We start from the raw sequence: 100,942 nt of genomic DNA, 5'->3' as shown, positions 1-100,942 counted from the left end.
TCCAAAGTGATGTTTCAAGCGGAAAGAACTGGCATGGCCATTTTCAAAGAGGTCCCTTGAGCTCTCACCTCAAGATATCTGAATGAAAATGGGCTCCATGGGTATGAGTCTCCCAGTAAATGTTTTCTTCCTTACAATAAATATACCCCTTCAAATTAAAACTGTATGTTTGCCTTTTTAAGGGAAAGGACAGCCAGCATATTTTAAAAACAATAATTCACCTAACACATGTACCTGTATATACACATAACACATTAAAACAGGATTTTTGAGGAACTCAAAATGTTAATTGTACTGGTAATCTATGCACATCATGGGTTGGATGTGGCTCAGAAGGTAGTCGTCCACTAACCAGAAGATCAGGGTATTGATCCCCTGCTCCTACAGTCACATGTTGAAGTATCTGCATGTTGAAGTATCCTTGGGGCAAAATACTGAACCCCAAATTGCTCTTGATGGCTTTTCCAACGGTGCGTGAGAGCATGTGGATGGTTACTGAGTAGCACGTGGCATCATGTATGGCAGCCTCAGCTACCAGTGGGTGAACGTGTATGTGTGAATGGGTGAATAGATTAAAAAGTGCTTTGAGTGGTCAGAACTAGAAACTAGAAAAGTGCTGTACAAGTGCAATTCCATTAACCATCAAAGAATTAGTCATATAAATGTAAAAAATAAAATAAAATAAAGTATATCAGTACCTCCATTTTGACACTGACGGTTTTATCTAACCTACTGCAATAGCATAATCAAATTCCTGAAGTTCAGCTTTTGATCCTGTTGCATCACCCCAAGATTTTCAGTGACCACATCTGACCACCCCTATACAAATGTCCGCTTCTGCTCAGTTGAAAATATCGATATTTATAGGAATACATAGGAATACATTTATTTTCATTTTACAAAGAGCATAGAGAGCCAGGATCTGCTCATTTAGCCTATAGTATAGTGCAGTGCAGCCAACATTTTTATTCTGTTTTATTTTATTGCATTTCATTTTATGTTACATTTGAGAAAAACTCAATATAATATATCCGTCTCAATATGAATATTATTTTAAAATGCAAGGTCCCACTCTACCATCTTTTATCTTCCATCTAACCGGAACTAAGAACAAAGCGGCGCCGGTGCGTCTGTTTCCACCGGAGCTAATATCCAGTTGGACCGTTGGAGGATCGTGACGTGGTGATTGGTCACTAACCTGCACATTGAAAACTACTTAGTTAGCGTTAACTACCTTGTAATTAGGTCGCCGGGCGGCTGCTGTATATTTTAACGAGTTTTATTTGATGTGGAATAAAAAGTTTGTTGGGTTGTTTTGACGGGAATCAAACTGTTTGTCTGGTAAGTTAGCCGAGGCCTCACGAACACCTGATAGCATCTGCAGCTAGCAGTATGCTTGACTTGATGTCAGAAATGTAGCTAACGTTATATAAGTTTTAAACCGCATATACACAACGACCAGCTTGTGGTAAACTTGTACCACTAACTGTCAGTTAACCGATTTGTCTTTGCCGGGAGGAAAGGAGCTACAGACGCCGAGCACGACTAACGACAGTTGGTTAGCATGGTGGCTAATAACAAGGCGGCTACTTTCACTTGTAAGCTAGCACTTGTCAGCTGTACTTCACTCAACTTTCTTTAGCCGTCTTATTGTTAGCATGGGGTGTTAGCCGGCTGAGCTGGATAAGGGATAATGCTCTCATGTGATTCTGCTTGTGTCATGTTTCAAAGTAGATCATCAGGACTGCGTGATCGTATCTGCTGTGACTGACTGACCAGAACTGATCCGGCGGCAGTATGAAGCTCTACAGCCTCAGTATCCACCACAAAGGAGCGACCAAAGCCAACCTCCTCAAATCAGCCTTTGACCTCTCCTCCTTCAGCTTCTTTCAGCGCTCCAGGTGAGTCTGACTGAATATAACCTGCATCTGACTGAGTAAATATTTTAGTGTGTGTTTGACCTTTTTGTCTTCACTCTCTGTATGTAGATTGTAGAGAGGTTGCAAAGTTTGCAGCAACTGGTTACTGATTACAAGCCATAATACAGTGTTTAATATAAATTATTCCTTCTCATACTGGGATACTTCCCCACTAGTGACATTATTACTTTGGTCTATTCAGTGTTCAGGAGTTCATGACCTTCACCAGTGCCTTGATTGTTGAGCGGACATCACAAGGAAGCCGTGCCTCTGTCAAAGAACAAGGTAAACATGAGCAGGTTCAGCCCAATATCAGAATATTTAAAAGTTAATTGTTATTTTTATTTATCATAACCCTTTCAATATCTCAGTAGATTGGTGCCACCCAGTCTACATAACAGTATCAGCAATGAGTTATGCACACAGCAGACACATGTAGTTAATATTTGCAATACAAGGGGCATCCTGGTGCCTGAGTGGTTAAGATGCACAACCAGGATACTTAACTTACTCTGTGTAGAGGCCATTTTTTGCAAATTGGCAGGAGGGCAGGGGCCAGTTGCAGCAGCTCCGTGCTGGTCAGTTGTAAGCAGGAGCGTTTCTCGGATTTAAGAACATTTGGGGCTTAAACTACATAAAAGTGGATGTGCAGTACTTATTGTAGCATAACAGCCTGTCACAGGTTACAGTGTGATGATTAGAGGAGAATTGGCAGAGCATAAAGGTCCAGGTGGAAAAAAAAACAACTCAATCATTTAGGATTTTACTAAAAGAAGGAAATCACCTGTTGATTTATATATAGATCCCAGAGTACTTTTTTTGTATTTGGGAGCTGTTTAAATCTGTATTTTGTGGTGGTTTTTCTTAGTTGAACTATTAATATTGTAACAGAATCTGACTCTCAGTCTGAGTTACTGTTGTTGTTCACAAACTAAAGAATGAACTAAAGAAATGAGAATCATTTTAATTTTTACTGAATATTTGAAGACAAACTGAAAAACTATATCACTTATTTTGTTGCAATTCTATTTTCTTTAATTAATAATATTTTTTTTTACTAGTTTGTCATATCAACAAGAATATCATTATTGCAAAAATACCCTGAAATATTGTGATATTATTTTAGGGTCATATCATCCACCCCTACTCTGAAAAGATTCTGTCCAGGGACCTTGGCTGCATGTTATACCTCTCTCCTTCCCCGTATTTCCTGTGTATTATAACTGTCAGCTGTTCAATAAAAAAACATACAACACCCCTTTTCACACAATCAGCATGAAACAAGTCGAATCATTAAAATTATAGAAATTTGTAACAGCATGTTTATGAAGCTTATGTAAAAAAAAAAAAAAAAAAAGACAAGCACAGCCACAATGCATGATGGTTGCATATCAGTCATTATAAGAAGAACATTATATTAACAAAGTTATCACTTCTACTCATGCTTTTCTTAGCATAGTACACCAACATGCTCGCAATACACCTGCACCATAATACCAGGAACTGCCCTCTTTTAAAATCACACTTCTGTTTTGCTCATATCATACATGGTTCCTCTTTCTTTCAGAGTACCTGTGCCATGTGTATGTAAGAAATGACAACCTGAGTGCTGTGGTCATCGCAGACACTGAATATCCACAGAGAGTCTGTTTCACATTGCTAGACAAGGTGTGTACCCAAACATGTAAATTAAGACACATCATTATTGCACTTTGCTGTCAGTATTGAGATCTCATTCTGTTTTTAGGTATTAGAAGAGTTCTCCAGACAAGTGGACAGTATAGACTGGCCCTCTGGTAATCCTGATACCATAAACTACAAAGCCCTGGATATTCATCTTGCTAAATACCAGGTCAGTGTGTAATCTGCTTATCAGAAAATATGTGAAAGGAAACCCCGATAGCCCATGAGTATGTTTGTCATATTCTCTATTTTCTTATGTTGTTTTACAGTGTTTACTAAACAATACTTAAATGTGTTTTTAAGTTAACGTATAGTTGGGAACATAAAGTTGAAATTCATGTTGTTTTTTCCCCAGAACCCCAGGGAAGCAGATGCAATGACCAAAGTGCAGGCAGAGCTGGATGAGACAAAGATCATTTTGGTAAGATTCTGATGTTTGTATTTCATTATGGCCAAACACACACATAGGATATAGAAAACACACACTACTAGAGAGCTAAACTGAGAGGGGCAACAGGTAGTTTCTTCTCAGCCTCAAGTTCTGGGCTCCACAGCTGCCACTGTGAACCATTTTGTGTGAAAATTTGATGTTCACACCAGAGTGCGATGGTCCAAACTGTAGCTCTGCATGCCTGAAACACAACTTAGCATTTCCAGAAGTCTTTACACTGCACAATACCTCATAAGCACATCTGTTGTTTCTGTAGCACAACACTATGGAAAGTTTGTTGGAGAGAGGAGAGAAACTGGATGATCTTGTAGCAAAGTCAGAGCACCTGGGAAACCAGTCCAAAGCCTTCTACAAGACTGTAAGTACCGACAACTCTGATTGTTATCGCTGAACTGGAAGTCTAATGGTCATTAACTGTTACGATGCCTGACTGCGTGCATGTGTGTTCATGTTAACTGCGCAGGCACGGAAACAGAACTCATGCTGTGAAATCATGTGATGCCGCTGCCTCGTCCTCGCGGACACGCCTCTCTCTGCCTTTCTGCTTTTCCTACAACTCCCATCACGCACCAGCCACCAGCTCTCAACGCATAGGACAGAAAGGAACGCTGTCTAATCCGGGATGGGGCGCCGGGATGAGAGCACGGAAGGGTGGAAGGTGGTGACCAGTCTTAAGTGAGACCTGTCCAGATTGCGACTGATGGGGGCTGAAGGAGTGATGGGGTTTGGTCGGGGGAAGAAGTAACATTCGAATTATTTTAACCTTTTCAAAGGGTAAAACATCTGTGTGGTGTTTCAATACCAGCTGCGGACATAATAGTGTGATGTCGTGTAATCGGTGATGTGTTGTTGAAACGTCTTCAAACCATTTAATGTTATTCTGATTGAATCAAATCGCGATAGTTTGATTTCAACACGTAAAAATTCTTCAAAGAGTATTAACCACGGTTGTGCTTCTGCTTCAGGGCAACTCTGACAATCTCTCAGTCTTATATAGTGATTTCATTAAATGCGTCACTGTTGCGGTTCAATTATTCAAAACCCAAGCTGTCTCTTTCCTGCAGGCATAACCTCTGCTGCCCACTAGGTGGCCCTGTTTCGTCACTTTTATTGTTCCAGTGAGCCTCAGTGTTGAGGTCAGGTTAAAATCTCTAATGTGAGTGTCTGCTTGGACGTGTGATATCAAAATCTGACCGAATTTTGCAATGACTTTAAAACATCTTTGCTAGACTGGATTAAGTTACGTGACGTCATTGATTTTTCTCTGTCTTATAGTGTTAAATGAAACCTTAAACATTCCCACTTTGGGTGAGTGTGTTATTGAGTGATGAAGCATCTTAAAGCTGATGAGAAGCGGGAGTGTAGATGTGAAATGTAGAGAGATATTTCTTTATAGATGCAGCCTTATTGCAGTGTGGCTAACATGTAACGCCCCCCGTCCTCTTTATAAACCATGTCATCTCGTGTGAAGGACAGGACCTGTACGCTCTTCTCTTTTACTTTAGGTATTGTAGCCATGCTTTTCACTCTGGTAGCCAACACACATGACACTTTAGCAACTTTTTTTCCCAGACCTATGCAGTCTCTCAAAGCTGGGATCACTAACATTTACCATCGTTTATTGTGACTGAGGTGACTCTGGGAGACCTGGCTTCTTATTGTGCGCTTGTAAAGAAGCTGATATAAAGTTTTAAAAGAGGACGGACATAAACCGACTGATTTCACATCTTATTTTTAAGACACTCCACAGCTGGCGTTTCTTTTCACTGTCAGTACTGTTTGCTTCGTGTTTAGGTCTGAAAGGTTAGAGGCGTCTGTCTTCAGGATCTGCTGAAGAGAATAAGATAAAGAGATGCCTTTGGTTGTGTGTTTTAGACGTTTCTCTGCTCGCTTTCTGCAGTGTGTGTGCATGTATGTGTGTATGATTTGCTGATATACATCTGCAGGCTACATTGCTGTTGAGTGCCTGTGTGTGAGGACTGTTGTGTTTGTGTGATCTGAGTCGCTCTTTCTGCTTTTACAGTGTAAACTTTTTGTGCAATATCTCTGCAGACTGTTGGTGTGTGTCTCTCCTTTTATAGCAGAGAGAATAAATGGACACATTTCTCATAAAGGACATTAAATTGACCTTTGTATATGCTATTCTTATAACTAATTCATGTGAAGCGTGCCCAGGGTTATTTCTGAGATTTGTTGAATTTCTTCTTTTCAAAATTAATGTGCTAAATTTGAAAATCTGTGTGCTCAACGGTCTGCATTAAACGTTTTGGTCTGCAAATATAAGACAAAGACTTCAGATAATAAACTGTTCTTTTCTGTCTGTATTAACATTTTGTTTTTGGAACACTGATTGTTTACAGAACATGTAATCTGGTATAGATAAACACAAACAATGGCTCCTGGTGTGCTGGTGTTATCTCTCCAAGGTGGCATTGAAGTGTCGCAGGAAATCCTGGTAAACAGCGTGAAGGTAAACTTGTCCTGTGCAGTGTCTGGAAGTTATCAGGCCTATCTTTGATATCCATATCTTAAATCAGCAAACAGGGAACTGTGCAGCCTTTCCTCCTCCTCTCAACAGGAAGGCCAGTGAAGAAGCTGATGCACCCTTCAGGTGTTGTAGGAAATTCTTGCCTTGGAATCCTTGAAAGCCTCAAGTGTATTTGGTGGATACAATTTTTATATTATTATAAATGAGGTGGTTAGCAGAGAGGTTTCTTCAACAAATGTTAGCCCACGTGTGAAAGCAAACCATTCATTGTCAAGAATCTGGTTGGGCTTTTTGTATATATAAATTACACTTAAGGAAGACTGATATCAAAAGTTACAACTAATTTATAATTTAGACAACTAAATAAACATTTTAATACTTTTCCTTTAATGAAAATATATAATACAACACAGCCCGAGGTTCTTGTCTTTGTTAAGTGTAACCCACATGGAAATATAATTCATCCCCTGAATAAAGATAAAGTTTATGACATAAATCAACTGATAGTAAAATTACATGTGCATATACTAAAATATCTAGACCTATATACTGATTTTTGTATGGTATTATATGTTGCTACCATATATGTTAATGATATATATGTAATTTATATATTATACGTATTTATAAAACAACATACAAAAGTTATGTATGCTTATATATGCCTTTCTCATTAATTTTTGACATACAAGTCGTTTTGAAATGGTTTTATTTATATATATATATATATATATATATACACACACACACACACACACACACACACATATACAGTACAGGCCAAAAGTTTGGACACACCTTCTCATTCAATGCGTTTTCTTTATTTTCATGACTATTTACATTGTAGATTCTCACTGAAGGCATCAAAACTATGAATGAACACGTGGAGTTATGTACTTAACAAAAAAAGGTGAAATAACTGAAAACATGTTTTATATTCTAGTTTCTTCAAAATAGCCACCCTTTGCTCTGATTACTGCTTTGCACACTCTTGGCATTCTCTCCATGAGCTTCAAGAGGTAGTCACCTGAAATGGTTTCCACTTCACAGGTGTGCCTTATCAGGGTTAATTAGTGGAATTTCTTGCTTTATCAATGGGGTTGGGACCATCAGTTGTGTTGTGCAGAAGTCAGGTTAATACACAGCCGACAGCCCTATTGGACAACTGTTAAAATTCATATTATGGCAAGAACCAATCAGCTAACTAAAGAAAAACGAGTGGCCATCATTACTTTAAGAAATGAAGGTCAGTCAGTCCGGAAAATTGCAAAAACTTTAAATGTGTCCCCAAGTGGAGTCGCAAAAACCATCAAGCGCTACAACGAAACTAGCACACATGAGGACCGACCCAGGAAAGGAAGACCAAGAGTCACCTCTGCTTCTGAGGATAAGTTCATCCGAGTCACCAGCCTCAGAAATCGCAAGTTAACAGCAGTTCAGATCAGAGACCAGATGAATGCCACACAGAGTTCTAGCAGCAGACCCATCTCTAGAACAACTGTTAAGAGGAGACTGCGCGAATCAGGCCTTCATGGTCAAATAGCTGCTAGGAAACCACTGCTAAGGAGAGGCAACAAGCAGAAGAGATTTGTTTGGGCCAAGAAACACAAGGAATGGACATTAGACCAGTGGAAATCTGTGCTTTGGTCTGATGAGTCCAAATTTGAGATCTTTGGTTCCAACCGCCGTGTCTTTGTGAGACGCAGAAAAGGTGAACGGATGGATTCCACATGCCTGGTTCCCACTGTGAAGCATGGAGGAGGAGGTGTGATGGTGTGGGGTGTTTTGCTGGTGACACTGTTGGGGATTTATTCAAAATTGAAGGCACACTGAACCAGCATGGCTACCACAGCATCCTGCAGCGACATGCCATCCCATCCGGTTTGCGTTTAGTTGGACGATCATTTATTTTTCAACAGGACAATGACCCCAAACACACCTCCAGGCTGTGTAAGGGCTATTTGACCAAGAAGGAGAGTGATGGAGTGCTGCGGCAGATGACCTGGCCTCCACAGTCACCGGACCTGAACCCAATCGAGATGGTTTGGGGTGAGCTGGACCGCAGAGTGAAGGCAAAGCGGCCAACAAGTGCTAAACACCTCTGGGAACTCCTTCAAGACTGTTGGAAAACCATTTCAGGTGACTACCTCTTGAAGCTCATGGAGAGAATGCCAAGAGTGTGCAAAGCAGTAATCAGAGCAAAGGGTGGCTATTTTGAAGAAACTAGAATATAAAACATGTTTTCAGTTATTTCACCTTTTGTGTTAAGTACATAACTCCACATGTGTTCATTCATAGTTTTGATGCCTTCAGTGAGAATCTACAATGTAAATAGTCATGAAAATAAAGAAAACGCATTGAATGAGAAGGTGTGTCCAAACTTTTGGCCTGTACTGTGTGTATATATATATATATATATATATATATATATATATTTATTTCACATCCTGTGTGCAAAACAATTTCAAATTCATACATGGGTGTATTTCCAGGTTGCAATTGAGCCACTCCACCCCGGGGGGCCCCAGTGCAACCACTGCCTGCACTGTCTATATTTATGCCCCTGACACCAGACATACATTATCAACATATAAAAATGTTTTGTTTTCTAATGTGTTTCATGTATAGTTTGTACATATATGTATTTACTTCATATGTAGGTAGTATGTATCTCATTTATTAAAATTCAATACATGTACATGTATCACATTATCGTCTGGGGAAGTACGAGTTTAAAAGAAGCCCTTGAACGCAGCACGAGAGGCGCGTCTGGGCGCACAGCTGAGGTGAGAGGAAGAAAACATGATGAACTGATGAAGTCTGACCGCACAGCCTCAAAAATGTGGACCGAGGTGAAAAACAAGAGCAAAACAATCATCAGCAGCGGAAACAGCTCAAAGGTAAGAAGCTAAAGAAGGAAACAAACGCTTTTTCTGCTCTGTCTGAAGAGCAGCCATGGAGCAAAACAAGTCTGTGTATCCAGGAGTGAGCCTCCCTCTCTCTCTCTCGGTGCTGCTGCACGACGGTTAAAACCTGACCCGTCACTGATTTACTTGTTTACAAGCCTCCTGTTACTCTTAAAAGTTTTTACCTCCACCGGAAGCTGCTTTGTAACTTTGCTGCAGGAGCAAATGTCTCGACGGAAATGTTTTGGAAATATATGGGCCACTTATATTTTCTTATCTTGCACGTTTTCTTATCTGTGCTGCCTGTCGTTGCCCGAAGCGCTCTGATTTTCCACATTATTTGACTTCCTGTAGCAAGTTTCCAACCCCTGCAGAAAGCAGCATGACTGCAAGCTGATCCAGCCTGCACTTAACTTCTCCATTTCTCTTTACTTCTCTCTGTGTCCCAAATATTTGTGTAAAGTGGCAGGTTTATCAAGTATCAAGTACCTGAATGTGTCCTGTGCTGTCCTGTCACTGCCCTCTGCTCCACATTTGTTGTGTTCAAATACATGTTTTGCTGCATTTTCAGATGGTTGACCCAGATCTCACCAGACAGCTTTTACACACCGTGCAGCACAGAAATGGTGAGTTTTGTCTTCTTGTATCTTTCCCTTTGACTCTTCTCTGAGTTTATAGTTACAAGCTGGTATCTTATGTCTTAGAAATTCTGGTAAAAAGCTGAACTACATGTTTGTCCACTTCTATGGTGCCTATGATCAGATAACAGTGCCAGATAAACAGGAAAACCACTTAAGGTAAATTCCAATCAGTGGTATGTCAGCTTCAGGTGACTGGTAATTAATTTAAGGTCAGAGTAACATCACAGGAATACCAAAGCTCCACTGAAACTGAGTCCCTGTTCAAAATGAAGTCACAATGGTGGTCACAAAAATGCAAATTATTCCATGTGACCAGGGGATATAATGGAAACATACTATGTGAAACACTGTAGCTGGTGTGCAGAGCTGAAAACCACTAACGTATCAGAGGAAATTAGTGTAAATACACAGACAATGGATATAATACAACTTAATAAATTAGTTTAACAGAGAATCAGAATCAGAGTAAGGTTTAGTAACATGTAGAGTTTCACTTACAAGGAATCTCCTTTGGTCTTTGCTGCATAGATCAAATATACAATAAAGTTTTATGGTAGCCCGGGCTATTATTTGCTTAAATCACTGAACTCAACAGGCCTGTATTTTTGGGACAGGCTTTTAACTCCTCTCACACAAAACTGTTTCTCAGCAAAGATGGGGCCTACTATCAGATCGTTCATTTAAACCAGTATGAATATTACTTGTATAAGAATTTGACTTTGAATAACTTGTAAATTATGAATCATTCGTTTGATCGAGCTCCGACAGACAGAGCTGGATCATCCGACAGAATTATGACACTTGTTTTACAGCACCTGATGATTACAGCACCTGGCATACCGACATGACACCTCTTTATCCTGTTGAAACAATATTTACAACTCAGATGAATTTTTATGAAAAACCCCTCTGATCCTTTTGATCTTAGGACCGTTACAGAGTAAAGAAATATGAATAATTCACCAGCTAATCGAGGAATAGACACATAATCTGACTTTACCACCGCTTTCATCTCTCTTGTTTACCAGGCTGGTAAATTTGAATGAATTACTGCATTCTGTGGCGTTCATGGTTTCAGTAACTTAATGATTGAATTGTGGAGACAGGTTTTTATTTGTCAAAATGTGTAGCCACACCGGGCTAGTAAAAGGGACTGGGCGTTTAATTGGGACAAAGCTTTTAATTGAAGTGTTATAGTATGTGCATTATACAGAGAAAATAGTCCCAAGATGTCCAAGAGGGGTTTGGATCAAAGAGGTTTTACATCCCATGTAGTCTCAATCATGAATCAGTCAGGCAAATGTATCACATACAAAATCTTACATTTTGGCACTGTTGTGCTTTGTGTATTTCTATTTTTTCCCATGAAGGTTCGACAGCAGCTGCCACCCATCCTGGCACAGAGGACTCTATAGCCAGCAGCAGTGGAATCATCCCTGGTGAGCTCCGCTTTGACACAAATCTGATGTGTTTACACCCTGTAGTTTGATTTGATTTCAACTGGATCACATAAATACACATGAAAACAACAATACAAAGCATGTAACCAAAAGAAAAATGGTTGCAAAGCAACAAATTGATTATTCCGATTACATTCTGTGTTCGACCCGGGTAAACTGAGCCCACTGTTGACAGCCTGAGAAACAAAAGGGTTCCTCAACCTGTTCAGTTGAGCCTGTGGGACTCTCAGTCGTCTGTGTGATGGCAAAAGCTGAGACTCTAGGATCTGTTTCGGAGAAAAACACCTGATTTCTGAGAACCTTAAGTCAACAGCTCACAAAGACTATTTTCACTCAGAGGGTCAAGACTCTCAAATAAAGGGGGATCAGGTTACTCCACCAACAGCCCCAGAAAGCTTTCAGATATTCAAAAACATTTTATTTGGCAGCTCTTGTCTGAGTATTATTGCAAAACAACGGACAGCTTGTCATTTCGGTCAAATTGCTGGGGGTTATTTTCACTGGCGGAGTCAGAAGCTGGGATTTTCCAAAAATACTCTGAGACGGGTGGTTTTTGTCATGCACATTCAAAAATATAACACTGCCAGAACAGTGTCAGCTCGCCAGAGTCTGACTAGAAATCTGGAAAGGGCAGTGAAATTCCTCAGGTCTCAGCAACAGGCAGGAATATTATGAATGCAGGATGATAGTCTGCAGAGCTCTGAGAGATGACATTTACAAGCCCCTAACAGGAAGGGAGAAGGCTCCAGAGCACTGAAAGGATTCTCTAGTTGTGTTTTCTTGCAGAGTGTGTTTGACATGTGATAGTGCAGTGATGATGGATAGGAAAATGAGGAGCATGAATATGAGCGTACACAGTCATGAACAGTTTTTGTTTATGTGGAGGAACTGGTTCATTCACTCAACTGGATAAACAAATTATTTCTGCAGATGATACAACGCACAGTGAATCCTGCTGCATGCACATGTCGTCATGTGCGTAGTTGTGTTCTAACATGTACATTTATGTGCTTTCAGGTGCAATTGCAGCCACAGTGTTCATTGTCTTCTTACTCGGTCTCTACGCCGTCCTCTGGAAGTGCATGGTGTCACCACCACAACGGTAAAGGACAGACACAAGCCCTGACTTGACTTTGGTGAAGCCTCAGTCTGATTTTGTTGACACAGCGATCTTGCAAAGTGCCTTTTAGCGTCACATGTCTGAACTTTGTATCCCAGCTCATCAAAGAAAGACAAATCACCTCACATGATCGGCACTTTTTCCACTTCGTGCTAAACAGTGTTATTGTTTTGTTGTCATGTGAACACTCATTTGTGTTTCCCCTTCCAGAAAGCACAACAAGGTGAGGGTGAGAGTACACCAGAGGACGTCTGTGTGAAGACCGGCTTCCAGGTGGGACATTTTGGATCTTAATGATGTTGACTAAAATCTGAGAGCGGACTTTGCTCCCGGTCAGAGAGAAGCACCAGAGGGACATAAAGCTGCCGAAGAAGATCCTCCTGATAGATCCAAAGATCAAACCACAATAATACTGACTCAGCTGAGTGGATGTCACTAATGTTTCCTTCGGCTTTACTGTCTGCTGGTGGCTCCTGTTGACCCAAAGCTCCATGTTGATGTGAAACACTTGTTTGGCGGGTCAGGTCATGCTGCTTGTTTTCTGTGAACTCTGCACTACTGAGGGTCGAGGCTGCTCCGGCCACAGCTCGCTTCAGCCACCGATAAGCTGCGTGTGTCTGAGAGAGAGACTGTGGTACTTTTTAGTATGTAGATTTTTTTATTTCCATGTTTTGTTTCTGCACCACATGGACAGTTGCATTTCAAACATGTCCTCTGTTGTGCCATAGTACTTCTTAGTAGTATTTTATAGCACATCATGGTATCATTAGGTCACACTGATGTCCATTTTAGTTTGTCCTTGTTTCCTAAGGATTTTTTGGGGGGAAACTCCTAAAGCTGCCCGGGTGTTCAGGACAATCGTCAAATCACCTCCGCTCGAGACTTTATGTAGAATATACTGTGGAAATCTAGAAATGGATTTTGATTTTGTCTTCTTTAAAATCCCCATGGTTTATTCACGTTACTCAGGATGTTGTCACTACTGTATGACTTTTGACTCTCTGTTATGAACTGTGACTTTTTTTTTTTTTTTTTTTTTAACATCTAGTAATATGTGAATATGAATAAATGATAAGATCTGTGACTGAGTCGCAGTTTGGTGAACTTCAAATGATTTGTTTTTGTTTCCTTGGGTGTTTGGGACTTACCAGAAGTTTGGAATGAGGAAAAAACACTGTGGGTGGATTTCCATAGAAACTTTAATAAGCAGCTCATAGTGTCAGTATGAGTGTAAAGGGAAACGAGTGTGTGATGGGCATCAGTCATAACAGGTTATGCAAGTTCATGTGCTGCTGAATCTTTATGGTCAACAAGAAGAAAAGGGCCGGATGGACACATCCTGCATTTATGGCTACAGTCCAACAGCCACAAAGCCACCCTATTTAATATGCAGTTAATTACATGCTACTCCAGTGGCTGACTTTGCTGCAGCCACATCACAGCAGCAGTCTGACACTGTGTCGTTTCCAGAACCGGTTCTGCAACTTTATAAGAACACAGAGCGGAGCTGACTGAACTACGTTATGAGTGGGGAATGTGATTCGGTGGAACTGGCAATTAATCAGCACGAAGATGATACTGTAACTGAGATACTAATCATTGATGTGCAATATAGTCATACCTTAGATGAAATGAAGTGCATCCACATTTTCGTTAAAACATCACAGCAGATGTTTGGACTGCACTGAAAAGGTGGATGGCAGCTGCATTGAGCCAAGGATTGTGGTGTGGAAATATTTGACACAACTCTGAAAATATCTTTAATTCTGGTGATTGTAGAGACACACCCATGGGCAGATTATGAAACAATGGGCCCCTGGCAAAGGGATCCATCATCTGTCCTACATAGAACCAGGTCACAGTCTGTTTGGTGGCTTGGAATCTGTTTGTCGTCCTTGTGGTCATTTTGTGCCTCCTTGTGGTTGTTTTGTGTCGTTGAGGTCATTTTGTGTACTTTTTTTTATAGTTTTGTGTCATTGTGATTGTTTTCCTGCTCCATATATGTTAATTTGACATTTGACATTTTCGCAAGTGAAGGCAAGCGGGGCCCCTCTGACACTTTGGGCACCTGGGCTTGTGCCTGGTAAGCCTGTTCAGTAATCCATCCATGGATATACCATATAAATAAATCACATGATGTTCTAAATCTGAAGTATTTAAAATGACAATTGGTGAGAAAAAACATGGGACATTCCTGCAGTTATATAAAATATATGTACTTGTAAATGTGTGTTAATCAGTAAATGAGAGAACGAAAAACCGGTACAAACAATTTTCAATACACCTGTTCATTGTAAGGTCACTTGTCAGACAGATGGAGGTAAAAACAGTGAAAATCTGCACAATCAGGGCACCCATTAGCTCACGTGGTAGAGCAGGTGCCCCACTGTACAAAGGCTTTGCCCTTGTTGCAGCAGCTGTGGGTTCAATTTCAACCTATGGCCCTTTGCAGCATGTCGTCGTCGTCGTCGTCGTCGCCCCCCCCATGCTAACAACCGTCCTGTTAAAGGCAAAAGCCCTAGAAATATCTTTAAAAGAAAACTGTAAGATCAGTGTGATTACTTCCTCTGACCTAGATTTCTACCTGTAGCGAAACTAAGATCATGCTCACACACAGCTGTGTTAATTTTCAAAAAAAATTCCAGTAACTGTTAGTCATTTACTGTAGGTAACAGATTTCCTGCTATGAACCGGTTCTGTGTGTTTCTCCATGTAGCAGCACACTTGTGAGAACAATTACACACCTCACTCGGTTCCTCAGATGCCTTTGAAGCGACTAAAACAATAATCTGTCTTCCAAAAACCTGGTTGTTTTTGGCACCTGGAAATGCACATGGCAACAGCACACTAGATAAACTGTGAAATCACGTTCTCGGTCAGAACACGTGTCTGTTTATTAACTGAGTACTTGCTAAAAACAAGAGTCATAACTGTGGAGCAAAATATCTGTAAGCTTGTAGGAGGTTTGACCTGTTTTAACAAGTAGAGAGTGTTCAGGTTTGAGATTCCTGACTGTTTTTCTGTATCTGAGTCAGATGCTTATTACAGTAAAAACACCTCTTACCCATTAGTCACTGATGAGGAGCTGCAGAGAAAAGAAATAGTGACAAGTAACCCTTTTAATCCTTGCATCAATATTTTATTACGCAACTTATACAAAGTACTTCCTTCACCCTGATATTCCAGTACAGTTTTTGATTATTTAAAAACACATTTCAATAGGACCATACAAGTAATATAAAATCAAAAGCTCAAAAAAGATGCATATGCTCAGATGCCTTATCAGTGCTACCAAATGCATCCTGCAGATAACATCTGTAGCTGCTTCACAGTTCACCAAAATCTTTACACTGAGTTCCTCTTGTGTCACTGTGGACACTTTTACTTTTGGACTGTATTGCTGCAGAAGCCATAAGCAGTTTAAAATACTGTCCAGATAACCTGCTGTGTGTTTTCTGTTCTACATACAATATGTTATAACATCTGCAAGCTATAGTTTCCCAATAAAATCACATATGTACAATGTATAGATGTACAGTATATAGTATGTGGAAACGTGACATTAATACAAAAGATTTACACCAGAAAGCTGCAGGTTCACATTCTGTCCAACAAACAAAGCACCTATCTTAAACTCCTAAAACCATATGACATCAAAGTTTTAGGTTTGTTCTTTAACTTTTCACTTATAGATTATCATTGGAGATATAACCGTAAATAACACTGCATGACTCCAGCAGACTCTCAGAGGTTTCACAACTTGATTTGATCTCAGTGACTCCTTCCGCCTCAGACAAATCCTCCACTGCGGTGGGCAAGTACGTCTTGTTTGTGATGCATGTTATTTGTTGAAGGTCAGGTGTGTCCCAGGACACTGTGACTGACTGCGGACAGTAGTCTACTTGGAGTGGCAACGTTGGAGAGAAGGACTTGGAACCAGGAGAGGGCAGTGTGTTCAGGGTTTCATCCAGAGGAGGTCTGCTATTCACGATCTCAATGTCACAGCAGCTGCACTCCTCCACCTTCTGAGACTGCAGCCTCTCACCAGTCTGCGCAAACACACAGAGCGGATTATAATAATGTGAGGCAAATAATTATGCATGAGTTTAGATAAGAGAAGCAGGTCTATATCACAAAATGGTGTGTGTGCATGATTACGGCAGGTAGACTGGCCGAAGTATGGATCTACTTTGCTATGCAGTTTACATTCATTCAGACTCAGTTTGACATTATTTCTGTTGTACTGGAAGTTTTTTTGGATATTTTTCTTGCCTTAGTCTGCATTACAAATCTCTACAATAAGGTGGTGAGTAAAATTTTATCATGACCTCATAATGGACCAAAAATATGAAAATAAGATCCAGCTTGACAAATACGGAATTTCCCTTAAATGCTCTTAAAGCCTCCTTTGTACCAACAATCATATAACCTCCTGAGATCTGAGCTTTTGTTTGGTTTGTATATTCTATTTCTTCTAGCTATTTGGGATTAGTAGCACCTGATAATTATAAAAAAAACAAGCTTGAAAAAAGATGTCCTCATATAAAGACGATGGGTTTATTTTTAATAGTCACAAATGTGCAATAAAGTATAAAATAGTTTATTTCAGGTGATGATTTCAGTAAATTAGTATATTTCAGTTCTGCCACACTTAACTGGCCTGTGCGAAATGTTACGGTAACACAAAAATAAAGTCCTAATGTCCTCAAATGAATACCTCCTAATTAACAGTGTCTCAGTGTTTTGTATTTGTATGCCATATCAAACTACAAATTTAATTTTACTGATTTATTTAAAGCTCATTTTCATCTGTTGTCCCTGGGTGTGAAATATACTGCACATATAACAATATAAAAAAGGTTATTTCATGTAGCACAACAATATGAATATGATAATTCCTCACAACATTAATAAATACATACACCTGTAGGACAAACAAGTGCATGAACGTTAAGAGAGGAATTACCAGACCTGTCTTTCTACCAGTCTGTCTTTCAAATCTTAGGTGCTATATCGTAGGCAACTGGACTTGCTCGAGTTTCTTGAGGACGTTTCCCTCTCATCCAAGAGGCTTCTTCAGTTCTAACGGTCCAGGTTCAGGTGTGAAAGGTGTGTTTCACACCTGGACCCATGTAACCTTAACGACACACATGATGGCCAGGTGGGTCAGCAACTCACATGTGGCCTTAATGACTCAGAAACTCAGCTCACATGTGACCTCAATGACTCTGTAAGTGTTTGCACAGTGTATAAAGCCTGTGACTCGGCACCAGTCAGGTAGAACTGAAGAAGTGTCTTGGATGAGAGGTGAAGCATCTTCAAGAAACTCAACCAAGTCCAGTTGCCTACGATACAGCACCTAAGATTACCATGACCTGGATGACTGAGAACCTTCACCAACGTCTGTCTTTCAACCATTTTTAACATTAGCTTTAAACAGAGTAAAACTCAAACAGTTTCTGACATTTGTAGGGAGGGCATTATTTTGTTGCTGATATTGAATGTTTGAGTCTCCCCTTGTTGATGATCTTGTTTGTCTAACTCCCCATGAACTGTTAAATAAACTGTTTTAGGGGTCAGGGAGCTAAACCATGCCGTATCCTGTTAAGTAAACAAACACTGGCCAATTGGAAGGGTTTGTACCTTATTCACTTTTGTATCTGGATCGGCTGCAGACTGATATGGCAGAGTTGGCCATCTTGATTTTACATGGTTTAGAGTTTTGTGCTTCTGTTACCACTAGGTGACACAAAAAAGTGTCTACGAACATGGACGACAGGTCCAATTTGAGAAGATAAAGGATAAGGATGAGGATGAAAATGCAGGGTCTCAAGGGTTTAGTTTGAGATGGTTTTTTGGAACTCATCTGCAATAACTAGCCAGGAAATTTAGTTCTTGTGTGTAATTTTCTTATATAGACATGAGTGAAATAAGCCAGTGATTGGAATAAACAAAAATGAATGAGCCACCTAAACAAGTGTTTAAAACATCTATAATAAACTGAAAACAATACTCCATGCTCTCCAAAAGAAAAGAGGGAAAATGTATGTATCGTGTACTAAAGGCAACTTTTGGTGAGTTTTTTGGTTTCCTCTTTATGAATGGTCTCACTGTTTCAACAGTTTCGCCTTACCTCATGCAGGAAGCTGTCTAACTCTGGAGTTTTGATGTTCATACCAGCAGGATAAGCAAATACCTCCTTGAGCCCGCTCTTCAGCCTGGAAGATGGAAGCAAGAGAAAGGCTTCAGGTCATCTTCTGCAGGAGTTAATGTTTAAGTGGAGATTTCGAGGTACAGTTACTCACATTTCTCTTCGAGGCCACAAGAGAATGATGCATCCCAGCAGTAACAAGATGGGAGTCAGTATCTTGACCAAGTGAGCAGAGTCTACCAGAGGAAACAGAAGATGAACTTGTAGTCAAAAGAGAAAAAAGTAAAATGATAAATACTGTTGAATTATTGAATCTCTATGATTGTACTGGATGTTAAGGAGCTCACAGTTGGTTCTGGTCCTGATAATGATACTGGTTGGTTGTCCAGGCCCCTCCTTAGTGAGAGCGCTCACAGAGAAAGCATACTCTTGGTTCTGCTGCAGACCCTCTATAGTCACAGACTTCTTATGAGGGTCTGCCACTGACACGTTGAACCGATCTAGATGCACACATACAGTCATATTTAGCATGTTTTTTTTTTTTTGAGCCCAAAAAGAGATCAAGGTCAAGAATTACCAGCACCGGAAGCTTCTTCTGAACCTACTTGCAGCATGACCTGGCAGCGTATCAGACTCCACTGTCACCAGGTAACCAGTGATGAACGCCGGATGAGCCGGATCGTCCTCATTGTAACGCCACTCCAGTGTCACAGAGAAGGAAGTTCTCTGAACAGGTTCAACCAGTTCTGGGGACCTGACAGATTCTGAGGAAAAGGTGGTTTTGAGGAAGGAAGACGGATAGCATCAGTAACAATTAAAGCAACAGAAGCAAGAACACAACTTCCCCAAATGATACGACCAGGGGACTGTTTACGTGACGCCTGCATTGTTGTGCTGTTGTCAGAATCTGCTGCAAGAGCTTCGATGTGATCACTTTGTGGTTATTTTGTCATCAAATGAAACCTGGTGTTGTGTTCACTGACGTCTGTCAAGAGGAATATAACTTGCATAATGATCTTGTCCCTGCTTCCTCCTCTCTGCACAACTGATAAACAGGAAAGATGGTGTTTTGTGTTTACATGACATCTAGAGGAAGTCCCCATTCGAATATCCGATAAAGACGTCCTGTGTCAAAACTTTAGCCGCCACACCTTGTTAAAAGGTTGACTTTTCATTTCATCCACCGCACAGACTTGACCCTGACTTTAGAACAGAGACGCACACAAACACACACAGCAGCATGACCTGGCAGCATACACTAACATTAAATCAACACAACTTACATAACCTTGCTCTCTTATCCCATTATCCCAATTTTGTTTACTGACCTGTATTCATAGTACTCGTCGTCTTTGTGTTGTTCTGTTAGTGTTTTGTCTTGTCATTTAAAAAAAAAAAAAATTAACCATGTGCATGAGATCTCATCTTTTAGTTTCTCACCGGTCCTGTCCATTGAGGCATCAGCTCTGAAACATACCATAAACCCCTCTAATAGACCAGCAAAACACTCAGGGAGAGCTACTGCTGTAGATACACATTAATACACAGACACACAATTCCAGTTTAACTCACTGATCAGTAATGACACTCACTCTGCTCTTGTGAGTATCCAGTCTGTACCTCCAGTAGCCTGTGTCCATTCTCTGTGCATCCGTAGATATTAAATGTATACCTATGACCTGCTTTAAAGTTTCCTGCAAAATAAAAGTGTATGACAATGAATGCTGAAGTAGGAAAAACTTAAATAGATGCATTAGCACTGACAACTAAAGGAAAACAGCTAAATAAAAGCTCACCAGCAGCTAGGGACAATGTGTTGTTTCCCTCAGGCACCTTCAGCCATCGCAGAACACAAGGCTCTGCGTTTCCCAGAATGCACCACTCCACGGTGTAGCCACAGGTGACAGTGTGCTGCTCGTCCCAGGACAGATTAAAACCAGCTGCTGCGCTGCTGCTCAACCGCTTCGTTACTGGGAGGATTTCTGACAGAGACATAAATTGCAGACTGTCAGGCAACCAAAAAAGTATCAGTGAGGGTAAATTTGAACAGTCATATGAACAAAAAATCAACGCTAGCAGAGTGAAAACTTCCACCAACACTGAACTGAGACAATCTCAGCTGAGGCGTTGCTCACCTCCGTTTTCCCTCTGTGATGGGATGGTGATGTGAGCAGGGACGCTGGAGTTGCTGAGAACAACAGCATGGACAGTGAACTCATACTGTCCCCCATTGATGAACACGTCTGCCTGGTTTTGCCCACTGTCCTTCCTATCGGTCCAGTTTTTGCCTTCCTGTGACCACTTAATGTCATAGCCTTTGATGATCTCTTTGACTGCTGAGCCAGGAGCATGCTGGGAACAAGTTGGGAAAAGTTTGGTGACTAGTTTAATCGAACAACGAGTTTGTGTACTATTACACCATTTGCACCAAAATAAAAAAGACGAGTTTGGAGTCTTACTGGAATCCATAATAGAGTAACTTGACGACTGTTCGGGTCGGGCAGCTGCTTTATTCTCCTCCATACGTCCAAGGTCACCAACGGATCTGAAGAGATCACATGATTATTTGTTTCAGGCAAAGTTGGAAATCATTCAACCATGATTTCCTGAGTTTATGAATGTTGAAGGGTAACTTATGGCCTGAAATATGACGACATTTTTGGTCCCAACTTGGGCAGAGCATGGTCTAATTGAACTTGGACCTGGAATAGACATGGCGACAACGTTTATACACCATAACATCCTGGTAATACATACTTTTTGTACTCACAAGTTGTGAAGGATATGGGCTGTGTCCATTTTCCCCAGAGCCTGCCATTGAGAGAGCAGCGTACCCTAGTGGAGTAGTGGGTGTTGGGAAGCAGATGTTCCAGTTTGACTTTGCAGTGACCGCTCACATTATTGCAACTCACCTGTTAAAAAAAAACAGACAGAAGATTAAAAATAAATGCACTAAAATATTCTGCTCTGCAGGATGTTTGTTTTAGTTCCATGGATTAAACTCACCTGTGTGGTGCGGTCTGGGTCTGCAGTGACCTGACAGAGGAGGTTCAGTCTGGTCAAGTTCCCATGTACGACCCAGGACACAGCAGTGTCTGTGGCCCCAGGGCTCACTGTTTTCACCTCCACAACAGGAAACACTAACAGCAACACACACATGCACAAATGTTTATCTTCAAGTATCTATGCAGTGAACACTGAAACAACACAATGACTGCCCTGATAATGCCATGTTTCTTGAGTATTTCAGCCGTCATAGCACATTTGAAAGTGTACAGCAACATCATACACTGTATATTCAATATTCTGATCAAATGTCTGCGTGAACTCTGACCTCTTTCAGACAGATTGAAGGTGTAGCTCTCCATCGCCTCTCCCAGCTTGTCCTTCACCACCACACTGATGTTGTATTCTTCCAACTGTGGGACAGCCGAGAAAGTACAAGGAAACTGCTGACATTTGATGGGAGCCTGGTCTGAGTTCCTGTGATTTCAGAGGAGGGAACGGGAAAAGACCTCTCAGACATCCAACAGAACTGTTGCTCTGGGATTTATTTAAGAACAAACAACCTTGTTGCCCCGTAATCCAGTTTAGTTACAGTGTGGTAAACATTTGTAGTCTAGTATGAAGAACTTGGAGGCAGCTCCAAATGAATGTAACATACATTTTGTATTTGAAACCTTGTTGTTTACCTTTATGAAAAATATCATTATTCTAGGCCTGAGACGCTCTGCCCTGTATACGTTTGTACATGAGAATTTTGGGTAATGTAAGCACTCACTCTATGTGGAGAGTGTGACTCTGCTTGTTGGGATCATATTGATCTCGTTTTCTGCCTGGATCCCAGGTGCAAATGACGGTTGTCATGTCTGAGGTCAAACAGCTGATGTTTCTGGGCTTAAGGGGAGGAACTACAATGCACACACGCACACGCACACGCACACGCACACGCACACGCACACGCGCGCGCACACACACACACACACACACACACACACACACACACACACACACACGTGTAAAAAATAATATTAAAAAAAATGAAGAATGTAAAAAGAAATAAAAAAGGCAAACTTACAACTGATGTAGTTCCAGGCATAACTTGGCTTTCCTGTTGTATCATGGCAGGTGAGCGTGAGACGTTTAATTCGTGTTGTTGGGATGGTCAGGTTATGTACAGTGATAGCCTTGACTCTGTCTCCGATGTTGAAAAGAGGGTATTTGCTGTTATTAAAGGTCATGCTGTTAATATTGACTCCTCTTGAGGGGACACAGCAGAATATGGCAGTGGCGTGCTCTCTCATCACCTGCTGGAGGGGGAAGATCTTGCTTCTATTCTCTGCCTGGAATCCTGCAGGTCACAGAGGAGAGTTTTCGCACGGTCTCATGAGAATCTGGGGGATTACATATTATCATCTGGCCTGGGAACACCTTGGGGACCCCCAGGAGGAGCTGGAAAGCGTTGCTGAGGAGAGGGACGTCTGGAATGCTTTGCTTGCCCTGCTGCCCCCACGACCCAGCTTTGGATAAGTAGTTGAAAATGGATGGATGGATAGATGGATGGATAGTTCTACTATTATTATAGACATATAATTCTTATTGTTACATACTATTATATATTAAAATATATATACAGTACAGGCCAAAAGTTTGGACACACCTTCTCATTCAATGCGTTTTCTTTATTTTCATGACTATTTACATTGTAGATTCTCACTGAAGGCATCAAAACTATGAATGAACACATGTGGAGTTATGTACTTAACAAAAAAAGGTGAAATAACTGAAAACATGTTTTATATTCTAGTTTCTTCAAAATAGCCACCCTTTGCTCTGATTACTGCTTCGCACACTCTTGGCATTCTCTCCATGAGCTTCAAGAGGTAGTCACCTGAAATGGTTTTCCAACAGTCTTGAAGGAGTTCCCAGAGGTGTTTAGCACTTGTTGGCTGCTTTGCCTTCACTCTGCGGTCCAGCTCACCCCAAACCATCTTGATTGGGTTCAGGTCCGGTGACTGTGGAGGCCAGGTCATCTGCCGCAGCACTCCATCACTCTCCTTCTTGGTCAAATAGCCCTTACACAGCCTGGAGGTGTGTTTGGGGTTGTTGCGGCTGACTGACGATCACTATAAAACCGACACGCCGCAGGAGGCTAAGCATGGGAGATAACTTTGACGCGCCCACAAACTGATTCACACTCTCTCCTTTACTCAGTTCATTTCTCTTTAATACCATATCCATATCACAAAGCCATGCATTTGACACATGCGCTAGTGCAAGGTTAAATAATGATACAAGTAACAGGACTCATAACGTGCTGATTTACGTGTTATTGTTAGCGTTAGCGGTCAACAGAGAGTTTCCCTCCCGACTCACCCTCCTTCGTGGACAAACACAGAACTGACAACAGGTGAGCATAATCATCTGCAATCACAGAGGGCACCACACAGTGACACGCCCACCACCCAAGCACCAATGGCGTGTACTCACCCACATCACATAGACATCCAGACTTACCAGCACACACACAGATATGGCTCCTACATTCCGGCCCCTAATTATGCTAAAGCATTAATTACATAATCACTCCTATGTAGGAGACAAAATTAAACAGTCAGAAAACAACATTATATACAAACATTCCACACCTGTGCCCATACCCCCCAAAGTCCGACACCAGATCTAAATGAGTTATTCTGGCTGGGAAATGTCAGCTCAAGCTCATCAGCATGTCCATTTACAACTGTCCAAGTCGATAAAGAGTCTATATCAGTAAAAAGTTCAAAAGTCAATTCAGATGTTCATGGCTCCTCTGCTTCTTGAAGAAGGCACACCTTAGTAATGGGTCTGTCCAGGCAGCTGGTCCTTGTCTTGATACGAACCTGACGTACGAGTCCTCTTTTATCAGGAACCGCTTGCACCACCCTTCCAGTGAGCCAGGAGTTACGAGGTGCAGATTCATCCACGACGATAACAAGATCCCCAGGAACAAAGTTCCGTCTAGTGCTCTGCCACTTCTGACGCTCCTGAAGCTGAGGCAAGTACTCCTTAACCCAGCGCTTCCAGAACAGGTCCGCCAAATACTGCACTTGTCTCCAACGTCGACGGGCATACATGTCCTCTCTTTGAAACACTCCTGGTGGCAATGATGGCTTGGACTTGAGAAGGAGAATATGGTTAGGGGTCAGTGCTTCTAAGTCATTTGGATCAGTGGAGGCCTTAGTTATGGGACAGCTGTTTATAATAGCCTTGGCTTCACAAAGGACTGTATGGAGACCTTCCTCATTAAGATTTTGTGTCCTCAAAGTGGAGTTCAACACTTTCCGTACAGACCTTATCAACCGCTCCCACACCCCACCATGATGTGACCCAAACGGAGGATTAAAAACCCACTGAATTCCCTTCTGAAGGAGTATGTCACTGATCTGGGCATGATTCCATTTTCCATTTTTATTGCCTCCCTCAACTCGCGTTCAGCTCCCACAAAGTTAGTGCCATTGTCGGAACGTAGCTCCAACACCTGACCACGCCTTGCCACGAAGCGTGTAAGGGCATTGACAAAGCAATCTGTGTCTAGCGATGACACTACCTCAAGGTGCACGGCTCTTACAGCTAGGCACGTAAAGATAACCCCATACCTCTTTACAGTGCACCTTCCTCTTTTGACCCAAAAGGGCCCAAAGCAATCTATTCCCACTCGGGTGAATGGAGGTTCGTCAGGAGAAACTCTGTCATGGGGAAGATCTGCCATCCGCTGCTGTCCCAGTGCAGCATGCAACCTACGACAAACAACACACCTTGAGCCTTCTTATAGCGATACTGGCACCTGGAATCCAGTATCTCTGCCGTAGCCTTGAAAGCATGTGATTACGTCCACCATGCCCTGTGGCTTGATGTATATGGTTGAGGACAAGGTCAGAAATGTGAAGATCTTTAGCCAATATAGCAGGATGTCTTGCCTCATCCGGCATAGCTGCTCTACCAAGCCTACCCCCCACTCTTAGAATGCCTCCTTCAAATACGGGATCAAGCTTGAGGAGATGACTAGTCCTTTTCACACTTTCCCCGTTCTGCAAGCTGGCTATCTCCTCTGAGAACCTCTTTCCTTGACAAAAGCAAACAATGGCCGTTTCTGCCTTGTCAAACTCTTCAACTGAAAGAGGACTACCTACAGCCTGAGCCTTGACTATCTGCATCTCCTTCTGTAGCCTTTCTTCAAGCCCCCTTTCATCCAGGCCTGACTCAGTGAAAGTTGCTCTCAACTGCTTCCTCCTCTGACTGAGATGCAATAACAAGGTCTTGAACCTAAGAAGCCAACCCACCATCCTCTTCAACTTAATCCAAGAGGAGAAGTGACAGATGAAGTGCATAACCAAGTCAGCCCGCTCCTCAGCTTGGATTGCATTCACTGTCTTGATCTCAGGATCTTCTGAAGAGACCTTTCCAGAGAGATCAGGGTTTGCCGGCCACTTAATTTCAGGCTCAACAAGAAACTTAGGTCCTGATACCCACTTGTCCGCACTCAAGAAGGATTCCATTTTAGCCCCTCTAGAAGCCAAGTCTGCAGGATTACTTGATGTACTCACATATCTCCACTGAGAAGAACTGGACAGTGTGAGTATCTCTGACACCCGATTTGCCACAAAAGTTTTGAACCTTGAAGTTTTGTTTTCGATGTACTTCAGTACAGATGTACTGTCGGTCCAAAAAACTGACTCCTGCAGAGGCAACTGTAACTCCTTCCTCCACAGCTTATCCATCCTGCTCGCAACCACTGCAGCTGTCAATTCCAGGCAAGGGATGGTGATGGATTTCAATGGAGCGACATGTGCCTTTCCCATCATAAATGCACTGTGGACCTGTCCATTTATGTCATGCTGCAACAGGTAAGTCACCGTTCCATACCCGTCCTCACTCGCATCCGCAAAGTGGTGCAGCTGGGCAGAAGAGACTTTCCCAAAGCTGAGAGGTTTCAAGCACCGGTCAACCTTGAAATTCTCAAGCTGATGGAGCTCCTCGAGCCAAACCATCCATTTTTGGGCAATCGTGACCGGCAAGGAATCGTCCCAACCCAGCTGGTTTCTGCACAAGTTCTGGAGGATTCTTTTGGCAGATAGTACGACAGGTGCCAAAAATCCCAAGGGATCATAAATAGAACTAACAATGGACAAGATCCCTCTCCTTGTCAGGGGTCTGTCCCTGAGAGTAATCTTAAACTTAAAGGCGTCAGCCTGGACACACCATTGCACACCCAAAGCTCTTTCTATGGGCAAAGAATCATTATCCAAATCCAGGTCCGTAACCTCCATAGACCTTTCCTCTCGAGGGATGGCAGCAAGCACATTGCGTCTATTGCTAATCCATTTGGTAAGATGAAAGCCTCCTCTAGCACAAACAGTGCTTAGTTCTTGATAAAGTGATACTGCCTCCTCTTTGGAATCAACTGATACAAGGCAATCATCCACATAGAAATTATGCAGAATGGTGTCAACCACCTTAGGGCTGAACTGCCAACGATTATCTTCTGCGCATTTTCTCATGGCAAAAATTGCACAACTTGGAGACGATGTGGCTCCAAACAGATGCGCAACCATTCGGTACTCTACCAGATCCTGACTGTGATCTCCATCTGGCCACCAAAGAAACCTTAACAGGTCGTAGTCTGACCTTGGCACCCTGACCTGATGGAACATAGCTGCAATGTCAGCCATAAGTACAATGGGCTCTTTTCGAAACCTGCATATGACACCAACCAGAGAGCTGGTAAGATCTGGGCCTTGAAGAAGCTGGGCATTTAAAGATGTTCCTTGGAATGTAGCAGCACAATCAAAAACAACTCTCATCTTTTTCTTCTGTGGGTGATACACCCCATGATGTGGTATGTACCATACCCTACCATCACAACGACCCAGATCCTCAGTTGGTACCCTCTCAGCGTAGCCCTTAGAGATGATGTCACCCATGAAGTTGGTATAATCAGCATGAAAAGTGCTGTCCTTATTGAATCTCCTTCTGAGACTCAGTGCTCGCTGTTCAGCGACCTTCTTGTTATTGGGCATTTTCACATCACACTGCCTCAAAGGTAAGCCAACGCTATAATGACCGTCAACCAGCTGAGCTGACTTGGTGACAGACTCCATGAAGAGCCAATCTTCTCTAGACAGACCCAGCTGCTCATCCTGAGCACATTCAGGGAAGTCTGCCTTTGTCTGCCGTTCCCACAGCTCGTCAAGCTTTGCAACGGAAATCCTATTGACGGTAACATCATGCTCTCCACAAGCAGCAGTGATGCAGTCTCCTCTAAGAGGCCCATTAACAGTCCATCCTAACATGGTCTTTACTGCATAAGGACCACCATCCACACTTTGAATAACTTCCCATGGCTCAAGGGCCCTGGGAACGTTGGTTCCAATAAGCAGGTCCACACCGGAGTTAATCTCGGTTATCTTCACATGCTCAAGATGTGGCCATCTTAGAAGATCTTCCTGTCTAGGAATATTACCCTGATGGACAGGCATACATCTCTGCATGAACAGATCAGGCAGCTCACAGAAACAGTCTGTGTCCAATCCAGCTACCTCCAGGTCCGTCACAATGTGACTGCCAACAACCTTCTCCTGACCCATTGTCCTTAGGAGAATGTCCATTTTCCTCCCTGTGAGATTCAGCCTGTTCATGAGCCTTTCAGTACAAAATGACGCAGAGCTCCCAGGATCCAGAAAGGCATAAGTAACAAGTGTTTCCTGCCCTCTCTTAGATTTTACTCGAACCGGCAGTATAGAAAATGTACAATCATGCTCCCCAGCCCCAGTAAGTCCACTGGATTGCACAGAGATCAAAGCACTTCCACCTGTAGCTTCTACTTCCCTCTTCACTTGTACTGAACCAGCCTCGCCTTCCTTACAGCGGACATGCAATATGGTGGGATGCTTCAGATCGCATACTTTACAAATAAGAGGTTTCTTACAATCTTTGCTTCTATGCCCAATGCACAGACAGCCGAAACATACCCCATGTTTTTTCAAGAAGGACATCTTCTCACTGTGAGTCTTCTTTTCCAATAGAAAGCACAGATCTAAAGTGTGTCCAGCTCCACAAAACAAACAAACCTTTCCCATAGGTGAGCCCTTTTTATTCTTTATTCCAGCTTCAACCTTCTCTTCCACTGCAGCGATGGTAGTGGCAAAGCTACTACCCTTAGCTTTAGAAAAAGGTTGAGATTTAACATGTTTCACATCCTTTCTTACTGCTGCTGGAGAATCATGAAGATCTCCAAACAGAGGGTCACTTGCTATTTTCACCTGCCTTTCAATGAACTCAACGATGTCACGAAAGTTAGCTCTACGATGGGACTTCTCCTGTAAATCACAGGCAACGTCTCGCCACCTATCCCTGAGCTTGTAAGGCAGCTTCTTCATTACTGTTTGCATATTAACAGGAGCATCCAATTCATATGCAGACTCTGCCCCTTCCAGAGCATTGCAGCATGCACGCAACAAGAAGCTATATGCCTGCAAGGCTTTCACATCCTCAGATCTTACCACCGGCCACGTGAAAACTTTCTCCATATAGGCAGAAGCGATTTTCAATGGATCACCAAAGTGATCTCGCAAAAAAGATTTGGCCTTGACATATCCACTTTCAGGAGGCATATGCTGACAGCTTCTAACCATCTCCCTGGGTTGCCCTCCGGTGTATTGCTCAAGGAAGTATAAGCAATCTCTAGCACTGCGAGTCTTTTGCTCAATGCTATATTCAAAGGCGCGAATGAAAGTTTGATATTGTAAAGGATCCCCATCAAAAATCTGAATGTCACGTCTTGGAAGAAAAGAGAGAGACTGCTGCTCTACCAGTAAGGATCTAATCTCATTTTGCCTCTCCAAGACTGTAATTAAGTGACCATGATCAGAGCCGTCTCGAAACATGGGTGCAGAGTGGTCTAGTTGTAACTGAGAACCAATATTAATACTCTGTGTACCACTTTGTTTCGTCTTTGACACCAGCTTCGGCAGCTGGTATGATGTCGTGGCTTGAGGCTGCAAATCCATATTTCTAGCTTTGGGTCTTTCATCCATCCGACATGGATCGAGCTGATCACCTCCAGAAATAGGCAGAGGTGGCTGATTTGCAGCCGCAGGCACAAATAATACAGCGTCAGCATTCAAGGTTTGAACTTGACCCCTTTCTCTCCCCAAGTATGAATTCATTCCATCTGATCTATGTACAGTACTAGGAACTTGTGAGGTCCCTGAGACTCTCAGCACATTTATTTTAGCTACTGATGCAGCTATTTCCATCTCCAAATCGAGCTGCTCCTTCCTTTTCCTGAGCTGCTCCTCTTGCTCTTCCAAAGCGTGCTTATCCTTTAACAACCTTTGGCGAGCAATAAGCGCGGCCACATCTGCCTCAGCTTTAATGCGTGCTGACAAAGTGGATGAAACCGTGGACTTATTTCCTGCTGAGCTTCTTTTATTTGATGCTTTACTTGCAACATTAGAGACACTGTCACTTGGTTTGACATAATCTAAAACAGCATTTCCCACACTATTCTCGGTATGGTCGAGAGCACAAAACTCGTCAATATTTTCATAAAGTTGTTCAACACCAGGTAGGAGTGTCTGAGGGACAACAGAAATACCATCTGTGCTTCCCTTGGCTATGCTTTGGGTATCCCTCCCCTTAGCATCAGAAAGCCATTTCTTCACCCCATCAACAAAATCAATATTGTGTTTGCGTACACTCGAAAACCACTCATTTTGTTTCCTCTGTTCTTCCCGAGGAAGCAATGTGATTCCAGAATCATGGAGCTTACCTGCATCATCAAACAGCACATGCAAATCTTCAAGCTGAGACTGGATACTTGGAGCATTATCTTTATTTTGCGTAAGTCCTTTGATTACCTTCACAGTACCTTTAATTTTGCTCACCTTTTACTTGTCGCTCTTTTTGAAGATTTTCAATTTTATTCACCAAAGCTTTGGCAGTGAGTTTTCTTTGTCTTTTGTCTTCACTTGTATCACATATATCAGAACAGGGATTTGACCTACTTGGCTCCATTTCCATTCATATGATCAACAATCATGCAAAGTCCATTCACACCTATAGTCAATTAACACAGCCATTAAAGTGACTGAAAGGAGATGACGACATCCACCACAACAGGCTTCATATTTAAATATTCCCCCTAAACTGCCTACAGAAAACTAAACTATCCAACTCACCCTAGTCTTCTGTGCATACTAGCGATCGGTATTTATGTACTTATATACCGATGGCCCCGAATCAGACAGACAATCTGTCTTAAAACGAGAACCACGGCGGTACTCCCGAGCCAAATGCTCCACTCGCTTGATGACACAAAAATAAAAAACGGCTGGAAAACAATAAAACAGTACAACCACCTAACGTGGATATACTGCTAATGCCTACCAGGGGAATAGTTTAAATAACGTTACAGCAAACCTGTTGTGTGTGTGTGAGTAGCAATACCTTAACTCCAGCGGCGGTGATGAATGAACGTAGTAGTAGCCTGGCCATGAATGAATCAAAGCAGGCCAGCGATGAATGAAATGCTGTTCACCCAGCGTGGCAGCAGGCGCTCCGGTTTCCGGTTTGAAGCGTTTCCAAAAGATCCTAGGACTCCAGCATCAACGAAACCCTCCGTGGATCAACGCTTCAGAAAGTTCTCTGTTGACTTATGTTGCGGCTGACTGACGATCACTATAAAACCGGCACGCCGCAGGAGGCTAAGCACGGGAGATAACTTTGACGCGCCCACAAACTGATTCACACTCTCTCCTTTACTCAGTTCATTTCTCTTTAATACCATATCCATATCACAAAGCCATGCATTTGACACATGCGCTAGTGCAAGGTTAAATAATGATACAAGTAACAGGACTCATAACGTGCTGATTTACGTGTTATTGTTAGCGTTAGCGGTCAACAGAGTTTCCCTCCCGACTCACCCTCCTTCGTGGACAAACACAGAACTGACAACAGGTGAGCATAATCATCTGCAATCACAGAGGGTACCACACAGTGACACGCCCACCACCCAAGCACCAATGGCGTGTACTCACCCACATCACATAGACATCCAGACTTACCGGCACACACACACATATGGCTCCTACAGGGGTCATTGTCCTGTTGAAAAATAAATGATCGTCCAACTAAACGCAAACCGGATGGGATGGCATGTCGCTGCAGGATGCTGTGGTAGCCATGCTGGTTCAGTGTGCCTTCAATTTTGAATAAATCCCCAACAGTGTCACCAGCAAAACACCCCCACACCATCACACCTCCTCCTCCATGCTTCACAGTGGGAACCAGGCATGTGGAATCCATCCGTTCACCTTTTCTGCGTCTCACAAAGACACGGTGGTTGGAACCAAAGATCTCAAATTTGGACTCATCAGACCAAAGCACAGATTTCCACTGGTCTAATGTCCATTGCTTGTGTTTCTTGGCCCAAACAAATCTCTTCTGCTTGTTGCCTCTCCTTAGCAGTGGTTTCCTAGCAGCTATTTGACCATGAAGGCCTGATTCGCGCAGTCTCCTCTTAACAGTTGTTCTAGAGATGGGTCTGCTGCTAGAACTCTGTGTGGCATTCATCTGCTCTCTGATCTGAGCTGCTGTTAACTTGCGATTTCTGAGGCTGGTGACTCGGATGAACTTATCCTCAGAAGCAGAGGTGACTCTTGGTCTTCCTTTCCTGGGTCGGTCCTCATGTGTGCTAGTTTCGTTGTAGCGCTTGATGGTTTTTGTGACTCCACTTGGGGACACATTTAAAGTTTTTGCAATTTTCCGGACTGACTGACCTTCATTTCTTAAAGTAATGATGGCCACTCGTTTTTCTTTAGTTAGCTGATTGGTTCTTGCCATAATATGAATTTTAACAGTTGTCCAATAGGGCTGTCGGCTGTGTATTAACCTGACTTCTGCACAACACAACTGATGGTCCCAACCCCATTGATAAAGCAAGAAATTCCACTAATTAACCCTGATAAGGCACACCTGTGAAGTGGAAACCATTTCAGGTGACTACCTCTTGAAGCTCATGGAGAGAATGCCAAGAGTGTGCAAAGCAGTAATCAGAGCAAAGGGTGGCTATTTTGAAGAAACTAGAATATAAAACATGTTTTCAGTTATTTCACCTTTTTTTGTTAAGTACATAACTCCACATGTGTTCATTCATAGTTTTGATGCCTTCAGTGAGAATCTACAATGTAAATAGTCATGAAAATAAAGGAAACGCATTGAATGAGAAGGTGTGTCCAAACTTTTGGCCTGTACTGTATAACACATTATCATATTCTACTATTATTATTAGTCATATTTCTGTTGTTTTTCTTGCTGTGCAGCTCTCTCCCTCTCTGTATAATTTAGTCATATGAATTGTCTTCACTGTAATTTTATAATGGTGATGGTACCAAGATGGCTGCTGAGGGCTGCTGTGGTTTGTTAGGTTCCACACCTTTCCTTATTTTTAAAATTTTTCTCCGTCTCCTGTCAGCTTCAGCCAATGTTTTTCAACAAAAATGCTCTAACCCAAAGAAATGCCTGAATCCAAGTCAAGGCTCAAACAAAAGGTACATGGAAAATGGATGTGTTTGGACACTGCTTCTTCTGCATGTGGCTTCTGATTGCTCCACCTGTTCAAGGCCTTTGTCTGGCAAGTAATCAATCATCTTCTTGTGAATTCTCTACTCCTCTAAATAACACACCAAGACTGACTTATTTTGGGCATGGATATTTAGTTGTTTATACCATCTTCTGGCAGAAAGAATATTATAATGGAAAAGACAGCAAACAAATCACCAAGAGAAGCAAATGGCGTGCTTACAACACCTGACTGTTTTTGCTGCTACTAAGTGGGGATATACAGTTGAACCTTGGTCCATTAAATTCAACCCCTAGTCAGATTGCACAACTGGACACAGCAGAAACAACACCGGCTTGGCATGATCACACCAGAGGGAGCGAACTAAAGTATATGCTCCAAATGGAATCACTGATTACTGAGCTTCAACAACCTATCAGTCATTCCACTTTTCACCCAGATGGGTGTGGTCTACAGGATCAAAGAGGTGAACTGTCCAAGGGCTGTCTCCACCAGAGTGCGCAGCTGGATCCAGCTGAAGCAGTGCTGGTGCAGCATGTTTCCACCTGTATGTGTCTGCAAAAACTCGGCAGACGGCAGCAGAATTACTGTCAAAAGAAATGTCTGGTGTGTCACAGTGGCTTCAAAATAATCATTTAACCTTGAATTATAAGAAAACAGTGTCAGTGTGCTTCTCAATTAAGAGGAAAGCCAATGAAAATTCTGGAATAAAGATTAATGAGATAGAGATAGATCAAGTAAATGAGTTTAAATTTTAGGTGTCATTTTAGATTCTCAATTGAAGTTTGATTGACATGTAAAGAGTCTGTGTAAAACTATCAAAACTAATTTAAACTGCTTTCGTCTGATTAGAAAACATATACCCCTTAAGGCAGCACAACAGTTCATGCATGCCATGATATTTTCCCATTTATCATATTGTACAACCGTTTGGGGACAAACAACAACAAGCAGTAATTGTAGAACAGCAAAACACAGGACAACATTCGGACAGTCATCCTTTTCAGTAATAGGTACCAAACTATGGAATACATTTCCATCTAAAATAAAAACATTGACGGAGCTCAAGGCTTTTAACACAAAAGTAAAACAATGACTGAAACTGAAACAAGCCTGTGCACATTGACATTTATATATTATTGTACTCATTTAGTGTACTGCCCTTTACTGTTTTGTGTTTTTGCTTATTGTTTATGTTCTGATTCTGTCTTTGTCTATATGTTTTGTACATTAATGTTTCTGTACTGTTTTTAACCTTTCACACAAACTCTGTTTTAATAGCCAAAGCCTAACCAGGGACAGGGGTTGCGAATTAGCTTCAGCTAGAAACTTGTATGCATGACATCTGTTTTGTATTTTATATGAAATAATGTTTAATGCATTTGTCCCTGATCAGTAAACGTCTAAATAAAAAAAATAAAATAATGTTGGTCTGTTCTGTACACACTATTTATTAATGATGGTTATTCAAAGTTTCATATCTATCTGGCTCTGCTTAACTCTCATCACCCTCCATGTCAAGATTCTAGACAATTCTAGACAAGTGAAAAACATCATGTATGAATCTATGATGACTGAAAAACAAAACAAAATGGATAATGGCATCATCCAAGTTTACACCCATCCAAGTTTATAATGGCCAGGCTCCGGGTAAGATGTGCATTGCAACAGACATTTGCAGTGTCTGCAGCAGTTGAGAAACACTGATAAAAAGATAGGTGGAAAGGAAGAGAAAAAGGATGGGGCCCACTCATACAGAGACAACAGAAACTATCACTTATTTGATGGCCTGGTCTTATCAGTGAAACCGAGAGCACACAAGTCACTGGCCTGTTTTCCATGTATTTGGTTTCATTTTATTTATGTGCACTGACAGGAAGAGAGTAGCATCATCTCACCATAGTGAGTTTTCCAGCTGCTCCAGGGACTTGAGACAGACTGATTATAGAAAAGTCGTATCCTGACTGAGTGATCGACACACTCCAGAGGCACATCAGAGGTCCATGTGAATGTGTGTTTATCTGAATCCACAGGAGACAAACTCAGATTTCTCTAGAATAACAAAAACAGGGAGCAAAATGTCACTCACAGTAGCATAATATCACCACAGTAAATGCTGTTAAAACCAGCATAATACCATAAAATTACTGGGATGCAACTACATGGAGCTTTTAATGAGTACGAAACCCAGACAAAAAATCCTCTGGTACTCACGTTGTAAATAACGGTGTGGTTTTCAGTGCGTCCGATCTGGATCTCATAAAAGTCGCCCACTAAGCTGCTGTGGTTTACCAGCCAGCTCACTACGAGGCTTTGCTTCTTACTGATATTCTGCAGATGAGTTATGCTCGGGCTTGGCAGCTGCCAAACTGACACACAATATATGCAGAGTTACAGGACATATTTTAAGAAGGGAGATGAGAGAATTTAAATAAAACAAACTCACCAGTTTCCAAGCAGCATCCAGTGTGATCCTCAGAAAATATTAGGTACAACCCAAGCAGGTTAACCATGGATAGTCTGAAAGTTATCATCCTCTTCATACAGAAATGAGCAAAGCAAAACTAGAGTGAAATGCTGACCAGTCACTGCACACCCTAACTGAAAGTCCCACGAGTCAATAGTTAAGATGGCCTGCCTACGATTACTGTAGTAGTATTGCGTAACGATGCCAGAACCAATGAGAAGTGTGAAAATGTCAAAGTGATGTTTCCATGTTTTGTTTAACGCGAGGCAAACACACACTTAAAGCACAGGTCTTTGCCACAACAGTTTTATAGGCAGCACAATATTAATATGGCACAACACAATTCTGATTACAGAGATTACAAGACATAAACAAAAAAAATATTATTAATGTTGACAGTGCATGAAGCAATTTACACACAATAAATTATCAGAAAAGGAGATGAACAGAAAACATACAGCCGTTCTTTACAGAAATCACTTACAGTATCAGATAGCAAGATTTTTGGCACTTAAGTGAGAAAAAATAATAACAGGAATACAAGTTCCTCTTCCAACACAGTGTGCATAGGTAGCCTTTCCATAAAACTATACATATATTTAATATTTATACAATTATGTCAGTATATTTTTACGTATTTTAGATGCTCACAATCCCTTATAAATACTATTAAAGATCACATGGAGAAATAAAAGCACTCTATATATAGATTGGGGGAGGGGCTCAATTGGCTTCTCATATATTTCCATTTTCTTTTAAGTGCTCATGGGAAAATAACATCAATACTTCTGTCCTGATATCCTGGTACTTTAGGTCCCAGTGTTTTGAGGTGCAAATGTACCTCTGCCATCAAACAAGTGCAACAGATACTAAAAAGAATCATAGTAGAAGTAAAAACACGGGGTACAAGTATCAAAGCTGATTTACAAAGAGCTTGTTCGCAAAAAGGCACAATGGTTTTACGACGCAGGAAGAGGATGATTAATGGCCGCCACATACACTGATGAAGGCACATATATCTGTGTATGCTTCCTCCCTGCAGCTGTTCCCTTACTGGATCATTCAGGTTGTTCAAAATGAAAACACACATATACACAAACACATATAAGCAACAGATATATTGTCAGTCCAGTTATGTGTCGGGCAGCTTGCATTGCTCGTTTCTCTCTAATGATTATCAGAGGTAAACAATGTTCTCCTCTCCTCCCTCCTCTCCATTCTGTCCTTCAAGAGAGAGGTAGGCCTGTGGGGGGAGGAGAGGGGTAAGAGAGGGAGAGGAGGAGTAGCTGTCCTCATAAAGTCCGTGACCTGTGGCCTCTGACTTCCAGGGACCCAGGGGTCGCCTGTCCAACTGCGGGCTGAAGTCTGCTGGAAAGAGAACAACAAAAACGCTTAAAACTACAGTCGGTTGCTTTTATAAAAATCACCTTTTGACATATGTGCACAATACAGGATAATGGTGGTGACATCGTTAGCGTTGTCGCCACGCAGCAAGACGGGTCCTGGTTCGAACTCCAGGGTGGGGGAGACCTTCTGTGTGGAGTTCTCCTTATGTTATCATGGATTTTCTGCGGGTACTACGGCTTCCTCCCACAGTCCAAAGACATGCAGGTTAATCGGTGACTTTAAATTGGCCGTAGGTGTGAATGTCTCTATGTGTCAGGCCTGTGACAGTCTGGTGACCTGTCCAGGGTGCACCCCACCTCTTGACTTGAATGTAAGCTGGAATAGGCTCAAGCCCCCCGCAACCCCTAACAGCTGTTACTGAAAATGAATGAATGAATGAATGAATGAATGAATGAATGAATGATGTTCTCCTAAAACCTTGTGCCCTATACTACTGATACATGTCCACTGACCATCCTATGCTAAAACATACACAGCCAATCATTAAACACTATGAGCAGACTTACTGTTGTTTGTTCTTTGTGACTGTGTAGCCACCCTGCTGCTGAAGGGGTGGATAGAGTCATTCAGAGGCCGGGGGCAGCTGTGGTTGTTGCTGAAATTTGGGTACGTCAGACCATCTGGAGGCTGTTTGCCGTGTGCCTGGCTCAGCAGGGTGTTGAGGCTGTTGTAGAGGCTGGCGCTGAGGCCGAGGTTAGCGGTGTAGCTGGAGCTGCTCAGGGGACCGTCGTGGTTCTTCCTCGGCGCAGAGAGCAGACGCTGGTGCTGGTTGTTGGTAGCGGACTGGTGGAGGTGGTTTTGTTGCAAGGAAGCAAGCAAAGCCGCCTCGTTCTCGTACACTGAGCAGTTACCATCCAGGCTGCCTGAGCGGCTGTGGCTGGACACCTGGGGCATTCAAACAACACCAGAAAGCAGAGGTTACAAGGTTTGTTTAGCAGTGTTTGTTTTCTATTTTTGATCCTGAGAAACACACCACTCATTCCTCCTCTCTCTCTTTACCTTCCTGTCTCTCCTTTAACCCCTCTTTCTTACCTTGTATCCATCCAGTGGTATCGTAACAGGCAGGCTGCTCTGGCGGTTGTGTCTCCAGCCCTGTAGTAGCCTCTGCTGGGCTTCGATCTTCTCCTTCTCCCTCTCCACACTCCTCTGGCCCTCCCTCAGTCTATCCAGATTTTGCTGATACTCCAGCAGCTGAGCCTCCAGCTCCTCCCGCTCACAGCGCAGACGCTCCGCCTCTAGGAGGCACTGCTGCTCTCGCTGCTCCAGCACGGTCTCCTGCTCACACTGGAAATACACGGGGGCACAGTCACATCAGAAAGTTCAGGCACAGGTTATCTTATTTCCTGTGGTTATAGTAGAGTTACAGTATCATCACTGCAACTTTACATGCAAACTGGGCATTAGATGTGCAGGGTTAAAGGGTAACCCAACCAAAATTATAACATCTTATAGCAGTTTGTTCCTTATTTCTGGGTCAATTTGCAGTTTGTTAGTGTATTTTTCTCATTCCTGCATTTAAGCACAAGGAAAAGCACTGACAGTAATGACATAAACTGAGCTTGATAGCAGAAAATGTTCTGGTAATCTAAAAAAAAAAAAAAAAAAAAAAAAATCATACCATTGGGTTGCCCACTCACAGTCAAAGAGCAAGTGCAAATCATAGACTATATAAAAATAATGGACGTGGTCACTGTGATTTCACCCACTGGTTTGTGGAATCCCACTTCGAAGACTTGAGTTTGGCATTTTGGTGGTTGCCATCTTGGATTTTTGGAGCCAGAAGTCACCCAAGGTAACCATATTTGGACAAGCGGGTAGAGCTTGGGTTATCTTTAATCCTTAATAAAACTTAAATGGGTGACATATACTTATTTGTACCAGTTTGTAATCATGTTTATTTCTCTGTTAAGTTGGGCATTTTAAGGAAATGGCCACTTTAGAATGAAAATACAGACAGTACTTACTGACGCTTATGCTGACAAGACGTCCAGTGTAGTTTTTTAATCCACAAAACTCGTTCGGGGTATCGGAGGATAACAGCTAATTTCTCACCGTGGTCAGTTAGCCTGCCCTGCAGGCTTGCTGTGTTTACATGGCAACTTGCACGAGATTCGAGAACTAGCACCAGGGCTGCAGGGGAGGCTAACTGACCACGGTGAGAAATTATGCTATAAAAGTGGAGTAAATTATGTCTTTTCAAGTCAATTTTGCATGCCGCTGCTTCAGGGCACTTGGATTATGACGGACGAGCTGTTCTGACGTTTTTGAAATGCATTAGCGGAGTTTTATTACATTTTCAAAATATGGGTTAAGGCAACAATAATCCTGACAGACAAGAATGCATTGCTGCCACATGCTGCACATTAAGTAAGAAATTCAATGTGCATTAATTGTATGTTGCAAATGTTTAGCAACCAGTTAGCCAGAAAGCCTTATGTACAGGCAGACACTCCCTGCTGCGTGTAAAGGAAAAAGGAAATTACAACATTTCACAACAAAACGGCATCTGAACAGCACAGCACATCATGTACTGATGAACTACTATCTAAAATTATCTGATCAGGCAGAGGTGAATTCATAGGTCACAGCAAGAAAAGAACAAGTAACTGTCATGTCCTGCATGTATTAGGCAATGTGGTTCACCCACACTGACAAAGGTCAAGCAGTATGAAGAAAGGTGACCAGGTTATTTGCTGCAGAAGATGCGAAACTCATGCTCTGCCTTCACTCATGATGTTGGTGAAATCTAATTAAAATCTGTCTGACTGTTTTATTAATTTCATTATATAGTCTAAGGTGCAGTCTATCAACTGGTGGTGTCTTTGATTGATTCAGAAACCGGAACAGATCAAAGACATGGGTAAGTCCTCAGTGTGCATAACCACATTTTTTTTGTTTAATGAACAACACAGACAGACAGAAAAACCAAATGAAGTGAGACAAATGAGTGTATATGCAACCCGTAACATCAGCATGAGGTGTACCTGATGTTTCTCTCTGGCCAGACACTCTTTGTCCCAGCGCTGCTGCTCCTGTTTCAGCCTCACATGGAGTTTCTGCACCTCATCCACCTCTTCTTTCTTCCTCTCTAAACCCTTCTTTTCTACTTCCTCTTTCTTCTTATCAGTACTCCTCTGCTTGTCCTGCTCCTGCATAACAACAGAAACAGGTTTAATGTTTTCTGTCATTATTTGAAAAAGAGGAAACTAAATTCAAGTCTAAGTTAGTAAAACACTGAGACTCTGGTGTGGGATAAATTATTTATTCAAACATGAATGTGGAAAAGGCCTAAATATATCTGCTGAGATTCGCACTCTGTGGCTTGTGTCAGACTAATAAGGGCCTATCAGTGACTACCAATCAGGTTGGAGCATTTCTGGGACTAAGGTTGGGAAGTTGATGAGCAGGGGAGGTTTATTATCTGTTTGGCTGCAATGTTAAGTATTTCATATTCCCCATGTTTTAGTCAAGTCATATATGTTAAAGTGAAAAAGTGAATATGCGTTATGGAGATTTGTTCATTATTAGGGTTTATGTACTTAAGGCTGATTATGTTTGGTTTTTAGTTTACTTATCTTTTCCTTTGTGCAGCAGAACCATACACAAAACAACAAGTGGAAAATTGGAGTGCAGTGACGATACATTGCCGAGAAACAACTTAATGCCTCATCCTTGACCGGATGTCTGTCATTCAATTTGGAGAACCAGAAAATGTTATGTCTATAGTGAGTCAGTTTCTGAGACTTTGCTTCAGTGAATATCATGTGACTCATACCAGACTGTTGGGGAGGGAAGTAAGAGGTCGGAGCTGAGGTCTTTCTCCTTCCTGCAGAAGGAGTTTCTGGACTTCATAGCAGCTGTCTTGGAGGGTCACCGCTGCCTGCCAACACAGGGTGGAGACACTTAATCACTCTACTGTTAGTAATCCTGCCCTCTCACAAAGCCAAATATTCACTCATGCAGATGCTGTGTCTTGTGTCTTTTCTCACCTGCAGACTGTAGAGAAGCTGAGTCAGGCTCTGAACGCTCTCCGCCACCTACAGAAAACTGTGTTAATACGTGTGAACAATTTATTTTAGTAACAAACTTTGCTTATGGGGAACTACAGTGCTTGAACCTTTAACAGTGTCCCTTTGGTGTCTCCTCTCCTGAGCTCAACAGCAGAGCTCCACAGCAGGCTGTCCATTCCCGTCAGTTCATTGTCTGACCCAAGAGAGGTGGAGCTCATACTGAGCGTGCTAAGATAATCCGCTGTAGCAAGAAAAGAAGAAGTAAATGTCTCTGCCTGCAAATATTAGGCAACATGGTTCACCCACGTTGGGAGAGGTCAAGTAGCATATGTTGGCAGCCATGTCAACTGAAGGCATTACAGTAAAAATCCATGACTCACGCTCAGAGGGAGACTCCTGAATGCTGCTGCCGTGGCTGTTGTAGCTGCAGCACTCTGGTCCTCGGACCGGAGAGCTCTGACTTTTTACAGTAGGACCATCACGAGCCTGCAGGATGGTGATCAGGTTCTCTGCTGCAGAAGACGCATAAACTCAGGATTAATACCCAGCCATCAAAGTGTCTCAAGATGTCTTAGTGACAGAAATCAAGACGTCTCAAGACATTTTTGTACATCAAGACGTCTTAAGACATCTTAAGACAAAAAATTGAAGACGCCACCCATGTCTCAAGACATGCCAGAGCAGCACATGGGATGCACCCAGACAGATTTTTGTGTCTTGAAGACACTGAGTGTCTTAAGACATCTTAAGACATCTCAAGACCCATGTCTATAGACACATCTTATAGACATGTCTTGACTTACCAAGACGTCTTAAGACATCTTAACAAATGTGTCTTAAGACACATCTTAAGACGTCTTGAGACACTTTGATGGCTGGGTATGTATTCTTTGAAGTCTGGTTTCAAAATGTCAATAATGACAACTAATAAACCTACAGCACACTGCATCACTTTTCTAAGTCATTCAGTTGTACTTTTATGTTCTTTCTTACGATCTTACATGTAGACTGTCTTCCAAATTAATATTTGCAAAGTAATTTTTTGAAGTTTGTAAGTCTAATACACAATCCTAAAAATAATCAAAAGTTCATTATCTGTTTATTGCAATGCTGTACTGATCTTGGTAGATAAGAAGCCCTGCACGCCCCAGCATGAGTTATCTCTTCTCACTGATTAGAGTTCAGGTTGGACTGAGATACAATAGGAATTATATGATATCAGCAAACTCAGTATACAGATAAAGATAACGGTGCAAGTTGACTTGCCTGATGAAATTAACCAATACTCATGACTGCAACATTTCATTGAAGTGTCTTGGGAAGCTACACACAATTAGTGTTCTTCACGTGAACATGGGCCTGTAAACTGCAAAACTAAATGAGATGTAGCCATTACTGATGTTTCTTATTATAGCCTTTTCTGCCATGACATGTCAACATCACGCTAAGATGGCTGACGTGCAGGTGCTGGCATTCGCTCGCTCGCTTGCCCTGACTTAATTCTCCTAAAATAAAAGTGATTTATGTGCCTGCCAGGCACTACAACAACGAGAGAGCTTACACACATTGTTAAAATGAAAGATATTTAAAAAACTCTGGCCACAATCCAACTAGAGGTCGGCAAAATCGCAACGCAACAAACGGAGATCCTGAAGCTCACGCAACAGGTGAATATGCTCCAAGCTCAGGTGAACGGCTATGAAGTTAAACTAAAGAAGAAAGATGAACAGATCAAAGAATTGGAAAAGAGACTGGATGACGTAGAGCAATACTCCCGCATCGATGATGTGATTATCTCTGGATTGAAAACACGCCACCATGCCTATTCTAAGGTCGCTGCTGGAAACAATGCTGATGACACATCACCTGCCGAGACGGAGACCTTGGAATCCCAGATTATCCAGTTCTTCGGTAGCATGGATATTCCCATTCACAGCAAACAGATCTCGGCCTGTCATACACTCCCCCGGAGCAACAAAAACACTCCACCAGCAATCATAGTCTGCTTTGTCAATAGAAAGGACAAGGCTGGCTTGCTGCAGCAGGGGTACAAGCTAAAGGGCACAGGCGTGTTTGTGAATGAGCATCTAACAAGGAAGAACGGGATCATTGCTTATGCAGCGCGGCAACTGAAAAAGGCTAAAAAGATCAAAGCGACCTGGACTCGGAACTGTAAAGTTTTTATCCGAACGAACAGAGCGACACCGGAGGAGGAAAGAGCAGTGATGGTGAAAGAAATTAATGAACTGGACTTGTACAAATGATGATCACAACAGAGCCACGATATGAGCTGCGGATATGTGGACCTATTACTTTCTTTTTTTCTTTATTTATTTTTTTGTGGCGTTTGATTATGGACTATGATTTTGTAACTGTCTGGGACAAACGGAATATCCAGTTAACATCGGACGTAGGCCAACTTGAAATGGGTGGCTTACTCAACCAGCGGACTGACAGATTCCAGCACGCGAGTCTGTGTCGATCTGCTAACAAGCTTCTTAAATATCTCTATGGCTTCTGTTAACTTACCCACCACTGACATTAACTCTTTAGTTTTCAACCTGTTTGAGCAGAACATGGACAGTTATGACATCTATGATACCTTCTTTAATCCTGACATCGATCAATCTAATATAAACTCATTAAAACTGTCTTGCAATTATTACTCTGAAGTACAAGTGAATACACCCTGAACCTCTATAAAAATCTTTTCTCTACTTTCCACTTGAATATTCGTAGTATGGCCAAAAATTATGACGAATTTAAAACTTTCTTGTCTACTTTAAGTTTTCCTTTTTCAGCCCTGGCCCTTTCAGAGACTTGGCTGACTGATGATGTATTTAATTTATTCTCCCTGCCTAATTATACAGCATTTCATTCTTGTAGAAAGAAAAGAAGAGGAGGAGGTGTCTCATTATATGTTCTGAACACCTTTAATGCTATTTCTAGAGATGAACTTAGTGCTGAATTTGACACCACTATCATTGAGTCTATATTTATCGAAATTCCATCATGTCAGCAATTTAATGGAAATAGCATTCTGATCGGTTGCATTTATAGACCACCAGATTCAGACATCAACACATTTATTGACGCACTTCATTCCACTCTCGAAATAATAACCAAAGAAAGTAAATTATGTTTTTTACTTGGTGATTATAATATTAATTTGCTCAAATGTGATCTCACACAAACAGTTGATTTCTTAAATGCCTTTATTTTTTTAATTTTTTCCCTCTAATTAATAAACCATCCAGAATCACCTCTTCATCTGCTACTCTCATCGATAATATTTTGTTTAACTCTTATGAATTTGAGGTCACTTGAGGTCTCCTGATGTGTGATGTCTCTGACCACCTTCCTGTCTTCTAATTTATCCACTCCAACTTCGCTAAGTCTAACAATCCTAAGAATGAGCCAAATAAATACCGTAAATTCTCTAGAAACAGCATTGATAATTTTAAGTCAGCCATTAGCTCTATCATATGGGATGAGGTACTCCTGTCACAAGACGCGAATAATGCATATGAATTATTTTTAAAGTCCTTTAATAAGGCAAGAATTAAAAAAGCTCTCCCGGAAAAAAAATAAACTTTATAAGAGATCTATTCTTAACCCCTCCCTTATGAATACTGCATCCTATAAGAAATGTAAAAACCAATCCACAGCCTTAGTAAGAAAAGCAAAGAAAACATACTATTCTACCCAATTTACTCAAGCTTCCAGTAACATTAAAACAACATGGCACCTCATTAATCACTTATTGAATCGCACTAAATCTCCATTTGCTGCCCCTGTAGAGATGAATGGTAAGAAGGGGGTTCTCTCTAACCCTATTGATATTGCTAATGGCTTTAATGACTTTTTTATATCTGTTGGTTCGGAACTAGCATCTAGCATCAATGGCTCTGACATAGACCCCTGTTCTGTGATCAAAGGCCAGTATCCTCCACTCCAAAATTTTGACCCGCCAACTTTACAAGAGGTTCGTAATATCACTTTGTCATTGAAAAATGCAGCCCATGGTCATGATGGCATCAAAAGTGTCCTTATTAAAGAGACCATTGATTTTATCATCAAACCCCTCACTCACATCCTCTCTCTGTCTCTTAAAATTGGAATTGTCCCCCAGGATTTAAAAATTGCTAAAGCCATACCGATCTTCAAGACAGGCGACTCCCAGGAATTCAGTAATTACAGGCCAATATCAATTCTACCATGCATATCAAAAATCTTGGAAAAGCTTGTCTATTCTAGATTATTTAATCACTTAGCAGCCAACAATATTTTATATAAACATCAATACGGCTTTCGTAAATGACATTCTACTGAGCATGCCCTCATTCAACTTGTTAACTATATTTCATTAGCTCTTGATAATAAAAAAATTGCCCTTGGAGTCTTCCTGGACCTGAGTAAGGCATTCGATACGGTCAGTCATGATATATTGATTGCCAAACTCAACAGATACGGAGTGGAGGATGCTGCCCTGAAATGGTTCAGAAACTATTTAACTAACAGAGAGCAATATGTTCATTTGGCAGGCTTTACTTCCAAGAAATCACAAATTATGATTGGTGTTCCTCAGGGATCAATCCTGGGGCCTTTACTGTTTTTAATTTACATCAATGACATGGCCATGACATGCACCAAACTTCTCCCAGTACTATTTGCAGACGATACAAACCTCGTAGCTGCACACGAAGACTTTAATATTTTAATTAAAACTGTCAATGAGGAAATATCCTCTATTGCGGAATGGTTTCAATGGAACAAACTTACCCTCAATGCAAAAAAAATGAAAAAATGCAACTTCATGATTTTTTGTAATACTAATAAACATTATCCTATAGAATTAGCTAAAATCTTTATAAATCATACTCAAATTGAATTGGTTCAGCATACTAAATTCCTAGGAGTTATTATAGACAGCGGTCTTAAATGGTCTGATCATATCGACCTTGTCTCTAAGATCTGCGAAAATGCTTGGCATTTTGAGGAAGGTTTGTCTCTTAATTCACTCCTCAGCTTATTTAACCTTATACTATAGCTTTTTGTTCCCATTCATTAATTATTGTAACATTGTCTGGGCAGCAACCTATCCTACATACCTGAATAAATTAAGTGTCATACAGAAGAAATATCTCAGATTTATATCCCACTCAAATAGATATGCACCCTTGGCACCCCTTTTTAAAAAATATAAAGTACTCCCCATTGACAAGGTAAATGTTTATCAAACATGCTTACTCATGCATAAGTTTATATATAGGAAACAAGATCTTCCAGACACCTTTCAGAATTTATTCATCCCCACCACATATGTACACACATATCAAACTAGACACAGCAACTACAGTCTACTCTTACCCCGCACACGGACTTCAAGACACCAATTTAACATTACTTTTAGAGGTCCTAAGCTCTGGAGTGAATTAAGCTCATCACTGCGATCAATGTCCTCCCTTTCTGCTTTCAAAAAGCATTTGAAGAAACTTCTATTACCCGCCTGATCCCTGTGCTCATCTTTCTCTAACATGATTTTATCAATCCTTCTGATTGTGGGTGGCTTGCTTTTGCTGCGTCTTTCCTGGGTTTAAATTGTATTTTGTTGTTGCTTCTTGTTTTGCATTGTTTTTGTTTGTTTTCTCTTGTTTTGTTTTTTTTGCTGAGTGTTTAGCCTGCATGTCATGTGATTGATATGGGCAGGTGTGGAACTCTGTACAAGCCTGCAGAGGCTTCGTTCCCACCTTGCACAGTTTTGTATCTTGTACTAAACTTGTGCTAAACAAATAAACTAAACTAAACTAAACTAAACAAAGGGACACTGAGAGAAATGTTGCATGGTCTTCACATGAGAACACAGTCCTGAGAAGAGGTCGAATCAGCCAAATTAAGTAAATAAAAACACCAGTGTTGGTGTCATATGGCTATGTAGCAGGGGGTTTTAGACATTAATGCAGTTTGTTTAAGACAAATAAAATATACGTATGCAAGTGTTCAAAAAAAAAAAAAAATGTTCACTCTTATTTAGATTAGACAGGTATGTGTCATTAGATCATTTCAAGTGTATGCTAGATGATGTGGTTGTTTAACAGTGTTCCTGCTTTTGTTAGTTGACAGACATGATATCCTACATTATACTATTGTTATGTATCCGTCCTTTGTGGCAGACTCTTCTCTTATTATTCAACTTTTTTCTTTGTACTGTTTTTTATTGCTGTTCATAATTCTTGATCGACGTTGCTGCTACTTATTTGTTTTTATGGTCTTTTTTTATCACTTTACTGCGATTACTATTATATGCTTGTATCTTTCTAGCCCACTGAATGTGAACTCAGGGCATTGCTGTAAAAGAGCTTAATGCTCAGTCAATTTTCCCTGAAGAAACAATGGTTTGATTGATTGATGAATCTTGCTTAGAGCCTCTTTTTCAGCAAAGGGTCAGCACTGTGTATAAAATGCTATATTGTTAAACGTATACTATGCAGAAATATCCTAAAAAACAATATATAGACTCAGAAAGGCACTGCTGGCACACATGTAGTGGCTAAATCATTGCAGAGTAGCTACCGCTCCACCCGGCTCAGTCTCGGCAAGGTGCTGAAAACATCAATGAGTCCAGATTGGTAGAAAAAGATTTCCGCACACTTACATCTATACAATGTCTCGCTTTATTGCTAAGCTTTTGGTCTATTCAACCTTCATCATACAATGTCTCGCTTTATTGCTAAGCTTTTGGTCTATTCAACCTTCATCAGGTATGCTCTGATGACGGTTGAATAGACTGAAAGCTCAGCAATAAAGCGAGACACTGGATAGATGTAAGTGTGCGGAAATCTTTTTCTACCCGTGGCTAAATCAATAAAAGAGCCAACATGTTTCGACCACTGCAGGTCTTCATCAGGGCTTCATCAGGGCTTTTAAAACATTCAACACAGGTATAGCAGGTATATAGTGGCAGGAACCAATTAGAGGCCATCACATGAGGAGCACCCGGCACAAGGTTTTGATCTACATTTGTATACACAGAGCAACCAGTTGTCTCTTTTTCTAATATATAGACTCATACAAAAGTGATCCCTTCCCAGTCATCCCTAATGACCCACTAGATTCTGCCCTCTGTCTGTATTTAATATAGTATGGAATATACTGAGGCAAAAATGCCAAGCTGACGAAAATAGCTCCAAAAAGAGAATAAATCTGGTGCTGGCTTTTACTTTCATTAGCAATACTGTTTACAAATAGTAGCTGACAATTCCTGCATAGTATACCTTTAAGTGTTTCCCCACATATGGATATTATCTAGGCTGTACACCAAAATACATTTGCTCCCACCAAAAATACTTGTATTTTTAAATTGGCGTGGATATGCTCTTGAAAGTGCCAGATGGTGCATTCATGTTCATTTTTAATGTAGGTTAGTCACTCTTCATAATAATTAGGCTTGTGAAATGCGTCCTCCAACAGCATGACCGCAGCATTACGGAGCCCACACAGGAGCTTTCTTACCCTCTCTTAGTGCAGCTGTCAGCAGTGAGGAGGCCTGTCGTGGTGGCTCATTGTCTGTGTCAGGTTGCACCAGCAGATGGCGATGTGGTACAGGTTCTGGTGAGTGGAGGGTTAACTCTGTGAGCTCAGCATAAAGCTGTAACTTCTCCTCCAGGCTGTTGCAGATTCGCTGGTCCTGACCCAACAGTGTCTCTAAACACAACAAACACTGAGATTAGGATAGCTGAGTTTATGGTCCTACCAGAGCATCATGTGATGTTTCACGAAGAAGGATAGGAAACAGATAAAATACGGATATAAGGTAAGATAAGACTTTAATAACCCAACACCAGGTAAATTCAAATGTTAGAGCAGCTCAAGAGTCCAAAACAAGATAAAAAACAAAACAAAAAAGTGATAAAAAGAATAAAAATCTTATAAAAAATACAAATTAGATGAAATTAAAATAAATAATATAAAATCTATATACACCATTCACTCAAACAGATATTGTATGTTCACAATGTTCATGAATATGGAGACAAATGTGTTTTCACCTTGGAACTTGGTGATCTTCTGAACTCTCACTTCCGCCACTCGCCTGGCCTCCTCTGTCTCAGCACTTCGCTCCTCCTCCTCCTCTTCCTCAGGACAACTGCCAGGTAGACCAGTAGGTTAGGGAATGAGTTACAAAACCACTCACACACATTAACCTGGCACACATACATGCACCGGAATCTAAGTAGAAGCCTTGACATTTGCACACCTGCACAAACAAACACTGTATACTTGACTTGACACACATACCTCTCCACAGCTTGTCGTATGTGTCTCATCCACGCATTCCTCTCATCTCTGGTGGTGGTGTGAACTTCATACATCTCTGGTCCCACTGAGGAGGCGGAGATGAGGAACATCCCCCTCTCCTCATTGGCTACTTCTCTAACAATGAGCTTCTGTAGAGGGATTACAGGAGGCTTCTGGTCCTGAAAGGAGACAAAACCCATAAAAATGGGTTAAAGGATGGAGAGCTGAACAAGGTTTCTTTGATTTCAAAGTATTCTTCAGGTCGAGGCTTACCACAGCAGCAAACACAAAGCGTTGATCTTTCTCTTGTAGGAAAACCAGAACGTCTGTGAGCAGGAGAGCCAAAGTATCTGAAAACACAATAGCAGAAATCCATGTAGATTGATTGTCTCTTAAAGTCAAGGATTGTGCGACACAGATGATCTTATACAAACCTTTCAGACGTCCCGTGGCAGTCTTCCAGTAGACCAACCCTTTATACTGCAGATCCCTGTGTTTGCTGTGCAGGTCCTGTTTGCGAAACTCCTTGCCATTCTTCAGCTTGGCAAAACTCTTGTTCTCCAGCCGGGCCAGAACTTCCTGCAGCTCCTGACACCTCTCATACTTGTTCACAGTCAGGTCAACTGCAGCGATGATGTCACGGATCTGAGCCAGGGCGCTTGATAGGTCAGAGTGTTCCTGACTTCCCTCTGTGGGGGGAAGGAGGTAACAGAGAGGTCACATTAAAGGTGAAATGAAATGAAAAATTAGTTTTAAACCCTTTTAGATCACATTGCAAGTCATGTTGTGTACCTATTTATCAATATGTGCCAAATATATCAATTTCGAATCCTGTTTTCTTCCCATAAAACAAAATATGGTGTGTGCTGACGTAAGCTGGTACTAACCAATTTCAACCAATAACATCCATCCATCAATCAGTCTGAAACTTTAAGCCACGAAAAGCTAAGATTACGTTAGCTAGCTAGAAACAGCATGTGTCTGTGTCTTAATTTCCACAAATACTGTGGATATGAGCTGTGGGCTAGAATGTATTCACTTTGTGCACAGTGGTACCTGTGACAGCGCCAGATTGTGCATAAGGCATTTATAGTGGACTACAACCCTGGGCTTCATCTCTCCCCCTGATGGATACTACTATCCTGTCGGTGTACACTGTGGGGGGCCTCACTTGTTATGACATACCCACTTTTCAACGACCAAATCAAATTCCTCCTAATATTATATCCCACCTGCCTATCCTGTTTTACCCAGAAATATATCACAATACTGAAGCTTGATGCTCTCAAAATGTGTTTCATCTGGACTTAAAATAATATTTTAGCCACTGCAAAACCCTTTCTTCTCATTTTCAATAAGAGAGCAGTCAAAGTAAAAATAAAAAGGCTATTTATAAATTCCACACAAAGCACAGGTAATATTCTCAAGCAGGCTATTAAAAATACCAATGTCATCCAACACTGAAATATTCAAGTTACTTATGACACTTTGATGATGAACACAGAAAATAACCTCTCTATTTGTAGTTAATAAAGTATCTAGTTGCATAGTGGTACTTTTCATGTACTAGAAACATGCAGTGTTGCAGCAAATACTTGGATCATCTTAGTAAACTTTAAAACATTTTGCTACGTGTAAACATAAAAACGCCCACGCTTTGTGTTGATGCTTCCACAGAATATTAAACAGACTTATGAGTTGCATATGTTTACGGCTTTATGACAAAGTAGAGCCGACGTACCCTGAGTGTAGTGTAATATCCTCTCCAGCAGCACTGGGTACTTGGTGATGCGCTGAGTCACCAGCAGGATAAACTCTGGCACCCCTCTCCGTCTGACCAGAGTGTTATTGCTCTGTTGCTGCGAGCAAAGAGGTTAACACCAAAATGAGTACCTGTTCAATCATGACAGTTTACTGTACATCCATTATTTAAGAAGCAAAAGAGGTCTGGAAGCAGGAGCTTACTCTGACAAAGTTTTGGAGTTTTTTGTTTTGTTGCTGCAGCTCTTTGAAGACATTGACGGCTTCGGTGTGATGGCTGCAGAACTCTCCATACACCTCCTTCATCTTCTCAGCGTGTTCATCTGAGAACTAAGAAAGAGGCCATAAGAGGTTGACTAAAGACATGTATCCTTGTGTGTTTATGTGCATGAGTCCATCTTCACCAACCTGCTCAAGCAGAATATCTCCAATCTGATGGATGAGGTAATTTCGGGGGTTCTCAGGTTGGGCTGAAGCCTGTCGGCGTTCCTGCAGTGCTCCAAAGAGGTTTCTGTGAAAGAGCAGCAGGGGGTCCAAGCAGGGGAAGATCCGGGCCACACAGTCCCAGTCCAGCTGCAGCTCCTCCAGCATGCCTCTCCTGAACACCTCCGACATGACCGTCAGCGTTTGGATGTGGTGCAGCTCTGTCTGCATCAGCTCTGTATGGGGGCAATGAGAGTCGATTATGGGCACTGAAATAAATGTGCATGCTTACAAGTGCAGATGAGATGCTGAGTTGGGCAAAGGTTTCTCAGTAAAATGATCTTGCTGATTGAAGTAAACCTCTGTGGAGCATGGGATTACTCTGGCAAACTAATGTTTAGCTGAATCCAAGTGGAGCAGCGAGGAGTAAAAATGGCTACATAGCTGCCACAGTAACTCATTTCAACACATTCCTCCAAAAAAAGGACGTTTGTGTAATAAATCTGAAGTTGTGTGTACTTCCAACTTGGCAGTGTGCACAGTGTTCACACCATTGTGTCTGCCAGTGAGCAAAGCTTTTTAAGTTATTTATATTATGTCCAAATCAAGCCCAGAGTCGCCCCTGCTGTGATTCTTGGGCTCTACCCACTGAGATTTGACTCAGCAAATAAGATCTACGACAGATACAGTATGCATACTGCCTAATGCTTATATAAAATACCGTACTAAGGATAACTGTCTCACCGTAAATAACATCCTGTCGTTTAATGGTGTTCCTGTCGAGTTGCCTGCAAAACTCCGCACTGACCGCCAGACTCCATGACTCCACCTCAAGCCCCAGCTGGTCAGCCGACAGGTCGCTCATCAGAGCAGCATCAACAGCATCTGTGGCCACAGAAATAATAAACAATATCTTTCCTCTAAATCACAGTCCACTCTCCAGTAATTCTCAGTGTTATGTGTGTGTGGGTGGGACAAATCATAATGTAAGCTTGTCCTCCTCACCCTGTGTGGTGATTGGCGGCTCGGCTGACGGGGGAGTCGCTGTGACCGGTGTTCCCTCATCAGACAATGAGCTGTTAGTGCAAGCTGTCATGCTGCACTCACTGTCCACCCCTGCTGCATCACTCAGACGTCTGCACAGAAACAAAATGAGTTAGCTAGAACTTTTTTAAGACAAAGAAAGTGTTTGCATTAAGGCAGCCTGTTTGCAAGAGAAGGTTTTATTTACTTTTGCATTTTAAAACTGATTCAAGTATTTTGAGACTGAAGTGATATGTTGTGCCAGTATTCAAGATCTTAAGTTTCTTCTTTAGAATTTAAAGATACAAAAGCTCACTGAAACCCAGATTAAAGTGATACTTCAGATCGTTTGAAGTGGGGTTGTTTGAGGTACTTCAATACAGTCAATGTCAACTGGCACACCCCCAGATTGGAGAAGCAGGCAGGAGTACCGACACGAAAGCTAAGAAATGTACTGCTGTGGATGGGGGCAGCAGAAAAACGTATTCAAGCCATCTTGAAAAAAATCAGTAGTGGGTTAAGTGTACACTGTATGTTTAGAATATTTTCACCTTGGTGACAGACAGCGATTTACAATTGGAAACTGAAGCCAGCTCTCTTCAAGACCAGACTCCATTAAGAAAAAACAATAATTTAACATCGCTGGACACATGAGCTGCTGGTCTACAGCTACCTTGATCAGTATGGCTGTTTGCGTAATTGTGTGACTGTGCCATTCACATGGGTTAGTTTGGATTCACCAAAGTCACACAATGACACAAACTAACTAACTGATCAAGACAGTAGCACACCAGCAGCTCCCGTGTTCAGTGACGTAAAATTACTATTTTTGTCAATGGATTTTTGTGGCTTTGACGAGAGCATAGATGGGGAACTTCCCCGCCAGAAAGGGCTGTCTGTGGCAAGGTAAAGTGGTAAATATATTCTCAATATAGCACTCAAAATATACACTTAAAATAAAATAAAAGTTCTGTAAGAAGAGTAAGAATGAAAATAAAAATTGCATAATAATACAAAGTAACATAAACTGATACAAAGACAGTCTGTACTTTTCAGAGAGTGTTGGGTAAAATAAAATAAAATAAAACCAGATAAAATAAAATAAAACAAAACCAGACAAAATAAAATAAAACAAAACCAGATAAAATAAAATAAAATAAAATCTGATAAAATAAAATAAAATCAGATAAAATAACATAAAATAAAAGTTCTGAATAAATCTAAATTAATCTTTTGCCATGAGGACGCAGATGTGCTGCACGCCCTGTCCCTAGACGAAGGAGACCTAGTGGGTCCTCCGCTGTCCACAGATGTAGGAGAGTTGTCCGTCACAGATGGTAAGCAACGTCAATAAACATGTAGCCTGAGCATAAAAGAACTTAAACTGTTATTAATTTTTGTCAGTGGGACTTTTATGGGTGGCTGAAATCAATTTTGCTGCTGACCCCTCCCCTCATACAACCCCAGTTCACTTCCATAAATCTGAACAATGGATGTTTTGATATATATATAGTGCTAACACTGCCATCCTACCTGTTGTCTATAGAGATAGAAAGGCTTTTGGAGAGAGGGGCAGTTGTTTCTCTCTTCTCTCTGGTTGTTGTGGGAAGTGAAGAAGAAGAGGAGAAAATGGAGGCTGGAGAGTTGTCTTTCCCAGAGTCTAGAGGATAAACCAGGACAGGGAGCAGGAAGAGAAATCAGTCACACATTGGAGGCTTTCACATTCTACAAATAAATACCTTAGATGTCAGCATGCTTTGTTAATATCTATATACTACAATAACCAAATAATAAAGCTGTGAGGAGGTCTGCATTCACTATCTTTCATTGTTTAACTGGGCATTCAGCCTAAAGTTATGACAATATGTTGTAGTAATTGAAGCTGATATTTTTGGCCTTGACACCTTTGTGAGACATCAATCACTCAGTAAAGAAACAGAACTTCACGTTAAGGAATAAAATGACCCTGCCAATGGAAGAGAAACACTCAGACTCTGTACGCATGCACAAACACACACACACATATAAACACAATCCAGGCCAGATCTCCCACTGAGACAGATTAAAGTTTAACTTTTACCAGGGAAAGAACAACAACGAAGAGGGGAGAGTGGGGGAAGAGGAGCAACAGCTTTCTTAATCTACTACAGGAGAAACAAGGGAGGACAGGTAAAAACTTAATCAAAGACCAAGGGAGGACACGGTGGGAGGGGGGGACACGCAATGTTTTCTGACTCACTCTGTGGGAGAGACAAGGTCTTGCTTTTCATCAGCAGTGCATTCCTCTCCTGTGGCTTCTGAGGAGACACATAATCATATCAACATCAACAGCTGTAAATTGTAGCGTTTGTGCTCTAAATATGGAATTGTTGTGGTTGCAGCACAAAAATTTAGTCAATACTGGAGTCAATTTATGTCCAAAGAAAAATATTAAAGAGACCCCCCCCCCCCCCCAGATATTTCTTTTTATACATCATCAGTTTGTGATTTTTAAAACATTCCTGGAGTTCCGTTGTCACCAAATGTTGGAATTTATTCTTCCTGTTGTACCCATTTCCTCTCAGCCAGCCTCTAATTCAGAAACTGATGCATTTCTTTTTTTTTGGTGTTTTGCCTTGATGGGATGGCACAGCCGGGTGCGACAGGAAACACTGAGAAAGACAGAGGAAGTGACCTACAACAAAAGCTGGATTTGAACTGGGGATGTTGCTGTCACACAGCACGCGTCTCAGACCACTGGACACGTCCGGTTGACAGTTGCAGATAACAAACATTTCCCGGGATGGATTTTGAGATTATATGCGAAAATCATGAATTAGGAACACTAAGCGAAGAGTTTGATTGACAAACTGAATAACTATAGCACTGTAACAACATGAGAGGGACAGATTTTCATTCCACAAAGTGTTAACTGTCTACCTAAAGGCAACCTGTGGAGTTTTTGACCACTAGTTGTGCTTTGGAGCAAAGCTGCTATTCATGGGTCCCTGTTTTGTTTGTATCATACATGTGCACAAGGAAGCTTGTGCAAACGGGAGGATGCACGGGTGGTGGTTTGATGCAGTTCTGCTGACATTACACCAAGAAACGTACAAATGCGCCAACAAAGGCAGTAAAAAAAAAGAAGCCTGAAAGCTAATAAACAATTTAAATGATTCAAATATTTAAAGAATTGGCTCGGCAAATGTTTTATGAGGAAAGAAATGCACTCAACACATTTGTTAGACCTCAAGAACGCACAAAATGTGTTTCTGTGAGATTCGTTGAACGTAAATTTACCTTATGGCACCTTTCATTTAAAATATAATACGTGTCTTGTTACTGCATTTTGGTCTACTAAGGCAGTAAAGGGGTACTCTGTTGATAAGGTATTGTACTTCCAAACATTTGGAGGGTTTTCAACAATCTTTTGAATCTGCAGAGGCCAAGATATTCTGACTTTTAGACCTTATTTTTACACAGCAGTGTTTAATACTCGATTCCTGTTGGTTAATCATTCTATGGTCTGTTATTTCTGAATAGCAGGCTGCTGCTGTGAATAACAGACCATTGCTCTGGATCCAGTTCTGATCACAGACACTGAATGGAAGCGATAAAATAATTTTAAATCAATACTTGGTGTCATAAGTGTTATATATCAAAGGCAACTGGACTTGGTTGAGTTTCTTGAAGACATTTCCCCTCTCATCCAGGAGGCTTCTTCAGTTCTCCAGTTCATGAAGAAGAACTGAAGAAGCCTCCTGGATGAGAGGGGAAATGTCTTCAAGAAATAATAATCAATAACTTAGAGAGACATTGTGCAATAATCCTGCTTCCACCTTCTCTTTCACTCTCTCCGTCTCTCTCTCGCACGGCAAGCTGCCTTATCATCAGTGCTGATGTGATCAGGCTTTTAGTTATTCGGCTTCTGACCAGAAAAATCTGTTGAAGCTCTGACTCCAAAATATATAAATCTCTCTGGACATGATGTCTGCAAATGTGTAGGCTCCACACTGTGTCCTTACAGCAAGCGAGCAAGTGCCTTTCTGTCCACACTGGCTGTGTTAAATATGCACTTCTGTAATGTCATGTAAACAAACCACTGTACTGATCAGCTGTGCGCTCATGTAGACAAACCAGGTAGGTTATCAGCTGCGTACTCGAGCCGTAACCATTTTAAACATGGGTGACTACGGCTGTCTTCCTACATTTATAGCCTGCTTTAAAAACAGAAAACACACGTTTTATGCTCTGATATTTACTGGAAATAACGGAAAATTGGCTCTCATATCAGGCTGGTTGGTGCACGTTTTAAAAACCCTGACCTGTGCATCCTACTATCCTACTATTAATCCTATCCTACTATTAAATGGAGAAACCTCTGTCCCTCCGTCCTTCCTTCTGTCTGTCATCATCCGTTTTCCTCCTCACTGCTTTGCACATAGGCTTTCATCTTGGTCATGTGCAGACAGCAACGATGCCGTTTTTGCATTTTTCCCACATTTCTACTGTTTATATTCGCGTTTCCACTACCCATTCATACTGTGAGCACCATTAGCAGCACGAGCTGCGCATGCACGGAGACCCCTTGGGACATGCAATTTCAAGCACCAACACTTGCTGAAGACTAAGGTAATTATTTTACTGAACGAATGCGTGTCTGTGTGCGCGCGTCTGTGTCTGTGTGCGCGAGCCAGCCATTACGTATTTTCACTTTACTGACATTAGCCTACAAACATTACAAACTAACATTGCGCTGTGCACTTTGCACTGTTTCTTTCATTCTTTCTCCGTGTTGCGTGTGCACGTGTGTACCTGTGTGCCTGCACACGGCCCCGCGCACGTGCGTGCCTCCGTGCCGTCAGCCAAAACCATGCTCCACATATTTTGCCATAAAGCATGTTTCTAAATACAGTGTGCATTGTTTAATATTTATTACATAGTGCATTTACAGTGCTCTGATTTTGCATCTCCTCTAATATACTGTTTTTGATTTCTTATTCCTCTATACATAACACATCCCCGGGTATGGACTAGTCACTAATAATTAATATGACATCATCAGTATTTTCTCAGACTTGACAAATCTGTTTTGTGGAGCACCCCCTTAAATTTGAAAAAAGACTTCCTCCCTGAGAGAATATGTGACTCATGTAGTCATGCAACATTTAAAAAGAAGCTCAGTATGACTCTCGACATTCTTAAAATGACACCACATTGTTTGTATCTGGGTTGTGTTTTGAGTGGGTTGATGCTTCCTTTATTATTATTTGAAATTTTCTCTTGCTTGTTGGTTTTCAGATTAAATGAAGTGTGTTATGTTGGTGGTTACCTTCCCGCAGGCTGCAACAGACTCTCGACAGTTTTTATGGACGTTCAGGAAACAGTCTGCAAACAAAAACAAATGAAATCCCAGTTAATTTCATCAGTGAACTGATAATAAACAAAATTACCACATCTCTGGATTCAGTGTCCAGATGGCTGTCAAACCGTCCTGCTCCTCATGATGGATGTTGACTCTGTGAGAGGAAGAAAAGCGACTCCATGTCTTCTGCTAAACAAAACATCAAGGCAGCACGTGCGAAGACATATACACAAACCCTAAACAGTTCAGCCACCACAGGACATAAAACAACAACAGTACTGACAGTATAATACTCACTGGAGCACTGCAACAGCTCCTTCCCAGAAACAGACTTATCACAGGCCACACAGAGAGCAGGACCAGATGGAGACACAGGAACAAACTGGTGTCCATTAGTGGCTCCTGACTTCTCCTTTCCCTCCTTCACCTCTTTCCCCTTCACCTGAAACATTAAGTCATAAATATTTTAAATGTACTCGTTCAGCTGACAGTTACTGCAGCTAATGCCACGATATCACGTAAACCACCAAAGTAGAAATGATATAACGCTGAGCAGCAGGCACGAAGAGGCATGTAGCGGTCATCCTGTTGCTGAAACACACCTGTTAAAGTTGAGTTAGTTGAGATAAAGGGGCCTCTGAGCAAGCCTTTCTGTTTACTTTGCTAAAGTCCATGGGGATGACTGCTGTTGTGGCGCTCTACCCTTGGGGGGTTAAGGGGATTCCTCTGTGCATGTGTGCGATAGTGCGATGTTTATTTTCTTATCAAGCTTTACAAGGAGGTCTGAGAGTGTATGTTTGTTTTTGGACTGTTGGTGTGCATCGTGGGTCTGCACATACATGGAAACATGTTCTTGAACGCATGCACACGTGTTCATGAGATTGAAAGTGTACTATGGAATGTGTTTTGGCTCCTCACGCTGTGTGGAGGGGGGTCTACGCATTATGTAAGAGGATATTTTCACTGTGTCCCGTTGCTAAGACCTGAGGAGAGGGAATTTTCTCCCTGGCCAAATAAAGGCACCGCACACAGACAATGGCTCCCCTGCACAGGAATTCTGACCTGGCCTGTCTGAGAGGTGGTAAACCTTTTACTGCACTACTTTGGGAGGCCTCCTCTGACTTCTTTTGTTTTTTCTTTTTTTTTTCCTTCGTTTTTTAAAGTTTAACAATGCTGGGTTACACAATCATGTTTTAAACACATGTAGGTGAAATCTTAGCCAGCAGGAATCATATTTTAGGCCTGGGTGACGGAGCACATCAAATATCTTGAAATTTTTGACCAAATATCTCCACATCAATATTGCAATGCTATTGTCAAATGTACTAAGTGCTTTTCCATGCACCTCTTTTCATGCACATTATCAGTTTGCACATGAATAAAAACCTGGGTGCAAACAACAAAAATCCCCCAAAATATCGAAATTTTGGTGCATGAATGATGATTTATGGTCATCAAATAAGCCGCTGCAAGCTCTCTTTGTCATCTCTGGAGGCTTTTAACCAAGCAGCAACCTCAAGGGCTGAAATGTGACGCCAACTCCTAAGTGACAAAAGCTGCAGTCCAAATATCTCCACATCAATATTGCAATGCTATTGTCAAATGTACTAAGTGCTTTTCCATGCACCTCTTTTCATGCACATTATCAGTTTGCACATGAATAAAAACCTGGGTGCAAACAACATGTTAAAATGCCCAACTTAACTGCAGCAGCAACCTCAAGGGCTGAAATGTGACGCCAACTCCTAAGTGACAAAAGCTGCAGTTCTCTGAATGGCCACTTGAGTCTGGCCCCAGTGCAGGGTCAATCCTTGGGACCCCCATGTTAAAATGCCCAACTTAACTGCAGAAATAAAAATGTTTACAGCCTGATACAAAAACAAAACTTTATATACTTTGTAAAAACTTGTCCCTGTACATTTTATTAAATTAAGGGCGGGGCTGCTTAAGTGGCAGGCTGCCTGCGAGGCGTCACTACAGCTATGTGTCAGATCACCTCCACAGCTCCACCATCTTATCTAAATTTTGTCACTTCTGGCTGTAAAACTCCAAGATGGCAATGGCCAAAATGCTGAACTCAAACCTTTAAAACATAAGCCCACAAACCAATGGTTGACACAGCTACATCCCTAATTTTATACAGTCTATGCTTTTAACAAGCTTATGCACACAGGGCTGTTATCAGAACTCTTCTAAGAGCCCATGGCTACATTTCAAAACTCTATTTCCATTGTCCAGTGTGCTTTGTTAGGCACTGCTTTCGTAGTGGGTCAAAAAGTGCATAAACTTTCATTTCTTTTGCCTATTTCTTAAAATTTGGTTAAAATTTGAGCTAAATTTGAATGGAAACCCAATTACAATAATGCAGCCTTTCAAAACAGGAAAAGAAAACACTTAGAATATCACAATATCCAAAATCGAAGACGATATCTTGTCTAGCACCACGATATCAATATAATATGGATATATCACACAGTATTTTCCACTGTGTTGTCACCTTAGTTTTGTTGCGAGTGCTGGACATCCTGCTCTTGAGGAAGCTGAAGGTCCGGCTGACTTTGTACTTCTCCGACTCGACTTTAGATGGGATTATGTATTTATCCCACTCCTCATCCTCGATCCTGTTTCAGTGTAAACATTTCATTCAGCAGCCATCACAACTCCTACCATCCTTTTGGCCTGTGGAAGACTGCAGCATTCAGGACCAACATGCACATTCTTTATATGACAAATCATTACTTCAGTACATTTAATATAAGAGTTGAATAATCAGGCACTTGGTGTCATGCTGGAATGAAAGAATGTCCAGACAGTCTTCCAGGACCCCTGGTCTACACACTATTACTCTTGACAACATGCTTCGCATGCTTGGAAGTCACTATGGACTCTAGTGGATGCTATTTATAGTATGACCTTGACAAGATGCAATTAATAATGTGTCAACTATTTACAGCAGCTTAAGCTAGTTACAGTACACACTCTAGGTGAAAGGCGACAACGACAGAACGTACAGAGGAGAAACATGCAACGCCACATCAAACATATACTGTGACCTGACATTAAAGTGTTAACATCATCTTCTGAGGATTCACACATGAGCAAATACAGCTGCAAAGAAACCATGTGGTTAATGGATGAGTTGGGCAATGGTTTTACGGCGGGGGTTAGAATGAGTTAAGCCACACATGCATGGCTGTGAGGCTGTTTTGGTGAAAACATACTCTTTGAGGAACTCTGTGAGGGTGAGGTGTTGGAGCGATGCGCTGCTCTCCTCCTCTGCTGACTGGGCCCGTTTACGGAAACCCAAAACCCTGCATGGATATAACACACCTCAGACCATGTTGTCCTGTTTCGGCTCATCAAGAGACTCAAAATGTTAATATTGTGTGTGGCATCTAATATTAGAGTCTATACACCATTTCTTTAGTAAGACAACTGCATGTGGATAGTCACGTGAATGTTTGTGCTACATACTGAATTAGGAAACCATATAATGTATTAGCCGATGCTTAAGGCAGAGGCAACATCCAAATTTTGTTAACAGTGAATGGATCCTGATATTATGACCGACATAAATGGTTGGTGAGTCTGATAAGGCTGGTGTTGTGAATATTGCAGTATTAATATGATCTACTCTAACGCAATATTCCAGTGATGTAATATGATAATCTAATTGCCTAATATGATATTGTGAAATGTTTCCTCTGTTAGCAATGCATGGTTATTATCAAACAAAATGTATTAGCACATGATACATTTATGAGGCGGTGAGATGAAATAAACTATAAAATGAATATGGATTGTGGGAATTATGAAATGAGAACAATGTAAGCACGATTTGTCATATGTTAGGATTGTAGAACAAATGTTAATTCAGAAAATCTACTCTGTGAAATCTGGCAAGTTGATCTTAGGAAACCGAGTGCTTTGAAAAAGTAAGTAAATATAACTATTCCTTTGGTTTCTTAAATGTTTTGAAGTGAGATCAACTTGTCAGATTTCACAGTGTGTCTTCAAAATACACACTACAATGTGTATATACTACATATTCCGCTTGAATTTAGCAAAGTGTTTCTGAGGTCTGGAGTCCAGAAAAGTTGTGAGTTTTGCTGTTTATGCAGGCTTATTTTGTGGTTGCAGTCAGAGCGTTTTCTGGCCTCTGCCTTACAACAGGAAGTATGCTGCATCCTATGCACTCAGACCCCAACCACAGGTTTATTACTGGAGATACACATACACATGTGTAGGCACATCTAGCCAATCTCTAAACGCTGGTCAACACTGATGCCTAAAAAGGGGGGAACATCTGAATGGATTGCTCCTGAGCTCATGAAATGACACGCTAGTTTTACCTCTTTTCTCTGGAAGTATCAGTCAGGCTGAATGCTCTCTGCTCTGTAGAGTAGAAAAACAAAAACAGGCAAATGGGTGAGCGAGAAATGCATGCCAATAAAACTAAAGTCATTGTCACAGATTCTAAGTGAATCAGCCGAGGGCGTCAAAAACCATCATCCCCAATCAGATCTGAGTAAGAAGCAAACATGAAGAATCCCTGAAACAGTCTGGATCAAACCCCTTCAGAGAAAGACCAAACACAACACAAGAGTTTTGCCCCGAAAAACCAGATGACACCAAAGATGGAAAAATCAAAACCAAGAGGGAAACATAATATGAACCAAAATGGAAGCAGAACAGAGCCCTCAGGGTAGAAACAACTCCTCCTTCAGATCGTCTATAAGAGTTATGTAAAGAGTGTTTTTCCAAAGCCTCAGGATATTAAAAAAGCCCAGTCTCAAAGTTTCAAACCTCTACTTGTCAGTCATCGTATAAATAAGGGAAGTTTTGATGACTATTGTTTTATAACATTGAGCTTTGGAGAAAGTCTGCTTTTGATCTTTTACCAATTTAAACTAATAATGAATATGTTTTTCTCTGAGACAGTGGTTTGTGCATTGCACAATGTGAGTGCCGCACCCACCACCAAAACAAAACCCCACCACAGATAAAGGGCTGCACAATTTGGGCCACAATGAGAAACATCGTTTTGCAAAATTGTGTGAAATCAAATATCTGAGCAAATCATTTTACAGCAAAATGTGCAGCAAAAGGATTTGTTTCCTACAACAAGACTAATTCAATCATTTCACTACAGTTTTCCCATCTTGTATAAAGATACTGTTAAATTACGCTTGTTCATAGAAAGTTTAGGAATGCATTTTAATGGTGCAGCTCCTGATAATCACCAGTTTATCCCACACTTCACCAGAAAGAGTAGAAAGACACTTTATTCACCAGCCAACCAGCAGCCTAAAATGCTGTTTGAAGCCGTTCTTGTACTTACTAACTTGGTTGAGACGAGAGAGGGATTTAGAGAGAGATAAAGCTTGAAGTAGCGAACGGCCGCTGCTGCTGAATGCACCATCTACACAGGACAAAGCATGGCCTTAATGCTGCACACTCACATGTGCTCATAAACACACGAGTATTGGTGGTGCTGTATGAAAGCAGCGCTGACACTAAACACACAGATACTTTATAGAGGTTCAGTTGATTTACGACACCTGTCTGTTCCTCCCCCTTTAGACATGTGGCTCATGTGTCCGTCCAGTTGACTCCTGGGAACGGAAGGGTCACAAGGCTAAGGGGTCAAAGTTCACTCACCTTCTGCCAGGTCAGTGATGGTGGCGTCTCGGTTTAGCAGTGGCCGTGACGGCTTCGCCTTTGGGGAGGAGTAGGAGTAGGAGCGCAGGCGAACCTCAGCTTCCTCTGGGTTCTGGGTGAGGAAGCAGATCAGAAGGAACCGATCAGGCAGAGAAGCAAGCAAAAGTTCACAGGTTCAGTTCAACTCTCATCACATTACTGAGCTGCTGATAGTCTGGGATTATCACCTGTTGACTGCAGGGCAGGCTGTGTCTGTTGTAGTACTTTACTTTGCCTTTACTGTTTTGAGTTTTATTGTTTAATGTGCATTTTACTAGACATCCTGCTGCAAATGTTTTAATTGATAAGTAAAAAAAGACACAAACAACCTGCATATCTGTAAAATGAAGTATCAAATTTAACTGTTGTACACCTCTCCAACAATTGAGCGAGCTCAAAAAAGTAGGCAATCAGTGAGAATACACAAAACCTTTTGAATGCATTGTCTAGAGAGCAATATAGTCATAAAACAGTGTTAAAATGTGCTGTTTAGAATAAAGGAGTGAGAGAACCAGGGAGAGAAGTTTTCCACACACATGGAGAAAAACGTTGTTACTGGAAATTAAATATAACATGTATAAAGCTGTAATTGGGAACTTTTATAAAAAATAAAAAATAAAAAAAACCTCACATCCCAGCTACATCAGCTGATATCAAACAACCCCGATGGAGCAGCTGATTGATGGAGGGGAGTCAACTGATAGATCACATGATTCCTTTCTACGCAACCAATTTGCAAATCTCATTCAGGGTGCCATATTTAAGATGCTCTGGCCTGCCTACTGTTGCTGCTTACTCTGCAAGTCGCTATGCAACCCACCTCCACCCCAGCTTCTCCTTTTCATGCTGTGTCTGACTTATCAATGTTGTTTCTGTTTGTCATTGATGCTGCTCTGTTCTGTTCCCGGGGTTTGTTTTTTGCTGCTGCTCTCCCTGCCTTAGGCTTTACATGTAGGTGCACGGAAGGGCAGGGAGGTGTGCTCTTTCCGCCTTAGGCTTTCTGCATAGGCCTAGAAAAGGCAGAGAGGCCCCAGAACAGAGCCATACTGCCAAATATATTACTGCAAATGAAGATAACGTTTTCTGTGACTAAAGTGGTCCTGACTGAAATGATATTCCTCTGCCTCCTCTAAGTGCTTCTACTTGCATTTGCAAGAATCCCCCACATGTGAGCAGAAACAACCGATCAGAGCAGAGGATTCTCTAAACTTGATGTCAGTCATTTCAATCATTGCTCATAAACTGTGGTCAAACTGTCAAACTAGGCAGCACTGATCATCAAATCAAAAATCTGTTACTGCATCCCCTATTTCTCACTACAAATCAGAAACTTATTTTAGTGTACAGTTTAGCTGTAAAATAAGGATGTTTGTGACCCTGCTGGTAGGAGGGGCTTGGTTTTCCCCAGACTGTTTTCCACATGGTAGCCAGGTCACAAACATTCTCATTTTACAGCTAAACAGAACATTAAAAAATGTTTCTGAATACATTTGAGGCGAGAAATAGGCAATGCAGTCACAGAAACAGTTTGACTGCAGTTTAAGAGCAGTGATTGACATGAATGACAGCTGCATTAGAAAATCCTCGGCTCTGACTGGTTAAACATAGTTACCAACAACAGTTTTAACAAGGGTTTACCTTGGTGGATGTGTGCGTGCTGTCAGAGTGCGTGCGACTGAAGTCTGGTGAGGCATCGAAAGAGTCCCTCTCCTCTCTTGAGCTGGATCGCAGGATGTACTGCTTCTTTACAGACGAGCAGGGGTAGGAATGCCCCAGTATGTCCTCTTCGCCACTGTCACACTCAAGACTAGGACTGTTTATATATACACACACACACACACACACACACACACACACACACACACACACACACAGGTGCAAACATATAAAAATCCATTAATGACTGTTGCTACTTCAGTCTACATGATTATATTAAACTGGTAACAAACTGAATGTCAAAAGTCAAGGCATCAGTTAGAGGCAAAAAACACCGTGTTCATATCCACAATGACCTCCACTATTTTGCACAGATAAGTGCAGATGATCTAGGTCATCACCAGTCATCATGCTATAGCCATGCTTTAAACTGTGAGGGAATTTGTTGACTTCAGTGCACACAGAAAGGATCCTGCAACACTGAGGAAACTGGAAGGAATGCACAACAGCTTCAACACAAACAGCTCAATTGTGTCCAGGCTTCCTGTCACTTTTCCGCACCTTCACTGACTACAATCACCTCACAAAATGTCCAGAAATGCTTTTGCTGAAATTCCAAGCAGATGTTACCTTTGTTGTCTCGGAATGGGTTAGTCACGGGAAGGTGACAGCAAGTTTAAGAATTGGTGTACTGATCTTGTTTTTCCAAAATGAAGGGAAACAAGTTGGCCATAATGCAGCATGTTTGTTCTCTCACTTTAAAATATAAAACTCAATTAGTTGTGATGCAATCACGTTAAAAGTGTTGCAATTAAATATATAAAAGTTCACAGATTGAGTGCCTTTGATTTTCTGTCCTACCTCAGGCCACGGCTCGCCTCAGTCAGGCTGCATCCTCTGTGGTTCAAAGCGGGAGAAACTGGCAAACAAGGCTGCATCTGACGCCTCTGAGCTCCCTCAAACAAACGGAAGGCGGAAGCCAGGGGGGAGGAAGGAAAAGACGGGGAAGAAGTAAAGGGAGAGGGGGGAGAGATGCGAGGAGATGGCTCCTTGTGATTCTCCAGGCTGGGGCCTTGGACTCCCCTCTCTCCATTGTGGGGTGAGGATGGGTGCCGGTTCTGGGGGCAGTTCCCTGAGTCAGGGGGGGTCCTGGGGGAGAAGTCCCAGCATGGGCTGCCAACATGGGGGGCAGGGATACCCTCCTCCTCCCCTGGAGAGCGGTATTTAATGTCAGCGTCGTCCACCTGGAACAGAGAAGTGAGAAAGTGAAGGAACCATTACACAGGCTGAGTTGTGGCTCCTGTAATGGAACATTTTACATCATATGAGCTAAGTCTGCTTTTAATTTAATGTTATAAACCATTTTACTGATGTACATTGTATACTGTCACACAGAAAGAAACACTCATTTCAGGCCGACTCACCTGATCCACCAGCATGGCGTTGGCGTACACTCTGTCTTTGCCGTGTATCATCGCCTGCAGTCTGGCAGCGGCAGCCAGCGTTGGGGACAGGGCCTGGCTCTCCCGTATGGACTGGCTCTTCTCTACAGAGAGGAAGGGAGCCACAGAGAGAGAGAGAGAGAGAGAGAGAGAGAGAGAGAGGGGATTTTTCAATATTACATTTGGTTTCCACAGCAACACCAAATAACTTTTCACAAACACAGGAAGTGATGTAGACATCCTGGGCAGTTGCATGTCATTGTTCAGCACTCAGACTCTCTTATGAGTGTGTGTGTCTTTCTGAATGACTCTTTGCACACACGTAAATGGGCGTGCTTGGAGTTGTGAGTGGCCATCTGTAGGCATGTTTCTTCCCCACCCTGCCTTCAATGCAGCGGGCGAGTGGAAATAACTCCCGGTGAGCACACAGTAGCATTGAGAGGAACCCTTTCAACACAGTAGAGTCACTGTGAGCAGCAGCCTGGTTTTTGCTGTTAAACAGGGGGAAACACTCCTGCTCTCAAAACACACACAGCCCCCTCTGGGATGTTGCTCTGTGCAAAACACAGCTTCTCCACAACACAACTTTTGGAAAGTATTTTGGGTTAGAAAACAACCTACAGGTTCGCACAAACACAAAGAGGCTGAACTTTACTTGCCACGGCACTAATTACAACAAACCTTTGATTCATGCAACACAGTTAAGAATTGTTTAAGCTTTTTGCATTTGCATTTTTGCTTTTTTCTTTATTGATTATTCTGCCTATTATTTTCTTTATTAATCAATTAATTGTTTTGTCGATAGGTATCAGAAAATAGTGTAAAAGGCCCTGTGTAATTTCCCAACCCAAGGTGACGTCTTCAAATGGTACGTCTAATCCGAACAAAAGTAAAAAAAAAAATCAAACGCTACCCAGTATGTTATCAAATATAACAAGGAGAAGCATCAAATTCCCAGACTGATGGCGTATGAAATCAGCTAATATCTGGCTTTTATGCCTGAAAACTAAAAATGACTAAAATGACTATTAAATTATGAAATTGGTTGTTAATTTATTTTCTGTCAATCGACTAATCGACTAATCTTTGCAGCTGTATTGTAAGGAAACGTGATTTAACAAAATAAACGGTAATTTGCAGTGGTGAAATTAGAAAAAAAACAACCCTTGGCTTGTGCGAAATCATAATATTGTAAAATTCTAACTCCGTAACATGTCAGTGTAAAGCGAGAATAGTTAAACAGTGTACATACTGCATGCCTGTATGGGTACATATGATATACATGATATATATACCTGATATATATAGTTCTGATTTTTTTATATGAAGTTGTATGAGGTACTTATCCATAGTCAGTGTTCTACTGCTCACCAGACCTTTCTCAAGAAGAGAAAGGTCTGGCTGGGCTGACTCTCACTTTAAGATTGGAGAAAAAAAACGCCCCGGCTGCTTGTATTTCTTTCAACCAATCACAATCGTTCTTGGCGGTGCCACAGCAACGGTGTGCTTGCAAAAATATTGCCGGGGGGAAACAGGTTTTGGTGTAACACGCCCACAAAAATATCACCTACAGGACGGGAACCATGGCAGAAAAATGGCTACATCCCCGCAAGATTAAACACCGCAAAAGTTAGTAAAGGACGTGTTGAAAACTGCAACCGGAGGTGGTAGGGCGGGACTTCAGCGGGTGGCTCGTTCCGCCCAATGAGAGGCTGATCTTTGTAGCGAACTTCCACCCACTCAGACTAGTGTTCTACCTACAGTACATGTACGTCAGCATGCCCCCTGTTTGGAGAAGCAGATGGGAGTACCACCACAGAAGATATACAATGTTCTGCTATGGATGGAGGTTAGCAGCAAAAGGTATTTTACTCACTTAAAAACAGTCCTACCTTAAAAAAAAACAAAAAAACAACAATATCAGTTTAAGTGGGCCCTATATTGAAAATATTTTCATTGCTTTACCTTGCTGAAAGGCAGCCCCTTTTTTGGCACTGCATTTTCTCAACCGTAGAACTTTGGTATTCCTACACGAGCGCATCTGTGCTGCGTACTGTATTCCGACACAGTACAAGTACTGTCTGATGGAAAGGTAAAGCAGTCAAAATATTCTCAATACATTGTCCACTTAGGCTGACATTGTTTTTTTTTTGTATGTAGAAGTTTTTTAAGCAGCTAAAATACAATTTACCTCTACCTCCATCCCCAGCAGTACATTCCCGAGCTTCTTTGGTGATACTCCCGTCTGCTTCTCCAAACAGGGGGCGTGCCAACTTACAGCTACTGAAGGTAATACACTAACTATGGATAAGAACCTCATACAGCCCCACTTCCAAAAATCCGAGCTATCCCTTTAAACAGAATGCTTACTGTCCTCAATAAAAGACAAAGGTTCATTTGCATGAGCTATAAACTGGCAGGAATAACAATTGAAAACGAAGGTTTGGGATCATGTCATATGATCAAAAGCTCCAAAACAGCAACTTAATGGATTTTAAGGCGTGATTCTTTGTCAACTGTTGCTTTCAAGGTCAAAAATGAACACAAATGTAAAGACAACAAGGACACAACATTGTTAAATGTTTCCAGCAAAAATGGAAACATCTGTATTTCCCTGACTACTAGGAAACTTCCATCAGCTGAAGAAGATCATGTGATATAGTCAAAAGCTTAAAACAGCTACTAAATGGACCATGAGGTGAGATTGTTTTGTAAGCTGCTTTTTAAAAGGTCAAAAATGAACTTTGGTAATCAAAGGCTCAAACTCAGTCTTGTGTGCAGCTTCAGTAGTTTCTACTGTGTGTTCGAGTTCATAACAGTGTTTGAGTTTTCTGTCAAAATTTGTCCTTTTTTTAAAAAAAAAAAAATATCTCAGCTCCACACTCACTGTGTGGCCTGTGTGTTACATCTGAGTCCTGTATAGTTATTTGTGAGAGGTTGATTTTGAATGGTGTCAAAACCAATCAAAAATGAACCAGCATTCTGGTCTACTGACTTTTTTCACTCCTAATTTGTTGCAGCTACAAGTCTGCCATCTGTGGTGAAATGTAGATCTCTGTTTCTTCCTTAGCAATCATCTTTGAAGTATCAAGTAGTACAAAACAAATTGGTCTGAGTAGTGCTAGGACTGGATCATAGCAGTCATGCTGGCAGGTCTCAGGTCTTTCAGCTCCAAAGGCTCCCAGTTGAGGATAGAGCATGTTATATCCAACTTAATATGGTCTATAGGTTCTTAAATAGCAAAGCCCCCAATTACGTCAACAATTATTTTACAACAAAAGGGCTGGCATGCTGTGTAATCTTAAATAAAAAAAAATACAGTGATTAGTAAATCCTTCCAGACCTACATTCAATTGAATACAGTCCAAAGACAAGATATTAACTGTTTAAACTGATAAAATGTTTTTGTAAATTTACACTCATTCTGCATTTGTTGGCTGCAAAACCAAAAAAAGGGCATGTTTACCACTGTGTTACATCACCTTTTCTTTTAACAACACTTGGGAAGCATTCGGGAACTGAGGACTTCAGTTGCTCGACAGTCTGGGGTCTGCACTGTCAGATTTTGTGCAGGCGGGCCAGTCTAGCACCTGCACTCTTTTACTACGAAGCCACACTGCTGTAACACGTGCAGAATGTGGTTTGACATTGTCTTGCTGGAATAAACAGGGATGTCCCTGAAAAAGATGTCTTCTGAATGGCAGCATATGTTGCTTCAAAACCCTCTATGCATTCATGGTGCCTTCACAGATGTTCAAGTTACCTGTGGTGTCACTAATACAGCACCCATACCATCACAGATGCTGGCTTTAATCTTTCTGTTTGCCCCCACAGTTTTTCCACAAAGTGACCATCCTTGCATGTGAACAACTGAGCCTTTCGAGGATCCCCCTTTCATGCCAAATTAGGATACATTAATCTGTTCCCTGTTAACCAGTTTACCTGTGAAATGTTCCAAACTGGTGTTTTGAGCATTCACAAACTTTCCCAGTCTTTTACTGCCCCTGTCCCAACTGTTCTGGAATCCTGTCTTTGTACCTTAATCAGTTGAATATAGGTCAAAAAAGATTTCTATTTTTGTGTTACACAGTGTCTAAAGTTTTTTGGAATTAGGGTTGTAAGAGGTTAGAAGAAAACCATAATCACAGTATCAGAGATAGGGTAGCTAACCTGAGTCTTTACAGATTCAAAACCATGATGGGTAAGGTTTCTTTTGTCTGAGCTGGTGATACAGGGTGGTAAAAAATGCCTCTTGCAATAAAGGAGGTGCAGAACCCACAAGCCTTTAAGAAAATGTTCGAACACAGGCTGCTGGAAAGCATTGGCAAATAAGGTCATGGTTGTTTTGTACATTGAAATTGGGGTTCTTATAAAAACAAAGAATGTATATGTGTATTTTTGTTTTTTACTGGCATGTACATCTGTGGTTGGGTTGCTGTGATGGGATGCGGCATGTTGTGGTCGAGCATATTCCGCTTTTGACTGTCTAAATTTTGTTGTGTAGTGGTAGGTCTGATGGAAGATCAGGGACCATGATGTTATCCTTGACGATGTTATATACGCCTGAACTGCTGTATTTGAGTTTTCCAAAACTAAACTAAACTAAACTAAACATCTGAAAGTTTTAGGCTGCAAAACACAAATCATATCTAGCCAGTCATGAACAGAACTAAGTAAACCACATCACCAAATTACAAGGTACCTACCCCCCTCACTACTCCTTAGTCTAACCCCCTCAGTGCTCCAGTGGAACTTCTAAGTAAGCACACAGAAACAGATTGTGTTCAATTCAGCGGCTCACAGGTATGACATCAGTATGAATGTGATGTGCAGCAATGAAAAGGAGATTTCACAATCTGCAAACCACTTGCTGGGGAAAAAAGAACTTTAAACCACATCAGCAACCAGTGCTAACCGTGCAGTACTCATCACACTAACCAGAAGAGGCAGCCTCATTAGCTCAGTTATATTATTATGCTTCTAATGATAGTCTCACCTTACGCTGGCCAAGCCATGCCTGAAACAATGCCAGCGGTGCGAAAACATGTCTTTGGCACTGCTGTTGTTTCCACCTAAACTCATCAAGCAGATATTAAACCGAGACAAATTCAGAGTTTATCCATAGTTTCCAAGCTGCCAGCACCACAGCAAGACCAGAGAAGTCCAGCATCTGTAGCGGAGAGTAAATCAGGCCGACAATTGGCTGTGCTTCCTGTAGGTGGTGAGCCCAATAAATCTGAGAGGCAACGGGGAGTCAAGCAGACATTGATGAGGACACCAGATGAGTCCTGTTCCATCCACGAAAAATGTAAATATATAGACTCAGGTTGAGACACTGCAGGATATACAGAGTCCACTCCACATCAATCCTCAAGTTATGAAGTGTATCTCAAACTGCATCAAATCTCCCAGAACTTAAATAGCAAAACAGCAAAATATAAAAATTACAACCTGTTCTTCTGTTGTTAAAAAAACATTCTGGATCCTTTTAGTTTCACATGAAAACATTACGTCTAGCTACATACCACCTCCACAAAGTCACCTTAGACCTTCTATTGTGTGCCGTAGGATTAGTTTTACTTCCACATCAAATCCAAAGACGGGGTCAGACTCTGGATGTGGGTCAAACCGCTGTTTGAAAGCAGATACCATTTCATATGAGCCCACTTAAGGAACTTGACAGACAGGCCTAATAGCTAAGGCTCTGGGCCAGGTCCAAAGCCACAGCTGGCTGCCACAGGCCTGATCATTCACACACCTCTGACCCATAAACACCGCCTCAGTGAACATTACTGTCAGGCACTGCGATCTGTGTTTAACATTAGTTAACCGGGGGAATAACAGAGGACCAGGGAGTTCATATTTCTAACAAGTTAGAGCCGGGCAAAATCAATCTTTCTGCCGCCTTTATCGCTGAGACGGAGATTGCTGTCCGCAGGTTGCCATTTCAGAGAGGGTTTCAAGGAATGCAGAGCAGTGCGTGGGGCTGTTTCTATAGGATTTTGCTCATAGAAGGTATATTTGGAGTGATGTGATATTCAGAGCATGTCCCTGAGCGAGAGCCAACCCTATACAGTAGCAGCGCCTGGAGCAGCAGCGGGGAGAGTAAAAGAGAGCCCGAGCTTCACAGACCCAGACAAAGACAGCAGTCAGTGCCAGGTTTCCAGACCAGGGCAGTTAAACACAGAGAGTGACCCTTCAACCCATGCACACCCCTGGGAGAGGGAGATCGAGGAAGGCAGGATGGAGAGGGGGGAGGCAAGGCTGTCACAAGGACTCTTTCTCAAGGTTTACCCTCTTTGGATGGTGCTGGTGTGCTGGACGCTGCAAAACAAAATGTTCAAGATAAATGGAGAATCGTAATTGTTAATTGCGTTAACACTTAGCTTGTTTATTATGAGTGTAAGGAGGTTATTTGTCTATGCTGTCCCTTCTTTTATGACGTAGATCACTTTCTAAGCACAGCTCCAAACAATTGTCACTTTGGCGAGAGCTGGGAGAAATTAGGAGCGGAGTAAAATAACAAGCCGAGTCTAAAGAAATCAAAACAAAGATTGTTATTACCTTATAAGATGGGGAGAGTTAATTATTTGACTTCAGTGTTCATGGAGGGTCGTTTAAATCATTAAAACAACTGTCCACCAAAATCCACAAACCCACTCTGAGTTATGACACCTGTGGTCAAACATCCCGGTCCAAGCATCACATTGTGCGTTCCCCGCTGTGTTTACATTTCAGTGCGTCACCCGGCTTGAGAGATCCAGGAAGAGGTAAACTAAGAGCTAACAGCGATCGGTCCTCAGAGTGGAGAAATAAACTTGCGGCTCCACACACCTGAAATCACATTTCACATTGCAGGTGCATTGTTACACCAGAGCTGTTTCACTTCAAATTCTGACTCTGAACATTTTCTAAATCCACTTTGAGAATACACGGTCAGTTTATAAAGTTTATACAGTGCCGCTGTTTCTGCTCTTCAGCGCCACTGCACAGACAGGCAGTGTGTATAAATTTTGCCGACGTCAATCACGATTAAGAAGCAATAACATGGATAATCTTGCAGAGGTTTATGGTGAAAGATGAGGAAAAGACCACTGGAGTTGAGCCATGACACAGAAATGGCAGTAACTCGATCTTCCTGTGTCTCTTTCTGTCTCTCTTCCCAACAAACACACACACAGGCACTTGCACACAAGCAATGAACTGTTTAACCATCCTGGTTTAATTTTGCTCTATTTTAAGCATTCACTTCTGCTCTCCCATGACTAATGATGAAGCAACAAGCTTGTGGGCCAAGTTTACGCACCAGGATTAACTTGATTTTGATTCGTCTTCTCATATATTGATAATAAACTGTGGAACATGCTGAACTTTAACTCCCACGACGTCTTGGTGACACAACACTGGTTATGATTATCAACTGCAGGTGCTTGAGCAGAAGTACATGCAAGGGTGTAGGTTTCATTTCAACACGGGGGGGGGGGGGCACATATGAAATGGGGGGTTTGGGGGGGACCAATGCACCAATTTTTGCCTTTTCTGCATCAAGTAAATAAAAGTCCTCTGCTGCTTACGTGTTTTTATTGAGGGAGACAAATGTTAAGGAGGACATGTCCTCTGCGTGCTGTCAGAAATCTATGCCTATAGGTATATGAAGGCACGCAGTTAAGTACTGGGCCCCTCTTTTGCACTTCCAGCAGTCACACGAGGCCACGACTCCTTAGCGGGGTTCATTCATGCACACAACACTGCGGACTGGGGATGTCGAAAGCACTCCATCAGCTTCGAGTGGACATCTGACATTCCCCGACACACTGTCAGATATCAGGTTACATCACCGGCAAACATGCAGTTATCTCACTGTGATTGACTCGATGCTGCAGAGGAGGCCTGGGAATAAGAATGTGTAATGGGAACAGTCTAATTTTAACTGTATTGTTCCACAGTGGAGAGTGCCAGGAGGGCAGTTTGTGGTAGAGTCTTCCATTTGCCATCTGTAACCGCTTTAAGAAAATAGAAGCAACTGAAAAGGGGAAAACTGAATGTGTACAAGATAGCAGCTATCTTTGTGACATTAAACCACACGCATCTCATGTCTCTCAAATACTGCAGCAATTAACACATCAGTGAGACTTTGTCCTCTCAATAACTCTCTAAGTCTCTAAATCTGTGAAATTAAAACTGTCAGCTCTAGTGGCTAATCAGAAACAAACCAAGAAGTAACAGTCAGTGTGACATGATGGGAAACACTGCTTATATAAATGAATATATTAATTCCACATCTATTAATTACAGCACCACTCAGTGTTACCTTTTTTGCCTGTCTTCTTGCGCATCCTCATTTTAGGGAAAGAAGGCCAGGAGTAGTTGAACGGAGAGTCCGAGTCAGAATCCATGATTTGCTATCTTCAAGAAAATCTTCATCCAAACAGCTCAGGGTGTTTGATAAATAAATGAACAGCACCTCAGTTTACATCCATTTCCCAGTGGCTGAACAGACTGCGGACTAGCTGCAACGTTCACTCTCCTTTTTCCAGAGCCTTGCTGTAGACACTCTGACACTTCAGGAGTGAGCCAGCATGTTCCTCTCTGTCTCCCCCAGCCACCCCTCCCCCTAAAATCCTCGCCTTCCCCCTCGACAACTCTGCACCAACTGTCCAACAGAGCCGGGACCGAACCTTGTCTTTTCCCTCTGCTCTTTTTCCTCAAGTTTTCTCTCTATCTAGCACTTTTTCCTTTCTTTCTGACTGCTCTTCTCAAATCTATGTGTCTCTACAGTCTGTCTCTGTCCCCCTCAGTCACTCATCTACCACACACAGTACAGGGGGAGAGGGAGAGGGATCAGCACATGCTGACAGGAGCAGGGGGGAGGAGTATATTGACTGCCGGAAAGAGTGACTGAAGGAGGGAGAGAAACAGACAGAGACAAAGTCAAACATAGGAGTGACTTCAGAACCTTCAGCAAAGACAAACATGAGGGCAGACAGCTTAGCAGAGGTGAGTCTCAGACTCGGGAGAAATCATTAACCCTGTGAGTTCATGATTGTCTCAGAGACATGCCAGGCTGCAGAGCTGCGAGCCATGCTCCCCAAATATGTCTGATGCCACGTCTGAAGAGAGTCCTTCTCAATCACTCCATTCTCGCAGTCTCTTTCTCTATATTTTAGCATGTCAAAGCCAAGCTGAGGGGGGAAAGGGGTTCGGAGCTTGGAGGGGGGGAGCAGTCTGCCAGGTCAGCAGCCTCACCATGGAGACAGCAGTAAGAGCCGCTGCTGTTTTCTTCTTCCATGCAGTTTTTTTCTCTCCCCCCTTTCCCTCCTCTTGCCAACTTGCAGGAGTACAGTGCTCCATTTGCAGCAGCGAGGAATAAAGTAAGTTTGGCTAGAGGTGGTAAAAGTGACAGAAGGGGATGGTGAAGGGGGTTTAAGAGACAAATCAGACAATGGCACTGTGGAAAGACACCAAACACGGGTTTATAAATGCACATAAATGAAGGAATGTGATAAAAAAGGAGAGAAAAGAGGGATGAGAAGGGTTTTGTAGGCAGAATATATGCAGAGGAGGAAAACAGAGGTACACTGAGACTATAGAAAGTAGTTTGTGTGTGTGTCTGACGATGTGTGTGTGCATGGGGAGGGGTGTTGGCACTGTACTAGTGAACATTAATGCTGCCTTTGTGGGGTCTGTGTGAGGTTTAAGCCTTTTTTCCGTTCTCCAATTAGATCCCTCAGCCGGGGTCGGAGACTCTTGTTAGCGTTCCCGGCGATGCACTCATCGTCTGTTGTCACCCTGCCAAACTATCCATATCATAAATCCCTTTCTCTTGCTCACTCTTTTTTCCGCTATAACACGCACACATGCACGCACGCACACACACCACTCTCACACTCATCCACTCTCCTCTCCCTGGGGATCTCAACAGGCTGCTGTAGAACTGCATTCAGTAAAGCCCTGGCAACCCCCATTCAGCCACAAACACCCCCTTTTTCACTTCCCCATACCCCTTGCCCCCTTTAGAGAGCTCTTCCCAACCGCATTCTCCCTCTCAAACACACAAGTGCACACACACACACACACACACACTGACAGCACGCACGCACGCACGCACGCACGCACACACACACACACACACACACACACACACACACACACACACACACACAGACACACACACACACACACACACACCTCCTTCCTTTCTTCAGCTGTGGAGAGCAGAGCTCCTCGGGATGAAGTGGCATTTGCTGTTTGTTCACTAAACTCACATCAAAATGCTGACCTGGGAGGATGGGACTTGGGGGCATGAGTGCATGAGTCTGTCTGTTTGTGCATGTATGTAGGTATTTGGGGGAAAGTGTGTGTTTTGGGTGGGGTATTTGAATTTCGGGGGCATTATGAGGGCAGAGGTGGGGGAAGAGGAGAGAGGCGAAGGATGGGAGACAAGAGAGAGAAGCTTGGCTTTTCTTAAAAGCTTTTCTGACTTTTACACTGACACTGCAAACCTTGTACAACCTGCTACAGCACATGTGCATGTAATTACAGTGATGGCAGTGAAGTTTAAGTCCTTTAAATTGGAGAGAGGAAAGAGTTGACATCAAGAAGACAGGGGGAACATGACAGCTACCCTCAAAATTCCTCATCCCTCGCTGAAGCTCTGAATACAGAAGTTCTGTCTGTCTATTTGATGACGCATTAGCTCAATGATAAAAACAGACTGGAATCGCAGTATATGCTTCACTTCTTTGTTAAAAAAAATAAAAACCTGCCGGTCACTCGTTATGCCCGACAGCTTAGGAATGTCTAATGAAGAACTGAAATTCCTCAAAGGTCAAATAGGCATTGTAATCCCGGAATAAAAACATGTAGAAATCCTGAGTCACTTTCAGTTTGAGCTATTTTTTTTATTTATTTTGAACATGGCATTGAGGGGAAACTGCGGAGAAAACAGGATTCTGGTGACCAGCATTATTCATCAAAACCACAAAAAAGTGTTTGAAGGGACCAGTCGAGGTCACAGGCATGCGGTCATCAAAGACCAGAAAATGTGAAAATCCTCAAGCAGCCAACACACACACACACACACACACACACACACACACACACACACACACACACACACACACACACACATATGCACACTGAGAAAATGGCTAAACCATATAGCATGGAAAACAACACCAGCCACAGGAAGTTCAGATTGCAGATGTCCAGTGCCAAGTGTTATAAAGCCTGAGGCCTCAGCTTGTAACCGCAGCATTCTTACACTGAGGCATCAGTCTGCTCTGCAGCAACATGAGCCAATTATTAACCCGCAGGATGTTCCCACTCTCAAATCCGTCCATTCCCGTCCAGAAGTAGATCAGCGTAAAGCCACCTTGGGCCACATAGTAAGGATTCATTTCTGTCCCGCTGTCAATGCTGGCAGGAATAGGATGACGCAGGATTGTTCTCTACATGTCGCATTAACAAGATTCCTTCTCAGTGGCCTAATCACTGTAAACACAGAGTGACAAGACTCCAAAAACTCCAGAGGGAGGGGGGGCAAGAGAAGCCAGGGGGCTGAAATGTGATCCTATAGTCCGTGGGGATGGTAGACAGCCATAGTCCAGAGGATTAGAGTTGAGTTCCAAGTTCTGTTCAGGAAAGGAAACGTTTCCTGCAGTTGGACTCACTTAATGATTAGAAGCTACTTGGATAACTTCCTATGAATATAACGCCACCTAAAACAACAATGATTACTTTCAGTCTGCTCAAAACATGATCTGCAGCTGAGGCACCGCAAACTCTAAAATTAAAACCATATCTAAAAGCAGGCTTCTGAGAAAGGAACCTCGCTCAGATGGGAAGTTTAAAAAGACTTTAAAAATAAAATCCTTACCAGAGTCAGACTGTGATGGGTCGTCCTCCTCGTCCACTTCATTCAGGCAAAACATCAGCGGCTCCTCATAGTCCTGAAGCAACAGAAGAGCTTTCACTAAGCAGCAGGCACATTTCCACAGTGAGCCTTTCTCATCAGGCTACAAGCACACCACAAAAAATGGAGTCGAGCTAAGTACAAAAACACAAGTGCCTAGGTGTGTGACAGAGAAGGATCAATTAGGTAACCATCTGTATCACATAAAACAGCTCCTATTGGATGACCAGAGTCATGTGCACACGCCACACCTCTCAAAACATGAAACACACACTTGACCGCTCACAAAGTCCGCCATTCAGTGGCGTGTGCAAGGTGCCAACTCCAACACCTTAACAATAAAAGTGAAACAATGTGGAGCATTGAGAGGCAGTCGGTGCCACTGCCTGATGCAGATGTTGATGGAGATTAAATGGAGCTTTGAGAGTTTAAAATGTGAAAATAGATATCCAGTTTTTTAAGTTGCACCTGTTGTTGGCAGAAAATGAGGAATCTTTTGGAGGGATAGGTTGTGATTTATGCTTATAACTGGCTCATCTCATCAGAGAAAGCACTGTAAAGGAACACGTCATCCTCCAAATGACCTTTTGTATGTCGCTCACCTTGTGTTACCTTAAATTTTCTGAGGAAAACTTTACTCTTGCATGCCTCCACAGTCAACAAAGAATCCAAAAAATCCTCATGAACTGGAGTCACAGGGGTCCACAGTTTACAAGAGCAAAAATATATCAAGACATTCATTTACAACCTCTTACACAACTTGTGCAGTATAATCTCAGTCTCATTTATCCAGTTGTACACTCAGTACTGCCCAAACAGACGGCCCCTTCCGACCTTGAACTGAAATAAAAAAACTTATCTTTGCTCTCTTCAAAGCCAAAATCCACTGACAAATCATTTATTTTAGCTTGCTGAACACGGGAGCTGCCAGTCTTCCACTGCCTTGATCATTTATATTCACTGCATTAATCTTCTCTTGGCTACTGCAACTCTCTGTACAGGTGTGTCAGCCTGTCATCTTTGTCTCGCCTGCAGCTGGAGCAGAATGCTGCGGCGAGACTCCTCACTGGCATCCCTGCACTGGCTACCTATCAAATACAGGATTGATTTTAAGGTTCTTTTATTTGCTTTTAAAGCCATACATGGGCTACTCCAGCATATTGCTGGATGTCGTTGCCCCTACCACAACTCCCAACCTCTTAACCTCTTGTCCCATGATCGAGGCTGGTGGGTAAAGGAAGATTGGCCTTTGCGGCAGCTGCCCCAAAGCTTTAGAATAGCTTTTCACTTGTAATAAAATGCTCCATCTCCACTGACACTTTTAAGACAAATCTTAAAATGTACATATTTTCAATGGCCTTTTTTGTTCGTAGTGGTTTTAATCTTTTTTTTTTTTCAAGGTATGTAATTGTTCTTACTGGTGTTATTTTGTTTTATATTTGTGTACATGTTATATTGCTATAAATCTGTGTGTCATTGTTTTAATTTGTACAGCACTTTGGTCAGCTGTGGTTGTTGATTTGATTTTGTTTATGGTATTGTGTGACTCTGGTGAATCCGAGCTAACCCTTTAAAACACCAACAATGGACAAGTTGTGCGAGAGTGTGTAAGCAGATGTTCTGATATCGTTGATATAGTTTTGCTGCCTGTCACTTAATATTAATAAAGAATTTTCTCAGTTTTTTTTAAAATTCTTTGTTCAAAGAAGGCATGCAAGAAAAAAGTTTAGTCTAGTTTCCTCTGTATTCTTTTAACAAATGTGAGATTTACAACATGCATAATATATATCCTGGTCATATTTCAGTCCATAGCTTTCTGCCTATGTGAAATATTATATCAAATACTCACATTTTCTTCTACTGCAGCTCCATTGATATCAGAGTACAGTGCTGTAAGAGGAGAAAACATACTTAGATGCAGACATACAGCAGCTATTAAACTTCAAAAGAGGCTCAAGAAAAAGCAGATGTTTGTCAGTTTTTAATGATGTATGTGCCATGTAAAAACTCTTTTTTCATAACCTGGGGAGATCTTTACCGTGTGGCCTCTCCTTTCCTTTCATTTAAGATCAAAGGACACGGTGTATGATTGCTTACTAAAAAACAAAGCAGCGACGCCTAGAAATTAGTGTATGGGTGGTTTGATACAAAGCCTGGGGTCATGTAAAAATATAAAGGCATATAAATGTAGGAGAGGGAAGGAGGAAAGGATGTATAGTTTGGGAGGGAAACTCAGGGACAAAATATACAAGAGAAGAGGAAGAACAAACAGTAAAGGCTGAGAAAGGAGAAGATGTAAAGTACTGAAAAAGACTAAACAACAACTCTAATCTGACAAAGGTCTTTCTGTGCCTCAGTATGATACCATAAAACACATTCACTCAAGTCTGATACAGTGATGCCAGCTGGCTCCACAGCAAGAGGCAGAGAGCCAGAGAGACCGAGGGTACAAGGAAACAACCTCGTAAAGGAGAGGGTGACCTTCCAAAATTCATCCTTTGACTAACTAGATGTTCTATTTACATTTTTATTGATTATCTCAATTTATATACCCATGAATATTACTGACACGTGCATAGAAACAAAAGATGCGGCAATTTATGACTATTTTCATCATCCACTATCCGTTGATGATAAAATATTAGAAAATTTTAAAATAAAAAAAGCCCAGAGTCAAAGATAATATCTCTAAATTGCTTGTTGTGTCCAAACAACCAGAGATGGAAGAAGTATTCAGATCCTTCACTTGAGGAGAAGTACTGAAACCACACTGTAAAAACACTCTACAAGTTAAAGTGCCGTATTCAAAACCTTACTCAAGAAAAATCAGCTAAATGTACTTAAAGTATGAAAACGAAAGTATTCATTACGCAGTCAATTGTTCCCTGTCAGTGTTATACTATATATATGATGTTTATGGATTATTATCATTGATGCCATAATGCGTATGTTGCATTTTACGGTGGTTGATGTTTAAGGTTGTGTTCATTTTAACTACTTCAAATCGTGTCCTACTGTGAGAACCATCTATCAGAACCAGAATCAGAAATACATTATTGATCCCGAGAGGAAATTGGGATTTGTCACAGTCCCTCTGATGTAAAGAACAGAGAGAATAGAGAAAGAAAAAGAGGATGAAATAGAAGTGTGTAAATACAGAGTAATAAAATAAAAAATAGAAATAAAAACGTGCATTATGTGCATTGTACTATCTCTAAAAGGTCTAACTTTTCATGGTGTCAGAAAAACAGCCCTGCTTCCAGCTCTGTGATGATTCATTTTTCATCTGATCCACGACAGTTTTTTAAATTGGATTATCTAGATTAAGAAGTAGGCAAATGTTCTCAACACATTGAAGACTATCTCATCCTTCAGTTTATAAGAAAAGAAATCTAAACCACACATCTGAAGATGTGTGGTTTTTACTGCACAGGAATGGGATGAAAAACTGTAATCTGTAAAGTCAGCAAAGCTGTCAAATCAATAAAGTGGAGTAAAAAGCACAATACTTCCATCTGAGATGTGGAGGAGTTGGAAATACTCACATAAAGAAAAAGTACTTTGAATTACTATTTAAGTATAGTAATGGAGTAAATGTATTTGGTAACATCCCACCACTGCAAACATCAGTTCAAAACAAAACATATTAAATGTGCAATGATACAAAGCAGAGGAAAGCAGTGAAGACATCTAAGAACCATGAAGTAATTGCCATTTTTCCTTGATAAATCAACCAATACCAACATTGTCTATCAATGAAATGACATACAAGTTGCTTAACTAATGGTTTCAGCACTAGTTATAAACATATAGCTTGCCTGCTCTGCAGGTTTGCACAATATACCAATGCAGGGATCAATATATTCCGAATTAAAACGCTGTGACTGAAGTCTTTGTTTTCTTATGATAATATAACCTTGTCACAATTCACACAAGATACTAGAATTGTCTTTGATGAAACAGTTTGATTCTCTCACAAGAATATTTTACTTTAATCTACTCTTTTACCCACTTTTATTGCTTTTTACAGACTTGCAATACCTTTAAACTGCCACAGGAGGGCAGTCAATATCTATCAATACTGTAGCCTGATACAAGTCACAGTTTCAAGCCTGCTAAACCACTTGAACAAAATGTAACAGAGCATTGCAACATAAAAGAGAAGAGTTACAACTGGATGGTTTAGTTTAACCAGGCCTCTCAAATCCCACAAAGCAGACAGATTAGGAAGTGTATGATACCGTTCTCTGTAGGATCATCCACCAGCTCCTCCTTCCCGAGGACGGTCTCCACACGCTCCCTCCTTAGAGCTTTGATCTGTGGGAGGAAAGGTGATGTTTCAGTAGGAGAATGCAGATATGTGAAATTACACGGTCTCCAAGAGGCTTTATTTTGATCATACTTTCAGGTACATTAGTTACCAGGGGTGGACTGACAACAAGAAGCAGCCCGTGGATTTGCTGTCATGCACAAACTAGCAGACTCTAACACACACAATCTTCACAGTACATATTGACACAAAGCACTCTATATTTACAGCAAACTAAATACACATAGAGAACACTATATTTGTGATTTCCTTTCTCAAGAGTAGGGAGTAAAATGTTGGGTTGGGGTCCAACATCAAGATACATTTGGCCAAATACCTCAATACTGATATTGTGACAATATTGCAGGGTTGATTATTGGTGCTTTCACAAAATATTTACACAAGATTTTACTAGATAGCCATCAGTAATGTGGATGGAATAACTAAAGCTCTATTCACACAGGGCTAGTATTAACTGAAATTGAAATAACCCCAACGTCTGTATTCCATGCAGCGCATTTGCACAGGATAAGTGAAGTCTGCATGTTACTGACATTATCCCCAAGATATGATGCACACAGTCATTTGTAAGTCCACTCTACACAACACAGAAACACTACACAGCACCACCAGTGGTGTTGTACAGTGTTAACCTCCTTTTTCTCCTTTATAAATGTGGGTTGAACAAATAGAACTGATTATGCCACACACTGTCACGTCATCCATCTCATCATCTTTGAGCCTCCTGCACCTCAAATGCTACTCAAAACTTCTAATGGAAGAAAGGCTGAATCGAGGCACGGAGAACACAAAAAAACTAAATACGACCTTAAATCACAGAGATGCCGATTCCCACAGGACTAATATTATTGCATGACCGCTGTGTTTGGTGAACTATGGTTGGTAATTTGTGGTGGAATTTTTAGTCCCCAGGTAATATTATATCCAATGCAAATGGGGCTTAAGTGAGTAAAGGCAAATATTAGAACAGCTAGAACAGTTTCTTAAGTTCAGAAAACTATATTACTTTACTGTAATGTAGCCTTATAACAAAGAAAAGACAACACTTACAGTATTATGATATCCAAAATCTAAGGAGATATCTAGTCTTGTATCCCATTATCAATATATTGTCCAATGCTTGTTTCATATGTCTGAGCTCCTGACATGAATGTTACATCAGCCAGTAAAGCCTTTTTCTTTTTTTAGAGCACCTTCTCTGCACTGCCGGCCGCAGGTTTTGTCTTTCTCTCCATGTTTCGGCAATAAGTGCTAGATTCTTTCAGGTTCAGTTGTGATGGCAACTGCTACCTGCTATTGTGGATTGCACCAGCCGTGTTGCAGCAGCTAAGATGACCTATTGAATATCTGTATATAGGCTATAGAGACCTTTTCACTAAAAAATGCATTGCTAGGCAACAGCTAGGGTCCATGTGTACTTCCTGTCAGCTGGTGCCATTCACGTACGCTGCTAAACATTTAAACAGGAAATACAAAAAGACCTGTTCAGACTGTTCATGTAGTTCAGAGTAGTTGAAACCGTCTACATGTTAGTTACAGTGCAAATAACTGTGCAGGTTTATCTGAATATCTGATCATAACTCAGTGTTGTCTACCTACCTCTACTCGCACCAGACAGCAATGATGCTCAGACTCACCTCTCTGAGGAAGTCCTCATCTCTGAGCCGGTCTCTGAGAAGCAGGATGTCAGCGTGCCGGCTCTCCTCTGAGCTCCACCTCAAGTTCTGGCGGACAGTCAGAGTCAGGTTCCCCGTGTCATGGCAGAACCTCAGCAAGCGGGACCGGTCTGCCCACACCTGAGACAGACCTGCTGGTGGCGTGGCCAGAGGGTTGGGTGGGCTGCAGCACAACAGGTCAATTAGTTTAACCACAAATCACAAAGAACATTAAGGTTGAGAATATCGTTTCTCTCATTACAAATTAAAATAGAAAGACAGCAGGTTATATGAATAAATCTCTTAAAGCACTGTCAGAGCAGATGATGGTATTTTACTTTTTAGGTCATGTTAACCGGACTATAAATCTGTGCTAATGATTTATGGATCCAGATTGAGCACAAAACATTCTTGAGTTTGACAGGTGCTCATAAGATGTACTTCAAGTATATTTACAGTATTTGAGAGATCTAAAGAATGCACAGTGTGGTGTCTGCATATTTTCCCCGTGCTTTCCCCGTGTTTCCTATCATTGTTCAAAGACATTAGGCTTGGTTAAATGGTGCCTCTAAATATGCCTGCAAGGTATATATATGCGAACTTAAATGGTCATCTGTCTTTATGTGTCATCCCTCTGATTGACAGCTGACCTGTTTAGGGTTTTACCGGTCTCTTACCCTGTGTGAGCTGGGATTGGTTACAGCCCCCTGGGACACTCTGAGGATAAGCAGGTGTAACTAATAGACAAATGGGGTGATTGCTAAAACTGAGCTGTTTCTACATTTGAAGCAAAGCTTTCTGTCACCGTGTGGGAAAGCTCTGCACTGCACGCATAATGTTACAGCAAAACAGTGATTCATTTGTCATTGTCGCTCCCTGTTGGAGCTTATAGTCTTACTGTGTGAGCAGCTCCAGGAGCTCGGTGTTGCCTGCCGTCTGTGCCAGCTGCAGCGGCGTGACTCCCTCTTCGTTTGGCAGACTGACAGCCATCAGACCCCCCGGCTGACACAGCAGCAGCTCTGCCAGCCGATACAGACCCCATCTCACTGCCAGGTGGAGGGGAGACTCTCTGAGGCTGTGCTCTGGCGATCAGGGGGAGAAATATAATAACGTAAAAAGAAACCTGCAGAGATAAAAGTATGCAGTGGGATCTGAGTCAGCTGAATAGAAAGGGAGGAGGGATTAACAGTGAGATGGGAACAAACAAGCGCGTGGTGGAAAGTGAGATAAATAGGAGGAAACTAACATGTCGACAATTCCGTCTTGATAACCACCTACTCATGATAATTAACCTAAATGTCAATGATTGATTTCTTCTCTTGCACAGCGCTGGATCTCTCTGCTCCACTGACCCACTTTAAGGCAACAAAAGCTTTTCGACAAAGCAGCGACAGCTTCTTATTTCTGTGCCTGCCACTCAACACGGTCCAGCAATATCTGTATCCAGGTAACTGGCCTGCACCTAATCAGCTACAGTCAGGCAGTGAGTAAGCTTGAAAATGTACTGCATTTTTTTAAAACGCAGCCAGCATTCATTCATCATAATCTAAAAAAATTTGTATATCATCTGGGCATTTCTTGAGGCTTAAAGTTTTATCATTCAAAAGGAAAAACAGCCACAAAGTCAGCACATTGCAGCCATGTCAAGAGAAAATGCAATTTTACTTGAAAACCAATTTATTGTGTTTCTATTGAGGTTACTTTACAGGATACAAACAGACAGAAACTGGTGAATCCAAAGCCAGACTTTCTTTACAGATCAAAAAGGCTCCACTTCACTTTCTCTATTTGTCCAAGAATATTCTGCATCCAAAGCCCATCGGGGTGCAGGCCTTGTGAGGTACAAAGACAGATTTCACAAGATAACACTTTTGCCAGCTGCATTAAAAATGTCACTGCTCAATATTTCAGAGCTGTATTCGGTCCACAAAGAACACAATGATGCCAAGCTGCAGTGAATGTGAATAAATGTCTTTTGATTTTGTGACAGAATGAGGTTTTGCTAATTTTTTCCAGTCCTTTTAAAAATGCAGAATTTTGTGGTACAAACAAATGGTAAGCACCAAAGGAAAAATAGAGATTTATAAGTCGATCACATACAGCATCGGTAGCAGAATGACGTCACGAGCAGTGTTATCAAATTAACTGCAGACATTTAGAGGGAGACGCTGCAATGAAACAGACTGCCTTAACTATGTTAATGCTAAATCTAGTTTGTTATTTATGTAGGTGGCCCTACACAAACACTCAGATCATAGAAACAGATGGTGGCATCTAGTAAACATGTTGGTCAGCACACACACATATGCGCACTTGCCCTCAGATTTATTAAGCTCTGCCGAGGGCTACTTCCAGAAGGAAAGGCTCTATTAACCACATTACACGCCGCTTAATTGGCTTTGATGAATTTAACAGAAGCACACATGTGACCATGTTCACTTCCGATTTTAGCCCAGTGAGCATGGAAAATGGGAACGATGGTGGAGAAGAAGGGGGGGTGGGGGTGGAGGGGAGTTGAAGAGTTCACCTTCCTTTGGTAGCACTGGCTCCAGGTTTCCAGCACAATTCTGAGAGATGAGGTTATGACAAAAACTGTCTTCAAGAATTTATGTTCAGAAATTGATGTGCAAATAATAAAATAAAGTAAATGCCTCTTTAAACAAAACTGCATCTGTCTATAAACCCAATTAAAACACTCTTTAACCTTCCTCATCTGCCAATTTGCATTACAAAGTTACATATATTCATCTATTATATATCTAATGTGCACTGTTTAAACATTTTATAATTTCAAAGTGTTCACAGATGTTGTATGATAAAAAAACGAATATGCTTTTGATCAACCTATCTGCGCAGGAATGCCCGTTCACTGAGATAAAATAATCCCACTCTCACCTTCTCCACTGTTGCTCCCCAGTACATTCCAGTTTTGGGGGATATCCAGATTGGCCATGGCCAAGGCCACGCGACGATCCATAGCCCAGCGAGAGCTCTCCTGGCCCAGGTTGAAGAGGCTGCTCAGCTCCTTGTGATCCGTGGAGCTCAGGCAATGTCCGTGGATTACCAGGTGCTCTGCCAGGTCCTGAGAAAGAAGCAGTCATGAATAAGATACAATCTGTGATAACCGGTGTGCAATACAAAAACCAAGCAGTGTCCAAACTACCTCTGTGCAACAGAGGTGAGAGTATTAGGGCCCGTGGACGGAAGTGCCAGGGGCCCAAAGATCCCTGGCACTTAAAGTATGAGGAATTGTTTTTGAAAAGATATTTACTCTGCTGTGGTATCACATATTTTTGAGGGGCTTGGGATGCTTGAAAACTCATGAAAAATTTTCCCACATGCCAGAACTGGTGAAAATCTGGCATGTTTAGCGGGCTCAATAGCGCCCCCTAATGTGTGGAAGACCTTAGTTAAGTTACTCCTATATTCACGAAATTTGGTAACCACATCGCTCTCATCATTTCTGACATATTTCTCATTGGGGTTCAGTAGCTCCACCCAAAGGCCTGTTTTTTATGTGTTTTATGCAAACTTTTTCAAACCCCACCTATAGGGTCTATCAGATAAGTTTGAAATTTGGTTGGTATAACTGTCACACTATTGTGACACTAAATTGCGAAGGGGTAGTGATAGCTCAAATAATGATGCAATAGATCATGTGACAACACTCCATTTTAGGCACTTTACAAGTACAGAACTTTTTGAACCTTCATGATGCCAACAGTGACGCTTTTGTGTTGTCACGGAACAACATGCCATGGTGAGGCAGGCAATTGTAAGCTGTTGTAACTTGACTTTGCATAGTCAAATCTGCCCCAGACTTCACATGCTGGATCGGAGTCCAGTCCTGAAGACATTTACGTGCCCATATTGACTCAGCATCATAGCAACACCTGGCAATAACAGGAAGTCAGCCTTATGTGACAAGGATTATCAAATTTGCATGAAATTTACAGGTCGTGGTCTATGCATAACATCCAGCAACATGACATTTAATTATTGTGTGTTCTCTAGAACCACAGTGATGTGGTACAAAGCTTGCAACACGTCATTTCCAGCACCTCACACTCCACAAAGGAATTGTCAAAATCATTGCCGTGGTTTGAAAAAGTCCTGGAAATGCACAGCTGCACTGACCAGCATCCTGCCAGAACCCCAATGTATGGGATGATTCAAGGGCTCTTTCATTAAAAACAACATACTTGGAGAATTTCATGACTTGAGGTCAGTGATTCACGTCACACTAATAACGGAACAGTGTAATAATTTGCACAGCATGAATAATCTGTGCACAAGCAGGTCATTTTTACCACAGGGATGCACAAACTTAGATTCAGTGTAGAGTATAGGATCATATTTGGGCATCTTCCCTACCTGAGCATCATCTTGGACATACTCCAGTGTGGCTCCGCCCACCCATATAAGGGGTGTGGTTTCAGTGATCAGGTAGGCCTGGACAGAGACCACCTCAGCCAGGTTATGTCCTACAGAGGAACACAATGAAACAAAAGCCAGACTTTACTGAGGACAGATTACATCTCTTTGTATGAGAAAGAGCTGTTATATAGTGTGAGACTCATGTAGCCTTTGTTCTCTCTAATTTCTGCCTAATTCTGTGATATGGCACAGCTTGCAACTGCGTTCTCACGCAACTACGATACAGAAGACAACATGATTGATTGGTTATCTCAAACACGTTTCAAGCCAGTGTTATATAATAAGCTGAAATTGTCGGCCACCTTAGCCTGGTTCCAGACCATAGACCCCGCCCACTCAACTGAGTAGGCTTGCATCTCTGGTCTGGCATACTTCAATGAATTTGTGATTTATCTCGTCCAAACGATGGACGGACCAATGAACGCCGGGGGTCTAGCGATTAGCCAATCAGCACCACGCTGATGTCAAGCTGTACGCCGGTGGGTAACTGGTGAGGATAGCAACAATGGCAACCGCTACAGATCCTACAGACCACATTAACGATGCTATCGAGGTATTTCGCCACTACTCGCGTTAATGGAGGACCAAATTAAGGAAGCTGCTAAACTGGATTTAACGGCGATGCAGCTGGGCGTGCACGACGACGGAGACATTTTAAACGGGCAATGCTCGCTTGTTTTCGGCACCCCCGAGGCATGGATACTAATGACGTCAGATTCTGGGTGAGTCGTTGATCTCTACTGATTGGTTAGGGAAAAATCAAATCCCCTCCCCCTTGTAAATCGCCTTCAATGGAAGCCATATCAGACTGAAGGTTCTGGGAGCTTCAGTCTGACACTCAGGCTACGGCCACCTGGGTGCAATAAGATCTAGAGTCTCTGATAAATTATTGAAACTAATTAAAATTATACACAGTTTGTAGATTACATGCTAAAAATACAAAACCAGCAGTATGGTTTTTGAAATATAGCTTATATATTCTAGCCCAGACCCTAAGCACATTAGAGAATCACCAAGTGTGTGAGATTTTCATTTCGTATGCCGATAAAGGCATTTTTTTTTTCTTTTGATGGAGAAGGAGACCTGCTTTTAATAGTCCAGCTATTGTCGAGAGTGCGCGAGCCTGCAGGACTGCCAGCTGTCTGTGTCAACCTACACAGAGGCTCGGTAATGTTGATGCATTGTTTATGGAGCTGTTTCCCTCCTGAGAGGAAGCTGATAAGATTCTGTGCTTTTCCAGACCTCAAGTCACAGACTGTGTAGTGTGTATGTTGTATAAGTGTGTGTGTGTGTGTGTGTGTGTGTGTGTGTGTGTGTGTGTGCAGACAGATTCAGACAGTGATATACTGTTCCTGAGTATATCACAGACAGGAGTGGGAAACTGGGGATTGTCAGGATGTGCTGTTCAATGTCTGAATGGTTTTCGAAATAAATTCTCCCCTTTTGATGTATAACGGAAAATTACCCCAAAATACGTACAGTAACACAGCAAAACAGTACAGATCATATTTGCATACACATAAACATACCAGGTACTATAAAGCAGAGCATGACATCACTCTGCGCCCTGGTGACATGAACCAGTGTGGATCCCTCTAGAACAACGTAGACCTCTGCATCCTCCGGCACCGAGTCTAAACCCTCCAGCAATGCAAATACCTTCGCCTGGCCCTGAGATAAAGACAAGTGAGAGAAGTTGAGAGCAAAATAAAAGAAGAAAGATTCTAGAGAGCAAAACATATTACTGTTCCTAAAGATGCAGGCCTATTTTAGAGTAAATACTCTTTTCTGATTCAGTGTTCTACATTTCTGTGAAGAACACCAAATCCCCTGACAGCATGCCTCTGGAGGATACAATAAAACATTCCCCTCAATAAAAACAGGAATGCCTTAGTGTCTGCCGCAAAGACCTGCTCTGATCCCATCAGGCCAGAACACTTTAGACTTCTGATCTGAGGTCGAAATGGAGAGCTGATATGTAGAGTGATTAGTAGCCTTTAAAAACTTTGTGCAGGTCAAATGTGGGTGTGTGATGTTATATGAAAGGCTTAGTTGACTCTACAGCCTCACTTAAGAGGCCCGGGTTGAGCTGTTAAAGTTCTAGGTCACTGATTTATGTAGGGTTAAAGTCTTTTGATACCTAAAGGAATAAAGTACCTGAGTTTTGATACCACTACCAGAATTATTCTTTTATGGATACTTTTTAGGGCAACATAGTTAAATGCAGCTGTGCAAGAACTTTGCCAAAACAGTCTAAAACTTACAGTTTTGATTTCAGTCTGGACCTATCAAAACAAATCATGAATAAAAGGAATCTAACCAGACATTAAATCGCTGCTTTTGCTACTGGTATCATCAATATGAAGGACTACAGGCATATTTCAACTGTTAACACCCAGTCATGTGCATATTATGCACAAAAACCTTTATATTAAAGATCCAATGAGCTGTTAAAAACTACGGAACTTAAGAAAATGTAATTAGCACCTGGGTATATTTGTGTGGTATTAGTTTCACAAAACCATTACGTAAAAAACTATAACTTTACATAGATATAGTAGCATGTCCAGTGTAAAATGTGCAGGGGAACATAGCACAGTTGGTAGACATAGCGTTTCAAAGCACTCACAACTGAAACTCTAGGCTATTAATACACCTGATACAAAGTTAGCTGAACTGAAAAAAATTAAGGGTAGACTGTGCAAGCTCTAAATAAACTCTATCACGTTCGCATTATACATGCTGCTCATCTTTGACGTATCGGCCGCAGAGATGTCTGCCCTCATTCGAATACAATGGAACTAGATGGCATTTGACTTGTGGGGGTTAAAGTACATTTGAAAAACTCAACAGCAATGTCTCTTTCCAGAAATCATGATGGTTACTTGTGATAATCCACAGACCTTGTTGTGAGAAGTTTAATGAAAGAAGTATTTAAAGGAAGCCATCTAGTTCCATTATATTGGCGAGAAGGCAGACATCTCTGCAGCCGAAATCTCCAACACTCTGCAACTCACACAAAACAACACAGACTAATAAAGAGCACTACACACAATAAGAGGAAAAATTGAGGTTTTGAGGGTGAACTGACCCTTTATTCATTTAAGTGATAGTTTAGGCAAATGGATCTTTTTAGATTATTAATTCAATACTGAGTACTGAATTTGGCTTATTCTTAGTTGATGAGCGCTGTAAGATTCAACCCAAACAGTGACCAAAACATTATCTGAAAGAGAAGCTAGAAGAGAAAGCTTTGTAGAGCTGCTGAGAACTGTCATGTCTGGCAATAATTATCTGTTGTTTGTCACTATGAGCAACACCTTTGACACTCCACAAGGTCCTTTAACTCATTGTTAATATAAAGATACTGCAGATAGAGCAGCTTTAAACATTTTGGGGCCAACTATGTTGTTTGGTGGTTGTGAACTTTCCTTCTGTGGATTAACAGCTGCAGTATATCTAACAACTGTAGCTGGCAGCTGAATTTGAAAGCAGAGTTCTTGCAATTCAAATATCAAGACTAAACATCTGCTTTTAATATCAGTCTCTCAGACCAAAAACTAAATCTTCCAGGACCACTAGCTTGCTTTTTAGAGCAGCCATTCTCAACCAACATCCAGCAGTCGCAGGGGAAGAAATCTATTGTAGATATCAATTTGTCCACCTACAGTGGCCTCAATAGACCAGACAGCGATGCAGCCACAAGACACCCTGTGTGGGTTATTCTGGGAAACAAATCAAACTGCCTGAGTGAGACAGGAGTAGAGGAGACAGGTTGCAGGAAAGACAGTGCACCAAAAAATGTTAATTATAAGGCTTCACTTGAGATGCAGTGAACATCACAGATTAATGTTGGATTGTGTCAGAGTGAGGATGTTGTTTTTTTTAAGTAACCTCTCTTTTTCTCGTGAGAGTCTATCTATTAGCCTTGCATCACCTTAACAGCTGACCCAATTTCTCACGCTATAAAACTCAGAGGCTTTTCTCTTTGATTCTCTCGCTGCCTCAGAACGAGACACTGTGAGTAATCCTGCCTCCATGTCTCTCCGTCTCACCTAATCCCACCTTCAGGTTCACTTATCCATTTCTTTATCCCCAGTCGGCTATTCTTTGACAGAGAGAACACCAGGTTTACCACCAAATTTATGTCTGGCTTCTCCTGTGCCCTCATTAAGCCTCCTGACCTCTGTGTGATTGACCAGATGCTGACCATGAAATAACAAACTTTTATTTTCCAAAGTATACCTACAAAACTAATTTTTATTAACCTCAGCTATATTTTATATTTAGCATCAGCTAGCAAATGTTAACGATATACTAATCTTGTTAATTCAGAAAAATCAGACTTTACAGGATTCTCCTGTTAAAGCTGGGGTAGACAGTTTCATTTTGTTGTCACTGGACAAACACGCAATAATAAACTTGGAGCATATTGTAAATCAAGTGGACTGAGAGAAAACTAGACTTCTGCAGCTCCTCTTGACTCTGTTTTTGAGGCTTTAGAAATTCTACACCATGACGAGAGACAGGTCATTTCACAGAGAGGGCGTTCCTATTGGCTGCTCTGCAAATGCAGATGCGTGTGCACCTCCCTTCGATCAAAGTCTGATTCAATGGCGGGGAATCCTGCAGAAAAGTAGCTATTCCAGCACTGGACACAACTGCCTAAAATGCAAAGCAACCCAAAAAAGGAAGACTAACTTATCATAAAGAGTCTACAAGACGACAATGTTGCTAACAGTTTAGTCTTCTGCTAACCTGAGACAAAGGCTCAGGGCTGCAGCTTCAAGTTCACGTTCATGTGGTGAATGCACTGTGTGCAGCTCTACAGTGAAATTGGATTAAATGAATAAATGTATGGGAAACACTGTGTTACAATGACAGTAGACTCACAAATCAGTCTTTAGACGCTTTGCTTAACTAAAGGTGGAGATCTCTGATTGTCTGGTGGCGAGACTACTATAACAGTAATACATTATTTTTATATTTGTATGAGTGCTGTCAAAAAAATATTGATTTATTAATACACATAAATTCGGAATATTTGAAACAGTTTCCATACTTTCCTCAGTATCGATAGTGTAAGACTACTTTCTTCTTTGTTTTCTTCAACAGCGACTTGACACAAACACACCCAACAGCTCATTCGTCTCAGTTTCGTATGGCCGTTTGTGGCACTTATTTTTTTTTATTTGCAATTTTTAGCCTTTTGAATGTGTGACAGTTTCAGAGGCTTTGAACATGTGCACACTGCAAGAAGAATATTGTTTCCATTCATGTAAAAAAAAGTTTCAGTTATTGTTAATGTTTACTACAGTGCAGTAGTAGGTACAGTCCTAATCAAGAAAAGTTGTGGTTGTCATACTATAGCCTTGTTATATTTATCTTTTAATGGAAAATTTTAAATTGCATGCCTTCAATGTCAATTTTTCCTTGTGGAATTGAAAACGGTGTTGAATATTGCTATTTCTGAAGCTACTGTATCAAAGCTATCGATTCCAGTGTCGTGACTACACTTTGTATGAAGCACGTGTATGCTTGTGGTCGCCTCATGGTGTATTTCTTATTCATTTATTTATTTTTTGCCATTTCCAGATCTCTGCCTACCCCAGCTTTAATTTAAAACAGTGGTTCCCAAATGGTCCAGCCACGGGGGCCAGACTTCTACTTAATCATTAGTTTGAGGTCCCAGAATTCAATACATTCAGTGTCATACTTGTGTTTGGTCATATCGCTGAGCTAGTTTGCTGTCTCTGTCAAGTAGCTGTCTGTTAGTCACTCGCTCTACAGCAGAAAACGGCACTTTAAAATAAAGGCTCTGTGCTGGAAATTCACTGTACTTCAAAATAAAGTGTTTCTTTACAAACTTGACATGTTTGTAAATCACTTGTGGCCTATTCAGAATGGGCCTGTGACCCACTTTTGGACCTCGACCCACCAGTTGGTAACCAGTGATTTAAGAAATCAAGAGTGGATTTTTTTCCCCATGAAATCTTTTCTCATATTTCTGACATAATAATCTTGTTAATTCGGAAGACACAGCAGATTTTTTCTGTCAAGTGAATGCATGACGCTCCTGTAATAAGGTAAACATTACCTACTACACATCAGATTCAGCATATTAGCAACGGCACTGTAAGCATCTCAGTACACCGAGATTAGCCTTTTGCCCCAAGCCTCACATCGCTGTAGACTAGTCTTGTGAAAACACTGGTCAACTTTTTTCAGCTTTACTACCCTCTGCGGTTAAAATTGAATTGTTGCATAAGTGTACTCTTTATTGGGCCTCTGTAGAAAGCATGCACAGTACATGCTGAGCAGGTGTTTCTTTTGGTAACATTGATGTCACATCAGGTACAAGGAAAACCACATTAAAACATGCCAAATTAAAAAGGCTTCAATAGCCTAACAACAGTGTGAGCAATGTATTCCTGCCTTTGATCTTTAGAGAATAACTAATTCTCAATAATATTTGTGAACACTGTTAATATACCAAACTGAAACCAATAAAACAATATTTGACCATGGTCCTGCCCTGTTTGACTGCACCTTAACCTCACAGACAACAGATCCATTCAAAGGTTTAACACGACCAGAGGCATCACAAATCAACGTAATAGCAAATAAATGTTCTTTTCCAACTCTGAGTAAGTAAAATACAAATAAAAAAACATCACTGCGAATGAATCACAGAGTTACTGATTAGCTAGTTGAACACACAAATGCAAGGCTGCTTTTGTCACTGCCGTGCTGATGGATTACTTTTTCTCCTATGAAACTATGATTCAGTGCTCAAATAATCCGACAGCAAAAGCCAAGAGATGTCTCATCCAAAGACTAATAAAGTCCCTGTTTGATCAAAGTCGAGAACATCAGTCTCCTGTCATCATGGCGCCCTCATCGACCCCAGAGCTAAATCTCATTTGAAACACTCGCACAGTACATACAGTAACTATAGTGATTGAATTACATGTTCTGTATTGATGCACAAACAGAAAACAGTTGTATCCTCTCAGATGCAACATTCAATACATTTTTATTTAACATAATAGTTTGGTCACGAGCACAAAAACCAAGCCATAGACTTTCAGTTTTCGTAAATGAGGCTGCTGCATACCAAACTCAATTTGCAGAGATTTTCCACAGGGATAACTAACTCTTGAGATTAATTGGAGAACTCAAACTTGACTTCAAACTGGAGCACATACTCACATACAGAGGCACTTTCCTCCTGCTGAGCTCCATCTGCAACAGCAACTGCGGGCAAAGACACAGACACAAGATGAGAAGACATTTGAGAAACAACGATGAAAACTCAAACACGGTGTAGCCATGTGACTCCTCATATCTGTTTTGGTCCTGAAGATCTTGAAGAGATTATCAAACCTCATCTGTGCCAAGCAGAGTCAGAGGTCCTCCGATGAGACAGGACCATCGTTTGATCTCAAGTATGTGAATAATGATTTTAATGGGGATGCTTTCTACCTTAGTGTGTGGAGATGGCACCAGAACACCAAATATGCCCCAATCTGATTTGCAGGCAGTGTGTAGCCTACTCCTGCATGTATGTGTGTGTGTGTGTGTGTGTGTGTGTGTGTGTGTGTGTGTGTGTGTGTGTTACAGCTGGAAATCGATTAAGTTTCAGTGCTGCAGGGTTGAGATCTGTTCTTTATCAGTTCTGCTCTTTAAACTGGAAACAACAGCAAGGTCTTAACACAACAGTTTTTAAATGAATTTGCTCCTGTGCAGTCACACTATCTATTGCATTTATAATTATTCCTATATATGATAATTATATCTAATTATTCTCATCACAACAGACCAAATATTGCAAAGAACAAAGGCAAATCAAGAGAGCAGGACTTTTGTAAGTCTGCTAGTTTCATGACAGACACACAGCTCAACACAGGTGTAATAATGATGGCACTCCACTGGATAATTAGCATTGATTACCACAAAACACTTGCTTTGGAAACATTGTTTTTGTTTCCTAATGATTTAAATGAACTCAACACAGTTTAATGCTGACCTATTTAGCTACAGAATAAATTTAAGGCTCTTTTTACAGGCTGTATTTCCCCACTCGACACTGACATGTTAGCAAACTGTCACTAATGTCACAAGCAACACACACGTTGAAGAAAAAGTCAGCAGCTGGTAGAAGAGGGGTTAACATCACTGACGTACTTACCTTCACAGGAGCTCAAACTCCGGCAGAGGAAACCTTAAATTCAGCCCAAAAACAGAGCCCTAACTCGGGTACATCCTCCCTCTGCTAAGTGCTAATTCAAGTGTCGCTGTTAGAAGCTAGAAGTTGAGAAATGGCGTTGAGTCGGAGCAGCAGCTGTTTCCAATGTGGGCTGCAGCCTCCACTGACACAGCATCCTCCCCTCTGACTGTCAGTGTTGATGCTTTCTGTCTTCCGTCTGCTCAAATGCAAATTCCTCTTTACATGAGAAAGTTAGCTGATTCTTTGAGGTTACAGCGACCCCTAGTGGAAGGCGATAAAACAGCGACCGGTGTGTGGAAAAGGGTGATAACAACTACATCAAGAATGGCCTCAACTTGCTTTGAAAAAAATTGTAAAATGACAGGAATCCAGGGGTTATTCAATTTAATTTAATTTAATTTAATCTAATTTAATTTAATTTAATCTAATTTAACTTTATTTTATTTTATTTTATTTTATTTGCTGTTGACGGTTCCTGTGTGCACAAATCCAGTCGCCCTGCATAGGTCAGGTGCACAGGGGCGTTTTAAGGATTTCAGGACATTCAGGGCTTAGCCTGTACCTGTGTCGTGGGGTCCAAGGGATCCTCCCCTGACATTTTTTATTATATTATTATTATTATTTATCAATTCTATTACTTTATTTTTATTGGCCCACGCCTATCATCGAAACACCAGTGAAGGACAGTACCCACCTAATGACCCCAATAAAGCTTTTACCCTCCCCAACTCCTCCACCCCTGACTCCTCCAGCATGGCTCCAACTATAACCCACAATTGCAAGTATGTGCAACAACAATCTACCAGTCAAACTCCGCCTCAATTAAAGTTAGGTATGTTTTCCTCCTGCTAGTTTCTTCTCTCTTCTCCCCTCATCATTATTTATCATTATTGCAACAGCCTCTATTCCTGCCTCAATCAAAACAACCTTACAGTGACGTCAGATTGTTCACAACTCCCCTGCAAGGCTTTTAACAAAAACCAAGAAGCACGACCACATCACACCAGTTTAGCCTCTTCACATTGGCTCCCTGTTTGTTTTAGGATTGACCTTAAAATCTTACTAATTACTTGTAAGGTTCTTCATGGCCTGGCTCCAGATTATATTTCAGAGCTGTTAGTTCCTCATTAGCCTTTACATAGTCTGAGATCCTCAGGCAGAGGTCATCTGCTTGTCCCAGAGTCCAGACTGAAGACCAAAGGGGACAGAGCTTTTGCCACCAGGGCCCCGAGGCTCTGGAACGACCTGCCTGAGGATATAAGGCTGTCTTAGTCAGTGACTTCGTTTAAGTGTCTCCCAAAAACATACTTCTATTGGAAAGCATATCCTGACTTAACTAGATGACATTTTATGACATGTTATTTGGTTTATTCTTCTTGTGTTTTAATCGTGTGTAGTTTTATTGTACAGCACTTTGTAACTGTGTTTTGAAAGGTGCTATATGAAGAAAGTTTATTATCTATTATCAAAATGAGGAAGTAGGAGAAGGTAGAGTGCACTGCCCAGTCCAGCAATGGAGAGTCATCTCTCCTTCCCTATGCTCCTCCTCACTTATCCATCTACCTACACTCTTTCCTACTTTTCTATCCATCTAATCCTTTGGCGTCCACTCCGACCCCCAGACGGCACTATTACTCCCACTCATAATCTCAAGTATGCGCATCAGGGATTGTAACATCCAGTCCTAACCTGAACTAATTTGATGCATTTTTATGCACCCTGGCACTTTATTTTCATTCACAGTACAAATACAAATTCCCAGGGTGAATCTTTTTACCTTTATTGTGATTTAGAAAATGGTCGGGGGGCCACCTGGCACCCTGTTGCAGGCCAATCAGGCTGTTTCCTGGCTCAAAATGAGGTGGAGGTGGTACCATTGCAATCATGTGCACACATATGCATGTGTACTGTGCCTTCAACTAGCAAAAGCAAACACTTCTTACAAGCTTGTTTTAGGAATATTAGAAATTGAATACAACTGAAATTTGTCTTTGGCTTCTCTCAAAACATCAAAGTACATACAGACACACAACACAATAAACCATTAAAAACGTACAGTTAAACCATATTTAAGATACAACAGAGTAAATGGGCAGGTGGGAGCAATAACTAGTATAAATAGTAAAAGAGAGCACATCTTACAACAACAGTAGTGTTCCTGATACAGTCATCCTGTGTTCATTGCCTGTACGGCACAGGAAATAAAGGACGTCTGTTCCGACTGGCTCTATGGATCTTAAATTGACACCCAGACAGGAGTAGCTCAAACTCTGAGTGTAATAGAAGTGAGGCATTGGCAATTACATGTTTAGCCTTCCCGCATACAGCACTGTCAGATATAGTGTTGAGTTGTTTCTGTGACTTGCCGATCATCTTACCTCTAATGTTAATGACAATGGAGAGCTTGTTTTTGCTCCTTGCACTCAGGTTGCCACTATGCTGTAATGTTAAATGATAAAATGCTTTCAACCAGGCTTCTGTATGCTGTTACAAGTGTGTCTTGTGAACACTGAAGCTCTTCAGCTTCCTGACAAAAAACAGTGACACTGACTGGCTCTCTTGGAAATGCTCTCTGAGTTTCCATTAAAAGTTAATGTCTGATCAAAAACTGTGCCCATGTACTTAAATTGTTTCACTTTTTCTACTGAGTGTGATGACAGGGAGGATATGACTGATTCCATTTAGCTGCATTCATCTCCAGTAATTATTGTACTTAGTATATGTAGCAGCCACGTTCTGTGATGGGTCACAGTCCAAATGTGGGCCGTGGGTCCATTCTGAATGGACCACAAGTGACTCACGAACATTGTCAAGTTTGTGAAAAACACACTCTATTTTGGAGTACAGTGAATTTCCAGCACATAGCTTTTATTTACAAGTGCTGTTTCCTGCTGTAGAGTGAGTGACTGACTGACAGCAACTTGACAGAGACAGCAAACTAGCTCGACGACATGGCCAAACACAAGTATGATGCTGAATATGTGAAACTGTGTGGACCTTTAACTGATGACTAAGGAGAAAGCTGGGGCTCATGGCTGGACCAGTTGGGAGCCACTGTTCTTATGTATGAACTAATATGGTTTACAGATGTCCTAACCTTTGTAAGGGGGGAAAATTTTGATTTAATAAAGTACTTTATTTGCTTAAATTTCACCGGTGTTAATGTTCTCAGTACAAAGCAGCGTGAGTAGCATCCACAAACACTGTTTTGCTGTGGTCCATATCAGACAGCTCTTTCCTTCCTCTTGGCAGTTTTGAACTTTCCCAGTGCACTGTGCTGATAATTACACCACCACATTGGCATAACGCCACAATTGCGGTTACAAATGACAAATGAAAACCCTGCCAACTCTGGCCTGCCAGGTCTACACTGAGTATCACTGCCCTTCATGTTGAAACA

The 100,942-nt window shown here is 41.6% G+C and overlaps 4 protein-coding genes across 15 annotated transcripts; 2 read left to right on the top strand and 2 right to left on the bottom strand.

The window, feature by feature from the left end:
• The first annotated feature begins 1,151 nt into the window (after positions 1-1,151).
• ykt6 (YKT6 v-SNARE homolog (S. cerevisiae)) lies at positions 1,152-6,450 on the top strand. 4 transcript variants are annotated; one of them, XM_049579290.1, is made up of 9 exons: positions 1,152-1,341; positions 1,524-1,598; positions 1,735-1,901; positions 2,122-2,204; positions 3,487-3,587; positions 3,667-3,771; positions 3,958-4,023; positions 4,310-4,411; positions 4,517-6,450. In XM_049579290.1, the coding sequence occupies exons 3-9, from the start codon at positions 1,798-1,800 to the stop codon at positions 4,550-4,552; spliced, it is 597 nt and encodes a 198-aa protein (XP_049435247.1). In that variant the 5' UTR covers positions 1,152-1,341; positions 1,524-1,598; positions 1,735-1,797; the 3' UTR covers positions 4,553-6,450. The 4 variants fall into 4 exon arrangements, with proteins under 4 accessions (XP_049435247.1, XP_049435248.1, XP_049435245.1 ...); XM_049579291.1 differs by having other exon boundaries at positions 1,732-1,901; XM_049579288.1 differs by lacking the exon at positions 1,524-1,598.
• Positions 6,451-9,043: 2,593 nt separating this feature from the next.
• sb:cb288 (uncharacterized) lies at positions 9,044-14,711 on the top strand. Its single transcript, XM_049579807.1, has 5 exons — positions 9,044-9,441; positions 10,019-10,073; positions 11,459-11,527; positions 12,566-12,650; positions 12,879-14,711. Exons 1-5 carry the CDS (start codon positions 9,235-9,237, stop codon positions 12,925-12,927), a joined length of 465 nt encoding a protein of 154 aa, XP_049435764.1. The 5' UTR covers positions 9,044-9,234; the 3' UTR covers positions 12,928-14,711.
• Positions 14,712-15,785: 1,074 nt separating this feature from the next.
• On the bottom strand, positions 15,786-36,053 carry osmr (oncostatin M receptor). 2 transcript variants are annotated; one of them, XM_049579345.1, is made up of 17 exons: positions 35,892-36,053; positions 35,660-35,814; positions 35,344-35,497; positions 22,898-23,170; positions 22,601-22,730; positions 22,154-22,302; positions 21,826-21,959; positions 21,590-21,731; positions 21,279-21,364; positions 20,955-21,171; positions 20,616-20,801; positions 20,412-20,513; positions 19,425-19,583; positions 19,167-19,319; positions 18,974-19,055; positions 18,802-18,886; positions 15,786-16,717 (listed from the first exon to the last, which is right to left on the bottom strand). In XM_049579345.1, the coding sequence occupies exons 1-17, from the start codon at positions 35,986-35,988 to the stop codon at positions 16,355-16,357; spliced, it is 2,667 nt and encodes an 888-aa protein (XP_049435302.1). In that variant the 5' UTR covers positions 35,989-36,053; the 3' UTR covers positions 15,786-16,354. The 2 variants fall into 2 exon arrangements, with proteins under 2 accessions (XP_049435302.1, XP_049435303.1); XM_049579346.1 differs by lacking the exon at positions 35,892-36,053 and having other exon boundaries at positions 22,898-23,043; positions 23,127-23,170; positions 35,660-35,798.
• Positions 36,054-36,209: 156 nt separating this feature from the next.
• On the bottom strand, positions 36,210-97,717 carry LOC125890027 (rho guanine nucleotide exchange factor 28-like). Of its 8 annotated transcripts, none has more exons than XM_049578402.1 (40): positions 97,504-97,717; positions 96,525-96,569; positions 90,842-90,983; positions 89,250-89,359; positions 87,771-87,957; positions 85,774-85,957; positions 84,858-85,059; positions 83,132-83,207; positions 80,740-80,780; positions 78,855-78,927; positions 66,959-67,080; positions 66,396-66,778; positions 65,517-65,691; positions 63,840-63,951; positions 63,520-63,600; positions 62,531-62,573; positions 61,400-61,489; positions 60,676-60,799; positions 58,476-58,620; positions 58,146-58,201; positions 55,074-55,131; positions 54,368-54,494; positions 52,817-52,947; positions 52,556-52,696; positions 51,797-52,047; positions 51,593-51,718; positions 51,369-51,486; positions 50,062-50,316; positions 49,901-49,977; positions 49,628-49,806; positions 49,378-49,475; positions 48,842-49,033; positions 41,710-41,841; positions 41,437-41,570; positions 41,309-41,356; positions 41,095-41,199; positions 40,304-40,468; positions 38,352-38,603; positions 37,826-38,204; positions 36,210-37,280 (listed from the first exon to the last, which is right to left on the bottom strand). In XM_049578402.1, the coding sequence occupies exons 2-40, from the start codon at positions 96,555-96,557 to the stop codon at positions 37,090-37,092; spliced, it is 5,538 nt and encodes a 1,845-aa protein (XP_049434359.1). In that variant the 5' UTR covers positions 96,558-96,569; positions 97,504-97,717; the 3' UTR covers positions 36,210-37,089. The 8 variants fall into 8 exon arrangements, with proteins under 8 accessions (XP_049434359.1, XP_049434362.1, XP_049434363.1 ...); XM_049578405.1 differs by having other exon boundaries at positions 36,210-37,277; XM_049578406.1 differs by having other exon boundaries at positions 41,710-41,838.
• Positions 97,718-100,942: the final 3,225 nt, after the last annotated feature.

This window comes from Epinephelus fuscoguttatus, linkage group LG6 (assembly GCF_011397635.1).
Source record: "Epinephelus fuscoguttatus linkage group LG6, E.fuscoguttatus.final_Chr_v1".
In the NCBI taxonomy this organism is placed as follows: Eukaryota; Metazoa; Chordata; class Actinopteri; order Perciformes; family Serranidae; genus Epinephelus; species Epinephelus fuscoguttatus.
Note: the sequence above shows the minus strand (reverse complement) of the source record. Positions and strands in the feature narration are given on the sequence as shown.

Excerpts from the sequence above, each read along its gene's own strand:
- ykt6 (XM_049579288.1), top strand. The coding sequence starts at position 1,798 with ATGAAGCTCTACAGCCTCAGTATCCACCACAAAGGAGCGACCAAAGCC. Across the intron at positions 1,902-2,121 it reads AGCTTCTTTCAGCGCTCCAG|TGTTCAGGAGTTCATGACCT; the intron begins GTGAGTCTGACT and ends TGGTCTATTCAG. Across the intron at positions 3,772-3,957 it reads TTCATCTTGCTAAATACCAG|AACCCCAGGGAAGCAGATGC; the intron begins GTCAGTGTGTAA and ends TTTTTTCCCCAG.
- sb:cb288 (XM_049579807.1), top strand. The coding sequence starts at position 9,235 with ATGTACATGTATCACATTATCGTCTGGGGAAGTACGAGTTTAAAAGAA. Across the intron at positions 10,074-11,458 it reads CACCGTGCAGCACAGAAATG|GTTCGACAGCAGCTGCCACC; the intron begins GTGAGTTTTGTC and ends TTTCCCATGAAG. Across the intron at positions 11,528-12,565 it reads CAGCAGTGGAATCATCCCTG|GTGCAATTGCAGCCACAGTG; the intron begins GTGAGCTCCGCT and ends ATGTGCTTTCAG.
- LOC125890027 (XM_049578402.1), bottom strand. The coding sequence starts at position 96,557 with ATGGAGCTCAGCAGGAGGAAAGTGCCTCTGTAT. Across the intron at positions 52,697-52,816 it reads GCCGCCAATCACCACACAGG|ATGCTGTTGATGCTGCTCTG; the intron begins GTGAGGAGGACA and ends CTGTGGCCACAG. Across the intron at positions 41,571-41,709 it reads TCAGGAGTCTCCCTCTGAGC|CGGATTATCTTAGCACGCTC; the intron begins GTGAGTCATGGA and ends TTCTTGCTACAG.
- osmr (XM_049579345.1), bottom strand. The coding sequence starts at position 35,988 with ATGAAGAGGATGATAACTTTCAGACTATCCATGGTTAACCTGCTTGGG. Across the intron at positions 22,731-22,897 it reads TGCCTGGAACTACATCAGTT|TTCCTCCCCTTAAGCCCAGA; the intron begins GTAAGTTTGCCT and ends TGTGCATTGTAG. Across the intron at positions 20,514-20,615 it reads CACATTGTCCCTAGCTGCTG|GAAACTTTAAAGCAGGTCAT; the intron begins GTGAGCTTTTAT and ends TTTATTTTGCAG.